We start from the raw sequence: 144,179 nt of genomic DNA, 5'->3' as shown, positions 1-144,179 counted from the left end.
GGTAAAATGGAGAACAAGCTGAGCAGTCAGCAAATCTGTTAAGTAGAGTCAGCCTGTGCATAGGAACCCTGCTGTGCTCAACCCTTTGGGTTGCTCTCCAGGGATATCAATTTGACATTTGCTAGTAAAAGGTGTAAATCTTGTCCAGATGAATTGTATTATTGGAGGTTTAAAGGCTGATCTTTATGATGGCTGCATTTGTCTTCTTTCCGCCATCTTGAAAAGTCTTTGAAATGCAAAATGTTTTGTGTGTGGCCACTTTCATTAATTGTAATTTAGTGAAACCTAAAGAAAACATGATAGTTGACTCCATGCTCCGATGAGTGATCGTGGCGTTTAGGAGTCTGAAAGGTACACAGAGGCGTATAGACGTCAATCCTAATCTATAGGGAACACATTACCAAACAAGCTTTAGACTGTATTCATCATAAACCTTTTCACCTTCTAATAAAAGATTCATGGTGCTGCTTGTTTTGCTTTGGCAACGCAACAGGGGTCTGCACTGCGGATGAGCTGCCACTGAGAGGCAAACAGTGACCTGAATAATACAAATACCATAGTTGGATTTCATTGCTAAATTATACAGTGGGACTAATTTAGGTACTAGAAACCTGTGCAACAACTGCATAGATAGTAGTCAATTTGTTCTTACAACTTACATACATACATAAACAAAGCAAAATCCTCAACTGATTTGAATCAATAACAAGCTTCCCCAAACCTGCATGTAGTGCACACCAGTTTCACAGATGAAGATTTAACAATATTTCAGGCACAGTTAGAAATCATTGATCCATTAGAATTAGCTTGGAGTTGACAGTACTGGCTTACAATGTTCATTTAACAATAAAAAGTCACACTTTGTATAGATGCTATAGCTGGGTAGACATATAGCATGTGATATGATTCAAACAATGTATTTTACCTGATATGAATTATTGATAAGACAGCGACAAGGAACACAGACGATCACAAGTCAATATTTAATCAAGGACCCTGCCTTTCTTTCCTGATGAGGGGAAATACGTCTTCATTATTATTGCGCTGGAGCCAGCCTCTTTGTTTGGGCCGGGTTTCATCATACTTACAGCGAATGACAAAAAGCGAAACTTATCTTATTATACCTTCACTGAATTATAGATGGGATTGAGAGTCCCAGTACAGCTGTTTCCTTCCTGCCTCCTACAGACTGTCGCACTCTTCTGTCATTTCCTGTTTCCTCCCGGGGAGACGGCGCACCCATCCTGGGAGAATACTTCTGCCACATGGGTTTTCTTTGAGAAATCAGATACATGAAGTCAGATGTCACCCAGTGGAGTGCAGGTGGACTATACAAAAACATATTGAGATGGTGACAGCAGGGGATGAAATGATGGCAGTTGACAAGTTTCCTGTTTGGTATCTTCTGGCAATAACAGACTAGAGTATTTTCACGATCAACCAAAAGACTTTTGCAAAACGGGCCAGAGTTGAACTCAGGTGAACTCGCTCATCCAACAAGGCAAGATATTAAAGTGTTTCCAGTGGTACAATAATTTACAGCCTAAAGTCAAAATCATGCACTTACAACTATATATTATGTAATGGAGTGAATATAGTATAGTTGCAGCATTTTCCCCCCCTGAAAATAAGGAATGTATTACAACTGTAATCTTAAAACATAGAAATATATCATTTAAACTTAATTTATGAACAAGAGAACCAAAATTATAACAAGCTATGCAAAAATGCTTGTTCAGAAATGTCTTGGGGCTTGAGCCAGAACATAAAAACAGTAAAAGATCTGGTGTACTTTCCATGGATCAGCTACAGAATTAGCATGAGCTAAGTTATGCAAACAACATTCTGAATTTGACTACAAGTTAACATCTGTAAAAGCACATTATTGTTTTACATCACGTAGAGAAGATGTGCTGCATGCTGATGGCTGCATAGTAGAATGGAGTGAACATTAACCACATACTAACCTTCAACACATACCACGTAACGACTGATATGTGGTAAGTAACCTTTGCTATGGCTCATCAAAGGCGTAGGTTCACTCCGGTTCAACAGATAGACCACTTATCTTATTTTAGAGGCATTAATCCAGGAAAGAACGGTTCATACTAAACCGGATGATCTCAGCGTCCATACACAACACTCTTCAATGGTACACACAAGTTGAATCCAGGCTTATGAAGCTGAAACTTGATTCTGCTTTGTTATTGTGATACATAAAGGGAAGTAATATATAATATGTTTCATGTATATTACACTATTATTGATTTCATTACCTTGTGTTCCATAAAGAAACACTCAGCCTTCCAGTTGAGAATCACTGCCATAATTACAACAAATACACTCATGGCTTTCATATGCACATGAAAGGGTAAATGACATGACCAGCAAAGAAAGAACAAGAATACGCTTGTGCTGTGCGAGCCATGCTAGCAGCGGTGCGTTTGTGACCGAACCTGACCTGCTCACAGATGTCCTCTCACCTCAGTAAAGGTTGGAGTAGATTTAAAGTGAATTAGCAGTCCACCAGCAGACAAAGGAAGCCATGTCGCTGCAGTCTGCGGTTCACTGGGTAACCTTTGCCATTCCACAGACAAGTCTTCTACTGCTTGGATGTGAGAATATCATTGGTTTCCCTTCTTTCTATCTGGTGATGTATAAATCATGTAGTGTAGGTGCTTAGGAGTCACACATTTAACAAATCACACATTTATTTGTGTGAAGTGGTAGATGGAGGACAGCAAATTGTATTTGTTTGCTACACTTTGGTTTCATAATTAAATGTAATGATGTAAATTTGCCTCTTGTCAGCTTTTCCCCTGTGTGAGAAAAATAATAGATCTGCCCTTTAATAAAGGAATAGGTCAATAAACATTGCCCATCTCTACTGAATTTAGCGATATTAAAAGAGGATGACCTGATCTTTCTTAGGTAAAAAATTGTAAATTGTATATTGTAATACCTGGTGATACCACTGTGGGATGTATGGATAAAGAGGATGTTGGAATAACCTTCTATGCTTTCCTCTAATAAAAGAAGCACAGATGTCTGAGAAGCATCACTATTTTTAATGTGAATAATATTAGATTCCACATTTGCATTCAACCCTTGACTATTTGTTTTGTTCATTCTGAGGAGGTTCATAAAATGAGCCACGCTGCACAGACTTGTGCCTTGTGAATACTATTTTATGTGCATCCTTGGTGCGATATTCAATGAAGACTGAATTCTGAAGATTTAAGAGGAGGTTTTGCCTGGAATGGCACAAATAACTCCACCCATGCAATATCTGGAGAAGCCAGAAATATCCCTGACTTTGTATTGTCAAAGTATTTTCCTAACCTTGCTGTGGCTCTGGTGCTCTGACACCAGACGCAGTGCTTTTTGACAATGCAGACCCCGCTGGGCATTTGTCCTAGCAGCAGTTTCCTGCAGCCATCACAGTCGGGGCAGGCGTGACAGTGACTCCAGCTTGCAGTCTCCTCATCCAGGTTTCTGGTCCTGTATATGGCCGACATGAATAATAAAGCTCCTGTCTACGCTGGCTGGGGTTACATTGTGTGGTTCGGGAACATGAGGGGCTTGAGACAGTACTGAGCGACAGCAGCTATTGATCAGAGACAGACAAGAGACAGTCCTGAATGTAATCAACACACACCCTATATTTATTATCCCTTTATGTATACCAACCAATTCCTTTAAGCTTTACCTCATCTATTCCATTTGCCTTCTCATCCCCTCTCTCACATGTTTCTGTTTCTCTGGAAAGCTCACTTCTGTATGCACCCACACACGCCTCATCCCTCAATTTGTCTTTTATTCCCTTTACTCCATTTCACTGCTTGCCTCTCTCCATCTGTCTTCCCCTCTCTTCATCATTTCTCCTGAGCACACTTACCTTTTTTCTAACTTTTACGATCCATATTTATTTTACCACCTTGATTGAATCACAGATGACTGAAAATCCACACTTATGTTGCACGCCGTTAGACACCAACATCTGTACAGTCTATATTTAAACCTAGTTTTACAACATCTGCCTCACCAGAGGGGAGATGATAAGGTGAAAGTAGGCCATATTTAGGCCTGGAGCCGCTACTGTAATGAGACAAGAATGATACACTATTTTCATATAGCATGTTGCCTCAGCACAAAACACACCAGTCAGTGTATTAACATGGAAACAAAAGCTTTCATCGTACCTCAGTTAGTAGAATGAATAGGATTTCTTTTTCAAAGGTTATTTAAACACTGTAATCAGATAAAAATTCTAAATTTGGTATTGAACATAGATTATGTTATGTTGTGTGGAAATCAACTTATTCAGACATGGAAACAATCAATGGTCTCACAAACACAAGTTAAGAAAGCTTTTATTTGGTTGTGAATCATCAGTAAATCACAAGAAGTGTTGTTTTGACAAACTACGGTTAGAAAAGTGCTGTAGAACCCACATTTTCAGGCTCCTTAGACAGATGCACCTATAATTATGATGCAGTAAGGGAAATAATATACATAATGTTTCATGTATATTACACTATTACCAATTTCATTTAAAGACCATTTGTTCCATAAAGATACGCAGTTGAGAATCACAGCCGTAATTGCAACTACAAATACACTCAACAAATACTGAATACATGTTTCAAATCAGCTTTAGAGGGTAGGATTTGGATCATAAGTCCTGACTTTTATTGGGTTTTTGAATCTGATTTGTATGCAACAGTGCTCCCGCTCTCCTAATGTCACACTAAAAATAAGGAAATAAATGATTTGGTCGATAGAAATTCCCTCCAGTTGGTTCCTCCGAACAGTTTTCAGGCGATGGCGCTGCTCCCTTTTGTGTCTCGGTCTATTGATGCTAATGAGATGGTAATCTGAATCAGGGTCAGCTCTGCTAAATGCCACTCACAGACATCAATCAAGTCCCTTGAGTAACTAGCAGGCACAGAGCCACATTTTCAAAACTCTATTCCTTCCCTAATTGAATTCCCTCAACCATTTTGGAGTCCATCACATGACATAGTGTTTAGAGTGTAGGGTTCATAAATTTAGATTTCATTCTGTTTTCTTGGCAATCTGAGTGGTAGAAGTAATGACTGTGATCCAGCAAATCTGTTGTTTTGTTACAAATTGTCATGGCAAGCTGCAGTACGGCCTGTAGTGTTGGAGGAGGCTTTCTATCCATGATGATAAACTTTCCCTGCCATGGGAAACTTATACCCAAGCATACAAGAGAGGGAATCCACCATTGGTGTCGCCCAAGATTGATACCTTCTCCCAGCGGGGCAGATACTGATAATTACGCTGCAGAGAGCCAACATGGCAGCTATTCCCCACAAACAACCAGGAACAATGCAACAGGCAGTTCAATTAGGGAGATCTCTGTTTATTAGCTACAACTTTTGGGACGTTAATTAACAGTGGCAGAGAAATGTCATTCGGCTGGCCTGTTGGCCCGTTGTCGTGTTTTTGAATTAACATGAGTGAATAGTGAAAATGGACACAGAACTCAAAAGGCCACATTAACCACACAAGACTGTAATCCCTGTAACACAGCAGAAAACAAAACTGTCAGCGGGACAAAATGTCATAGCAATGTTTCATAGTTTCACCTGAGGGTGCTGCAAGGAGGATTGCAAATTTGTAGGATTAATTGGAGGCCCATTATTATCTAATTTACATGGGAAGTTTTCACAATACCTCATGGTGGTAATACAAGAAAAGATGAAGTAAAAATGTTTGGTTGGCTCCAAATTTTATGGAATTCCATCCGTGTTGTCGGGATATTTTACTCAGTGATTGAAGTGTTGGAATTTTGGACTGGCAGATGGACTGCCTAATAGATGGGCAGATGGACTAGTGGACTGATATCATGGTACTGAGAGCCCAGGCACTAGTATGGCAAAGAGTGAAAAGAAAAGCTATGCGATTAAGGATTATGACAAATAAGTCAAATATTATCCAGATATACTGTTGTAATTGTAAGGGAAGTTGATCAAATCTTGGGGAATGATTTATGAAGTTAATTTTCATAACTCAATCAAATAATTTGTCCACAGAGATAATATGATAAGTCTGTATACTAACTCTGGTTGAGGAATTTCCCATAATGGAGGTTTCAAAGGGAAAACCTGATCAAAAGGTGCACTGATTTGTACATATAAGCAAGTTAACAAAATCTTACACTTTATGGTCAAACGATGTGAGAACAAACGGCAGAACAATTGGGCTGAAGGAGTGGATCAGGTGATGGAGCAGACAGATTGGAGGGTCTTGTACCGGTCAACAAGACAACTCGCAGAGAACTACTTCAGAAAACAGGCTTATAAATGGTTTGACTGTGAACAACCCAGAAGAGTTTTAGCCAGTCGCCAAGTTACAGCTTGGGCTCAGAGGGGTAATGGTCATTCATTACATGAGATGAACGCAATTACTGAGATGACAAGGTTCTCTGTTAAATCCTCAGTAAGGTAACTTTCTTACAGTCCAATTTGTATTATTCAAAAATGATATTCGATCACATAATTTGCTCTACAAAATCATTTACATCATCAAAAGAGTTGAGTGATACCAAACATTGTATGTGTAAGATATACAAATATTGCAATGTACAAGAAGAAGTGATTACAAACGTCACAATCTAATAGTTCTTGCTGTGAACATGCTTGGAAAATATATATGTTCATCATTGTTAGTGATATGATCAATATCATTACATTGTGCTCTATGTGCAAAACACTTCCTCTTCTGTGCTGCTGGTTCCAAATTTCCCCCATGCTGGATCAATAAAGGTACATCTTATCTCATCTGTTCAACAATCATGCTGGATTCCCGTGGAGTCTTAGGTCTGCTGATTGGGATCATGTCTTCATGGCCCTCCAGTCATTTGATGGCGTGTGGTGTGACTTCCCTTTCTGTTCATCAGTCCTCATTTCCTCATCCTGTAGGAGGAGCTGGCTTTGAATAGGTTATTGGCTGTAATCCAGCTTTGAAGACATCTCTGGGGTAACTTGAGGGCGAAGGCTGATTCTCAGGTGTTGGGTGTCTGGTGTGACAATCGAATGTGCCCCTCTGGTGAGGAGCCTCTGGCTGCGCAGAGAGACTTCCTGTTGGGCACTACGTAGTGCACTTTTGATGTCAGTTATAAAATGTAAACAGGATGTAACAACTTCTTCAGTTTGTCAGCCTTTTGGTTGGAGATTAGAGTTCAGAGAGTTAGATGTGCCAACTGACAATGTCCATGGATTTGGCAAAGACATGCATTAGATGATTTTCTTTCTCAGGGATACAAACATGGAGCCATGATCTGAACTACAGCTGTGTTTGTAGAAGGCCACTGGTGAAAGCTTGATAAATCCGATAAGTATCTGAGCACATCTAAATCCAGAGCAATAGATTTAGATTCCAAACATGGTTCAAAGCAAAATATACGCAGGCACACTGGAAGCCCTTGAAACAGCATGAAGCATCACACATGAGACTTTGTCCGAATATGATTTTAAATGGGAGGAAAGCTTCAGTTAAATTTATTTTGGATGGACATTTTAAAAGGATATAAGTGGGAGATCAAAGCTGACTCTGTGGACATAAACGACAGATATGAGATGGTGACACAGTTGGTGTTTTTTGCTACACCATTTTGTCTGAACTGTTATTTTATAGTTGCAATGTCCCAAAGCCAAACAACTTCAAGTGACTGCCTCAACTAGAGAACTGAGAGATGCTGCAAAGGCTCAAACATCAAGGCTTCAGATGCTTCTCACTCACTTTAAGAGAATTTCAAATAAGAGAATTGTTTTGTTAAAGTAACAAGGAAAAATTCTGCCTCTAAAGGAATGCAACAAAACTTTTTTTGTGAGCCTCAACAGCATGTGCAAACAAACAAATAGGAATTCACGAGTAACATGCACTATTTCTCATGTTATCAATGGACAATGCCAAATTCTCAAGCGAAAAGTGTGAGGCATGAACCCCTATACAAGCCAAGAATCAGTCTATTAACCACTCAGCTAGCATCGACTGAAGGTGTCTCCTCTGTTAACCCGCTCCACAGAGGTCCAGCTGATCAAGGCTCAAAGCTTGTATACACATTCACCCATAGGAGGTAAGACGTTTGTTATCTACTACCCCTTATAGTACATATACTCCATGTCCATGTCTCCAAGTCAACCTACACCTCAGCCATGTCAAACGTTGTGCAACTGCTGGCTTGTCACATCCGTGAGGCCTAAGCAGGACTGCTATCCTTCACACTGGCTGTGACTTTGCTCGTGATTGATTGCATGTCTGTTTCTTGACAGCCAATATTCTGCAGGACTGCAATGCAGGATTGGTGCCCCGTTTCCTTCCCCAACGGATGTTCACCATTGATTGAGCATATCTGAAGCATAGTGGGTAAAACGGTGGGAGGTTTAACCTTCTGAAAGTCGAGCTGAGTTATTGTTAAATTTCCCTGTGTGGATTTGTACAATAGTGGTATATTGTTTTAATTTGCAAATGTGTATTCCACAGTGACTCCCTGTAGTGTATGCTTCTGCACATGCCATATTATGTAATTGTATACCGAGGCTAAAATGGAAAGTACAAAGCAACATGAGAGTAAATGAAGATTTTGAAATAGATGATTTTGCAGCAGTAATTAGAAGACAAATGGGAATTTGGACCCATGAGATACAGGCAACAGCTGCTGAGAAGCATATGTCAGAAAATAATATCTTTGGGATGTGAGTTTAAGGATCGCATAAAATCGCATAAAATTAAGAGCCCTATCTTATCTTTTATAAAGCCAGCAACTCTGGAAGTACTTTGTAAATTAATATTACTGATCCTTGTTTGCTTCCATTTATTTTCTCAAATGTGGAAGGTAATGTCTAACCTTAATGACTGCCTCTGACAATGGTCTCATTGTAATGCATTAACCTTAGATATGTCTTGTCAAAATACACAATTAGCAGAAATAATTGTTTAGGCGTCTAACGGCAATATTTATTGCTTTAAACACACAAACAGGCACAAAGCCATGCATATCATAGGCATTTCTGGTCGTTAGGCCAATGAGTTTGCAAACAACTGCCCACTCACACATTCAGTAACATGAGCATCGGTTTAAGTTGTTTCTTTCCACCCAATGAATTAATTCAGTCTGATTTCAATTCTGATTGGCCTCCGCTTGTAAAATGCAGGACTTTTTTCCCCATCCACTTGTTTAATTGGGTTCAGGGTTATGGGTTATGAGTGTGCTGGACAAGTGGAGGAATTATAAGAGCGTTACTGCTAGAAAATAAAATCAGCCTATGGTTTTGTTTTGGTAATAACCAAAATTACAGTGTATTTGCGAGTCAGAAAACAAAAATGACAGGCTAAAATACTTTTGACCTGCGGACTCTGTGGGTTTGTCACTACAAGTAATAATTTATATTACATATCCATTTGGAATTTGTAATATAAAAAACCCACCCATTAATTTCAGGTTCACACAATAAGATGGTGTGCTTACTATTTTGTCCTCCATAGGTTGAAGCTGCATTACAGCCAATTAGCATTTGACCTCTATCGGTAGCACAGCAGCACTCCTACGCCCTGACACATGTACAGTGTCGGCCACAGTTAGTGTGGGATGTTACTGACACAATGCTAAAGTAGTTCCAGCAGCATAACAAGGTTGGAAAATAGCCTCAACTGAAACATCATATTACAACACAATGATGTAAAATGGAAAATAATTATCATACAGAATTTATTGGATACACTTATATGAAATATTATTTATGTATTTATCTTTTTCTATGTTATGCTGATCACTTTCCACAAAAATGCATAAATGAAATTGTTAAGAGTTTTGAGTAAATGGAGAGAAACAGGTAACAGGGCCTTGAAATGTAATCACTGAATTATTGGTATTGATCAGTGGCCTAACGACCTCTCATATATAATATTTTTGATTTATGAAGATTTGCACAACAAAGACCACATTTGAATGCAAGTTATCTGTGAAGTACCGGTGAAGTATAGCCAAATAAAGAAGACTTGCAGACCATCTTTCTGTCTGAGAAGCTGGTCAAACATGTAAGACATGCACGCCACTTCCCCCCCCTCTGCAGTAGGGGGCAGAAGAGACGAAGCTGTCAACATTCCTCACAGCACAACTCGCTCCCTGATATCTCGCCCATCCCAAGAGATTACAGACACAAGCAGTGGGTGGGAAGCTATGGCGTGCAGCGTTCCTGTTTTTTCTTCTCTCTCTGTCTTTTCTCCTCAATCCCCAACACACACACACACACACACACACACACACACACACACACACACACACACACACACACACACACACACACAGACCCTCACTTACACCTCCTGCATTCTTATTTCTTTTCTATCTCTCTCGCATCAACTCCCCAGGGCACCAGCTCTGCTGAGAGGACATCCCTCTAAGTTTCTACAGAGGCCCTGCAGCAGTTAATTGCGGCGAAAAGATATATTATGTGCCGAGCCACCAAAGGGACAGTGATCACAGTAACAAGCAGCGGATGGGGAAGTTGAGATTGTGGATATGGTGGCGGAGGTGGGCATCCTCTGGTGAATATGGCCCTGGTTTCAACACCTTAATCTTTGAAAAACAAACTGTCTCGTACAAAGTAAAAAGCCTGTCAAATGTAAATCTGGGGGAAAAAAAATCACTTTAAGGTAGAGACAGCGGGAGGGTGACAGACTAGTATAGTGCTTATATTCTCAGTCAAGTTTAAGGGGTACTGCAAAGAAAGAAAAACATTGCCTAATTGCTACTGTAAAGACGCCTCTGCTCGTCCTCTTAAAGGTGCAATGCTCCTCAAAGAGCTTTCCACTGCAACCCCCCTTTTTTATCTCCACCACTTATCTCCCTATCTCTCTGTCATCTCCCTTTCCTGCTTGCTTCCTCTCTCCCAGCCTGCACAGATGCACACACACGGCGCTTTCTCCCTCACGTGTTACCAGATCACGTTGGACGGGAGAATGCTGAACACTACAGACCCGGTGCCATTTTGGCATGTCACTGTGTTGTGTTGACTATAGAGACCTTTTTTTTGACTGTGCAGAGAAGTGCTATCTGCTGGCTACTTAAAACACCCACCTAACTGCCGGCACCACTGCTACCTCTCCACTCCAATTTCTGGTGTTAATTAAAGAGGGATATGGAACAGGCTCCATTGTAAATATCACTCTCTCTGTGAGGGTTTTGCCCTCTTTCTGTGTACCTCTGGATCCATGATGTGAATCTATAAGTTGGTTTAAAGGATTAGCTTGCATTTTAATCGACTGTAGGGAGTCTTCTATTTTAAACTAGATGGCTCAAATTTTATTAGGGCATAATCGGATGACAAGGTGTGAATTTGGGCTTTAATTTTTTTGGACTAAACAGACTTTAATGAGGATATTACTGCAATGATGCCCTGGTGATGTTACAGGGAGCAAATAGTCATTACTGGTCATTAACCCGGAGTTCATCATATTGATTTTAAGTGCAGAGGTTTGTCACACAGTGCACATACAAACATTCACGCACCCACACTGGCAGCTCCATGAAACCACCCATCAAGCCATTATGCACACAGCAGAGTAAAATGATCCAGTACGAATACATTGATCCTCCTGGCCTCATTCACGCTGATGAAGACCAGAGCCGAGTGATAGCATTTCATAGCCAGGGGAGCTTGCTGCTACACAACTGCACACGGTTGAATGAACAATAAGAAGGAAACGCAGCAACTCATATTCTGACCACCTTCAAGATATCCTTAAAGAAATGTTACTGTACACCACATGTAGTGTTTCTCTGGGAGATGATTACAGGCTTGGCTGCATCGTGAAGTGCGTTAAGAAGTGCAAACAGAGACCTCAGCATCTCTTCATATGTCTGCCCAGCAGATCAAGGAACACACTCTGGATTCCGGGGGTACAAGTCCGTGAGATTGGAAATGGTACGGATGCCCGGCAACGATGTCTGGGGGCATGGATGGAATAAATCCGGATGATGTTTGCCTTTATCAACAATGACTTTTTACTAATGCCAGGGGGAAACGGGCCAATCCATACGCCTGTCCTTTTAGGGGAAATGTGCAACGAACTAGTCCTGAATCTCACCATCGGACGTTATGCTGCCCTTTTAAGGGACTAAATTTTTTATAGTTAAAATGGCTAAGAAGATGTAAATAGCAAAGCTAGACATACATGCTGCCCAAGTGCCCTTGAATGAAGAATACCTGTCTGGCAGACTGTGGCCCCTGGGTGAACTTGGCATTTGATGCAATTTGTCTAGTCCAGGACTGAATATGCAACAAACACAGCCCGGTTCTTGCTCAAGGGTCCTAGAAAGAATGAAACCTTTATGGTATTGTATATATTATATTTCAGCAGAACATGAATTCACACCGGAGGAATTCATTTGTGCAAGTTACTAAACCTTGTTCAGATCAATGAAATTCTGAAGAACTTTTCAAGTTTGAAACGCTTTTAAGATATGGACACATATATTTGAACTGCAGTTAGATTTATAGAATGACTCAATGAATCCATGTGTAGATGGAGAATCAGTGGTTTGAGAAGTTGTGTCACTGTTAAATACCTCATCTCCAGGCAGAAAGAAGAGGACATTCTTCTAAGTTCCTACAGAGGCCCTGCAGCAGTTATTGCAGCGAAAAGATATATTATGTGCTGAGCCAAAGGGACAGTGATCACAGTAACAAGCAGTGAATAGTGAAGTTGAGATTGTGGAATTGGTGGCAGAGATGGGCATCCTCTGGTGAATATGCACCTGGTTTTAACACCTTAATCTTTGAAAAACAAACCTGGGCGGAAAATCACTTTGATGGAGATTTTGTCTGTGAACTGCATCGTCCTACAGTTTGAGTGGAATGGAAATGGGAACACAGGACACACACTTCAGCATTATCCCTAGATTTGATATGTGCAAGTATTACATTTGGTTGCACCTGCATTGTGTGTTAATTACGCCCATACCTTTAACAATTTCACAACTAATGAACGGAAATCTGAATGAAAAATGTATGCATGTGTGTATGATTGAACGTAGCCACCTCAGAGAAAAACCATGAGAATGAAAGTCACTGACACAGAATCGACATCATTTGCACACAAGACAAACATTATATATAATCGCATTGGAAGAGGTAATAGAACATTATGGGATATTTGCAGCACACAATACACACATTTCAAGATCAATTTCAGACCACGCATTTAAGCAGCACCCTGATATATTGCCTCGTGGCTAAACAAATCCCTATGCTTGCTGATGTACATTTATACATTTATTTAGTCACACACTTAACCCCCATAGCACAAGTGAGGTGTGATTTCAAATTCAATTCCTACATTCTGCTTCACTTGTAAAACCCTTGTTTTTCTTGACCGTTTTCACAACCTCTCTGTGGCAGTATACTCCTGTGATCAAAGATGCGATGTCAGCAGCAATGTAGAGGGCTGACATTGGGTCAGCGTGAATCAGAGTATGAAGGTAGCAATAATATGTAACACATGTCTCAGTAGACATCATCCCCTCCAAAGTTCCAACACGCCAATTAGATTAAAGCAGTATATTACTTGTGGAAGGAGCACGGGGAGGAAATCAATACAAAGTCTCCGAGCAGAAACCCTGAAACAACACCCAGTGTCAGTCCAAGACTTATGTCACCAGGGCCCAGTGAAGTGGGCTGCAGTGTTCATAGGCTGTCCTTTGTCTTCCGATGAAATTCTTATTTTTCTAGGGTGCTGTGGGAGAAATATCATCTAACCTCTTCAATAGAGCACTTTAAAAAGCGGATTTTGTTTTGTCAGAAGGAAATTGCTCTTCATTTGTCTAAGTAATTTATGCCGCTGTTTTTCATTTGGAGCTGACGAGAAACAAGTCTGAAAAGTCAATCGAATGGTTCACAGTTTAACAGCAGGTCAGTCTTTAAAATTCTTTACGCATTGTTATTGACCTGTGTAACCCAGAACTCTGAGTGCTGGGCTTGCATTTAAAGGAATGGCAGTGAGAAGTGCTCTTACCATCTGAAGCCTGCTGGCAATGTGATTGGACCTCAATAAGGCCAGCGATTTCCTCTTGTTCTATGGACGGAGCTTTAAACATTTTATGGAAATATCTAACTAATGAAATAAAAATAATAATACATCAGTGTGTATGTTGCAGTTGCAGTTTCACAACTCCTTTCTAAAATAACTTCTTCAACAACTGAGAGCGTACTTCAAAGCAAGACTGTGTCATTTTTGGCATCCTCTTGTGTTGTAATTTATTTACTGTTGTGCTACTTTCACAGTCTGCAATTTAGAGCTCAGTATTATTTGCTGCATATTTGCTGAACTGGACTGAGGTATTGTCTTGATGTCTGTACACCGGGACTGTTTAACGAGGGCTGCCCCTGCATGAGATTTACAGCGGTCCTCGGCTTTGCAGTCGGCGCTGTAACCTGCCGATGTAATGGCCTTGTCTAGGGTTCCCTGGCTCAGTCGTGTTCCACAAAAATATAGCATGGAACGTCTCTAATGTACCGCTGTGCAGTGATCTGGCAGAAAAGATCATCTATTTTACTATCCAACGATTGTTCAGTGGACAGGGTTATGGTTGAGAGGCTTAGACTGCCTCAGCTAAACGGGCGCCGGAGTCGATGTCTTGTGCCTGCATATTTCCTTCCTGGGTTCCAGTCTGCCAGTCTTGCGTTGTGGCCTTGTACATTGCTGCTTTGAGATGTAACCACGTAACTTGAAGGAGGTATGGAGCTCACTGAGAGTGCCTCCCCATCTTATTCTATGTAAGAAAAAAAAAAAAATCTAATATTTACTGAGTGATGCTTTAATGGGGCCTGGATCTTTTTCTGAGTTCTGAAAGTCTGGTTTGAATAAATCAAGCCAAATGTTTCCAATAAAAAATATTTTAAATTGTTTTTTTCGGGAATTGGAAGAGCAAGACTTTGTGGTCTGGTGAGTTCTAAACTGAGCTGAATGAAGATGGATGGATGAGTTATGCAGTATAAAGAAAATCATTAAACTTACATTCCTGAAGGTACAAAGGCTCGAATCGAATAATTCTATTATTCTCCTTGTGAGATTTATGTGTGTATATTTTTCAGCAGCTTTTATATACCCGGATCGAGTATTTTTCAAATTTCTAAGTGAAGTCCAGATGAGAATGAAGCACAGCTGCAGGTTTACAAAAAACATGTGACAAAGACAAAAGGGTAAAACTAAAATCCACGAAGGACTCAATTGTACATTAAATAATAGATTTAGATAATTTAAATAGTTATTTGTGCCATGGGTAAACAATGTAAAAATGTGTTTAACTTAATGTTCTGCAGAATTGATAACTTTAACCCCATGTAATTACTCAGGCCTCCATTTTAGGCTTTGGAGCATGTGACACACAATCAACTACAAGGTCAATGGCAAGTGCAGGTCAGGATACGGTACAGGCATAATAGCTCTTTTACACACAGAAATTAATCAGAGAGGAAGATGTGGTGACATTGCTTTAATAGTCTGCACCGGAGCGGCTACACTGCGGCACATCTGTATCCTCAATAGTCAGCTGCAGTTTAAGGAATCTTTCACCGGCACTCATAAATTATCCTGATGAGCCCCGCGATGGTCTGAGCCAAAGGGGGCCACACTGGAAACCTTTTCAAATCTGTTGAAGCACACAATGAAGCAGGTAGTGACCGTCATTAAAGCTTGTGCTAGTCAGGAACGCAAGAGAAAACATGATTAAGTTTAGGGGTTGAAGAAAAGAGGTCAACCTCAGCCACATACACTTATCATTGATTTTAGTGGAGGGAGGGCTAAAATTAGATTTAATCAGGTTTCAAGGTAAGCGAAAACACAAGCGCAATCACTCATTGGTCTGTGATTGTAACACTTTGTCATAAACAAGTCACCGATCAGCTGCATGAGCCTTGTTTGACATTGGGGAGGCAAACTTGCTGAAGAATAGATCACACAAAGCAGACGGATGAATTGATGGATCGCACAACTGTAACTCTGTTTATATCATGCATAATAAATGAGGCAGACGATTAGCTTGCTAAGGATAAGAACAGGAAATGACTGGCCCAGTGGACGCACAGAGATGCTGATTGGAGTAGGATGTTATGGAGAAAGTGGCGGTGACTGACGTAGATGGAGGTTTGCCTTAAATGTTTCTGAGGATGTGAAGACAGGATGTGGTGCTTGGATCAGTGGTTCATCTGTCAATACGTTAAGTTTAGCTTATATTACCATCCCTCTTTCCCAAAACTCATTACAGCTTAGGCCTTATGACGTCTCTTAAAGTAGAAAGTGAAAAATCTCAATTTTACAGATTTTTTACTTTCATCACTAATCTGGGTGAAATAAACGTCCCCTCTTTTTGTGACTGAAACCTCATTATTGGATTTCACCAAAAGTGCAAAAATAAACTGAGTAAGAAAAAGAAAGAGTTCCTATCACAAGCATTTGCACTTTATACAAGCAATAGCTAAGCTTTGGTTTTAAATGAAAACTATGACACCAAATCAAATCGGGGCTGAATTGAACCGTTTGAAATTGTTAATTAATGTATCCTATTTTTTCTTTCATTTGTACATAATTGTTTTGAGATTGTATTTTATTGTCTGAGAAAAGATCCCAAATAGATACACAGACTTATATAGTACACTTGGATTTACAATAAACATTACATACACTTTGCTTACTGTTTATACCATTGGCTCACACATGCTATACTGGAGTGGGAACTGAGCTGGGGGGACATGATGGGGACATTTGGGGAGATCACAGGGGCATCTGGGTAACCAGAAAAGCACGGGGGATCCAATCTAGAACTCATTTGGTTGGACATTAGGGCAAAAATGAAGCAGTGATCCTGGTTAAGTAAAGGTTTCCCTGGGCATGCGACTGGTCTGTCCAGCTGCTGTAACAACTTGATTTTCCCTCAGGGAAAAATAAAGCTCTTATCTTATCTCTAATTATAGCATTAGATGCTCTGCCCTCCTTCATCTGTCTGGGAGTTTTGGCTGAAGCAGATGGCAGGGCCACTCCACCATGTGCACTGGCCAAACCTCTCATGTGGCAGAGTGCAGCTGCAGCCATAGCCCATGATTTTTCCACCACCCAGTTCGCACAAAAGTTTTCAATGAACACTAGACATCTTTTCAGGATCACGGTCTGTAAAATCAGCTACTTTATATGCAATAAATCATCAGCACACAAGGACCTGGGTCTTGAGGTAAAACAAAAAAGCTAGTCAGCCATGCAAAATGACAATGAAAACACATCAAAGCAGAAGCAGAAGAATGGCGCTCATAAAATAGTTAGTGTAATGAAACTTTAAGGTTTGGGGTCCTTTGGAATACTCTGACCTGATTATGTTGAACGCACTCCATCTGCTGGGTAGACCTCAGTGCTCTAAACTCTTGTTGCAAATTCATGAAGATGAACAATGAGAATTTTCCCAGCTATATGTCTAGAATCTCAAATCTACTTTGGTGCTACAACAGCTGCATTGTGCTTCAGTGGCTCTGACTCTAAAAGGAGACTTTCAATTTTTTCCCCAGGACATTTATGGGACAGTCATAGTTGTACAGTTTGACTCTTGCACACAGGGATCAAAACTAAAGAATGAAAGTATTACACATTACACATTATATGGCAATTCTAAGGTTGAAATGTGTAGTCAAGTGGGGAACTGGCCATCTGTTGTTCTAATATGGTGGAGGTTAAGAAAAAGAAAAGCTATCTTGCATCTCTACAGACTTTGAATATCTACAACACTTAAATGTACACATTTTTGTAATGTTTTTGTATGTACTGAATTCAACAGTGGTGATGAGCCACTGATTACGGTAATCTTTTGTAGGGATCAGGTTAATGGGGTTATATATTTTGGTGTGTTTGATTATATACAAGGCCGGATCAGTTCTTAAGCTCTGTACCTCACCTAAAAGATTACCTTAACAGAATTATTATGTCATTGTTTTTGCCAATTGTTGTTTTTTTATCATTCTCTAGTCCTGAAAGAGAGAAATCTGTGTTGTGGGTCATCTGTAGTAACAAATTCATGTGATCCATCAACTAAATCACTCCTCCAGTATGGATGCACTGTTTTTGTTCATTTTTTGAAGCCCTGGAAATGCAGCGGTCTTATTCTGGAAGAAATGGTATTAAAATATCCATGAGATGGATGGTCATGGTCGAACCTGGCCTTTCAAGACCAGCCGGGATGAAGCATCAATAATGTATCATCAGCCATCAGTGTTGCATATTAGATGGAGGTTCGGAGACAGGCTACACTGTTGAGGTGATTACCATATGTAACCCTCCCCTGCTCTTTAACTGGACCTTGAATGGAAATATAATTTTCTTGGGCAGGGCGCAACAATGCCGGGAAGATTTGGGAGTGGAAGAGACTTCTCCATCACTAAGCTGGAATCTTTAAAAGGTTTCACGTCACTGACACTTCTGAGAAAAAGGCACAAGCATCCTGAAAGTATTTGTTGAAGTTTGTATGCTATGAAGTCATTATCTTGTAAATGGCATACAAGGCAGTAGTACATGTTGGGTTATGAATTTAAGCCAAAGGATTGAGAGTATTTTTTATTAGCTATTCTGTGGTAAATGAAGGAACCCTTGCTGGTATGCAGATGGACATGAACATTTCTGTAGAATCAAAACATGAAATTCTGTTACAATGGATGCCATTGGTAAAAATGAGATTAAACATACTTCTTCATGGTTTTGAGAAACATTACTACTACAACTACTTGTAGTGTAGGGCGCTTAATAAATAAAGTTAAAGAATAGTATATAGTATAATTTAGGACGTGGTTGTGAGAATACTCGGTCCAAAATGTTTGAGAAATGCAGATCATCAAAACCCTTTATGAACCAAATATACAATGTGACTGTTGACAATGTGAACCAATTTCTGCCATTAACAGCATTTAGCCCTAAATGATACAGAGCATTGGGAATGGACCTCGTGTTGACCCCCCCTAATTTTCTTAAGTATTTGAAAAGACAAGTGTCTATTTGACACCAAACAGAAACTAGATGAGTGAAAAGGTTGCCCGTAAATAGCGTGAGCATAGTGATCAGTAAGATGTGACACTAAAGATCCTGTTGAGAATAGAGGCGATAATGAACATCTATCTATTCAGCAGAGCAGATGGTGACATTACGAATCAGACATGTGTAGGAGTTTGTGGAATGCTTTGAATTCAGACTTAAAAGAGAAAAGTTAATGTAAGAGACATGGAAGAAGAAGTTTATTTGATCTTGTATCCAACTCAGTATGTATTCAATAATAATCGTGTGATGGTTTTACCCCAGGGATTATTTGAGGAAATGAGGGGAAGTCATTTCTATTGCAAGGTTCCTTTTTTGAAGACATATCTACATTTTCATCATTAGCTTATAATGCATAAGCTATTAAAACCCAATTTGTTTCATTCAGAAAAAAGTCCCTGTTCATATGGAGCCAAAAGGATGTGTTCGATGTTTAGTCTCTGCACCTAAAAAACTGTGGGAGTTTTCCCATAAAGCCCATTGCAGTTAAACTAGCAATAGACTAGACCAAGAGGAAGAAATTAAGTGTCATAGCTGGTGGCTGCCACTAACACCTTAAACGCATGCTGTTTTATGAAGGCACAACAGTCTACAGTGGTAGATGAGTCTCATTAAACAGAACTCCCATAAAACAAGCGTGTGTTTGACCATTTATGACGATGTAAGGCTGTGGAAAGATCCTGCAAGCCTGCCATGCGGTGCCCTCTGAGATGCCCTTAACTAAAACCGCTTTGGAAAATAGTTTAATGGATGAATGCTTATCCATAATCCAACAAGGCGAGTGATGCGGTTTCATTGCTGATTGCCTCCGCTGATCGGAGCGATTGGTTTAGTGCGGGTAAATATAGCAGATAGCTGAATGGAATGATAAATATATAGAGACTGCTGCACCATATCTACGCAAAAAATGCATAGATAATGATGGCAAGAATCAGGGGGATACACTAAGGTGATTTTAATGATACTGCCAAACTATCAAACAATTTTTCAGCTTTATCCTGCAAAGTCTGTGTGTGACGTTAATTGGAGCTAATCTCAATTTAGTGCAATATACCTCTCACGCATTTTTCCAATCTTGTAATTCTGCAGTATTTGCATGATAGCAATCTGCTGCCTTTAATCGCTCAGTGATTTAAACCCAAAATTTATCTACATTCCTAAATGATAAATGTGCCTTATCAGATGCATTACCTGTGTGAGGCACTTCATCAGAACAACTCGGAGTCAAAGTAACATTTTAGGCAGCATTGCATTACTGGGTCTGTTCTAAAAGGCCTCTTCCGTCTCAGTGTTTCAGGGTTACTGACAGGGCAACCCTACTCCTGCAAGGCTAGTGGCCAAGCAGTCTAGGCGGTGATACATAAAGCATCAGATTGCACATGAGCACCAATCCAAACAACTTGTCATAGAGAGATATTTACTCCTTGGTTCAGACATTATTCACACACAACTATGCCCTTGGTGGAAAAGGAGCCGTCTTGGGCTGAAAGAGGAGTAGTCTTGTTCACCTCATCTGTCCTAGAGAGGGGGGGAGACAGGCGAAGGCAGTGAGAGAGGTGAGTTGAGCGAGAAAATAGAGATGAAGTGGATCGAGGGGAGGAAAGAGGGAGGAGGGAGGATATGGGTGCAACGACGCAAAGAGCAAAGGTCACTGTCCACTGTGTATACTTTCAACACTATGCTCTGTGAACTGATATGGCCATGATTTATTTAACCCTTCATGCTCCGCTATTGACATTGACTAATGGATTCCACCTGCACTTATCTTGTTATACTGCAATCATTTGGGTTTTTTTTAAGAGAACGTAGAATGTCATGCTCGTGCATTTTAAGTCACAATTCTGCAATTAAGTTGGAGAGAGCGTGTCAAATTACTAAAAATGAAACGACAAGGTTACCCTGCCTACAACACAAATATCTTTTTAAATACAAAAAGTGATTGCAATGTCAATTTTTGTGTGAATCACATCTTCCCACTTAAAATGAGAGTGAAGCATTCCATCAGACTTCCTTCAACACCATAGATCCAGGGTGCAGCAATGGAAACACAACGAACGGCAGTCCGAAGGTTTCCAGGCATATCCAACACTGTGAAATGATTCTCCCCCATAGTGTTGCTATTTTATGCACTTACACTGTTTATCTAGACCTCCAGTAGTGTTGTTGCCGGCTTAGCTTCCCGTCACATCAGGTGTTGCTGTTCTCACATAATGCATCCAGGAAATCAACACTTCCCTTTGGTGGCTCTATTGGTTCTTTCAACAGTAAACAACAGACTGTTGTAAACTAAACGCTGTCAGATGAAAAAAGAGAATGATGATGCTGGTGAATATGGTTTGAGAGAGGCATTTAAACAGCCTATAAGCCTGGAAGCAATATTAGGTCATGTCTAGTGACTGCAGGAGTTAAACCTGCGACAGATGTCTACTGCAGTGTAATTTTGTTCTTTTGTGTCAAACTTTTAAAAATCTTCATGAATGAGCAATGATTGAAGCCAATTACCGGGCTAGACTGATTGTGCCATGTAGCCGCAGTGCAATTCTATTCAGTGGAAGACGTATCTGATTAGCAATTGTGTAGAATTGCTATATGATAAAAGGTTTTTTTTTTCACTTAGCAAAAAAAAAAAACAGTATGTATGTGCCAGTATGCATAATGCATGTGGTATTGATATGTATATTCACCTCAGTCAAAGATATAATAGAGAGAGAGACTGAATGAAGTCCTAAATGGTCTCTGAGATATGAAAGCAGCCAGCGTTGAAACCTTGACCACAGACTACTTAAGAAAGACCGTGGTAGTTTATGTTAAAAACCCTTTTAACTCTTCACTTACCACTGCAGAGTGGTCAGCTTGCTTCCAGGAGTCTGGTGATAGCTTTGGCTTGTTGAGTGTAAGAGCAAAAATATGTATGTGCATGTTTGGCATGTGTGTGATGCTTTCTGCCTGTGTATGTGACAGCCCCTTGGTGCTAAGACGGATGCTTCCTCCCAGTTGACTGTCCATTCCGCTTCTGTAAATCATTTCTGTCACTCAACAGCCACAGTCTATGCAGGGCCTCATTAGTCTAACCACATAAGAGGCCCCTCTCACAATCAGCCAGGCAGCTATCTGAGCCACACAAACCCCAGCAGTTACTGCCAATTCTGCCCTCACGCAGACATAAAAATATTGACACTGCATGTTCAGCCACATAAACAGACACACACATATACATTCATGCATCATGCAAAAGCCACAATTGTATATAACCTTAGGGACGACAGGAAACTCAACATATGAACATAGATGTGCTGCCAGTGAGGTTTAGCCACAAACCCAACATTACTTTGGATCTCTGACATGAGAGCCACAGTAAAAGCTCTCAAAAGCAAAGTCCAGTGCAGGATGCCTTCACCTAATGTAATGGGACCCATTAAAGAGCCCATAAACATAGGCTGGCATGTGGGAAGAAATGTAGTGTCTCTGAGGGTCATATTGTCTGTAGAATTTAAAGGAAGAGGCAACAGTTATAACTCTATCTTGTCTTGCTTGCAGATAATGTTACCCTGATTGAAGACAAACATCTTCTTAAGCACTTGATTACAGTGCAGCACCTGCTCCACAGTAGCAGTCACTGTAGCAACTCTTCTGTTTTACTTTCTGAGCAACTATGCAGGTTGATTTTTTTACTGAGGCAAGTCGAAACCTCTGTTTTGAGACTCATCTGTAGACCTTGGGCGTGGGAAGGGAAGGGATGCTGATGTCCATTTGTCCTACATTTATATGAAATGTTCTTGGGTAAATTAAATAAAAATCATTCCTAATTTTGCCAGTTATCTTCACTAATTTGTTATTCACATCTTTAATGATGATGAATGCAGGGTTTAGGGATGTCAAATCTACCCAGAACAATCAACAAATTAAATATACACTTAATCTTCAATTACAGTTCACAAAACAAGAAGTATGTTCATTAACATCCATGTACGATAGTAAAGAGAAATGAAAACACAGATGATGAAGCCTAGCTCTTCCCAGCACTTCCTTAACGCAGTGAATGTTGTTCATGGCTTCCTTAAATTACCCTATTATATATCAAAGACAGAATAAGATGAGTGTCCAATGATGTGTAAGAATTAGTAACAAACCAAAAAAGGCAAAAAAATAAAACAAACATACCTGTGGGATAGATATGTTTTATAATTTACAGCTTGTGTGACAGACTTTGACTGAATAGAAATAACACTAAGAGACAATTCAATTGCTGTTATTACTGAATGACTCACACAGATGTGATTCAGTATTATATCTAAACATGTTCTAAATAATATCTGTGAATGGTTTGAGAAAGCTTGCGGAATGTTGAGTAATCTTTTTAGAGTATAAGTTAAATAAAGTTAGACTAGTTAGACAACTGCTGATTCTGCGGCTATTGTGGGGAAATAATTGGACTTTTACCCTCCGCAAATGAGTGAAGATGCACTTGGAGATTGTGAATAGAAGAAGCTGGCTCATGAAGAAAGAACAGATAATGGTTCAAAAGTATTTCATGATTAATTTAGCTCTCAGATTACACTTTTTCCACACAAAATAGTTGCTTCCACTGACTCCCCACTGCTCCTTATCCTCTCTCTAGTCTCCTCCCTCCTTATTGTCTACAATGTATTTATAATGATAATGATAGTGTTAGTGATAGAGTGAGGCGAGAGGATGAATAAATCAAACATAACCGATTTAAAAGAACCTTTATATATATCTAGTCTATAGTCTGGCAAGGTCCATTTATGGGGAGGTACCATAGCAGGCAATTATAAACCTTCGAAAATAACACGTTATATGATCATCATATTAAAACTCCCATGAATTGGCTCTAAAACACAACATAGCCCCCCATTCCTGCCCACTGGAAATGAATTTTCAAGGTTTAAATAAACAAACAAATAAATACTAAATAGTGTTGTTTGATGACCAAGGCCATTAGCCAAAATAATGAAGTTGTCAATACTGCAAAAAATATTCATCTCCAGTTTAAGGGCTGCCCTCAGAGCAAACAGCACAACAGAAAAGCTACTTCATTGTAATTCTGTGCTCAGTCTCAACAGCCTTGCTCTCAACCATAGTGAATTGCTGCCTGGACATGTGGGCGGTTGGCTGGATACCTGAGAGGAAACTAAAGAAAAGGTGCAAAATAAGTGTGTTTAGGTCTCGGTATTTGAACTGAAAATTTTGCATTCCCCCGAGAAGCATGCAATCTTAGCAGGAATATGGACACAGTTTATCCACCATGTCAAAATGTGTACACACACGTTATTTCACTTTCTTGCGTGTGTGTGTTTCTGCAGCCGCCCTCAGCCATACACCAAGTTGAGGGAAACACTGGTCTCATGAGCTCTGCTATTCCCTGCAGCCGTCGCTCTGTACAGCAGACAATGAGACGGGGAGGCATGATTCATCCAGGGATAAAGCCTCTCCTCTCTTCCCTTCCTCCATCCCTGCTCTCTATTCCAGTTATCTGTTGGTGTGCCTGCTTTCTAGCTGTCACTGGCTGACTTGAGAGTCACAGTGGCACCATTGGCCTCAGGCCAAAACAAGACTTGATGAGTGAAGGCACTCTCTCCTCCCTCCTTCTCCTGCCGGACCAGCACCAACTCATCGTGTGTGCGGTCAAATCTCTGTCTCACAGTGCATATGCTGAATTTGTGTGTGCAGTGGAAAATTGCTTGTTGTCATGTGAACTTTAGTTTTATTGGCCTGTCTTGAACCTTACCAATTGAGAGCTCCTAGCCTCAGGAGCTCTTACATGATTATACATCAACTTGGTGTTTATAGCATTGCAAGAGTTGTGTTGTTTCAAAACTTTCTTGTTATTTTTTTGCATTGACAATGTTATGTGAGTGGCAGTTGAAGCGCCTCTAAAGGCTCCAGTTTCCTTAATAACAAATGCCAAAAGTCTTCCAAGGTTTAAAACAGGACAACCAGAGTGAACTTTGTCTTTTGTACTTCTGTCAGTAGTCGTGATCTTCTTTTGTTTTAGCAGCAGTTGGAGCAACAAGTTTAAATTCATATATTTTTCATATTTATATATATATAAAAGATAAATGTCCACCCAACTGAATTAGAGACTGAACATACACTATCTTTTACACATCTTCTGAAAGGCATAAAAGGGACTATACTGCATGTGGTCCTCTGAGACATGTTCTTTTGAATTGCACCGGGGCCTTCGCTACTATGGTGGTATCTCAGCAGGATTGTGCACAGAAACGGAAACCTATGTCAACAAACCATATAATGAGCCCAAACATGCTGCAAACAGCACAAGCATGTTGTTCTCCAGCAATAACAAGGGCGTGACTGTTGTCCATAAAATTTGGGAGCACTAAATTATGGATTCCATGTTCACTCATAATGAGGGTGAGAAGTTATGAGAAGTTTCCGCCTCTGTGCTTATTAAAATATTCCAGAGAGTGGAATCTGGGGTCTCCTGTCAATAGTTTGGGATGCAGGGAAATGCTGCTGCGATTCTTTGCTTTTTTTCCCCCCTGACACTGTAGGAGTTGGTATGGGCGAAAGACAAGAAAGCAAAAGAATTGAAAATCAGTCTGAGTATTTCCTGCTGGGTGAGAGAGCTTAGGAATCCTGCCTGGAGAGGTTGTAATAATCATCAGCAAGATGTGAAAATCATGCAACATCACTTACATCAGTGATTTTCTTATTTCCAGGCCATAATTAAACACATTAGGTCACAGCGGTGTCAAAGCTGTCACGTCGTTGGTGCTTTTAGTGCTGACTGAATCATGGGAGCCCCGGCGGAGCTTGAATAGGTAGACATCTATGGACTATGTAATGTTGTCGAGGGTAATTGCCCTTTTAGGACAGAGGGCTGGCAGTTTAATTGTTTAATGGTCAATCAATGAGGCCTCTAACATGTACCTATCTCACAGAGACCATTCAGTCTATTACCCCATGACACAAGTGATAAGATTGTTATCCCACCAGAGCTGCTAGATACATAAAGAATGTACTTTCTCGTAGTCTTTCTCTCCGTTAAGAGCCTACAGCACATGGTTGCTCGTTGTACTCAATTCCCCTTTAATTATGGCTGCAGCAGTCAAACATGAATAAATAAGTACAGACCAAGAGAGAAAAGCGGAGCCAAATACAGCTACTTGATAATTTTTGGAGTGTGAGATTATTCAAGGTCACTAAAGACGTGATGCACGGTCTGTGAAATGCTCCTCAAACGGAACAAAACATTTTCTCATGCACTCTATAGGATGCAGTCAAGCTTGAGTGGTAATGAGAAGCAAAATGAAGCACATTTTAATAAAATAAATTTGTCAGACTGTAATGTCTAATAAAAGCATCTCGAGGTAATCAGACGATGAAGGACGTTGGCTGTGCAGCAGTGTCTCTGTGCCACATAAGACGCTTCCTTCCGCTGGGGAAGACGTTTTAAGATTCTAGCTGTGTGTTAGGCAGAGAATAGGAAAAGCCTTTTTGTGTCCATGAATACCCAGGCAATCAAGGCATCAATTATTCAAGCCGCACGCAGAGAGAAACCATTGCGAGCTGTCCATTGGTGCTGCATCCCAAGAACCCTGATGTTGAACACACGGCAGAGGAACAATACAAATGCAAGAGGATCAATTAGAGACCAGACAACAATAGACTGCTACACAATTTGAGATAAGACAGCCTAAACATGTTAATCAATTACAAATAGGTTTAATCACAGTGTGTAGAAATGGATAGGCACAAGTGTCAGGTACAAATTTAGAAGAGGGTTAGCTTCACACCATCTTTTGAAGTTGCCAAAACGTTCAGATATGAAACACATATAGGGCCAGTTCACTAAGGGTTTCGCAGGGCTCTGATAGACGGTCATGAGACAAATGGTGTTTGTCAATATATTCCTATGGTGACGCACCAGGGATATGCGCTGGTGAAATTACTGAAAAGTGGTATGTGTAAAATATGAGTGTTTGGGTTAATGCATATGCATTTGAGGCACTAATGTGAAGCTGCAAATAAATGGTAGAAGTGAATAGAAATGTATGCATGGCTACGGCCAATTTACAGTTGCGGCAAAGGTAATTGAATCTACGATTTACCATCTTTGAAAAACAGGCCCTAGATTGTATGCAAGGCAGCTGTTCATTCGTAGGAGGAGACATCGTCTTTGTGGTAGAGTATGTTTGCGAAAGAGAGTGTTTCTGAATCAAATATTACTTTAAGGCATGTCGAAGGACAATGTGAGATCAATCTACAGGCTCCCAAGTCATGTTAGTCAAGTTAGTTGCTGGATGAGCTTGTGAATGATCTGGAGTCAACAACAAAGCCAAGCGACTCTATCCCTACAGAACCTCCAGACCTTAAAACGTCTTTCCACGCTGCATTTCCTGCCTTCTGGCTCATTCCAGCACACACTCGCTACATTAATCGAGATCTCAGCCCGTGTTTTGAAATGCGCTGGTGCTGAAAGCTGTGCTGCGGCGAATGTCGTGCTTCATCATATTTTTCCTGCTTCCATAGTGAGGCAAGACAGAAAAAGTTTCAGCAAGCAGCACTACATGACCATTGGTTTAGAAAATTAAAATGCTAAGATTCCACCTCATGTCTCCTACGCAGACTGTCTTGTGTATGTTCAGAAGAGACCAATGACTTCTTTAGAATACATCCCCTCACTTTTTAGGTCTTCAAGCAACAACTGTATGTAAGACAGACCCACACCCCCCTGTAGCAAGAATTGTCATGCAGTGAAAATAATTTTATTTTCTCAAAAACACTCTACAATTGCATGCATCATTGTTATCAAATGTATTTAAGATATATTCATTTGTGGATCTTAACAGTTCATTCTGAGTGGCTGTGTTGATTGCGAATTGTTGTGCTCTTGAACATGTTGTTTAACTTGTAAATATTATGCTAATCAATGCAGGATGAATTAACATACATGATCATCTGTTAAGAGGCACAGTGTTTTTTTGTTTGTCTTAACTTAACACTGAGTCTCATATTTGTGAAGGCTTAGTGCATGCTGTGTTGGCTTTGTTAGACATATATTGGCTTTTTGATTCCTATCCCTCATTTATTGCTGACAATTTGGCACTGTGCCCTGTTTAGAAAAAGTTAAAAAGTAATTCTCTTTGTAGGATTTTTCTCAACTGCACCATGTTTGGGATAAACAATGTTCACTCAAAACACTGGGTGATGAGACTCATTAATAAAGTTAAACAATAGTGTTCAGAATTATTCAACAGGCTGAAAAACTAAAAACACAAGCAAAAACATTCAAAGAAATATTCCCCAAAAAATCCCGACTGCAATAATTTGAGTGATTTCTTTGAAGCCATTACCTTTGATTAAATTGCATTCAGAAATTTAATATTAATTAGATCCGTGACTCATTTAATATTCTCTCCCATTTCACGCCATTGTGCAGCGATGAATGTTTCCCAGGTGTATTAAAATGTCTTGATTAAAACTGCGGAGCTCTGGATGAAAGAACACGTATTGCTCACACAATGACTTTCTGCATGAACGACATGAAGTCTGGAAAGGCAATATTCATTTCAAAATCAAGTTTTTGGAACTGCCAGGCTCTCTATATTCCTAATAAACATCACCGAACCAATGAAAATGCACATCTGTTTCATTAACACTCCTCATATCCATCCATCTTATCTGTCAATCTGATCTTATATGTGGCTCATGTGATGGCTCCATGCCTGAGACCACGGAGACAAATTCAACCAAATTCACTTCACTTCACAGGAAGAGGCAAAAGAGAGACATTCAACTTTGCTAGAACATGAAAATAATTTAATCTAATAATATAATCATATTCTTTCTTTCTTTTTTTTCCTCGCTCAAGGAAAGGTTTGGCATAAGTGGTTTTGTTTACCAAACCAGCCTCCCTTTGAAAATTTGAAAAGGTAAAAGTCTGAAAAGCATAAATATTAGAAGGCTGGCTTGAGCACAACAAATGCATTATATATTAACTATTGTTTGTTTGCTTGCATTTCCCCTCTTCCCTTCCGTTACCAACAACATGTTTAGAGCTGCCACTGCAGAATATAAACAGATCATTTGTGCATCTTAAAACTTTGACTGGTTTCTAATTAAGGCAATAAATATTTTTCTGCACATATAAACGCCATTAACCAATTAGATTGAGCTCATCATACAATCATATAGGTTTACTCCATTCCCAATGACAATACAGAATGTGAAATATTACCTGTTGATTAAAGCTGTAACATAAAATACGATCATTCCAAAGATAATTTATTTTTAGTATGTATCAAATACTAATTTTAAAGCATGTTAGGCACAGCCATGGCTTTTCCAAGTGGGATTTTTGTTTTTCATTCAGGTCTGCACTGAATACAGATCCAACTAGAGGTTGAAACCTGACAAAAAATGAATGAATTTAGATTAATGGGTATAATTTTACACTTGAGTTGATGCTGTTATTTCTCTGTTCAGGTTTGATCAAACCTGTGTTGCTGTGTTTGTTACTCCTGATGTGTTTCCAACCAAGGACACATTTCCAGTGAAGGGGTGTGTCTGATGAAACTTATGGATGGATGATCTTGTGTCTTTGCTTACGCCTAGCATAATGAAGGGGGTGTGTCCTCAAAAAAAGTATTCCTACAAGAAAATGTGAGCTGGCCGAAGGATGTGAGAGGTAAAAATGAGTCCACAAGGGACACACATATTGGGACAGATATGTTTACCACACCATCACAGAGAAGGATAGGTTGGGGTGAGCCATGTCACACTCAGTGGGATGCTCCTAGTTAATTGGAGCGTCCTTTTCGGCAGTAATTGATTTCCAGGTCATGGCTTCAAGTGCGGAAAGATGAAAGTAGAGCTTTGGAATGTACCAACTGACCTGGTGTATGAAGCAGAAAGTGACTGATGGCCTCTATTGTTAAATCAAATGCTTTGTCAACGCAACCCTGACATGTTTCCTGTCAGTTTTACAATAATGATAGGCTTCTTCCTGCTTTGGCAAAACATGCCGCCTCAAAACAAAAATGAACACTATTGCAAAGGAGTAATTGAGAATAGTATTTGTAAGAGTATTACATTTCCGGACCAAAGTTTAATTAGATTTTGAAATATAACAGATGACTGAATAGGATAAGCAGGTATAGAGAATTGATGGCTAGATGTTTCACTTAACGTAATATGAGAAAATGAATGAATAAAGGTCAATGATTTTGGAGAAAATGGTGACCATCAGTCTGTTCTCCTTTGGAGATTTCCAGTCTGTTCTCCTTTAGAGATTTCCCACAAGTTTCTTTTTAATATAATCACAGAAGCTACAGCTATGGGGCAATTCAGAATGAACACATAACAGTAGGTTCTCTCCCTACAGGTCTGTCACACACAAAGCCACTTTGTGTCTTTCAGTAGTTGTTTTAAATTGGATTTTGACTGTCCAGATGTTAACATGGATAACAGCTAAAGAAACTATTGCCTGGGGATTGCTTCCTTGTCTTTTTTAAACCTGCTGACAGTGACGTGAGGAAATTGTCTGCGTGTCTGCGCTCAATTCTGTCAGCTGTCAGTCAGGCAGAATGTGTTTTCTTTCCTAGCAGGTTGGTCGCTTGTGTTCATTTGGTCCTGCTTTATTTAATCTGACTAACCGAGCACAAGCACAAAGAATACATTGTGCACCTAAAGCAATATTGTGCAACATGAAGAGCTGTGATCCAAACGTCACAGCTGCAGAGGCTGCAACACAGGTGATTGACAGAGAGGAAAGGAAAATACATTTCTTCCTTTCCACTGATTTATATAGCAGCTCAGGGACATCGGAAGGAAAATCAAAACTTTCTGTTACCATATCAACCAAATGTACTTTTCTGGTCATACCTTTTTTTTTAGGTGACAACATTTTACTCGACAAATTTAATTCTGAGAGTGGGTCAGCAAAAGAAGACAAGTCAAGCTGACAAGAAATTGATGGTTCAACAGAAAAAAGAATGATTGGCGAGTAATAATAAATAATCTAAAACCTGACTAGCCATTTATTAGATTTTACAAAGTAACGTCCTGGTTTTGCTGTACTTATTGTCACTTTATTCATGGGATTGTTGAAATGAACATTTCCAGTGAACCAACCTTTACTTAAACCTTATTTTGTATTATTTGTAGATATTACTTGCATTACTTGCATTGGATCAGTATCAAGCATTGCTTTTCAAATAATGTATCAAACCAATGAGGCACTTCATAATAAGTATTATCTTCATGATGTGTCTTTTATCAAAAACAAAAAATATTCTGGGTATACAGGGTTGCAATGACCAAAACCCACCAAAAAAAGCTTAATTGTATTTTCTGAAGAACTGGGAGTGTGTGTATCTAAAGCTGTTATAGCTAATGCGTCCATGGACTCCAAAAACTTCTGTTTTGAAGTACAGGGTCCCCTGCAGTAACATTGTAGCTGTGAGTGAGAGTTGAATTTTGAGGGAGAAATATTGTTCTTTTAGGCCTCGACTGCTGCTTCAGGACTTCAGGATCAGATGCTGTTTCTATTTACATGTGTTGACTCTCCTAATGTATTTATATATTGATGTTCTTCTCTCTCTCTCTCCCTCTCTGTTTCTCTCCCGCTCAGGGCTCGTGTTTATCCTTTGCGTTATGATGACATCTCTTCTTTGAAATTCATTCTCTCCCACCTTCAGCTCTTTCTCTTTGAGCTGAAACTTGACTTGACTTCTGCCCTGCTGAACCTCAGCTCACATCGTAAGGCTTGAATTTCTTATGACAAACTGTGTGAAAACAGAGGTTTTATATTGTCATTGCACATAACACTGTAATCTGTGTCAGACAGTATGATATGAAATTTGATGCATGTGGCCGGGGAATTGTAGCGTTGCAAAAAGAAGGGGGCTATCAAATTGTCGCTCATATGCACCATTGCGTCCTTTTCTTGATCTATTGTTGAGCAGCCAGGAAGAAACATCATACAAACACAGTTCAACCAAGGACAGTCTCTTTATCTGTAGCACTTCATGCCATATTCCTAATGGTTGGATTACAGATTTGTGTCACTACAACAGTCAAATTGTTTTGGTTATAAATTTGTTGCAGGTTGTAACGTCTGGATCCTCCATTTGCCAAAATTGCTCAGTCTGTAGGAGCCATCTATATTTGCTGTTACTGACTTCTGAGGCCGAAATCACTTAACCACATAAGTAAATGCACTTACAAAATAGAGGAAATGACAACACTGTGTGCAGTCAAAGTCATTTTCATTGTAGTGATTTTGTGAGGAACCCATACAACCATTAATCCAGCCTCTGTGACCTTTCACTCACCTCTCTTGTCGTCATACCATTGATAAGCACTAATGAAAGGAATTAAGGAAGGAAAAGGGGGTTGTTTCTCATTTTTGAAGATGCGCATGTTTTGTGGATATCGTCATCATCATCATCTGAAGATCATAAAGCTCATTATGTTTACTTTGTGTTGTTAGATTTATTTGATAGATTTTAACAGATCACACATGAGTGAATATGCTGCACTTGTTTATTGTCACATTACAATGCTACTTTAGAAATGCATTACTCCGGTGTTATTAACTGCAAACAGTACACACACATTATTAATTATTATGGCCTCAAGAAAACACGTAATAATAATTGACTAGCATAATGTTGGCATTGAAGGGAATTAAGGGAATTCAAAACCCATGCATTTCTGCATTACATCATGTAAATAAACAGCACTTATTGAATAAGATGTTTTTTTCTGAACAAAACACAACAACAGAAATGACTGCAAGAGAGCATCTTAACACCACCTGAGTAGTTTTCATGGTAAACAAACATGTTTTATATTCAGTTTGTTACTAAATTCTACAAACACATACTGAACGCAATTTGTAATTCTGAGCTTTTACGCAAAGGTGCAATTTAAGATTAAATGCAGTATTTGCTCAAACAGGGGTCACATTTAAGGTACTTTGCACAAACATGGTAAAATAATGCAGTTGAATGGTTTTGTCATAATTTCAACACTTCTTTATACAGCAATACTGCTGTATGAAGAATTTAAAGGGTACAGCTTGTCCCTCTGATTTTAAGGTAATGAGCAAAAGTTTAGCTTTGTGTTGTCAAGGCTGTTGATTTGTATTTCTATTCAGCTTTTGGCTTATGAGTTAGAGGAGATACAGATTTCAGACACAGTTGTGAGTTGTCATCTGAACATGTTTGTACATGTAAGGTTCATTGCTTATTGATCATCAGTAAACTAGATACTGCATTGAACAATTCCGTTTAAAATGATTTTCACCCAAATTTTATGTCTATGGAAATCACACTTGAACTTCTGCTTCTGGCAATAGTAATTGAAAAAAAAGCTGGAGTTAAAATGCAAATAAGCATGCTTATGTTTGCTGCTAATTATGCATGGAAGTTCTTCAGACTGAGTAAAAAAGACATTTATAGAAACCAATTTTCACCCAACCACGAAGTGCTGCAATCTCTCTTGTTTCTTAGGATTATAATGACACTGATCGGCCTTATGGTCGTGTTATAGTTACCACCTTTTCAAATTTTGGCCTATAACCTTTGAACATCATTTTACACAGGTTGTTTGGTTCGAGCCGTATTCTTCTCTATAGGGACGACCATTTATGTGTTTTGTGTCTTGGAAAACAAGTCAGCCTACAATTTATGCCCACCATTCACAATATTAGGCTCATTTGATCTTTGAAACAATATTTACACAATTTATGTGTAAATATGTGTCCATTTATCTGTGTATGTGTGTTTGTGTGTGTGTGAGCCCTGAAGTCACAACTTGTGATAGGTCCAGCCCTGTGACCCTGAACAGAATAAGTGTGTATAGAGAATGGATGGATTAGTTTGCGCAGTTTATGTGCACAGACAAAAAGCCTCACAAATATTTACTCATTAAAAAAAAGTTTAATCTTTCTTTTCTCATTCAGAGCTCTGCTGCAGAAAGGAGGTCAAACACTTCTGTGGCAAACAAAGGGAAATACATTTCATTTCATGGCTGTGAAATGTCACCAAAGACTCAACAAAGTGGTTCAATGTGTAAAACACATTGGACACTTTGGGGGATTGTTTGTGTTTACTTCCAATTTTTTCCTTAGTGACTCAAACACACCATGTAAATGTAGAGTCACCTAATCTTATTGCATCTTATAGCTTTCCATGACTTCTTGTATCTTACTGACTCTTTCTTAAAATACTGACATTTGAATATCAAACAGCATAAAAGCTTACATTAATTAACATATTCAAAAGCCTATATGTGTAAAAAAAATTAACCATTCCTCAGAAGTCTAAATTTAGTTGCAATCTCTCCACTGACTTGAGCTCCAGTTTCATTATGTCCCGGAGTACAACTGAGTGTAATGTTTGCTTATTGTTCACATTGAGCCAACCTTGCGCTAATGGCAAGACCCTCTTTGAGGCCGGCATGGTGCACTCCACTCATATCTGTTTCTCTACACTGGGACCAGTGCTGGTGTCTCCAGTCATTTTATCATTGCCATCTTTTCTGGAAGGTAATCCAAGAATGTTGAATTCAAAAACATCTCAGTGGAGTCTTATTTCTGGTGGTGAATCACTGAATAACTGACATGGCCTTGTGAACAAAACTTCCTGGTTTCCAATTTTAGCTCAGCTTTGACTGGAAGCAAGAGATGATAATGTTGGATTATGTTTTGTCTTTCTATTGTAATGAAGTCACAATAGGTCTACAATGCTACACCCCTGTAAATAGTGCCTGTGAAGCAATTAGCTCAGTGATTCTTAAAGTGTTTGAATACATATCATCTGAGCGAGCCAAAAAACACATACAGTACATACCACATACTGTACCTGCACCACAGAGCCGGGCCTAAGCTCACCTGGGGCCCTAAGCGAACCTCTGCTAAGGGGCCCTCAGACCTGACCCCTGAGCCATGGAAACCATTTGCCACACACAATCTGTTTTTGTCATGCATGTATATATTGTTTAAATAAACCATTACCATCTTATTCCTTGACCATGAAAATCTACCTTTATCAACTGGATCTTTATTATCTTTATGGGAATGGGAGCACAATCTCTGTTAGATGTTGGTGAAGGTTACATATTTGGCCATACAAGGCATACCTGCCTGGATGCATATATATTATTCAGATCCAAACCAGATATCAGCTGTTGAGAGTACACAGGCCTGACTTATTTTCCAGATATAAAGATAGTAGAGTGATGGAAAATTGTATGCGCCTAAAAATCTAACCAATTGTTCCTTGAGCCAAGACCAACCCCTCCATCAAATCTCACAAATTTACTAGGACAACACAGCCCACATTGAGCTAAACAAATCCACCTGGAATAAAGAATTCAAAACGAAGTGCAAAGATGTTCACCTGGCTAAAGCGCTTAGCGGACGGTTACAAAGTGTTTATAATCACTTCAGGCCATTCACCTCCCTTTGGAGGTGGAGAACAAGGTTGTCGATCTGTTCCAGTGAACATCAGGAGAGAACACCTTGAAGCCTTGAGCTGCTATCTGCCATGGTGCAGTGCTGGTAATGATTGAGTATCAGTCCAGCGTGCTCCTTTCATTTCCAAACTATCAGTTTCACCTTCTCCACTACATCACATTTGCGGAGCAGAAGGTAATGATCCAGTTGGGTGGCTGCCAAGTCATTTTCTTTCCTCTACTTCTTCTTTTCTTTCCTCTCTGCTCTCACACTTTATTTCGCTCTCTGTCTGCCTCTGTCTCTCTGTCACTTCCCCTCTCCTCATCCTCGGTCTCTCAGTTTTGCTATTCATTTCTCAAGGTTGCCTGTGGAGATAAAAAACTGTGCCCACTAGGTGAGAAAGTCAGCGCTGTGAACTGTCTCCGGTGAGAGGTCACAGAGTCCAGCAGTTGTTTTACAGTCTTTTTTATAGCTGTGGCAGGGAGTCCAAAAGTGCCAGAAAGGTGAGAAAGGTTGTGCATGCTGCGATTATTGGCTGTGCACTTTACCCCTCTGTTTAACTTTGGATATCAATCAATTTGATCAAGAATGGCAAAGTGTCAAACTGAACAAGTGGACTCTGAAACTATGTACATTAAATAAGGCAATGTACTGGCTATGGGTTTATATTATGGCACAGCAGTGAATTCAACTTGAAGGATTGGCTTCAGTTGAACAATAACTTAGCTATTTTATATCTGTAGCTGTCACACAGAGACAACACAGAGGATAGAGTGGGTGTGGAGGGTGTGTGTGTGTGTGTGTGTGGTGCTGCTGTCCATCTGACAAACATGATACGTGATGAAAAGTTAAAAGAACAATCCTGTATCTACAGTTTTTGCATGTGCAATGAAAAATAAAAATAAAATAATAGAAATCCACAAGGTGTCTTGTGGATTTAAAAAAAAGTCTTTAGACTACATCCATGGTTAATCTTAAAGTATATATACATACTCTGTGTTATGATACAGAAACACTGAACTCAGTGCCTCAGCAAAAGTTCAAGCAGGACCTCTGTGGAAACAAACAGACCTGTAGACTTCAAACGGGTCAAAGAGCAGATGAAAAGATGATTCCCATGCATCCTGCATTGTCTCCACAGAAGAATCAAACACAACTGGAAGTTCTGGGTGAAGCAACTCCACTATGTGGTGTGAATTTAAAGATGATCTAATGACCCGAAGAGCTGATACGGGAGAAACCTGTATTGCTGCAGAAACTAAATTTGTATCCTGAGACGCACAAAAGAAAAGACGCAATCTCTGACAAAGGATGGTAATGGATAAAATCTTTTACAACTTTTACTGACCACATCTTCTTGACTCTTCACAAAGGTTCAGTTGAGTCTGGAAATCTATGTGGCTTGTTCTGTGGGTGCGGGGGCAGTCATTCTGTCCATCATTAGAGGGGCAAAGCCCCCTACAGATTAAAGAGATTTACATTTTCCGGCCAGGACATCAATCCTACGCAGTGCAATTACCCCTGCAGAAGCTATCCCATGCATTTCAATTAAAATGATGACATGATTTCATAACCAAGGTGAATATACGCTTTCAAAAGACAGATGCTAAAGTAAACAGATTGAATACATTTCACATTGGTGCAGATAAGCTCGCCGCTTACCACATCCCTCTGGCCTTGTCTTGTTTATCTTTTCCGTGCTGATAATCCTCTTAATATGGTAATATGTGAAATACCTTGCCTGGATGTTTTAAAGTCCTCTGGCCCATTTTCACATTACTGAGTCTGGGATTCCTTTCATATCTTTTTTTGCCAAAATAAAGGGAGTCTGAGTCTGTGACATGACATCTTATTGATGTCCTGGTTGTGTCAACATCCAGGTCCCACAAACACAGAAAGAACCGATGGGGACTTGTTAACAGGTTTGATAATGAGACTGAGATAATTATCTTGGAGCTACAGCACAGTATGCAATTGCGCCATGCTCCTCAATGCAATTACTTCCTTTAAGACCTATTAACAGCAAACGTCCCATCATTGTTGTCGTAATTGTTGGTTTGATTGCATTTTTTTGTAATCAAAGCGTATCTTTGACCTCTACCAATTACTTAATCAACAAATGGCCTGTGAATGCTGTTATGGATTAGATGAGAGAAAGCAGCTTTGGTTAAGATAACTTATACATGTTTGAGTTCATCTTCCTTATATAGGCTGTTTAGGCAGAGGATAAATGTTAGTGAATGAGCAACAGATCAGGATGATTCACTTAGCAACAAAGAAGTATTGATGTGTCACGTGGAGGTTACAGCATTTTCCACCTGTGAAATGCAAATGTGACCAGGGCAAGGTCTAACATGGTCAGCGTGCAAATTAGCTTTATCGAATAGCCAAGGGAAAACAGCTCTTCTCTCCACCGCATCCACAATGTCTCTGTGCCGTTTCCTTCCCCTCACACGTGGGCTCAGGGACATTCAGCAGCATGTAGGAGGGAGAATTCAAAGAAAAAGCCTTGAAGTTACCTATTGTGAACAGCTGCATGCTTGGTGAACAGACAGCTGAGGAGAGACGCCACATTCCTCACAGCTAAGGTAATATTCAAACTCTTTTCTTTTGGTAGCATTTTTGTACATATTTTCTTGTGAATGAAGCAACATTTTAAATACCACAAGGTTACCGTACTGTCCTTAACATTTTTATAGATTATGTCAACTTTGGTTTGCCCAATGTTTTCGTACACATTCAGCCAACAGGGAAGCAACTCAATAGGCAGCTCCCACAGATTCTGACAAAGGTTTCAGGTTATCTTGCAAGACGCTTAACTGTTTTTACCAGCTCATTTGTTACTGAGCCGCAGGTTTACAGGTGACTTATCGCATCTGCTTTTATTGGAATTAGCCGAGATCCACTGCTCAGGTTACATAGGTCAGGATTACACTCGCCATCCGTATAGTGCGCACATTTGAAGGCCTTGTTGTGCTAGAGATGCTTCTCTTCATGTACAGGATTAACACCAGCGCAGCTGTAAAGGGCTGCAGTTTGAAAGAAAAAGCTGAATAAAGATCACAGCAACAAAGGCAGGGACAATTATTGGTAACATATTTAGAATACAGTTAATAGCTTTGGATAATAAAGATTGCAAAATAATTAATACAGAGAGATGTCTCGTCCTTAATCAGTTAATCAATTTTAAATGTTCAATACAATTTTTTTAACCAACATATTAGTAACAAATTGAAATTATGGCAATTCTATGTTGTTTAGTGAAAATAAGCCAACAAGAAGATGGAGAAAAAAGATGGATTGCATGCGTGTAGCTCAAATTGACAACACAATTGATTTCATTTTGTGTGCCAATCTGTTGAAATGACGGATGAAAAAGCGTCAGAGGTCTGAACAATGAGTCCCAGCAGCATCTCTAAATGTCTGCAGCTTGTTGAGCATACTGCACTAATCTGTTCTACAGTATGCCTGTTTGGACAGAATAATTGCACCACCTACAAATTAATCAATATAGTCAAATTCAACAACACCATACACAAGGGCACCAAACCACAGAGTTGATTTTTAATTCCGAGTTCAGCCATATTACTTTTTCAGAGAGTCATGTGTCAACAATCTGGAAAATGTATTTTTCATGCTATTGGACTTAAATTTATATCACAATGATATGAGCGTTCCAGAAATATTTTGCTGCATGAATTTCACCAGGAAACAGACACATCCACTCCCACACACATATCTATTTTGCATTTTGTCTGAAGATGACTCAGACCTTTAATAAAAGCACAGAGTTACACTTTCATGCCAGAATGGATTTTGTTGGAGCTGGCCTCCGGATGTTCAGGTGGTAGATATCTCATTCTGAAATCTCACGTCGCTCTCACCTATCTTTATTACAGCGTCTGATTGGCCTGGTGGCAACAGCCTCATTTGCTTATCACCATGTTCACGGTAGTCAATTGAAATGCCTGTTGTTTGGGGAAGATTATATTGCAGGCTGCCGCAGTCTAAGTGTCTCATTTTCATTCTGCAACTCACTACCTGAAGTCAGATACTGGGATTTAATAACCACTTCAGGGAAACCATGCTGTAATTACTCTTGTAATCTCAAATTGATCCATAACAGCAGTGCTCGTAATAATTTCAAGTAGTTTTTATTTAGAGAGAACTACCTCAGATTGTCTATTAACTGTCCAAAATCTTGCCAAAATGTTAAATCTTTTTTTTTTAAATAATCAATAAGGTGAGGGCTTTACAGACACTACAAAAGCAAAATAAAGATGACACTCCATCATTTTTCCAGTGCGGACATGCGGACACTGTATCTATACAGGCCTATACACTGTAAAATCCATCAATATGCATTCCAAATCTATTCATCACTTCAAGCTCAAAACTGCACTGAATAATTTCTTGACTGTAACTTTCCAGCATAATAATTGTTTCTGCACCATTCACACTGTGTTCTCTACTGTTGAGTCGGCTTTTCGTGCTTTTAAAGTCCCCCCCCCCCAAAAAAAAACAAAAAATTAAAAAAAATATGACAACTGATTGGCAAGAACCCCTCTCTTTGTTAAGAGGCCAGCTGAGAGTGTTTTCGATTTTTTACTTGTCACAGGCAGGAGAAACAGCCAGGCAAAGAGGGAATGAGTGGGATTTAGAAATGCAACAGTATTTGATGTCCTTTGAGAAAACGTATTCATTTTTAATTATATTATATAAATTATTATATCATGTTTAAAATATCCTTCAACACTAATCCCAAACAAGCTGAATTAATTGATTCCGGGGAGCCATCGAGTCTGTATTTACATCACTAATGTACTCTGTGTGCAATAAAGACGACACTACAAATAATTGAAACTAAATCAGTAAAACAAAATTGACCGTTTGTGTCTATGAACTGCACACCTCACTCCCGTTTACCAGCTTGACTGTCTGATACCAAAGGAGAAGGTTAGCTACGAGACCAGTTTTCCAATATATTATTTCCTGTATTGCACTTTACACACGAGTTCCAACATCCGAATTTCATCCAAGCCAACAGTGTATGACTGTGGTGTCCTTGTTCTCTGGTCCAGCTCAAGCTTTGATGATTTGGTTCAATAAGAAATGTGTATTTTTAAACAAAATGTTGCCTAATGCTGCCTTGGAGGTAACCTCTGAAGGTGATTGTTTTCTATCACAGGTGCTGAGATACAAATCCAATAGCTTGTTAATTTGTTAAAACTCTGCATCATTTTCTCTTCACACTCCAGATGCTCCATGTTTCAATCCTGAGTGTTTGTTGTGATACACTGCAGGAGTCAGCAAGTACAGACATCTGAAAACAAGGAAGCTGCTTCTGCATCCGGGTTTATTCAGACAGGTTCCGTGCACTTTTGCACATTTCATGCATTATTCATATTTTTGTGCCAGTGAAACTGCGGGGTCCATTTTGTGAACTGTTACTCTGTTGTTTCTGTTTTCTTGGAATACAAAAAACGACTTTATAGATCCTGCTCGTGGAGTTTGTTTAGACACACAACGTGCCACTCATGACTGTATAGCCCCTTACAAACCACCAAAACTTAGTCAGGAACCAGCAAGTTCACAGTTGCTTTCCACCACAGACCCAGAAACAGTATTTTGTCTCAATTCCAGGGTAGTTACTCTCAATGGTTCAGGAACTGCTTGGTAGGGCTTGCGAAGCCTGAACCTCACTCATTGGCTAGACCCAAGCTTCACCAGGAATAAATAATAGTGGACTAGGATTGAGCCCACTGAACTGAATATATGCACATGTGTTTTTCAAATGGCTATAAATCTTCCAGGAATGCAATAAATAACCTTCAATTTCCACACACAACACACAAACCTCTGTACTTTCAAAGCCTTGGTTACGGCCCTGTTTACAGCTACCAAAATATTCCTTTGACATCTCTTTCTACAGGTGTTGAGTTGAAAAACTGCTTGGTCACAATGATTCGCTCCAGCTATTTCCGCCCCCGGTGAGCATGGAATTCAGAATATGACATGGTGTCTCTGTAGCATGCCGCCCCCTGGCAACTAATTGTCACCAGAAAGTACTGTAAGATGTGTTTTTGTGTTGCAGAAATTCTGTAGCAGTCTACTTTTACTATTTCAAACACAAAATGCAAATGCAAGCAAGGAAGTATGTAGCTCATATCATGCTCAGGGTAGTTCAGGGAAAAGTTATTTCAAACTTAGAGTTCTAAACCAGCTCATCAAGTCTCACTGACTAATCTTAAGCCTTTGAGCAGAATAGAAGACAAGCTTCATTTTCTGTTCTTTACGGTACATGTCATCGAAACCGTCATGTGCAAGTCTAGCCAACGCATTTCATCAGATTCCTTCCTCCTGGATTAATTATTGCATAATTCACATGCATCGCCGTCTAACTTGTGGTATTATTCAATGCTTTGGTTTATTTCAACATTTTTTTCATTTTCAGATCCAGAGAGAACGGACAAAATCTGCTACCTTGAAAATCCACCCATTCATTCAGAGAGACCCCGCTCTTCATACATCAGTCCAATCCAATCATCCTCAAGCCACAGGTCTGTGTCAAGACAGTCAACATATTTTCTTCAAGGGAAAGGAGAGCACTATGTCAAATAAGTTATTTGCCCTCCTGCATCGCATCGTGCTCCAACCAAAACATCATCCTTGAAAAGCCTCCATGGCTATTGCTTTTTATTTTGTGTGCTTTTTTTACATTTATAACACAATTTCATTTTAACAGATACAGAATTCACTAAAACATGCTCAGGGTGTTTTGAGGAAGGGTTTTGGAGCAGTACATGTGAGAAAGTACACCAATCTAATATGGGAAAAATATCACATATTAATGTTTCAAGTCAATATGTGTTCACTGTCGGTCAATGCTGGCAAATTTCTTGTTTCTTGTTATGATAACAAGTCCACCAACATTCAGAATGGCACCCAGAGTTCAATAAACCCTACCACTTCCTTTAATTTTGAATTATATTTAGCCGCCTGAGGTCCTGTTATTCTACTGATTTAAAGGATGGAAAGAAAGAAGAAATTCATGGGTTCCCTGAGTTCCACAAGTTCAATATTCAACCTTCAAATCCTGGTTTATCTCGTTCTCCCAAATGTCCTCATATCTGACAGTGCCATGTTGAGGAATCTGGTCTGTACTTTTAGCTTGTTTAATGTTTAAAACTCTCTATAAACACATCAGAGAAACACAAAAAAGCTCACAATTTTTGCAAACACTATTACCATAAGATTCCATGAGTTGAATCACACGATTTATTATTCTAAGTGAAAAGTATTGTTAAGTAAATTAACATGAAATCCTTGTACTTTATGAATCTCTATTTCAGGCTTTTCTGTCTCTGAGTTTGCATTTGAAGTGGAACAAATTGCATGAAAAATATATGAAGATAACAATCAACAAGCTTGAAGGACCACCTGAGATAAAGTTAATGATTTATGTCAAGGGTGAAGGGGGAGGCTATTGTTCCATTGCAGTCTAGGAAACGGCTTTGGTTCTTAGGTAAAAATAAACAACAGATACTTAGTCTCTGATCAGTGAAAAACTTGATTAATACCTCTGCTGGCATCCCGCTGTGTGTCATAATAGCCGTAGGCCAAACTCTTAATAAGAAATCATCAGTAAATATTCCTGTCAGCATGGGCAAACATGGTGTCTTGATTACTCCAACATGGAATGACCTCTATTAATATGTAAATCAGTTAAATGGAGGAATTTGCTATGGAGTGAGATCAGGACATGTGCAGCATTCTAGTTGATCCTGTTTGGCGAGGCACAGGCCCCCTGTCTCCTTCTTTCCTCCTCACTGCAACAACCCTCTCAGTTAAAGTGTTGTGCATTATTTACCTGTTTATGATTGGTTAAGCCTCACATGGAGCTGCCATCTGCTGGAAGTGGCACGTAGAAATAAAGTGCTATTAGACCCATTCATTTTCACCAAAGGGAAGGGAAAATGTGGAGGAGGTCTGTGTGGCATCCAATATCCAATCTGAATGAAGTCCAGTGTGATGATTACCTTGAAGTCATAAAATGTGTGGCATTTATGCCTCATTAAGTGTTCTATCCCTGAACATTAGTCTTTAAAAATGTATCTCAAAATAAAATGAACTCTACAAATAGTTCTCATACAATGAACACGTTCACAGCCCCATAAAATGGGATGAGGGGGACACAAGACAGGAAATTTTACCTATGCTTAACTTTTATGAGCTGACTTGATCCAATCACTGGCACTGGCATTCCAGTGTGACACGTTTGAATTAATAATTTCACAGCCGTGATCATTTTGTCGTACATCATGATGATAACTTTTCATTTACAAGCAGTGTTAACAATGACAATGACTTGGTGTTAACGACAATGATAATTGTTAATAAAATTGTAACTATATCAAGTCAATCCGACAAAATTATGAAATGAAAATGCTACTACTAGACCGCAACTACCCTACTGACCTGAATATGTGTGGGCAGAAGCGAAAGTAAGACAATAGGGGGAAAAGTAATAGCTGTTTCTACACTCTGCTCTCAGGCTTCATTCAAACTGGGGTGCGGTCTCTCTCCTCCCCATGCTCTGGTGTCTTCTCAGAGGACAAATATAGGCCACCCGCCCAGCAGACCCCAAAATGTAGCATAAACGATATTGCTGGGTTAGCAGATGGGGTTCTGTCTGCTGTCTACTGTTGGTGTGTTCATCTATTTTGAAGATGGATTATATTAAATCAACTTTGTGGTACATAGGCACTAACATGTAAAAAGTTTATCTCTTTTTAAGAAAAGCATTTGTACACTCCAGTTATTCATTCTCAACAAGGTATTACTTTGGTATGACTTAATTACATGTAGATTGCAGGGTTGGCTGTCCTGACTCTTTTTTGTGTTTACTGAATCGTTGTCCCCTTGAAGAATGTTTTTGATATTTCGGAGTAGAATTACAGTATTGGCTATTTTCTTCATTCCTTGTTATTTTTTAATTGCAAATGTTGAAGTTGGCCACCAACTACTCGCCCTCCTGCGGATGATTTGCTCATTTGTTGTTACCATTTGCCAAAAATGTGCAATAGCTACCACCACTAAAGGTGAATCTCAAAACCTTAACAAAGACACACAAACACACGCACACACACAAATGTAATTAAATTTGTAATAAAAATAGTTGACTCATCTGTCCTAACTAGTGACATTGACTGGATCTGGAAGAAGTTTTTTTCAACTGTCAATTCTTATTTCAGTGAAGTCAGCTTGACTGTTTTTCAACAAAGAAATATGAGTCCATACTTTATGAGTTATGACAGGTCTAATGGTTCTAAATACTATAGCTCGTTTAGGTCTCAGTGGCCTCTGCAGAGAAGCCAGAGGTGTAAATCAAACGTGTCACAACAGACGGCTTTGTTCCTGCAACCACCAATCACCACAAAGCACAGCGCCATAGCTGGGATCCAAACTCAGAAGTGCTTCAAGCATCTGAATGTATTCTAGTTAGTAGTTCTACTCATCGGAACCTCTTGCTTCATCTCACCATTTGTGTGCGACAAAACAATTTTTTACTGTGACAGATGTTTAATACTGCAATGCACTCAAGGACTTAAGTTGACATCACTCAAAATGTTCTTGTGTTGTATGTGTTGTACCTTTCACTTCCTAAATGGCAATCAGCTAACAGTGTCAGTGGGAGCTGTCAGTGCAGACAATTTTAGTTCATTTCTGTTCCTCTAAATGTCTCCAGTCTAATCCCATGCATTGTGCTATTCTAATCTGAAAGGCCAACTATAGGTGAAGCTCTTTGTTTTCAATTTGACAGAAATATATAATTTCATGGATATTATTTCCTCACATAATGTAAAGTTGTTTCCTGCCACAAACAGATGACACGTTTAAACTTAATGGCTTTGTGACGAGGTCCTGGATTCAAATCCAGCTCTCCAAAGGGATTGAGGGGGAGTATGGGAGTATGCTGCTGTGTGTTAGCACTATGGTGGACTGGCAACCTGTTTAGGGTGTACCCTTCCTCTTGCCAAGACCACTGGGATAAGATCCAGCCCTCCCGCAACCCTGAATTGGAAAAGCGGATATAGAGAATGGATGGGTTTTAGTAGTTCACTCTCATTGGAAGCCACAGTTAAGCACACACATACGAATGAAGCACAACAGACCAGATTCCAAACACAGTGGTGCTACAAAACAGGTGACTGTGACTTGGGTTCCCTCTGTGCCTCAAAGGGAACCCAAGTCTTACTGCAGGACAAAACATATATTAACTTGATTGCTTATTAGACAGCTATGCAACTTATACACCAATCACCGCGGAACCCTTACTTAGAAACACTGAACCACACCTCTACATCACTGGTCCCAAAAGAGAAACTGAAGGCTAGAGAAGCAGAGAAAAAAACAGTTTGGTTGCTAATTCTGCTGAACACATTTTCTATTTTTTAAAGGATTTCATAAATACATTTTGCATATTCAGCATAAATGAAGGAACAACCCACTTTGTAGAAGAAAAATGAATAAATAAAATTGAAGGAGTCACGGGTGGAGGCCACGGTTTACTCACTCTAGGGTTTTTATGTACTCGAAAGACATCTTGATCATACTCTGTTCTACTCAGCTCTCAGAAAGCAAAATATGTGACTGTCCCTTGGTTGTGACTTTAAGGGAATTTGATCTGATTGCTCCAGCAATTTGTCTTTACATCACAAGAGGCAGGGCTTTCTCCAGTGAGAAACAGGGGCACTAAGGAGTGATGTAATCAGTTGCAAATGATATGGTTCACTCACCTGAGGTAGATGTCCCCAATAATACATTAATTCAGTCCTTGTGTTTTTGACCAAAGCAAGTCATAAAGTCAATATAAAACAGCAGTAGTGTACTGTCTCCCCATCTTGAAAAGAGATGAGTTGTTTTTATCCATGCAATTCATCTAAAAGATAACATAGCTGTGACATCTGGAAGGTTAGACTGCATTTACCAGGAACCAAATCAGGTAATGCATTGCTCTTACTATGCAAAAGTCTCTCAAGTCCTCTAAAATGTTATCTCTGCAGCTAACTTCATCTAAACTGAGACAACATTATTAGATTGTGTAAACGACATCTTTCGAGCGCTGATCTCATCACATTCAATGAACACTTTCACATTGGCAAATCTTCCCCTGGAGAAGGCTGTGTAGAGCTGCCGTGAGCGAACATAGGCTGAGGAAGGTAGATGCCAACTTGCTCATTCTCTTGTCCCCTGACCTTTGTTAATGGTTACTCTGAAAACCAGCCTGACAGGGAATTGCTGCCTGACGGAGCTGAAGGGAAGCTCATTTCTGTCATGCTTCTTGTAGACAGTGACGGTCGTTAGAGGTGATTGTAGGAATGGTGCTTGAGCAAGAGCCCTCCTTGTTGTGTGGCCAAAAAGAATAAAAGCTAATTTTGACTATCACATTACTCTATGCTCCACATCTCTGTGGAAATACCTTATGGTCAGACACAGATAATCCATTAAATGGAAATCCTTCACTCAGCCTTTCACAGAAGTCAAATTCTCCCAGAAAGCCTTTGAGGTGAAATGCGACACAGCCTCAGCAACAATCGTTGGGTGTCATATGGGATCTGTACACATTGATTAGTAATTGTCTTTCCTTCTTTCCTGAGAGGCTGATTGTCCCAGAGGAGGGCAGCCATTACACCACAGATGGCCACAGGGAGTATTCAAGGACAATCAGTGCAAACAGACACGGAGTTTCCACCTAGACACAAGTGTATCAGCAAGGATTTGCAACAAAGAGCAAAAAGCAAGAACGTGTGGTAACTGAGTGGAGTGGGTTTAGTGTGTGAATGTGACATTGCTGCAGTGAAGGGCTTTTTGAAAAGCACTCACAGTGTAACTTACAGGGTTTTACTCCCTTTTATATGACATACAGCAGCAATCACTCCTGTCTGCATCTTTTCTGCATTTGTACTGCATTGCAACACTGCAGGAATACAGTTGCCAATTGCTTAAAAAAACAATTATCCAAAAGGTTTCTGATTCATTCCTTGATAATCTGGGGACAAATTCCAGCCATTGGTTGTTGTGGCACACATCTGTTTGTTTTTCTTCTGATTTGGTGCATTTTATAACATTTTGCTTAACTAAAACAGAAACTCACTGACTCAGACAATTACAGTAAATTTCTTTTTCACATGCAAATATGGTCTCTTTAATCCCATAGGTCAGTGTGTGAATTAATGGTATTGGGTCCCCACACAATACTAATTCCATTTGAACAGTTTAGTAAAGGAAACACAAAAATCCTCTTAATAACTCCCCACGAAATCAGCTGGAAGTTGTCATTGTGAGGAAAGTACCTCAAGAGCCACTGCTTGGGTCACTCCTCATCTTTATCGGATCAATCATTCAAATGCATAATTTATGTTGTGCTGTACTGATGGTACCCACCAGAACTCATCCTTTCCACCTAAAGATATCTGCATTGCTCACCTTCAACTCCTCCAACAGTTTGTTCTTTGGCATTCCAACTTGTCCTAAAAGACAACAAAAGCTCAGCATCAAGCTTTGGACTTCTTCCAAAGTCAAACAGATACCTAGGAGTCGATTCAATTGACAGCCAACTAATCCACATAACATCAAGAGTGAGGATGATTTTGTATAGGCTTTGGTCATCTTTTGTCATGATTACAGGATTAGCAGGTACACTGAAATCTTCTTAAAAATCAGTATCTGATCTTCAACTACTCAAAAAGTGCCATCAGGATGAGTTGAGATGCCTTAATAAATAACATTTATGATTAAATCTTATTTAATTGTAAATCTTATTTAATCTAGCTCTTTGCCTTGGAGTACGCATACATAGATTTGTTCAAATTTCAATCACATTAAGGTATACATTATATTTAAAAGAAAGATTCATTGTACGCGACTGACTGCTTCTCATCACTCTCCCTGGCTTCCAGTAGCTGCTTACAAGAAATCCAAGTACCCACAAAGCAAAGGCCAGAACAGCATCCACCAACCTGACATTTCTTTCTGGTCTGTGCTCCTTCTTTGTCACAATGCTCTCTTAATGATGTCTGGTGTTACATATCATAGATTGTCACCAAGTCTCTAGAAAGACCATTTAAGAGTCACATTCAGAGTTCTTCAGTTTGCTCTATAACACTACAATATGTCTGTAATATTTTGCACTTGTTACAGATGTCTGGCACTTATGGAACTGAAACATTTTGTGGCAGTTATGCTCCTTGATTAGCACATTGCTGATGCTGTACTTTACTTGTAAGTCACTTTTGCCAAATGCCAAATAAATAACAATTTGAAGTAATATAAAACCATAAGCCAACAGGGAGTCACAGACATTTAGTGCATTGTTACGCAGTGTGACTCAGCCTGCCACAAGAAAAGGAAATGACAAAAGCCTGTTGGACCATAGCATATGCAATAGAAGATCAAAACTGTTTCAAGATAATTGGTAACGATTGTCTTAGTAACTTTCGCTTGTTATTTTGTTATTGCAGCAGAGAAGAAACAAGGGTGAGATGTTGATTGGAAGGTTTAAAATAAAACCCAAAACATCTGCTTTGTTCATAAAATCACACCAATCTAACAATTACTTTAGTCTGTTTTAGACGCCGGGGTCTTATTTTTCTCACTGAAAAAGTGCCAGCCAATAAGATTAATTTTGTCTTTTCCCAATGTTAGTTCCCAATGTTGTTTCTAGGCATCAGTAGCTTGAAATATGCTGAAAGGCTGATGACCACAATGTAAGCGAGGAAATGACACTTAACTGGAGGACATGCTTACTTTCTTGATTTTGTCGTGATCCATTTTAGATTCCTTGTTTGTTGTGTACAGGTTTGAAAATATAGCTGTCTTCACAAATCGAAATTTAAGGCTGTTATCTCCTTAAATGTAAAGACAAATAATGTAGCTCCAAAACACCTCCACTTCAATTAAAAAGGTCTATTGTAAGTCTAGTTTTAAAGGTCAGGTAATGTTTTTAGATTAAAAAAAATCTGAATCTTGTGAAGGTGGGGATATTTAATGTAGGGGAGGTAACCTTTGTCGCACTAACTCACCATGAAATGTACTGCCTTTGGCTGCATTCTTAAATACATTCATGTTGGAATAGGGACTAATTTTGCTGCAGATTGATGCAAGACTAACTCTTGTCATGACTCAGACTGATAATAGAGAAACATTGACATTGTAAACTTGTGGGGAATCAGTTCTGTTTGAGGAGCATATCGATCATCTCTTCACAAAATGTTGACACACCATGTTACTCCACAGAGCAGGCTCACCTGTGTTACACTAAAATGAAATCATTTGAGAATCCATGTGTTTACTATCCCTTAGCAACACGGCCACGAAATAAAACATATTTGAGAATAAATGTCAGATAGTGTCTGTGAGAATATAAGGAGCAGAGAGTTAAAAAAGAGCACAATGGCCTAACTCCCCTTTCTATCTTGGAAAACTCACACATCTAACTCTTCAGATTTGCTTCTCTATGCTGTTGCAGATGAAAGCAAACCAGGAATCATGCAGCTTCAACATTCTCACTTGCAAATTCAGGGATGACATGGTTCCTCCACCCGCTTCAATTATGAATGACAGCCTTTTATCTCCTGCCTGCTAATTAGGTGAGCCAAAGCTATACACTCACACCACATTCTCGTGCCTTTTTCTTGTTCTCTCAGATACCTGAATCCAGCCTTCCAATTGAAATAGATGAATGGGGATTGAATTAGGGCAGGAAAATGATCTTGGAGTTAGGTTTAGAGACATCAAATGGAAAAAGTAGAAAAGTGAAACAATCAGCTGACATGGAGTGAGTATATTCAACTGTACAGCTGCTGGAATATTCAGGGGAAAGCTGACAGCAGTGTTTTTATAATTTCACTTTTGTGAATATGCAATGTGAAGTTTGAATTTACACAGTTCTTGTATTGAGTATGATTTAGGGATTTGTACTAAAATAGAGATTCAGTGAGTTATATTCATACACAATATTGGACTGTTAAAGCCAGTCATCACCAGGTCATACACTGAGTAGGACATGAATAAACATCACATAAACCTACAGATATTTTTTAAATAAACAATCCACTGCATTCACCTAAACATTGTATTTTCCTCCTCAAAACTATAGAAAACATTGTAAACTTTGATTGTTGCTGCATTTACATGATTTAGATACATGTCAGTGTAATCAAATGAACACTTACAGGTTAATCAGTATTTGCACTTTGATGGCTATGTCAGTTTTACTGCTGATACTTATCCATGTCTACCTTAACTAGAATGCAGGACTTTAGTTTGTAATGGGATAATTTCTCACATTTAGAGGGCAGTAGTTTTACTTTATGATTCAAGTACCTCCACACCACTGGTGAATATTTTAACACTGAACAAAAATATCCTCGATCCTTCCATTTCCTTTTTGGCCACTTAAATGCAGGGATATCCTAGTCCCTTGTTACTAAGGCCGATTTGGCATTGTAATCCAGAACCTTAACAAGTCATTTTACTCTAATATTGAGGCATAGCATTTAAATCCATGTCAGACGACCACTTGAAAAGGATTAGGTCATTGTTGTGAAAGGGAGAGGATCTGGGGGTCAATCCAACTGAATCCAATTAGCTGGCTCTGACAGCAGGCCATGACAGGCCTAACACTGGAGCGACATCGTATTCTCTGAACCGAGGTCCACACTTGCAGTAGGAGGGAAGGAGGGATACACGACTCAGGGAAGAATTGCAGAACAAACAAGTCACGACTCTTCAGCAACGCCGACCACATGCTCATTAGAAGAGAATTTCCTCCCACCCCCCTCCTTGCCTCCCTCTTCCCTTCTTTGCTCATGAGCCCCTTCCTATTTCAACTTCCCTTTCCTTCCCTCCTCCAATCTTGGACGAGCTGAGAGAAATGTCCCGTTTTTCAGGGATCTTAAGACACTGACAGCTATTTTTTTTCCACTTTGCAGAATATACGTTATTGATAGCACTCCTGATTCAATTAAACTTTCCTGAAATTTGCCTGAGCTGACAGCATTTACCATTTCAAAGGAAAGCTATAAACATTTTTGCTGTGTCTAAAAGAATCACTTTCACTGGGTTTTGTGCATTTCTCTTTCAAGTGACACCTATAAATGATTCTTAAACTTTAGAAATCTATACAATGTGACCCATTAAAAAAGGAAAACGAAAGGGTTAATGTTTTGAAAGTGATTCTACCTTTGCCTAACTTTCAGTTTTTCACTTCAGCTCCCTTCAGCATGATAACAGTTGAATTTTTTTAATGGATCCATATGTCCATAATCGATAATCCGTTTTATATATTCAGCAAATCGCCTAATTACGTATTATTTGAACAAAGCTGCATACAGCAATCTGTTCACATGTAAAACCTTAATATTCAATCTCTGATGCAACCCCATTGATTGAGATGCAATACTCTGAATAGGACATCTTCATTATAGACTTAAAAATATATATTTTCGATGAATTAACGCAACTTGTTGTACAGAACACCACTCCCTGGCTCCTTTAGTTGTCAAGACAGTAAACAAGTAGTTGTATCGTGGCTAGGATGATCAGTAGTCTTTTGAAGTGTAAATGTGCACAATAGCTTGCCTATTCCCCTCCACAACCATGGAAAGCAACAGCAGGTCAGACAGGAAGCTGGGTGGCCTTGGCACCCTATTTCAGGGCCCCTGGATAGCAGCCTTGAAGCAGGAAGCTCTGGGTGGTAGGACTAATGCTATTCAGGTCCCTGAACAAGTGTCTTCTAGGTCGACCCGTTCACAGCTGTGTAGGCCTCTGGACGATCACCAGCTGGGCCGAGCAGACCAGTGAAGGTTATACAAAGGGCACGAGAACAGCAGCAAACACTGCCGCCCACATTCACTCAAGATTTCAGAAGCAAAGAGCACCAAAACAAGTGCAACACGCAATCAACTTAAAAACAAAGACGCCCCTATACATGTTTCAGAGTGCAAATACATTTAATTATGTAAATTACCTACAGCAATTTAATAGTTACTGTATGTGTAGGCAAGACTGTGCAAATTGTGATTCCATCTACATGTGGGGAAAAAAGATGCTAAAATCTTTTGCATCACGTTAACTTGAAATAGTTGACCAATGGCTGTAAGCAAAGCCTTGAGCTGCCTTTATTATCTACAGACACATCTGCTAATTGATTTCTTTGTACAAGGTCTTGGGCTTCAGTAAAATAATCAATCTCCAAGTAAAAGCACTCATTCATTTGAAATAAATATTTTGAAGCCATTAAATGAATTCTAATACATTTAATCCAGCCATCTTGATAGCGCATACTTTCTTTGTCATTGTGCTGCACACTTTACTAAAGCATCAGCACACACACAACTTACTCCAACACGCTACATAACTGCACATTTACTTTAGCTATCTCAGAGTTTTGACTGAGCCCATGACAAACAGGGCCCTGGAATCTCCTTAAGTAATGATGTCGAAGAGAGTCGAAAGAAAAATCATCAATTTAGCAGCCAATTGTCAATGAGATGCATTGAAGCAGTGATGAAGGTAGCACATCAATGTATTGTCATTAATTCTACTTCTAAACTAATGAATCTAAAAGAACGAATGCAAAGAGTCAGAGAAAATGACTACAGTTAACAGGTAGTGGGCGTTATAGCAGCAGAAGCTTGACAACCTTCTTGATCTCTCCCTTCAAAGCCCAGTGTCTAGCTTCCACAGCACAGCACCATACCATTCACTCAAGTAAAGACAAAGATAGGCATAAACATGTACAAGAACAAACAAGTTGTCACTTAGTATTCAAAATAAATTGGAATTATACACAATTCCATGCCATTCCAATCAGCGCCCAGTCCTTGCTGAGAGGACGTAATGATGCACACCTGTTTTCACTCGGCAACTAAATGAGCAAATGGCCCGCAACAGCATTACAAGCATTAGACAGGCATTTAAACAGAGATTCTGTCCTCACTATGGCAAATTTCACCATTTCCACTGGCTTAAGTACATTCTGTTGCATTACACAAAACATTAAGCGCCATCACAATGATGTTTTCTCACCAGTAAAACAGGCAAAAATCACTTGAAAAGATGGCAAAATGATACATTGATACAATTATTGCAATGAAATTTCACTCTGTTATTGCTATTACAGCATTCTAAAGTCTAAGAAACTATGTCAGTATAGTAGAGGCACAAGTAAGCATCTTTGCAATATGTTGCTATTTGCATTACCGTCTGAATTATAACAAATGATTTTTACATGAAGATTATTCTTATCTGTCTTCATCATTAAATGTCAGATCCCCTTGTTGCATTTTTATTCTTTATTTTATCTTGTTTTATATGAATTGTAGTTTGTCTAAAACTGTGACAGAAAATAGACAATTGTCACTAGTTAAATGTCAAGTTGTTAAATCATAAACCAAGTGTCTGAACTGTTGGGAAAAAAAACACTGTTCTGACACTTGGTTGATGATTTAATTGATTTGGGGGCAAAACAGCACACGTGCACACACACGCACGCACGCACACACACAAACATGCATGTGGCTTGAGTAAACATGTGTCGCTTAAAAGTAAGTATGTAATTACACTTGTGATGAGCCAGACTGAAGAAACTTAACAATCTTAAGTGAGTTAAGTGAGACAGCACAACGTGGCTCGGTAACAAGGCGGCTGCTTGTTATGATCATTTAACCTTCTATCCAAGTGAGAATCCAAAAGACACAGTCAGATTTGAAGATTACATTATTTTTATATTCTTGTTATTAAACTGCAGTGTTCTATAACCGAGTAAGACATTGTGAAAGATTTGTTCGATTAATTTGCAAATCCAGAATATTACTGCATCGGGACATGTATGTCTTTAGGGTTAGAGGTCTGAGAAATAAAACTTTCATTTGAGAGCATGGATGGGGGCATTCCTGGTCAGCCTGAGGATTGCTCAGCCTTCAGAGGAGGATATTGGAACAGTGTTCTCATCATCCTCAAGCCACTGGGTCATGGTTTAAACACTAATCCTGGAGGATGAAGGTGGTAGAAACATCCAGCTGCAGCCAGGCTCCATATATTGGACCCCTTCTGTCTGATCTTATACCCACAAAAAGCATGTGGGGAAAAAGTCATGGTGGTGAAAGGGCAGCTGCCAGCGCCTTCACCCTTTCTCAGAGGGGCAACGAACAGAACAGTTTAGCCAGCTGCTGTGACAAATGCGCGACACGGGTGTAAGGTGAATCTTGGCTAAAGCTCACAAAGTAAAGGGCCACAGCTCAGTCCTGATGCAGTGAGCAATAACATAGACAAGTCGGAAGACAAGTTTCACAGTAGAATGTTTTTCATATATCATGTTTTCATATATCATATTTTCATATATCATATTTTATTTGGAAGACAAATCATTTTGTATAACTTTTGAGTATAGGTTAATATTTCTGTTTTAGGTGCTTTGATGAAAAGCCTTTGTGGAGAATATATTTTGATTGAGCAATGTTTGGGGATCTGTTTAAAGAAAGTGAAATTAATTTTGCTTCATAGGATTTGACTTGAGCTAACTTGTGTGCTTTGGTTGTTTCTTGAAGAAGTTAATCAAACATAAAGGCCCATGAGCACCTGTGGTTGCTTGGATTCAATGGTCAAACTGATGTTGGAAACATAATTGAACTTTTTCAGAATGGAGATTTGTTCTTCGAGGTCACTATATTGCAAACCACTTTAATTTACTAGTACAGAGTGACTGTTATAGTGATATGCGTACATAGCAAAATTTTGCAGGTCTGTTTACTGGATCGGGTTACCTTAAGGTGCCTCTGGACATAAATTTCAAACTAAGATGGAAATTATTTACCCAGACTAGGAACTACATATTTCATACAACAAGTTCTTGCAAATTTGCATGAGGGTACAGAAAGTGACATCCAGACTGAGCCAGGCACATTTCCATAAAACAAACACACAACTTACCTTTTGCTGACAGTTCCTTGTCCTGAGGGATCATGCCATTGTCTAATGTCACCAGCAAAAACATTGCCAAGTTTTTTCATACAGACGGTTTCAGAATTATGCCAGTCCTAGAATAGATTCCATTGTGTAGCAGCACTGACTGCTAAATCTGCTGGAGCTGATTTGATTATTGTGATCATCTCGTCTTTTTCAGTAAATTTGTTTCTTTTTTCTTCATGCTGCTGTGCCATATAAGTAATTTAGAGTTCTAGTAAACATAGTGCGATGCATAAAACCTGGCTGAACATGTATATTTAAAAGCTTGCATATAATGCATGATCAGTGACGTTCACTCTTGTGACTTTGACCCAGAAGTTGCTAAAAAGTGACTTAATACTTGGAAATGAATACATTTCATATACAATATGAAACATATCAAAGTAATATATAGACCTTACTAATACAACTGCTCTATGGGTGACATGCATGGTATGCATAGTATGCAGGCCAGGGAAGAACTTGGGCATTTCAGCTTGGAGGAATTGTGTACAGAACCTTGCAACATGGGGCTGTGCGTTGTCATGCTGAATCATGAGGTGACGGCGGTGGATTAATGGCACAGCAATGGGCCTCAGGATCTCATCACAATATCTCTGTGGATTAATTGCCATGGAAAAAATTACTTCAGTTTGCTTGCCCATTAGATATGCCTGCACATAGCATAACCCCACAACCACCATGTCACCTCTTTACAATGTTGGCATCAGTAAACCTCTCACCCACCCCACACTGCCTGCCATCTTCTCTGCACAGCTGCAACCATGATTCATCGGTGAAGAGTAGCTACATTATTCAGTTAGGATCTACTATTGACAGTGCAGATCAAAAACATAAAAAAAGCCAAGGAACACTACTATTTCAATCTACTATCAGCAGGTGCCCCAGACTGGTAACTGCACTGCCAGGCCAGGGCCAAGCTATGTTTTTAAGTCAAACCATAAAGAATGATCAGGACAATTTCCATCTGAATAACAAAATGGATTTGTCAAATAAAAAAAATGCTGTTTCATAAGACTCGCTCACAATAAATCAAAAATAATATCCCCTCAAGAGTAAGATTTACAGTCTATACATAAGTGAGATATGTAATCCATACAGTATATTAGAGTTAATAATATGACGCCGTGCAGAACTGTTTCCTTCTACATCTCTGTAGATATTTCTTCTTACAGTTATTTTGATTCACAAAGTTCAATACACTAATATTTTGCTCGTACTCACAGCATAGCTGATAGCATAGACTAACTATACAATGAGTGGTGGTTTTGTATAACACAAATGAAACACGACAGGTAGGTATCGATGCAGTGGTGCTGCAGTCACAAGGCATTTCAACAATGCTCTGCCTGCCTGGAAGTATCATTGCTGGTTTATTTACTGTTGTGTTGTCACAAAGCTGCTGTGGTACATTTAGGAGCTTGCCAGCTTGTCTCGCTGTCTTTGTGTTTAGTCACTTGAATATTGATCAGACTCTCACCATTAAACTCAAGATATGAGTGAAAATAATTTTAACCTTCGACAGGAAATGATGAGGAGAAAGGCAGATTCTGTATTATATTCTTCAAAATATGCTCCAGGTTTATTGCTGATTTTAGGTACATTGCATTTTGTTGTGAGAAAGAGATTTAACACAGGATCTTGAAGTTTGACCCCATTATTGGATTTACAAAGCAAATCTCAATAGTTCATGTTCAAATTGAGATTTTAATGTCAATTTAATGTTGCCACCTCCAAACTTTTATTGTTGTCCAAAGTGAATGTAATATTATCAAAACATGACTTTGTAAAGACATGTAGTCTGTGTCCTTGCATTTTTGTCAAATAGATCATAATGTACACACCTATATCAAAGATAAAAAGCAAGGACAGGACTCAGATTGATTTTTTTTCCCCTTCCTTCTCTCCTGCTGCTTAAGGCACACACAGCAAAGCCTTTTGATCTCCAGGATGAGGAAAAGGGGTAGTTTCATCACACAGCTGCAAGCACGACATGGCAGATGCATTGTGGGGGATATTCCCAGCACTGGTGGACCTTGGACCTGTGAAAGAAGCGTGAGTCACTAACTGCCTAGCATGTTGTCGCCTAGTCCCTGGAGGCCCAATTATTCTGTATGTTTGCCCTGGCTCACCATGACATACGTATCATGTTTGAATAAAATATAAGTGAGGCAAAACATACACTTCTCTGTATTGATGGCCTCAGAGTTGCATCAGTCTATAGGCCAACCAGTTGTGCAACTATGTTTGTTTTGTGCCAACATTGATATCTAAGATGGAAATCTGTTTAGACCAAAAACTTTCCATTACAACATATTTAATGTCAACCATATTGTGTTTGAATTGAATGATAAAGGAATTAAGAAGCATTCAGGCAGTGCATACCTCAGAGTTCATACCTCTACCAAGTCAGAACAAGGCTAAATAAGCTTTGTTTTGGTCTAATTAAGTTCTTCCAACACTTTGTTAGAGAAATGACGAGGGCAGTGCAGTGCTGCAAACCGTACAAATCCATTATTGCTTATCTTACATCAAGATTTAAGTTTCTTTATTTCTCCTTTCTCCTGTGCTTCCCCATCAGTGTGATTACCTGCCTCCCCTAATGTCGTTCACCTGTGTCTCATTGTCCCCTCCCCTGTCTGGTATATATATCCGCGTTTTGTGTGTTCTTTGTCAATTCAAGGAACCTCAGCAACATCTAATGATTGGTGGGTGGAGGCCACTCCAGCACTGCTCTCACTTTACCAGGATCCATCTTGATCTCTCCTGGTGAGATGATGAAGCCCAGGAATGAGACGGTGCTGGCGTGGAACTCGCACTTCGCCGCCTTGAAGTATCGCTGATAATTTATCGGGCACTGGAGGACTTTCAGGACTTGTTGTCTATGGGTGTGCCCGCAGAAGAGAAGATTAGGATGTCATCAAGATAGACGAAAACAAAAATGTTGAGCATATCACGGAGAACGTCATTCACCAAGGCCTGGAAAACGGCAGGAGCATTGGTGAGACCAAAGGGCATGACTAGGTATTTATAGTGACCGGAGTGTGTGTTGAATGCGGTTTTCCATTCATCACCCTCTCTGATATGGACAAGGCGGTCAGCCTTGCCGAGATCCAGTTTACTAAATAAAGTGGCCCCCTTTAGTAGTCTGTTTAGTAATCTATTTTTGACAGTGATGTCGTTCAAACCTCTGTAATGGATGCAGGGGCGTAGGGAACCATCTTCCCCACAAAGAAAAAAACAGCTCCATATGGGGAGGAAGACTGACGAATGATGCCCGCCGCGAGTGAATCTCTGATGTATTCCGTCTTCACCTGGGTCTCGGGGCAAGACAGTGAATAGAGACGCCCCTTAGGAGGAGTGGTGTCCTGGAGGAGGTTGATGGCACAATCGTATGGGCAGTGTGGAAGTGATGTGGCTCTGGCTTTGCACCTCACGGAGGTCGTGGTAGCACTGGGGTACACTGGTGAGGTCTGTAGGCTGTTCTGGGAGCAACGTCGCAGCCACCACCTTAGGCCTAGAAGGGGAGCAGGAAAAGGAGAAACCAGTGCCCGAACAATTACCTCCCCACTGAACAATGGTTCCCTGGGACCAATCGAGCTGTGGATTGTGCCTCTGTAGCCAAGGAACTCCAGTTCCTCTGTGTACCGGTCTGGGAAAGTAATGCAGACTGGCTGAGTACGGTGAGTAATCCGCCTCAATAGGCGACCGTCCAGGGCGCGGACCTCCAAGAGAACTGCCAACGGCATGAGTGAGAGTTTGAACTGTTCTGCCAAGCTGTCATCCATCAGGTTGGCATCTGCACCAGAGTCCACCAGTACCTCTTGAGACAAGGAATGGTACTCTGAGGAGAGAGTAACAGTGATGAGTGGATGAAAGGGACTTACTTGGGTCTGGATTGGGCTCACCAAGGCTTTTTTTACTGGTGAGCCCTGCCTTTTCCGGGACAGGAGGCCACACAGGCCCGCTTAAATCTTCGCTGTCTCTCCTCCGAGCTGAGTCGAGTGCGTCCCAACTGCTCCGCGGAAGGTTCGATCCATGCAAGGTAGAGCCAGATTGGCTCCGGCTTCCTCCTTCCTCTCCGTGATCCTCCTGTCAGTTCTGATGGTGAGAGCAACGAGAGAATCCAGATCCTCAGACAGATCAAGAGGAACTAAACAATCCTTTATCCGTGGAGAAAGGCCCTTGAGGAAGTGGATATTGAGTACGTCTCTGTTCCAGCCGCTGTCGGCCGCGAGTGTCTGGAAGTGAATGGCATAATCGGCCACTCAGGTACCACTTTCTGTTTTATTTTGAAACTCACTTGGTCAGTTTGTTATCGTTTGTTCTCCTAGTTTGTCTATCCCTGTGACAGTACTCCTCGGCTGATCTATTTTTTTCCTGTGTCCCGACCTCCGCCTAAACCTACCCAGGTCTTCCTCTCCAGCCCATGTTTATCGACCCACGCATGTACCTGACCTCACCTCCTGTCTCCAGCCCTCGGACCTACGCCTGCCCTCGACCTCGTCTCTTGCTGCCGGCCCACAGACATACCATGCCTGTCCCCGACACCGCCTTTTGCCCGTTTCTCTGGACACTTCTGCCTGTTATTAATAAATATTGTATCTCTGAATCTGTGCTTGGGTCCTCTGTCCTGTTAAACCTTGACAGAGAGCAGGTGCGCATTTGCTCGCTGTAAAATGCAGAGACAATCCTCTTGAGTCAAAGCTGTCTTGCCCCTGGCACCCTAGCAGCCTTGAAGGTCAGCTTCTCAAAGGCAATTGATACCCCTGACTCTAGCTCTTTCTGCTTGTCATCCATTTTGGCAAAAGGCAAGACTGCACTGATCAATCAAGTGCCGTCAAAAGGCCAAACAGAAAAAAGGCCAAACAGAATCCCTGATCCTCTGTATCGACTGCTTGGATTATAGCAGATCACTCCGTAGCCATTTTACGTGATTTGGCCATAACTCCAGAACTGCTCTTGAATTGATAAATGGAATGTTGAGAAATGACTTTAAAACAACTAATATCAAAAAAAGGTAAAGCAATGTTCAAATATTTGTACAACCCACCAACACAGTATTAATGTCAACACAAAACTACATCTTGGTGGACAGACTATTTTTAGTAAATTTGTTCATCTGAAAAGACAACAAATACATTTAAAACTATTGAATATTTCACAGATGGAACTATAGTTTGACAACAAATAATGTGTATCAGCCTTCTGATCTGTTCAATCATTTACCTCCAAGCTCTGAAGATCAACATTGGGCATGAGAACAATGGAACATATCTGAGGGCACCATTCCAAGATAGGGTCGTTTTTAATGTGACAAATTTGCATTAACACAATTCTCCCATCAAGTCACTATATTTAGACATCAGCAACTAATGCATTTTCCAATCACACATCCAGTGCTAAATTGTAAATGCCAAGTTAGCAGTCATCCATTTTGTTACTCGTAGCTTTAATGAAGCAATAAATCAACGTGGGGCTTCATTATTTCTCACACTAAATCGAGAAAGAACTGTACGCTTTGAGCTTTGGCACAGGTTGAATTATTAAAGACCAGTGTGGACTCATGTACAGCCAGTCACCCTGTCCCAGTCTAAAGTTAGATATGAAAGACTGCGAGGTGGATAGGGCACAGAGTAACAAATACTATATGTGCAGCACATGAAAGCCTAAATGTGCTACCATGCATGCATGTGTTCAGTGGAACTTAAAAGCATAGTACTGTTGAGCTGTAAATACACTGTATTTACAGTGTGTGTGTGTGTGTGTGTTTACAGCGTGCGTGCGTGCGTGCGTGCGTGCGTGCGTGCGTGCGTGCGTGCGTGCGTGCGTGCGTGCGTGCGTGCGTAAACTTACAAGTTAATGTAGTTTCATTACTTGTTTGCAGATTCAGATCTCATTTAACCGGACATAAACTAAGTATCAGTGTTGTCCCTGTATTTCCAAAATATCACTTCAACCAAATAGCCTTGATATATTTGGTGAGACACTTGGGTTTTGACAGCATTTAAGACTTTTAAACAGAGTAAGATAATGGGGAATTTTATCCACTTGAAAGGAAAACATACTGAAATTCTTGACATCTGGCTGCGGGAAAATCACGAAAACTGATATGATATTTCTCAGTGGAGAGCAAATGTGATCTCTGTATCTGACCTTAACATGAGCTGCTCAGGAGAGTCACTGTTCCAGGTTTTGGGGACCATTTTTTACAATATGCAATGTAATTTACCTCTTTTCACACATTTCCTTTTTCACATTTATCACTTTCATTATGGTATTGCTCCTTTTACTAAACTTTTACATGAACTTCTTCAACACCTGGTATTTATGTCTGAAAACTCTATGACTTGTTTGTGTTACCATGCAACAATAACTCAGTTACAAGCTTTAAGGAATGCAGTATCCTTTCTTTAATATTAAAGTTTGGCGATACACGGGTAACTTGTTTAACTTTAATGCAAAGGGTGGACAGAATCCGAGTCACATAATGAAGAATAAGATGACAATGAATTATTTATGAGAGCAAATTTCTAAGATTTAAGCCTCCATGCCTTATTTGAAAAACATGGATATTTCCCAAGAATGGGGCTCTATTGCAGTATTGATCTGGATGTGGGATAACTACAGGCAATTTATGTAATGAAGAACTCTCCTACTACAGTCTGTAGTGCTACAATTACAGCTCCATACACTGACATGTCATTTTCCTCCATCATCTGAAAAGGACACAAATGCACTAACTGTTGCGGAGCTTTGAGATTTCTCGACATTTGCCAAGCATTGGCCCAGCTGCATCTCAGCGGATGCACAATCAATTTTACCTTCTTGTCTCCTGTTTCCAATCCCCAACTACCATCATTCCTTGCACAATACACTTCAGGTATGGTACACTCTCTCAGCTCGATGGTTTTTGCCCTATCAGGCATGCTGGGGATCGAATGTCGGTACTGTCAGGCAGCTTGTCTGAGTGCCTGAAGATGAATACCAGACAGCTTCTCTTGCTCTTCATTCTGTCTCCTATTATCTTTCACTGTGGTGTGTATCTCTCTTTTGTAGACGATTCGATTTCTCTACAATGTATCAGTGTACATATGGTACCAAAGTGACTCATTAAAACGATTAAAAGTTCGATTTACCAGATTCGACACGATTCGGTATGATTCAGATAAATGTTACATGTGATGGAGTGTACTGATTTTTATTATAAATATGTTTCCTTTAAAAAATATGTTTCCTTTAACAAAAGCTCTGCTATTGCTCACATAACAGGTGCTCTTATACATAACAGGTGCTCACTAACAATAATTCTAATACGGCGACAACAGGACCAAATCTAATTCATAGCAAAATCGTATCAGAATATGGTTATTACATCGATACAGTGGTCTCTTCGACACTAGGATAGATTTTTGAATCTGAATTAGTCTTATTTTTTGTGAAATCTTTATCTTTCACCTTTTTGTTGGACAAGATGATTACCATACTGTTATGCCGTGTCCTCATATGAATAGAAGTCAAAGCTGTTATAAAATCTTAATCAGACAAAACAGGGTCCAATTACTTAATTTCTATACTCATTATTAGTTGAGTACAAAGGCAAAATACAGGGTTTAGTCTATTTATGATGAATCAGAAGCACTTCAGGGAAGAGGCTTTATATGCCACACTGTACCTTTGAACAGATGTGTCCAATTTCATACAGAAGAAAGTTATTAACTTCATCGGCTGCAGTAAAATATCCCACTCGCTGCCTTTGAGATGGCCACGCTGTCTATTCTAGGAGTACATTAATGATAATTATTGCTTTAGCACAGGTTGTGAATCAAGAAATCTCTTTAAGCCAGTCTTTTCCGAGACCCCTCTTTTTCTGTGTCGCTCCCAGCTGTGATAAAGACGTTTCACAGCAGGGAGTCGTGATCTGGGAAATCATATATGGCCCGAATAAATAAAGGCTCGTCAATCATCGCCAGGCTGACGTGGTGTAAAATGCCTCATTAATGGCTTAATGAATCACAATATAAAGGTGTTGCTATCTCTCCCATCTGGCTATAGCTATATGTGCTTGTCACTTTTATTGATCTGGCCCATACGTATTGATATATGGCCCCAATCAAATTGCACTCAGTGAAGGTTTTTATAGTATTTGCCGGGAAGGACATTTATATGGGCTTGCTTGAGCTCAGTTCAGGTCACGTGTTTCAAGTCATCAGGTTTCCTGGGACAAAACTTCGCCTCTGTCATTAAAAATAATCACTGGTTAGGGAGAAAGACGGAAAAATGAAAGGGCACTGTATTATTAAAACATCCTGCAACAATCACTCCTGTGGCTGCAAGAGGTAACAAGATGAGATGCTTCCGAGGTGGAATGCAGATGAGACAATTTATGGGTTTGTTGTTGCAGACAGAATCACTGTTATTTTAGGTATGAAAAATACATCAGTTTGTGAGGAGTCTAATTCACATTGATGTCACTGCTTCAGTTGGCCTTGCATAGGTTTGTTGTAAAGTAAAAGGTCCATGCTTCATCCCAATGGAACACACTAAGACAATTGATGACAGGGTGTAACCCAGATAGAATTCAATCCCTAACATGGTATTACCAAATGTCACCTTCCCAAGGCCATCCATAGGATCACAGGGAACATAAAACAGATATGTGGTAGGTGAGGGCAAAACGTCCAGCTTTGTGTCTCTAGCTATTACGCACCTGTTCCTCAGCCACTCTACAGAAATAGCGACAATATCTTTACAACTGAAACGCAGTTCCTCAACCACCGGTTTGAATGTATTCCATTATGCTTTATAATGTTAAACCACTAATTACTTTTTCTTGCCATGCTACCAACCCCAGCTCATTAAATTAAGTACCAGCAATGGAGAGTAGGTCTCTGTCTTGCCTTCCCTGGAGTCTCCAGTCCTGCCCTGGTTTCTGGCTGGCATGGATGCTCCCACTCCCATTTTGACTTTCAGTCAATGGGGGTCAGCTACTGCACATTGGTTTTGTTCAATCTTTGTCGGGAGATATTTTTTTTACTGTCTGTTTAGTAATAATAGGGTGTGATTCCTGTGATTCTTTTGGTGCAACCTGCATGACCATAAGCTGTCAAAATGTTCACTCCTCTTTTAGTTTAATATTTCAATACGTAATATCAAATAACCAGAGTTTTTAGTTGTCCCACATTGTTTCCGTTTTCTCTCTCAAAGCATGTAACTTGGAATCATGGAATTATTTTAAAGATGAGGCTAGTAGCTAGAACAGAAATGTGTACTTTTGCAGTATATTTCATCTGTCCAGCTATAGTTATAGTGCTGCTGTGGGTTGACACACTAATTTGACTGCATCAAATGAACAGGAAGTAAATGCCTGCATGGGTAATCATCACTTGGAACAGTGTCCTGTTTCATTTAGATGGTTTATAGACACTGACCCATAGGACTGATGAGGGTCATGCAGTACAGCCTGAAAACAATCACAAGACGCGTCTGAAAATGAGGTCTTTTACTGTCTTTCACTTTTATAAACTTCAGAGCATGTGGTCTCTGACAAACTGCCTAAACTTTGTTGGCCTGTGTCCCTTAATAAATGAAGAGAATGCAATTTAACGAGGTTTCACTGTCCACACAGTGCAAGATTTCAGTATTTTCACATCACTAATGTAAGCAGACATATTGCCTGGCATCTTCTCTTTCTAATCACCCAGCTGTTGTTCAGCCTGAGCTTGCAGACAAGCTCGCTGTCTCAGACTGAATATTCTGACAAACCTTTGAAAACAAATCCCCTGATGCATACTTTTCACATACTTTAGTCACATCTCTTAAGTGTGTGGGTAAATGATGAATGTGAGATTGTTTGTCACACATTGTCACACATACAAAGAATGTGGGAAATGTCACAGCATGACTTCTCAATTCCATGGAGGATATTGTAGGAACGCAAACCCGTTCTTTTTCTCTTTTAGCACAGAGGAAAAAACACATCAGTGAATTAAGAGATGATTCACCCGTGTAGAGTTAGGCTGTACACTGACGCATTCTCTATAATTCTATTTATTATGAGTAAATAAAGTTGTGTGTTATTATTTGACCTATTTTAACTTTAACTTTCAAGATTAATATTACCAAAAAAATGTAAGCTCTATGTTGATGTAAGGAGGTAGATGGTGGATTTAGCTAAAGATGGTGCTATGTAAAGCCTGGGAAACTCTGATGACATCACAGGGGGAAAATTCCTCAACTTCTATGGGTGGCTTTGGTTTTCTCTAATGTTGTCTTAAGCCCTTTGTGATGTTAAATCTCCATCAACTGCTCACCAGTACCAATAATTATAATTGAATGCCCTAACCCTAATACAATTAATGATTAACCGTTATGACTAAAGAAAGCATGAAACAATGAATAACTGCACTTTGTCCGCTGGTGGACGATAGGATATATTTATACATACATACATACATACATACATACATACATACGTACATACGTACATACGTACATACGTACATCCATACATACATACATACATACATACATACATACAATATGTCCATACGTCTGTCATAGCTGTTAATACTTCTCCTGCTTTGGCGAGGTTCCATCTTCATAACCATGAATTAGAAAAAAGTAAATGGCTTGTATAGCAAACTAACTAACCCGATAAAGGGTTAAATCTTACTGCTCTCAGCTCAATGCAGTTTCCAGTGTATCAACAACCTCATTCTCTCCGAAAGAACCAACTGAGAGGCTTAAATGTTGTGATTGCCTCTGTTATCTTGGTGTTGCCCGCTGCACCCTCTCCCTGTAGTAGATTGAAATAAAAGCTACTATCTAAATCTTGTGAGACTCCCACTAATATTGTCAAATTGATCGGTCAGCGAGAGCCCCATTTGAATCTGTGACACTTTCTCCATCCCAAAGGCATTATTAGAGATTAAAAAGCTGTGTGACATCAGCGGAGCAACTGGTACCTGCTGCTGGATGGTGTTGTGAACAGGAAGGTCCCTGTATACTTAACAAGACCCAAGATGAAACAATGACAACAGAACAATTTGGTGAAAACAGCTTCAGCCCTTCTTGCTTTGAATCAAAGGTGCTGACAAGCCCTGCACCCCCTTGTGTGATTTTTGGACCAGTTACAACTACGGGGAGGAATTGGAGGCAAAAAAGACAAAAGGCATAATTTTGCCTTTGTGGGCTTGAACAAAAAAAAAACACAGAATCAGCCTGAAACAACACTTCCCCTTCTTGTTAAGTCTACAGTGGCCTAGACAGTGCAGGTCAGTGCTGTAACACCACTTGACCCACTTTTGTTCCAAAACAACCAGAACACAGCATCTACTTTCCACTACTAACCTTAACATGACCCTGCGTACCTGTAAATATCAGATGAGCTGTGAACTCTGTCCTTGATTTACAGGATCAGTGCTATTGCATCATGAAAATGTGCAACTCCAGCACATCTATGAATTTTAAAACTGCCTCCCCCCGGCTGTAACTGCAGAGCATTTATCAAATGTGAATGTTAGCGACAGATGAAGTCTGTTCATCATTCTGATGCAGACGGTTGACAGAAAAAGGCATTCTGGTGTAAGTGTGCAGCAGAAATGTGACATGCGTCCCCCACATGCGCCTCATATGACTGTCAAGGGTACTGTAACAACGCCCTTAGGCTTGACAACAGTGTGAATCAGCAGCTGTCCTCCAGTGTTGTCCTGTGTGCTTTCTCATATTGCATGATATTGTTTCTGTTTCCACACACAAAGGGCAGAGGTGGAGAGGCTTGGAGCTTGAGCAGTTGTCACTGGAGAATGTGGAGAATAATGGATACAGAAAAATGTCTTGACACATTGATGTGCTCAGGGACACTCTGTTAATGATCTGTAGCATATGGACGATTTCTCTTATGGCATTGATCATTTCCTAATCACAATAGTTCCCCTAAAGGCCGCCATGCTGGATGGATTCCCACCTCTTGCACAGATGTCAGGAGTAAATGATGCTCAAAAAGGGAGACGGCAAACGGAGCAGAAGATATTTAGGGCCAGCTCTTAATCAACAGGGGTTATCGATCTTGAATTTTATTGCTGTTTTCCATTGTTAAATACCTTGGCAAATATACCAAACTACCCTCAAAATAAATATATGTGCAATTATTGTGGATTAATCTGCATTTTATGTACATCACTCTCTGATCTTCATCAATCCCCTGAAAGAAAATGCATCTGAAGCAAGCAGATAAACACTTACTGTATATCACATGTAGACTCTCACATGCTATACTTTGTGGGCACAAAGAACTATGGGTAAAGAAAGCTCAATTAAAGAGTGATGAAACCATCATTTACCTCAATTATGGCAGTTTTCCTTCAAGGCATGATGCAGTAGTCACATAAATCACAAGTGCACAAAGGATTCTCTTATTCCCACAGGAGAGTGACTTTCTTCGAGTGGAAAATGGTTCCTCGGTGATATAAAGACTTGCCTCCAGGAGGAACCAAACAGCTACTGTATACCTCACTGAGGATAACTGGATTTATATAACATTTATGTGAATATAAATAGATATATATATAAAATAAGTTTATAGTTTGCAATAGGCCCTTTTTCACTGGACTTGCTCATTTTTCAGTCGAGCCAGTGTGGATGTTCTTATCACTTACTGTAAAATTTCAGACATTTCACTATTATATTTTACTGTGTGTTCCTCTATAAAGGTGTTTTGACGTGAAATGTGCTCTATAAAGACCAATAGCTTAATACCTGCAAGTGATTTATCAGAGCCAAGCTGGATAAGACAGAATTCTTTAAATCAGGGGTCCACTGGAACGAAGCAACACATTCTGACCAAAGGACGCGAGCAGCACAACCTCATCAACACCAACGCTGAGGTCAATCACAGAAGACACTTTTGGGTGCATGGATACTGCACCGGACTTAAGCCCAGCGTTTTACAGTATGAGTGCAAAAATTTAACGGTTACACATGTTCAATGGAAGCACACTGCACACACCTGGGATGAGTTGGACTGAGTTCAAAGAGAATAAGAATTAACTTTGAGGTTGCTTTTTTAATCTATGTGTTTGTTTGTGTTTAAGTGTTTATAATCCTTAAAAGGGTGTATTTAAGTTGTGTATTGGTTTGTGTGCATTTTGAATATGTGTGATTTCATGATGGAATTCATGGCTTGGATTATTTATTGTAATATAATATAATATGTATTATTATTATTATTTATTAATTTTACTCCATGCATACTTAAACCTACAGACACCATTTAAACATTTATATGCTCCGAATATTCTGGCTATGACTTTTGGTGTTCATATCTTTCAAATTTACTGAAATATTCAGCATTTTTCAGCCATTAAAACCTATTCAAAAACCAAAACCAAATTTTCTTCAGGCACTTCATGCCTTCAGGCTCTTCTAACTTCTTCATTCTTTCAGGCAGAGACTTCAGGTTTTCAGCCAAGCATTCAGTGTTTTCTCATATATTACATTTTTTCAGATATTGTAAGTTTAAAATACTTCAGATTTTAAAGATTTTTCAGCGTTCCCCATGTGTGTGTAGAGGGAAGACAACTTGAAGCTGATTGGCTGAGAGCCTCGCCCCCAAAATCCCGGATGCTGGAAATTTCAACTTCAAAAACATGTTAAACTTTTGAAAACTCACATTAAATTGAGACTTCACAAACAATACATACATAGACAGGTAGCATTTCCTTTTCCAGAATATGTATTTGGTGAAACTGTGCCATGTCATTTTTGTTCTTTCTGCCTTTAAGCAACAACCGGTCCGTAATTTTCCCCATATGGCCCAATGTTACATTTTCAGCTTAGAGAATAATTTAGGTCTTCATTCACTCAGGTGCACAAACCATTCAAGCTTGCTCGGCTGATTTGACATTTTTATAGAAAGCAACACACTACATGGCTCTTATATACAGTATGCTGTTTTTGTTGGCTTTCACCCCGCAGGAAATTGCGTTGGTCAATGCACAATACACAACTTTTATGAATGAGCTGACATGATCATGCCACATATTGAGCATAGTGTTGTGCCGTTACCATGACATTTTTATGAAATACACACAAACTTTTGCTGAAGACTGATTGTCTTCTTCGTTGACTGCATCTTGTTACACATTTATGAAACAAATTCACAATGCCATCGGAGGAGTGATGAAAGAGAATTGATGATGACTCCTGCTATGAAGATGGAAAAAGCAAAATGACTTTATAAGTGTGAAGATGTGGATAATTCAGTGGAGTCTGATTTTCAAGGTTTCTTCTCAAGTACTCTAATCAATGCATCTTCTGCTCCCAAACCTCACCAAACGCCCTAAATCAATACCAGTCTCATTCAACAAGTTAAAGCCCCTGTTAAAGGATTTAGCGAGTAATGGAACTGGTACCTCCTGACAGCTCCTCCTCTGTGTTCTCTTGCAGTATAATGAATCCTGGGAATACAGCAGAAGGGCAAGGTATTTACCCTGGCTGCAAGGCAACTGCCGTCCGTCCTGCAAACAGCTTTGCTGCCACACTGAAGCCCCAGTAATGAGCTGACAGGTGCAATGTTTACGCTCCGATTGCCACTCAAGTTTGAGAAGCCGACTCTCTGTTTGGTCTCTGACATTAATGATGGCAACGAAAATGGTTCACCTTTCTATTGATTGTCGCAGGTTTTCTAAGGAATGTCATCCTGCTGAGAGCTTCTCCAAATGATGCGCTTTATTTGGAGTGAACACAACCCAAAATGATTGTGCTGCATCTCATGAGAGAAGGATTTAAAGCTGTAAAGATGTAAAATTCAACTGTCTTATCACCTTGAATGCGAGTATCCTATCCCCACTAACGAAAAGCTTGTAGATTTGCCCCATTTTGCTGCCAGGAGAAAGAGACGGGAAGTGACTTCCCAAAGAAAGTGACAAAATACAACTTCAGAGTGATATCCACAACTGTCTCCTAAACAAGTGCAAGTAAGCACTTTGCCTTTACCTCTTGCATCTCAGTGGTGGTTTGGTAAAGATGAATGTGCTGTGTGGACATTGTGATAGAAAATGTCCAGGAATTGATGCTTGGCCACCAAAATGTGCAGTGCAGCCTTAGGTACTATACGATGTGAGGTCTGACATGCTGACACGTATACATGGTGTGAAAAGCAATGACCTCCACAAATTAAAAACTGTAGGCACTGGTCAACAAAATCATCAACCATTACATATTTCCTTTAACCAGAGTAAACATTAGCTAACTGTTTTGGATCTCCCTCTATATTCTTTTGTGAGGTCTGCACACAACATTGGTTAAACCACAGGAAGAAATCACCCTAAAGCCGACTTCCTGAAAGCACCCCAGCTGCTAGCCTCCACTCGCTTGTGTGCCACAAAATGGTTCCCAGCTCCTCTGTGGCTGGTGAGTGGGCTAATGCTCCTCATTAGAGAGGTGACCTTTCCGGAAATTGCCACTGTGCACTGCTCACCACCCCCTGATTACCTCAGTTACTGTGGCTAAAATCAAATACTCCGGTCATTCTCACAAATCAGTGAAACACATTTCATCGTTGCCTCGGTTGGCTGGCTTACTGGAAAGCAGAGTGGGGCTGAGGCAGAGGTGATGGTTGTGCTCATGTGTTTGAAAACGAAAACCACGGAGGATAACAATGGCTTCAGGATTTTTTATGCAATAAAATCTTTATCCATATTTAATATGCGTCTTCTTCTGGTTAAAAATACACACTGCAATAGACATTATGCAGCCTTACTGAAGATTTTTGAAGAATACCCGAAATCCATCTATTGACAGAGAGACTTTAAGCATTTTCAAGTTTCATCATTCAGGTAAGTCAGAACTGTCTGATTTGAGGAATTTCACAATGAGCAAAGATTTATCAAGAGAGAAACCCACGGTCAAAGCTCAAAGAGATACATAAATGACCACAAGGTGGAACAGTTGTATCCAGATTCGCACAAACCAATGAAATCAAATGTTTTTGGAGGTATGTTGCAAACAGAAGGACACACAACCAGGAGAAAAAACACACACAAAACAGTTTATACCTCAATTTCAGTTTCAGTTTGTCCTTCTTCACTACACACTCGATTAAAAAGGAAACATTTTACATGAACATACGCAATATGCATAACTACATTGATATACTTATATTCCTTTCCAAAGTGAAAGCTGTTGATGGACATTAGTGTCCCCGTAATAAACAACAGCATGGATGGTTAATGCGAAATACAGTGAATTTTAGTAAAATACAGATTAATTGGCATCCTCACAGGAATGCCGATACCTTTGTGGTATCACTTATTATTGACCATCTTTATTCACAGGGATAAAATCTGAACACTAACCAGCGTCTGTGAGAGCTGCAGATAGTTACAGCCGTCGCTCAGTCAGACAGCTGGGCAGCATCTACACACACATACACCAGTGATTTTTGACAGTGACATGATTTTTGGAAAAGGAGTTTAAGAGCACAGTGTATTCTTTGCACCTGACAGTGAGCGCTATCAGATATCAAGTTGAATTTACACTCCATGGACTAAGAAAAGGTCATCTGTGCTCTTATCTCATCCTGGTTAGCCTCCTGCAACACCACCTACTCTGTCTCACTCTCTTTTTAAATGTTCCTCTCACACTGGCAGCATATTCAGAATCAAGCACTTTAACTGATGTTTTGCATTATATATGTATATTAACATGTGCATGTATTCAGAAGTCAATTTATCATATTTCTATAGTGCCGAAGGTTATGGAAAGTGGATTAAATGTTGAGGCTTAATACAAATACATAGAAAAATGTGTCCAGACTTATAATTCCAAAATAAAACACTAGTTTGCCATTTGAATGACACAAGGTTTCCAGGCCTGGATTGTACATTTTCAAATTCCGAAGGACCACAAAAAAGTTTTGCAAAAACTATGTAAATTGTCCTCAAACTTTTGTGCAGCTGTATTTGTCACTAAATACTGAAATATGTGTGAGTGTTTTGTAACGTCCTCCATGGTAGAGCTTAAGACGGAAGAGGTAAAAAAAGAAAAAGGCCTAATATTGGGAATATGTAGTTTGCGCTGTGCTGAAGAAGCGAGTACAACCGATTTAGGTTGGAGACATAGCAATAAGATTCCATAACAATATGCAGAGGGAGAGGGTACAAGCAGTACCTGGCAGGTTTCACAGCTCTCCCCATAATCACACTAGGTTTCCTGTTCCAGGTGGTATTTTTGGCAGCACACTTTGCCTTCCAGGATGAGCTGAAAGCAATTCACTTGAAACACAATATTAATTTTTACAATCTGTGCAAAGCATAAAGCACATAAACACTCCATAATAATCAATTAGGATTAAAGGGCAATTTTTTTGTATGTTCTTACAGCCATTTATTACTATTATTTATTTATTTATTACTATTTTGCAGCTTGCTTTGATGCTTTAATGTGCAAAACCTCATTTATCTACTTGTACTTAACCGTGGCACTGCAGTGGTTAGTGAAAACAGCCTGTTTGAGGGACTGTCTCTTTAAGGCCTTCTCCTAAAATGTTTGCTTTGTTCTGTTCCATGCATCTGGCCTGAGCGGCAAACATCTGCGGACTATGAAACACACAATCAAATATTGTACTGTGTGGGTGTAACAACGCAGATGTGCTAAATTAAAGTGTGATGTGTTGAAGCAAACATGGAAGGCCAGATCAAAACCAAAGCTTTCAGGGCAGTTCAGGACAAACAGATTTGGCTAACCGAGTACATTTTTGTAGGCGAGAACCTCACGCAACTTTGAGAATGTTCAAAACCTACCTCCTTTTGTATTACATTATTTAAATGATGGCAAACAAATGAAAAACCTTACATTTTGTTATTCAGTACTGTCGTAACTAATACCAGTATTTCTGATGTGATCACAGCCACGGCTCGTTCATGCGCTGCTTGTCTTGACTGAGAGTTAGAAAGAGAACGCTTTGATCAGGCTCCTCCTCCATTCACAGCCTTTGAAATGTAGCTTCTTAAAGACTAGAAGCATGTAATGATTACAAAAATATGAGCTGGCATCAAATGGAAACAAAAGGTAATGCAGGGCAGAATGTTGTATGAGAACCTCAGTGGAATAATTGTCAGTGCTGAGGTGACCCAGAAAGAAACCTAAGCTGAACTGATTTATTTCTACTCTAAAACTTGATGTTGCTGTTATGTCATGTACACACATTGAAACACACAAGGAGCGTCCTACAGATCTTAAATGTTTCCTATTGAATGGATGTTTTCAATCCTTGACAGATGGAAAGTGACTTCAAGGTGATGTTTTATTTTTTGGTAAGATGTTTTTTGACACATGTGGATAACTGTGCTGACATATGCTGATATTTCAGCCTACGAGAACCGCAAACGTCCCCCCTGAGTGGAGGCTCATCTCTCTTTTCCACAAAGGGCTTCTGGGGTGAAAGCCTCTCAGACGACCTTCCTCAAATGATGAATTTTTCCACAGACACGCCCTGTGGTATTGTGACAATGCTCAGAGCTGACATATTGGAAAGCCATGTTCTGTCAGATGCAAGTTGAACTATCATTCATTTGGCCTTGTTTATACACGACTTCTCCTCCTTAGGTTTAATAGGAGTCTGTGCCAATGTGACGCTGCCTCTCTGAAAAAGGCTACGATCGCGTAGACTCTACACTGTATGCAACTAAGCAGGCCAAAGAATAACTTTCACCTGAGCTTTCCATAAGGCATAGGATGCTGCAGACACATATTAGACTTCTTTCATTGGATCAGCAATGTAAGCTTATCCAGAAGCCTATGAAATGGAATTTTCCTGAGTGTAATACCCTGATAGACATGCTGTTAGAAGATTTTGCAGGTAAATCATTCAGGGAATGGAAAAGGGAGCTAATCTGATTTAGTATGCATGGCACTGAGGTGGCACGTGCACCCACATGAGAATGTATTTATGAGTGTACCAAGGTTTAGATGGAGGTCGGCGCAGAGTAATGGAACTCCCACTGCACCGCTCATCCCAGGGGTTGATCCGTCTGATACTATTAATAATGACATTTTGATCTCAAGCTAGTTAATCATGAGCTGCAACTGAAAATAGATGTTGTTTACTGAAATGTGCTAGGAATGAAGAGCTGTTACAATACTGTGCAGTCACCATGCATTTGGTATAGATTTGGTGGATAGAAAAGCACAGTAGGGGCTGTTTAGTCCCAGAGTGTCATTGCAGGAAAGTCAGAATCAGGACACAAAAGTTATTTTATTTGAAGTTTGAACGAAAGCAGGAAAATACTCGGATGAGATAAACATAAATACAATATTCAGATGTTTACAGATAGACAGGTATATCCATTATTTTGACACACGTGTAAAGTGAAATTATCAAGACAAAAATCAATTTAACTAACTAATAAACATAACGTGTGTAACGCCACGGAAATGAGCTACAGCTGCTCTTATGATTACTGCGCGTGGAGATCCATAAATCTTATTTCTCTTTCTCAGAGGAGCTGAGCAAATGTTCTTAAACAGTACCTTTGTTATGATGTTTCCTGTAATCATACTGTAATTGCTGTAATGTTTGATAACAGAGGTGCACGACTTACTGCATTTGTTTCGCTGAGGCAGGTGGAATAGCAGAGGGAGCTCAACCTTTCTTTCTATTTTCAATTCAGATCATTACAGTATGAAATATGAAACTGAGGATTTGCTGCTACATCGATGAAGCTAATCTCCTCCTACACAAGTCTGGAAGCTTTGAATGTCTGCTGTGCTGATGTTTTATTATACTAAAACTCAGAATTACTCATATGTAAGCGCGCGAGAGCTTAGGTAAAGCTGCTGTGCATCTCTGTACTCAATGCGTGGTACATATTTATTCCTATAGTTTTATACTTTTATAGCGTGTGTGTGTGTGTGTGTGTGTGTGCTCTCAGCTTCCAGTATCTGCTCAGTTTTTGAGCATGACTCATTTGCATAAAAGCTCTATAGGTGGTTTGATACATTAAGGCTAACAGAATCTTTTCCTTTCTCCCTGTAGGATTTATTGATCAGTGTATTTACTATACATTAAGATTATGGGATGGCAAACATTGTATTTATTGCAACTTCAGGAATTTGCACTGATGGGAAATCCTGCACAGTAACTACCTCTGTAAGTTCATTGTAAAGTGAAGAACAGAAATTAAACCTCATCAGTTAGTTGATAATCTAACTGGATGCCCTTTGTGTGACCTGCATTAGTAAATATTTAATTGCCTGTCTTTAGTGATGAGCAGCAACATTTTCTGTATTCAAAATTCTGTCAACACCTTCTGTGCTCGGCGTTATTACTGCCAATCGACCTTACAATGTCTTTGGTTTCAACATTTATGTGTTTTTCAATGGAAACCTGTGATCATGTTCAGACAGAGGTGATGACTGCTGTGATAGTTAGCGTCTATCCTGACTGGCAGTGACATTTCTGATGAAAAAGAACACAAAAGTTTTCCATTTCATGTTGCCCTCTGATGAACATCATGCTTGTTGTTTGCACAGGAGTCAGGATATTTAACAGCATGTGTGTCAGTGTTCTACCCAAAGCGTTTTTCTTCTTGTATGAAGTAATACAAGCCATGATTCAGCCATGCTTTTCTGTGAAATTCCTACAATGTGACTGTCCTGAATTCCCATAGCTGCCTGTGTGTATCAGCTCGGGCTCACACAGGGCTAATGTATTCATGCCTCAGAAACAATCAGTCTTGTTTATTCAGAGCGCTTGAACCTCCAGGATCAGAAAGTTTTTGCAATGCATTTTGATTTGTTAAATCCCATTCCAATAAAATTTTCCAACTCTGCACAAACATCACAACAAAGTCTCCCTCTCTCTCTCTCTCTCTCTCTCTCTCTCTCTCTCTGTTAGATTTAGCCAAGAATAACAGAAAGAAAGGGGTGGAATGAATTCTTTCATTTCTCCTCCATCTCTCTTCATTTGTGTCTTAAACAAATCTTTGCATCTGCACTGCAGAGCTGCTAACAAACCACACAATGCAAAGTACCTTACCATGTTGATCTTGATCCATTTGTTTCCTTTTGCCATGCTTTATAGTGTTATATTAGGGATCCGTGAGATTCTACTTTCTGAGCAAAATAGAACTAAAAGAGTTTTGGTCTCAGAATGTGATTAATTGCTCAAAGCCAGAATTACTGTTCATGCATCTGCTTACTTGTTACGATCTCTAATTAAATTTCAAAGCCATTAGTAATGCAAATCTGAATGTCTTTATTTCCAAGGCTCCAAATAATTGTGTTGTTGGAAAAGTATGAATCTATTTGATCTTCTGATTGTGAGTCAAAATTCACAAAATTCACAATATAATTTTTTTTATTTCACATACAGGATTTTACCAGTGCCTGTGTCACTTTGTGAATAGCCAGATGGACACTTTTCATTTGAAAACAGGTGTGAATCTCTTGAGTGAAAAAGGCTTGTGAGCTGTTGGTCACAGGGTCAGAGTTTTACCTGACATTAATATTTAGTAGGCAAGGTACCTTGTAAACTCTATTAATGTTCTGTTTACCTTTCACCAACAGCCCAACCCTACAAGAATTTAAACAAGATAACAAGCTTCAATTTTCCATTTGCTGCTTGTTTTGATTTTTTGCCAGATGCTGGAGTGTCAGATGTTTTAGACCAGATTCCACAGCCTTTTTTGATGTGAAGGTGCTGCTGTGCATAGACAAGAACATTTGGGAGGAATATATTTCTTCTTCTCATCACCATTTCACTGCCTTTTTAGAACTTCTGGTCTCATTTCGCAAATGTTTTGTTTATTCATCCCTCTATAATGCCAGAAAATCTTCTAGATTCAACATTTCACACCCTCCTGGAGTAGATAACACTAAAATAAATGGTTCTCAGGAAGAAGAAACTGGCTGTGAAGTGATATACTGCATATCAGTTTATACACACTGCTCAGATTACGCATTTCAATCACATATCCACACCAGCAGGGCGTTGGGTGGTGGATCTCATTGCAATGACGAAGCATTACATTAGGAGTAGAGTTGCGTGGGATATTTCATCAGTAAATTTCCCTGTGGCTATCCAGAAACCCTTTCTGTTGCTGAGTTTATCATAACAGCTTGAGAGTAGATGACCCGCCAGATGTTTGTAATCTCTCACAGAGAAGCTTGTGATTCGGGTCGCAATCAGATAAGGGAACATAGGAAGGGATTATAAATGTTGGCAGTGAGGAAAAGGCAATGGAATCATACCATAATCGCTGATGGATGGTGAGCAACCTGCGTTACCCCCATCACAGGTTATTCAGTTCGTGGGCTTGACAATATTAGATATACACAGAAAAAGATGAACCATGACATAAGCTTTTTTGAAGCTGCTCACATTTTTGAAAATGTAATGTAAAATAGTATAGTAGTACAGTATGTGTTGTCAAAACTTTAATAAATCCATCAAGTAGAACAAATCAAGGAGTCCTGATCTGACCTGAAAGTGTGTGTGTGTGTATGTGTGTTTGTGTGCGTGTGTGTGTGTGTGTGTGTGTGTGTGTGTGTGTGTGTGTGTGTGTGTGTGTGTGTGTATGTCTGTATGTGTGTGTGTGTGTGTGTGTGTGTGTGTGTGTGTGTGTATGTGTGTGTATGTGTGTGTGTGCGTGCGTGCGTGCGTGCGTGCGTGCGTGCGTGCGTGCGTGCGTGCGTGCGTGCGTGCGTGCGTGCGTGCGTGCGTGCGTGCGTGCGTGCGTGCGTGCATGTGTGTGCGTACGTCTGTGTGTGTGTGGCAGAGAGGCAGAATGGAGAGGCAGGCGCTTTGTGAATGAGGCGCAGATTAAATCTCTCCATAAATAAACTGATTAATCAACTGAGTACGCTTTGGGGTCATTTTTGTTCATCTCTAACACCTATGAAACAGATATAGTTTAAAACGTCACCCAGAATATTAATGTGCTTCCATAACATGCAAGTAAGGAAATTCCGTAAAATACTCTCTTTCAGAATAAATGACACATGGTGGAGTGATAGAATTTGCTGTTAACACGTTAAAAACATGATTACTATGAATTCCTGCAATACCTTAAATATTTTTAAAGGTGAAATAAAACAATTTTTGCCCTTTTACGGAGTTAACAATCCAACACATAACAAACAAATGTTAGAGTCAAGATTCATTTTCTTCATCCTAGTGCATTGACCTGCCTTACTCAGTCAGAAGACACTCATTTGTAGAAAATTCCTGAAATCTGACTTTCAGGTTATAGGATATGCCACCTTCCAATCCATTTTTCTGGCTTGTATACAGTCAGCTGTAGTTGGAAAACAGACTAAATATACTGTGGAGGGCCTAATAATCTAATACAGATGGTGCTTGATTGGATTATTCTCCATAGATGAGAAACAAAATCTGATTGAATCATCTTAAATAGGATCCTGAAACATTAAGATACCCTTGAAAAAACAATCTTTACACAAAATCCAGCCCTCATGATGCTGCTGGCGCTGCTGTGCATACGCAGGGTAAATTTAGAGCTCGCACACAAAGCACAGGCTCATTTCTTTTTGCTAGTTTGTAAGGCCCCATTGAGAGTGTATGGTTGTGTGGGCAGGTTAATGATATCAGCTTGAGAGTAGTTTTTAATCACGAACAGACTAATGAGATAGGCCGGGCTGCAGTTGCTCTAGCAAAAAACAGCATCATTCCCTTCCTCGATTTATCTCTCTCATTCTCTATTTCCCTTCCTCCTTTATTCACAGTTTGAATCCAAGAATGAAGAGATTGAGGAGAATGTGAGCAAACAATGGTGCGGATTAAAAGGAATCATTCATATTTACAGGAGTGAACAGTGGGCTAGATTCCGCTTTTGGCAAGTCCCCAGTTGGTTATTGGCAGTGAAGGTCCAGAATTCAGAGCCAGTTCTGTTTCTTGAAAGAAGAAGGGCACAAGCCTTTCTCTCCTATAATTTTTGTTTTCAAGGTTTTTTTCGATGCAGATATCCATGGGGAAGTACTTGGTCTGCGTTTGACCTCTTCTAACTTCTAGGAGCAGTGGGCAGCTATAGTGCAGTACTCAGGGACCAATGCCAGGTCTAAAGCCTAGTGCCTGGCTAAAAGGCAGTGGCAGGAACATTAGCCTGTCTACCACACACACATTGTTTTGATGGACAAATCCAGAGTATGTGGCGAAAACCCCTGCAAGCATGAGGGAGAATATTGAAACTCTTTAATGCCTGGGACCAAGGTTGAACTGGATTTCATACCCAGTCATTATTGACCACGGCATCATTCTGCTACAATACCTAATAATATGATTTCATTGCTCTGTTTTATGAAACTATACTGAATTCATTATATTACATTACATCTACATTGAGACCAAATTGCACCTACTGATAATATGCAGATCAGCATCCATTGGTTTCTCCAGAATGTTTTTTGTAGATTGTTTACATACCGCCGTGCTCTAAGTTTCATTACAGTTGGATCAGAACCTTTTGGAAATCCTGCAAACAAACAAACAAATACACAAACAGGAAAGGGTGAAAGCAGAGTGAATAATATTACGGTACTGATGTTTTTTCCACCAAATATTACATTAATTCATTTGCAGTTTATTTTATTTTCGCTTAAAATACACAAATGAATATGAATAATGGTTGTAGTCAGTCAAAAGATTAAGGAAATCAGTCAAATGATTTTGTAGGAACATTGTCATTTATTTATACAAGGATTAATAATATATCAAAAGAATAAAATAGGCCTATTTGCTGTTTTACTGTGTGCCACTCTCAGCCCCACAGTGCTGTGGGGAAAGGAACTCCTTAGTAACGAAACGTGTTTCACTCCATTAGAGAGTGAAAATTGGAGCCATGGAAGTGTAAAGAATTGGACATCTTTCCCCCGAAGGCCCTGAAGTACATCAAGAAATGTTGGCTTGCCAGCTCCCCCAGTTAAAAGCATGTTCTGCCCATGGAGATAGCTTCACAGCAGAGGGAACATTAATGCAACATGTTGCTTTGTGTCAGCTGAGTCCTGCTGTTAGATTTCGTCCAATAACTTATGTGTTTGGATGGTGGCTGGTTTTGCTCACACTTTCCAGTGCTATTTAACAAGATAATCTGTGACATTTGCATATAAATAATTCATGTTTTTGGCATTTCCTATCAATGCTAAGTTAACATGTAGTAATTCAAATTACATAGCATTCATGGAAGCTGTATTATGTGTTTGTAGTTATAATAAATAGGACAACTGAGCAATTATTTAGCACAAGCAGCATTCAGGCTGCTTTGTGCTGTGTGCACATAAGTTTTTTGTTATTTTTGTCCCCATGGAGCGATGCAGTGCTCTTGCCTGGAGCCTGAAAATCAACAAGCAGGACGACTTGGTGCATGAAGGCTGAAGGTTTGCAAACAGCAGGACTTTACTACATTTGAACATGAAATAAAAGCTCAAACGAAGTGTTCACTCAAGTTGGAGTTAACATATATGTACTATCTTTACTTTTTCTTTTTCTTTTTCTTTTTCTTTTTCTTTTTCTTTTTCTTTTTCTTTTTCTTTTTTCTTTTTCTTTACAAGGCCTTGTACTTTTTTCAATCTGAAAACATTCATGCAAAAATGAAAAAACAGGAGTAAAGGACCATGTCATGGCAAAGGCAGCAGATTATGAGACTCACAAGGATAGGGACCTTGTACAGATAATAACCACACATCAGCACAGATCCCTACAGAAACTGTCATGCAACTGGATAGGGTGTGTGAGAGCGCAGCGAGTGACAAGGAGATAGAGAACATGCACGTATAGCTGTATTCATTTTAATCGTATTAGCTTGGATCATTAGATGCACTCATTTACATGCTCTTTCATGAGGTGTACAGGACCAAATCCTATTGGATATCAGCCTAATCTACTGCAAACGCTCTGCAGCTTCCAGATGCAGCTTTGGCTGAACATGGCGTCCCTCCGTGCAGGGTTGGGTAAGAACATACGAACCACATTAATTTGGGCAAATTGGGATTGCAAATAAATTGCCGCTCTCCATTCTATAATTTCAAGCGTGATTGAGACATAATGAGCAGCTCAGCCCACATAAAAGGTTCATGAGATTATCCCCATTGAATTACACAGCTGACCCCCACCAAGGCCAGAAACTGTAATGGTTTCTAATGTACGGAATTATGAAATGCTGAACACCATCATTCTCAAGATCCTTTGTGTTGAAAGGATATAATCAGAGGTTAAGACGCGTTTAAGACTTTATTCTGAGAATGTTTATTACCTGGGCTCTTCATTCCTCACACATTCTGTAGACTTTCACAGGAGGGTGTGAAAAACTGGAATAGGTGACAAAGGATCACACCTTGGACACTTTTGACCTTCACAGGATGAAAGATCAAACTTCAACTCTGTCCACTTTCTCCTGAAATGCTTAGAGATTACGCCTTAGCAGCAGTTGGTGCCATGATACCATTAAAGGCAAAAAATAAAACCATGATCCACATCATTTAAAAGGGGATCAGGAGGAAGGTCTTAGTGGGATAACCTTTAAAGTGGGCAGTGGGGACTAAAACCAATACAGACATGATTTGGGAGTTTGCTCAATGGAGCAGCAAAACTAGGGAATGTCAATTTCAAGATACTTGCAAGATTAGTCAACCAGGCAAGATCAAAGTGCTGCCTTTGCAAATTCACTATTCTGTATATTACATTAAAAATTCAATACATTTTTAATTTATTCAGGCTGATTACCCAAAATAAATAAATGAGTTAACTTGTCAAGCTTACCTATCACATCTTTCAATTCGTTTGAGATCAAGCACTTCTCTCTATTGTGCAGCAATATGCAATTTGCCAGATGTTGATGATATTCAACATTTTTTCTTTTCTATTATAGTTTTGTTTTGTACATGATCGTCATCCTTTTTCCGTTGTTCCATGTTCCATATCCCAGCACAGTAAACTCTTGGCATTTCTGACCATTGGTCTTTGTTGATAAATTTTTGTTCACTGGAATTTGCTCTGTGGAACCAAACCAAATCAGGGATAAATGTCGCAAAATTTAACAACTCATTCACTGTATCAGACAAGAGCAAAACCACCAGAGAAGTGAAGACAGAGCGCAATAGTTCCTGAATGTTTAGTATGCAGGAGGGATGGCGAACACTTTTAGCCTTGCGTTTGTGTCTGGGACTCGTCTGCAGTGAGCAGTCAAACCTCCCCATATAAACCTTTGCCTCGAGCCGTGAACTCAAACATTTCAGTCACATTTGCTCAAGCTGAGAATGAAATGCCTTATTGCTTATGATCAAAGGTTAGTGTTTTCTGTAAAAGACACAGAGTCTGATAGAATTTGCATTAGGAGTTGAAGGCGGGACATTCCTACTGAATCGAGAGACATCCTGAAACAAACAGGGATTTATTGTTCTTCCTTTGAAGAAAGTTTGAATATGAGTAAACAGGGCTTTTTGAAATGTCAACATGAGCTTATTAACAATTTAGAGTTCTGCATTTTTCTTCAAATTAGATCATAATACCTTGTAACTTGCTTACACCTCTACACTTTTCTCCTTTAATTTCATCCCAGCAAAGATTTTCTGCAGGTACAAAGCTTCAAGTTGGAAATTTGCTGCTGCGCTCTTTGTTTCTCTTCTGGTAATGTGGGAATACAAAATATCAAATACAGAAATATACATCTTAACATGCAATAACATAAAACCTGTTGTTCAAGTGATTCCTTTTGAAAAATGTCTGGTCATGCTGTAAATTATAGTTTAGACAATACTGTGACAATTTATATTCAAAAGCCAATCAGAAGCCTTCAACTGTATAATCTGTTTGCCATATTAACCTTTCATTTGAATCTCGATGTCATCCAGCAATTGTTACTAAACAGTTGAGTCTTAACTGACAGCTTCACTTTGTCATGAGGGTCTTGTGCTGATCCACAGCAACTCCCACTGTAGAGAGAAGCATGTGTGTAAAGGCCACAAAGATACAATATAAAGTCCATACACTTTATATAGCGATGGCCTTGGATTAACAAATAAGGATATTGGTCTAATGAAACATGACTGTTCAACTATACATTGACTGTAAATACAGCATTTATAAGACACAAATCTTCCTGACACTGACTGACATTATGAGAATGAATGGCCTGCTGGGGTTTGTGTGCTTAACAAGCTCTGTTATCTGATGTTTGACTCACACAGTGTTCATGTCAGCTGCAGAGTGCAGAATAGCAGCTGAAATGTAACACTTTGCTCAGCTGATTAGTTATTGGAGTTCCTTCCATAGCCCTTAGTTACTTTGGTTCCATGCCAAGATGCTAATCCACATTGTATCCGGACCCTTTTTGCAGATGGAGTGCCCGTAATTAGCTTTACTTCCTTTCTTAGGTGAAACAGGAGGAAATAACTGGTACTGAGAAGAAGAAATGTGCTCTGACTGAGGGGTGGCATCAGTTGATGAGAGAGCTTTCGCCATCCAGCAAAAGCCTGCAGGTTCAGGTCATCCTGTTTCTTTTTTTGCACTTCTAAATGGAGTTGTGGCCCCCGCATGCCACCTCTGTCAGACCTCACAGCATCCACCTGCAACTTTAGTGGGCTTGTAAAGAGGCCGGGGATGATGGGTTTTTGGTCTCCTTGGGCACCCAGTTGGAAGAAAATTGGAATGATCCCCGGGTGTGTGTTTGTGTATGTGCATGTGTGTGAGTTTGCGCAAGTCAAACTTTGACCACAAGAGTCCAGAAAGTATCCTCCCTCAGAAGAAAAACCTTATTTCCTGAATCTTGTTTTTAGAATAAAGTTACTATTTGTTGCAATGCAATTTGCAATCATATGAAAGGTCGAGAGGTTGATTTGGAATAGTCCCTGATAGCGCTGTCCTCCCTGGTTGAGATCAGTGTAATGTTTTGCGTCAATGACAGGTTGAATATATTGCACTCTTGCAATAAGTAACTGTTAGCCTCGACTCTATCGAACCTGAGACGAGCCACTGTCAGCCAATGCTCACGCCATTCAATAACACGAAAAAAACACCATAATTCTGCGGCTCATCAGCATGGTTTCACTTCCATAGAATATTCTCACACACATTCTGCATACCTGGAGGTATCCCGCCCATTTAACTCTGTCAGCCAACCCTCAGTCTCCCACTTAAAGCCACGATGGGATAATTCTTTGACTCACACAAACGAATCCACTGACACTGTGCAAAATCCTATAATAGAACATTGCATCTCCACTGAACACAAACAACCCAATTTGACAGCACACAACATACAATTCCGAACTCATCACAATATTTTTACAGCACGTTCGATCAAATACAGGGGAAATGAGAAAAATGAGAGAGGAAAAGATAGGGGAGGTGAGAAGACAATGAAATGGAGATTACACGGTTTGTGTAAACGAGAATAAACAGAAAAAATGTGTGAATGCGATGTGATGTCCATGTGAGAGTGGATCCTTGTACCATCTTGTTCCAAATGTGATTCAAGCTTCCTCTCAGCGTGAGTCTCATTTTCAAAGTCTCACATCTACAAGACTTGTGATTGCCAGCATGGCATTACTTCTGATGAGCAATTTAATTTGAATGTGCGCTTTTGAAGTCGAGATACTTCATGATAATTTCTTTGGAGAAGCGCCTTTTTTCAGGACACAGTTGTGATTCCTTTGTGTGCCCGGACTGGTTGTTGTAACTGAAGGATAACATGAACAGTGATGGTGGAAACCCAGTGATGTCAGCCATGGGTTGGCACTTCAGAAGCTAAAGATGGATGAGGAGGCAGCAGTTATCATAGATGATTCTGACACCCTAAAAGATACTCACCTCTATGTTAACTATGCCGATGCAAGTGCCTATTGTCTGTCGTGACCATCCTGCCATGTTTACCCTGCATTCCGTTTGAAATATTGTCAGGAATTAATGCTTGGCATTCACAACATCAAATAGCTACAAAAATCACGGAGGCTGGAATGTCACCTTTTGTCACGTCAGCAGCAAAGCGATAATGACAACCAGAAAAATGGCAGAAAGTTTCAAGGTGATGCAGATCAGGTATGACAGGATGCTTTTTGTTGTCGCTCCTGCTGTTTCTTTCACCTTCACATCATCTTTTTGTTTATGCTGTTGAGAGAAATTGGAAGTCATTTATGTTTCGGCTCTCAAAAGCACCGAGGTGGATATAGTTTTTAATCCGCCAGATTGACATATTGTAAACAAACAAGGACGAGCTAAATTCATAGCGTAGCAAGTGTGTGTGAGAGCATATGCATATCTAATGCTGGGTATTAACCGGGTGTGCGTCTGAATAGATGAAATGAAAGAGGCAAATTGGCTTCTTGTGAAAAATATCGACTTTGTATTTCAGTACAGAAGTTTTCATGTTACAGAAGTTTTGACGTTTGCCTTGGATCCCAAAGCTGTAAGATAATTCAGCGAGTAGTTTCAACACTGGCCTTAGGTTCTGATATTTGCAGAGGTTGCTTAAGGTAAACAAGCAAAGAAAAGAGCACCGCCTTCAGAAACTTGACATTTGTAATCAGGAAACCCCCTGGTTTGATAAGCAGCCAGCAATGTCTTTGCAGTGCAGCACAGAAACATCACACCTTTGAGTGCTTAGCAAGAAGGAAACATAACAAATCCCACAGATTAACACTAGCATGATATTCATTTGTTACACTCACCCCCTTCAAACCTTGCTCCATTCATCCACAGCATATAGCACAGCTGCAGAGGACTTGATAGCAACAACCTGCTCCGTGTCAAGGCACCAATTTTCCTTAAATCAGTCAGGAATGCAGAAATGTCTTGGTGGCACATCTATTCACCGTGACTGTGAGACATAAAATTCAATAGAGTGATCAATTCAAACAAAACAGACACAATATATTCATCATCTCTCTGCCCTTAAAGCAATAACCCAACATCTGCTATAATTCTGGTTGAAATTGGATGAGTCAGTTGTGTTTTGCAAACTTTCTTTCTTATTAAAAATGTGATGTTAACTTATGTCCAAAACCCACAACAGCTGTCATCTGTAAGATTTCTTCCCACTTAAGTCATAATTTTGATTTGATTATGATGAATACAGAATTGTGTGTGTCTGTCAACCGCTCACTTTTTATTAAAATCAGTGACATAAAAAAAAACTTTTTACACAACTCAGATTCTGTTGTTGGACGCTATATTATATACTGTAAATCTTTCTTCTTTCACTTCTGTCATTGTGTTTTTCAGACTATAATATTATGCAACTGCCACCAGCATGTCCCTGTCCTCTCCACATGGGCCAATATTTTATGAAAATGCCATGAATTAGTCATACCTTGCTCTCTTTTGCTTGATATGCTTGATTGATCAGATTTGTTCGCATTGACGCAGATGTCGTCTCTGATATCACATTGAGACAGCCAACCACCTGCAGATGCCTACAGCCAATGGTCCAATCCCCAGCTGCCACTCATAGTCAATCAGCCTCTCCTCTGCACACACACCTCAGATGCCTCAGTTGGTAATTGCTTGGACTCTCTCTCTCTCTCTCTCTCTCTCTCTCTCTCTCTCTCTCTCTTCTCTCTCTCTTATGTGTCTCATGTTCCCCACTTCACAGTTACTTTTTCAGTGATGAGGAAAAGATATAGCTGATGACATATAGGGAAAATATAATGCAATACATTGCAAAACACTATCAAAAAGCACATTTAAAATGCAGACAAATGTGTTTTAATAAACATATAAAATATATTTCCGTTGACAAAGGGTTGATTTTTTTATATAAAGTTATAATATTACTGGGAGTTTCTAGGTTGTAGTATTTCTGCATGCCTGTTTGCATGATATAAATATTATAAATGTGCTGCATTGTTATTGTGTAAGGTATGATGAATAGGCTGCCAAGGTAAAAGGAAAAGTAATTTTTCTTGTCTTTGTGGCTTTGTGGTTTAAGAACTTTCAACCTTTCACACATTATCCCAGTTGAGGTGAATGAAATGCTGGGATGCACATGCTCTTTTCAAACACAGATGGGGTTGAGATGAGGTCTGCATTTAATGACAGACCCAATTACTGACATCCTCTCAGCCAGCTGCAGCTTGTGCATCAGCAGAAGGTAGTGGAAGTCTGGTGGTCTTGTTGATTTTCCATGCCGGTTTCCACTCCACATCAATATCTTCCCAGGTCCTCCTACTGTCCGGGGTTAAATGACAACAACGACAACCTACAGGGTACCTGCCTTCTAATGCTTTCACTTTGTGTTAGATACATTCAAGACAACTTCATGACTTGATTTAATCCAGATTATCAGCCAGAACATTATTTAGTGCCTGTGAATACTAAGCACTAGCTGACCACAGGCAGCTTTGAGTGTTAGTTGTATGCCAAGGTGACATTTCAAGGCTCAAATAAATTAATCTGTATGCTGGGAAATTGAATTTCTTATGCCGTATTATCCATGTCAATTAAAAATAGGACTGAGTAAGCCTTTGGGCATTTTCTAACTCTCAAAGTGAAGGTCATGATGTTAACAGCCATTTCTTTGAATATTTCCTTCAGCTTTTTCATTCACAGTTAAAAAATTTACTAAGATGCGAAATGTAGCCATGTTTGTAATATACATAACCAGATTCAATATTATACCGATTTTGGTAAGCAGCCTGAAGCATATCATCATACTGCACGTTGACCATCTTGTTTTGCATTGCATAGCAAATATAATCATTGATTTGTTTGATCTTTAAAATATCCCAAGGATGTTGCACCAAGAATCAGATGTTCTAATTACTGCAGATCAATCAGATGCCAGATTCTTAGGCCATTCATTTGCTGACCCGTGGAAGATAAAAAGTGAAATAACAAAGGTAAAAAGTTCAGATTGCATAAAGGTGTAAAGCTGTAGTGAGTAAAGGTGAGCTGTAGGACATGCTGCTACCTATTCCTCTGTGTTCAACCGACAGATGAACGGGCTGCTCCCTGTGAGTGAACTCGTGCTGCTCTTTGGCAAACCACATGCTCACTTCGGTGTGTCAGACATCCACACATGCCAAAGTCCTGAAGGAGGCTAAAGAGATAACACACAAAATGAGGAATCCAGAGGTTTGGTTTGAGGCCAGACTTTTTGACGAACACTCTCTGCGCTGCCCTCACGACAACGATCTCGCCACAGCAGGCCCACCATCTGTTTGGAACTGGAGGAGGAATGTTGTTCCGCTTGCAATATGGCTAGCGAGACATAATAGGAGCTGACATTATCGGTCATAATAATTCAGATGCAGTCTGGTACTGGCTTGGATCTGTGTTTTCCTCCATTGTAGATTTTCCTCACCTCATTAAAAAAGAACACCCACGATCCGTACCTGCTTACGAGCAGCAAGTATGTGCTGTATGTTCCTTGTTTCTTCATGAATACACACTCCATCTGTTCTAACATACTTGGAAGAAAAACACAGAAAAAAGACTTACGAAATAAGAACTTTATTCATAATATATTCATACTTGTACACAAGTAAAATAAAATGCATATCTATGGTTCCATTGCAATCTCCACAACCAAACTGACAGCATTCATCTGGTTCACACTGTCTACCATCTCTGTCATGAAAATAGAACTCAAATTGGGAGTGGTAAAATGTTTGCTTTTATAAACATAAAAAAAACATAACAGTACCCAACAAATGCATCACTTTTGAATAAATAATGGGGCATGGAGATAATTTTTGTTCAGTAAATGGACCCAACATTCTTTGTGTGCTTTGTCTCCTCCTGTGTTTGTTTTTCTTTTAATAGTTTTCCGGTGGTCTGTCTAAGCCGTCGGGAGGGAGTCTCGAACGTGAAGCTTAGACACAGTACAGTTAGGTACATAGAGAACAAACAATTTTGGGCACCAATTCATATATACATTAGATCTGTAGTGTTCTGTAAAGGCATCCATTTTTGTTAAATGTACTCCAACGTCTTTGTTTATTGTCGTCCTTACCCATCAAGGGTCATTGTTACTCCTCACTTTTCAGTCACTGCCTGTGGATGATGTCACTGCATCTTCAGTTTAATTGTCATTAGCATCAGCAATCTTAATTCCTGTGTTCAGAGTGAGATCGGGAGTCCTAAGACATGGCTAGCGAAATCCAGATCATGGGAACGAAGAGAAAGTGCAGCACTTGCAGAGTAGATCCCTGGCCTTTGATACACTGGGAGTCTGACTTGGGCTTTTTGGAGCACTTCTTTTTCTTTTTGTTTGGAGCTGTAGATGGTTCCAGATTGTCTATAAGGTCAGGATTAAGATTTTCCAAAGACTTGTCAAGGGTGTTGGACAAGGTTCCCAACGGCCCGTCGCTCTGCTTGTTCTGAGTCTCATTTTTTGTTCGTTCTGGCTCTTTGAATTTAGTCTTGGATATGTTCTCCTTTTCCTTGTGCGGGTTGTTGGTGATCTGACGGCTCTTGCCTGATAGGATTGAGGACTTATCATTATCTCCGAGGCAGCACCTGGGAATGGTGTCGCCCAGGGGGTTTTCTGTGGATGGAAATTTCCCAGACTGTCCCTTGGCGCTGAAGAGATTGGTTTGGATCGGAGGCGTTTCAACACATCCCTCCAAGTCTTCGCTTTTCAGTCGTTTCAGATCCTTTCCTGCCAGGAACTCGGGAACATTGCACTCCAACTCTGAGCTGGAACCTTTGAAACGTTTGAACCAGTCCCACAAGGTCCTCGCCCGACAGTCACAGATCCACTGGTTGCCATTTAAACGAAGATACTGGAGGGACACGAGCGCGTCCATGGTCTCCCCGGTCAAGACGGTAAGATTGTTGAAGAACAGGAACAGGGACTTTAGCTTGCCTAGATCACTGAAAGACCTGGGTTCAACGAAGATAACCCGGTTCTGGTGAAGCAGCAGTCGGTCCAGATTGATTAACCCTCGCAACATGTTGTCTGTTACAATCTTGATCTTGTTATTGTGCAGGTAGAGATAAGTAAGGTTGGCAAGGTCCAGAAAAGTGTCATCATGCAGGGTTAGAATGTTATTATCCTGCAAGTAAAGATACTGAAGGGAGAACATTCCACGGAAAACCCCCACGGGGAGCTCTGACAGGCCACACCTGTGCAGATGGAGGGTGTGCAACTTCGTCAAGCCCCGGAACGCCGTGGGGCTGATGGAGCGGAGGTTGCTGTTGTCCCCAATGTCCAGTTCCTCCAGTTTTTCCAAACCGTAGAAGGCTCCAGCCTCAATATGGCTGATATTGTTGGAGTACAGCCAGAGAACAGTGAGGTTATGGCAAGAGCTGAAGCTAGTGGACCTCACCACCGTCAGCTTGTTGCTCTGGAGGAATATCCGCTGGCTCCGCACGGGGATCTCTGTCGGGATGGAAAACAGTCCTTGTTGCTGACAGGCTACAGTTGGCCTGGGCTCACTGTAGCACACACACTTTGCGGGGCAGCTGTCAGTTTGAGGCACAAGGTTCAGCCACATCACCAGAAACAGGAGTCGGCCCCCTGGGGAGAGAGAGGAAAACACACCAGTAGATTAGTAAATAATGTATGCAAATATTAAAAGTCACAGCTTTGATCAGCAGTGATAGTTGAATTCAGGTCAGGTTCGAATATGCAGAAACCATTTAAAGAGCAATCTGCATTTTCAGGGATTATAATCAGACAGCATAATACGAGAATCAGCATGTGGTAGCTGTCAAAAAAAATGGAATAGATGCAAATGAAATAAAGTGTGTGAAGTTAGATATGCTTGTTAACTTGGCTTATGGCTTTTGATGATTATGTTTTGGCATTTGATATATATAAATATATTTTAAGACGAATACCAAGTTCAGTGGGTGAACAATTTGTGATTTGAGGAAATTAAAGCTAAGAATACATGTGGCACACTCCATCAAATTACACAATAGAACAAAATCCAAAACTGCTTCCTTACACAAAGGGTAATGTTCTTTTAGTTTTCCATAAATTGTCTTGTTCAGCAGATTACTAAAGAATCTGCTGAGCATGCACGATTGTTATTCATCGTGTGTCCCTTTTGAGCTTATTTGTAACTTGGGACCCATCGTCTCCCTGCTGCCTACACAGACGTGAGCACAGAAACAGTGGAGGATCCGGTGAAGACAGACTTGCTTACAATAGGGTGGGTGGTGTTTATGCGGAATTAGCTTGCTCTAATAAAGCAGATATAACTAATGGCGATACAGCAGTCTTGAGGCTGACATTTAGCCTGACGCTGGGAGATAAGCTTTCATGCCAGGATGAGAGATTGATGCCCAGGGCCAAGGTGAAAAGAGGGCTGCAGAAGCCCCGGTGGAGCCCCCGCTGAGGAGGCATGCCTGAAGAGTTTTATTTAAGTGCAGCATGAGGCTGAGATATACAAGAGGTGTGGTAGCACTCAGGCTTCTAAAGATTTCCAGCTGGCCCAGGAGGCATCAATGTTTAAAATGAGGAATATTCCGCATTTGCTTGCATTAATTATTACTGCCTGTCCTTTGCTAAGGTTCGGATCCGCTTGCTGCTTTCTAGCATGATGAGTGCAGAGGGCAAAATTACAACACGTGAACCACCACCTCTGACATTATGCTGTTTCTTTTCCAGCTGGGGTTGAAGTGAAGTGCATCTTTTGGGGCTTGCACATCTCTTTCTGGAGAAATGTCGGTGTCAATGTGTCACAGAATCAACACCTAATGCCAGCTGCTCCTCTACATCTCAGTCGTCTCCAGCTCCCTGTCTTTAGCCAGGATTTCCAATCTCTGCTCACGTGCACATGAGAGGAATCCCAGGGTTTCAGGCATGACAGGTGGTGAAACACTGGAAAATGCATGAGTGTTAACCAACCCTACCACATCCCTCTCTCCCTCTTCTTATTCCCCTGCTTTGTGTTGTGGTGCAGCTCATCTCTGGACCTTGTTAAACGGAGCTCTGGTGTGGCCTGACAGCAGCCCTCTGCTGCACTTTCCCTCCAATCTCCCTGCTCAGCCATCAGACTGCCACCGGAAAGCTGTCAAGACTTCCCGCTCTTTCTGCACCGCAGCACTTTTCCCTCAGCACTGCCTAACAATAGCAATATTTTATCGCACAGCACGCTTCATGTATCTCCTCTGCCATCTTCATTTTTCTCCCCTCTGCTGTCTATTCATTAAGAGGCTATTTCCACCCACGCATTGCGTGTCAAAGTCTTGTTTCCTCCACTGTCTGTATGATATGTTTGGTCTTTGTTAGCATCTGTTGAATGACAGCATAAACCCCTCAATGGCATCAACTCCAGACCAATTATTTTTGTTCACTAACAGCATCTTCACTCCAGTGATTGCATCACCATGTGTTGCCAACATAAAGCATCTTTGTGTTGTTTCAGTCGTAATTTCCACTTACTTACAAGAGGAATAGAATAAGAGAGGTGACTTCTCACCTTTCACAATGGTAACTTTAAATAACTGTATTCAAAAGTGATGACAGAGCTCTGTTCACATTGATTGCTCAGTGCGAGCCTTCCTTGCTCTCATATTTCTCATCACATGAATCTAGATTGTAGCATTGATGGCATTAAATGTACAAAGAGTGTTTCGTTTGTCTTCAGAGGCGATTTTTAGTTGTTGACACAAACTTTCATATCTGAGAAAATGCATCAACATTGCGGAAAAAAATCATTTCTTATCATCCTCTGCCAGCTTTGGTTTCAACACTTAATCTTTCCTATCTGCCGTGTCAAAACATGGCTCAGAGCGCTGCCTGCCTCTTTCAGCTCTGCCAGTGGCCTCTCTTCTGAGGGCTTTATTATTGTACAATAGCAATCATCCCTCTGTTTAAGAGCAGACAGACATCTTTATTTCCTTATGACTGACACTGTGGCCCCTTCAGCCTGGTGTAAAGTACATCACTTCAGCCTCTCCTCCAAGACAAGTATACAATTTCCAATAAGAGTTTGACGAAGCAGACAAACAGCAGTCTTTGGGTATATCTTGGTTGATGCAACTGAAGTATGTTGAAACAAAGCCCCTCAAATCAATCGATGTGATGTAATGTAATCATCATACTGGTTAGTTTTACTGAATTAAGAAATTAGAAATTCTATTCTCTCAATGCCTGGGCTATGGGCATAAATAAAAAACTAAAATACGAAATGCTTTGGCATGAACAGATCAACCCTAAATATGAGATCCACGTGAATTCAATTGTTGTAATTCTATATCTTCTGCATGGTTGAAGACTGGCACAATTACTCCGGGTGGCAGTCTTGCATTGTCCGTCTGAAAAATTGCAACAACAAAAAAAAGACTGCAAACACAGTCATCGCACAGGAAATGCCAGCTTTGAATTTTTCCTCACTGCACTGAAAGCAAACAAATTAGACTTAGGTGGTAACTTGCATGCACTCAAATAAACAACAGGCTTTGACACAACCTTTTGCGGTTAATGTAAAAGAGGCAAATCTCTCTAAAGCGCCCAAAGAATTTAATAAGAGACAGAAATTATTCATACACTAACTAAAAGAAGAAAAGTGGCAAAAAAAATGCCACACTGAGGTTTCACTGCTTCTTTGAATAGGACATTTTAAATGTGAGGGGAGCCGTTCAGGTGATTCGGTTTAAGTGTTCCTGTGCGCACATGAACTCATTGAAACCAAGGGGTCACGGGGTATTTTACAAAAGGGAGAGAGGGTTGGAGTAACATGTAGAAATGGCCTTAGCAGGCGGCATTAAAAGTGTGCAGTGACATTTGTCTGACAACATTGAAAACATAATGGTTTGACAATGTGGAGTGCTTGCACACAGTCCATGGTGCTCATCTCCATGGTAATCATCATGAGTCTGTTTGAAGCATAGAAAGGTTACCTATTATGATGCATATTTATGATTTCAAGGCGTAACTCAACAACTACCAACACATTAAACCTGCAGCTCTGAGTTCAGTACCGTGAGAGATATGAGTTTACAAAATAACAAATTAAGTGCTTAAGATGCCTGACTGTATGGACCACGCATAGCTTTATCAGTCCTATGATGGTTCTGATGCATCATTGCTGTGGTAACTGAATGTCTGCAGATGGTAAAATTTCTTGTAATTTGAATTATAATGATCCTTCAGTGAGACATTTGAGATGGGGTTATCTAGGCACAGTTTAATGAGGGTTTCAGCTTCTTTGAAAATGCCATCTTGGCTGAAGATCAGGCTTTTCAATGACAGCGTGCAGGTAGTTTATTTTATCTTTTAAATTTTCATTCAGAACTGCAGGTCTCAGTAACTGCCTCCATAAACTCATTAGTAGCACAACACAGGGATGACGGTGAGAAAATTAGGAACATCAACTTTTGTTTACTTATTATAAGAGTGCATAATTTTGCCAGACCGTCCTCCTCATTTGCACGTGTCTCTGGCATGACTGGAGGTCTGAACAAAAGCCCAAGTCTCCTTTGTCTCAATCAGAGAGAGCATGCAAACTCTTCTTCATGCTCTGAAGTGTCAGGACAGCAAAGCTAGTGCCTCAGATTCATCACGGTGGCTTTACTTTGAAGGGATGAGGATTGGGCAGAGACTACTAACATGACAGTCTTATCCCTGTGGCCCCGAGTGGGAATGATATCTCTGTCAGAGAGGATTCACAGTGGTCCTCCAGAGGAACCACATGGCCTCTTTATAAAATCATACATTATAGTGCAGCTAAATTGTGCATTTGCTTGTAATATAATTATGATCTCCCTCAAAAGACATTCATGCATATGTAAATTGTTTTTGCTCATGACAGAACAAATAACTAAGATCTGTAAGAAATGGCAATGTGCGATGCACAATTTTGGTACAGCCTGTGCTGCTGTAAATGATTTTGTGAAAGTAATAAAGGCCACTAACCTAATCTACCACAGTCTCACAACTGAAATGTCAAATTTAAAATGCAAAACAATGCATACATACATACAATCCCATTCAATCAGTGGTAACAACACAACATTTTTGTGGTTTTAACCATGACAGGTTAAAACCACCTTTGAAAACAAGTCATACAAATTGATAAATATTACCTTTGCAATCCATTTTTCAAAATGGTGGTTTGACTCTTTACTTACAGCTGTTACATATTTCCCTGACCACAAAATACATACAAATATGCCCAAAGAACACATTTAAACATTAAATTATCAGGGCATAAACCATGGTGTCATATATTTTTTAAAAGCCAATAAAAGTCTTAACAGATTAGTGTTTATTTGTCCCATCTGTGTGTGCAGGCTGTTCTCTGTGGCAGTCAGAGAAAAGCTCTCTAACACATGTGGAGGCCTGCAACACATTTGGTTGAGAAACCTTTTGCCAGACTTGACCTGATAGGAAAGAGGCAGGAAGCATCCCAGGGCTGATACTTCATGCTCACATTCACCTCTATGGGCAATTTGGGCTTTACTTTCCACTTAACATGTACACATTATTGGAATTCAGGACAAATTCACAGCACCCAGAGGAAAACCACATCATGAAAACTCTACTTAATGTTACTTCAACTGTACTGTACTGATCGAGTCAGACTTTTTCAGAAAATACTTATATCAGTAATTTTGTGGTCATTTATGTTTAATAGTATTATAAAGTAGTATAAAGTATTATGCAGCATTATGCATTAGGAAAGACAGAAGGAAGAGTAGCATGGAACATCAGGAGAATATTAAACATACAATTAAAACTGTTATAAAGAGGAAATAGTCGTTTCTTCACTAAATTGGAGAGGGGATTTTGTTACGTTGGCATTTTCACAGGGAACATTACATACCCTGGAACCAGAGGAGTGTGTTCAAAAGAACTAATTCTAATTGTACTTTTTAGTAATCACACCTGAGTACCAATTCTGCATTGGTATCATGTAGCAATGTTTCATCTCTACTGTCTTAAAAGCTTGGGACATTCTAGCAGCAGACTGTTAGCAGCAGTACACACGACACAGCTCGTCCTGATAAAGTAGTACTTCACAGATGTTCACATATGACAACCAGGCGTTCACAGATACCTGAGAGCCTGAGGCTTTATTCCAAAGTGTATAAAGTCTTGCAGGAGGACAATCTCTGCTTTGAAGAATGAGCTCAGTGTTGGATATGATTTCATAATGTCAGAAGTTAGGGGATATGTCACTCTTTTATGTGTCTTTAAATGGTTTCAGAGAGACTTTAATTTGAAAATTATAGCATTAAAAGTAAAAAATACAGAAATCATATTGGTTCCAAATTCAAGAAATTACTGCAGCAAAAACTGTGTTTTTGATTGCAAAAGTGACTCAACAGTGGTCACAGCAACAAGGTTGTAATTCCCTTTGAGTTGGTTAGTTACTTATTTTGTTGTAACTCAACATGGATGAAATATTTATTTTCAAGAAGAACAAAATACACACAAACTCACACATGTACTCACATACACAAAGGCAGATTTATATTTGCCCTTTCAACATTTATGAACCAGATGTTGTGATCTCAAATAAAGCTGCATGGATTAGATCAAACAGGCTATTGAGGACACGATGGACCAGTGGGGCGAGTTGATGTCCCCAAGCTGGTCACGGCATGTTGCATGGGCTTCAGTGGCAAATCAGCATACAGACGAGGACACAATTAGAAGAAGAACACTGGGGCAGATGAGGTCTCCTTTGACAGACATCTGACACAGCACTTGCCCAAGCAGATGGCTCATAAATAACTGAGGGAACGGGAGGTCACGAAAAACCTGCGTGTCTGTGTATGTGTGTGTGTGCATGCAAAATGATATCTGCATAATTGTATGTGTTTATGTGTGTACATGCAGCTGTCCTGTTTCTGCGCAAAAGTAAAGTAAAATCATAAGCAAAGAGTTTATTATATACAGTCTGATGTATCTATAGAATATCACATAGGCTATCACGTGGCATTACTGCAGAGGTGGGAAGTAGCCAAGTACATTCACTCAAGTACTAAAACGTACTTCAGGCTCCAGTTTAAAATTACAGGATGCTTTTTGTCTACTTTGGCTGCCAGATGTAACGGATGTGACATTTCCTTTGGTGTTGCGTAATAAAGCTATGGGAGTCTGTTACTTTTCTCACTTACATTCTTCCCCTTTGTAATATAATTGGAAATTAAGATAATTTAGCTGTGCTGAGGAAGCTAATGACAACAGCGGCTCAAGATTCCTCCCAGCTTGTCTTCCCCTGGTCAATTAATGATTCATTAACAACTTCTGAAGCAAAATGGAGACCAGGCAAATACATTTGCTTGGTCCCAAGGTAAGAAAAAATACATTATCGCAACATCTTGGATCACTGCTTTCCCTGATTAAATAAAATTCAATTCATCATTTATTATTTCACATTTACATTTGCTTTGTAACTTTGATAGTAGTGTAATTAATTTATTTCTGACAGTAACACTTTTACTTTTAATACTTGACTACAATATGCTGCCGATTCTGTTTCTGCTTATACATCAGACTGTCTTTAAAAATGTATTGCTACTTAACATTTCTCTGCAAACTACGATGGACGGACAGGTCTAGTATATGACATTATATTGGCAATATCAATATCAGTGACTGTATGAACTTGCAATCAGAGGGCTGTCGGATCGAATCCCTTACTGAACAGACAAACAATGGAATGGGAAAGTGGAAGTGAAAGGATCTCCCATTTTAACAACTGCCATCAAATTACTATCGACCGCTGAGTGATGCACTGACCTCCCAACTGCTCTGAAACTTATTGAGTTACAAGTTAAGTACATTTACTCAGTTACTGTTCTTTGTAAGGACCTCATCCCTAAAACATGAATATGTTCTAACCGGCTCGTTATGTCAGGGCTGATGGGTCAGCAGGCATGAACGGCAAAACAGGGGTGCCGGCCAAACAATTGTACCTTGTACTTTGTGGGCGTGTCGAACCACAAGTAACTTGTTAATGTCAGTTTCAGGACTAAACAAGCAATCAAAGTTTAAACAATACCCACTACAATCGCACACAATAACTTACAGCTGCTTGGAGAGTCATCCTCCGGTTATGACTATGTCTCTCAATGATAACATTAAATTATTGACTAGACACACGCACACACACCGACAGACTAACAAATCTAATTAACTTCAAATGGCCGTGGCTGGATGTGGATAGACCCCAGAAATCCACAAAAAGAGAATTTGGATTGTTTGTCTCAAAAATATGGGCTGACCACCACTAAAATGTAATGCATTCTTCCCTGGATCACGTTCAACCTGCCTGACAAAGTTAATTGAAATCCGCCAATAACATTTTGAGATATCCCGCTAAACAACATACAGACTGACGAATGCAATTGAAAACATAACCTCCTTTGTGGAAGTTAAATTGAAGCCAAACAACGGAAAGCAAAGGATTTAGGAACCTCTGCAAACATTGTGTCTCTTTCCTGCAGCTATCAATCAAGTTGGTTTCGACAAATCGCAATGCATTCTCTTCTGGAAGCAAAAATGAAAAAGAGGCTGATATGCCTGAGTGTACAAAGTGACAATACAGCAGCTACATTCCTGTCTGGTGGCATAGACTGCATCGGGGCAAAAAAAGGCAACATTCCTTACAACTCTATTGTATCGCTGGCAGCAAACCAAGCTTCCTTCACCGCTGTTACAACTAACTGAAATGTGAAAAGGCACTGGGAGTCAAATCTGCCTGTGAGGTTTGTAGACTGGCTAAATTCCAGCGTAAAGCTTGCCGTCAAATGCCAAAGACATGAGCAATTTTCACATTTGAAACCATGGAAAATGCATCATGCAAATAATGCAAAATGAAATTAATGTAGGCATCTGCTGAGCAAAAGTGTGTGAAGGGGTGCAAATGTTCTCTTTAAGCCACAGAGGAAGACAAATACAGAATGCCCTACTTTGGTTTGCATCATGTGGCTCGCCCATGTTGCCGAGGTGTTTTGTGCAAAAAGCTTTATCTTATCTACATACAACTGAAAAGCAAATAACTAAGGGGTCCCACTAGATGCCCCCTTGTATCCTGAAACTGTTCAGCGCTCAGACAGAATTCAGAACGAGCATTTATATGGTTTATTTTTGGTCTAAAACAAAATATGTGCGGCTCGGCATGTAAATCCACACTGTCGACGCAGATAAACGAGTACAGAGCATCAGCTAAGATTTGAATATTCAGCCTGACTATTCAACCGACTGATTAAAATACAACCCTGCATTTACTCAAACTTGACTTGAAGGTGTTCTTAATCAAAGAGTCACAGAGAGAAGCATCTCTGTCGTGGAATCATTTCCTCAACTGAGTCATGGCCTCGCCTGCTCGTCTCGTCAATATTTGAAACTGTTGAGGTTTACAGGTCCTCAGAGTGAGTACATGCATTATACTGGCATAAAATAAAGCCTTGTGATTCATCGCTGTATTAAATGGACTTTACTTATCTAAAAAAGAATAACAGCACCCGGTAAATATTGGATTGTTGCTTCAAATGACGCTAACACCTCCTCGTGTAAAGTGTCAGCAGGAGAGGGGAAAGAGCGGTGACAGCCCCCACAGGCAGTAGATGTATTTAAGCATGTGGAGATGAATAGACGCTAAGGTGGTCTGAGTGGTGAACAAGCTTTAATGAGTATTTAAAGAGATTCATGCTATTTTAATGTCACTACAGCCTGCATTACCTATAGGCACGACCGAGCTCTGACAAAGCGGCCCCCTTCGTTTTCCCCCGTGTGGAAGTGGAATTTGTAGCAACATTATCCACTCCAGATCGTTCTGACAGGTTCATTAACACCAAATTTCTGGGTTTGGCAGCGGCCCTCTCAGAGTGCCTGCTGAAGAGAAAGCAGCTGTACATGCAGACCTGTTTTATGTGAGTAACAACTGAAGGGGGGGAGGGGGGGGGGATACATCAAGCAAGCACTTAATCTTTGACGGTGCTAGACTAAACAAAAATCATTCTGGGAGTAATTTGTTTAGTTGGTTCGAAGATGCGATGTGATGCAGAGACCTGATGGAGGGAAACTACCACAGATGCTTTCTATTCTTGACATAAAGCTCATCTTAATCTCGTAATTCCTTTGTGACTTGGACAATAACATGTAGATATTCCAATATTACAGCTGAGCCAACAGTGCTGAATTGTGTTCTCATTCATGTAAAAATGCCATGAATGACCGCATCTGCTAGTGGATAAAAAAAAAGAACTTAAGAATATTTAACACGACAAAGCCTTATTGGCACTCTTTTTTCATCCTTAATGTGTCACCGGACCTTCCTCAGTCTTCTCCAGTTTCGCAATATTGCACTCTGCCGGACTGGACCAGCTGACTGTGCAGACCGGCTGCAACTGTGTCATCTGCAATCACCTCAAACTATAGAAAATGGGTACAGCCAAGAAAATATGCTTTAACCAGCAAGCCTGCTTCCAAACTGGTAATAACTTCATACATTACAGGACAGGAATTAGTGCTGGATTATACATTTCTTTTTTTTATAATTATTGATCAAGCCCCAACAAGTCTGATGTTACTAGCACTTAAAAGAGAAGTCTTGGAATGCTACGGTTAATGCTAAGATTAAAAACTCTCTGCAAAGCAAGTGTAAAATCACATTTGTGGTCGATCAAAGTATCCAACTTTTCTTGCCATATTCTAAATGAATCACAATTTGCTTAAAATCATTGTGGATATTGTTGCACATAACGATGTGTATGGTATTTATTAGAATACATTCACATCAACATTGTTTTTCTTATTGTTCTTTTAAATATTAAATTCTCAAAACACCTCTGCCAGAGCTTTAGGGTGTTTCCAGACCTATAGTTACTATACGTTGAATGTGCTCTTGTTCCTCTTGTTACAGTCTTTACTCTTGGTTTCGTTTGGTTTCACACAGTAAACAAAGAAAAATCCAACTGATTGTTTTGCCGGCTGACCAATCACATGGAGAATAACAGACTGACGGGACCAGACGAGAAGATGAATGTCCCTGGAGACTGGCTGGTGCTGATGGTAAGAGAATATGACAACTATGAAGTGTCCTTTGTTGCTCTCTGGCCATGTAGGGTGTCATGTAAGGATCAACAAGATCACCTTCCTCCATCTCAAAAGCTAACACCAAAGTGCACCATAGTGAGTGAACTCAACCAACAGTGACGGCGTTGATAGGCACACAACAAAGACAGACCCACACACACACAGAGACACACCACACACACAGAGGTTCAAACGGCATCAGCACTGTATTGCATCTTGTCCCCTAACCTCCACATGTAAAATTAATGATGAACATGTTTTTCTGAGATTTTTAACTGTAATAGAGTGAAAAGCCTTGACATGTTTTTGATGTAAACTTGTAACCCGGGCAGCTCACCCTGAGATGTCGTGGCATATACAGCACAATGCCCACACATTGTTACTGTGATGCAAGACACAAAGGATACGGTGACAATTTAATGATGTATGAATGACAGACCAGCACTGGACTGCAGTCTGAGGAAAGAGAAGTGGATGAGATGTTGAGAGAATGAAAATAAATGAGGGAGTTAATTAGGACAGTGTGGCCCACAGTGCAGTTTGTGGGAGCTGATCGTATTGTCATTATGTGCAATGGAACAGATTTAACAGTAGAGCTGAGCTGAGTCTGTCAAACAGACAACCTCGACAGAACATTTTCACCTTTTGACCAGACAACAAAAAAGCTCAAAACCTTATTCCTGTTTTTTGTGTAAACTTGTCCTAGACATAGCATTATCTTATTTTATGTTATGCCAATATTAGATATGAGGATTTTCAGAATAAGCCTTCTCTAAGACCCTGTCACTTTCTTATGGCAAACAACAAATAAGAAGTGAAATCTATAATCCACGAAATTCATCCTGGATGGAGTACACTCATGGGGTATGCACTTATTTTCAATTTATTTTTCGGTGTAAATAAAAAACAAGTCTCACTAGGGGCCTGTGAGTGGCAAAATGGCAGCGCGCTTCCCCTTGTGACCAAATACGAACGTACTAACTGCTCAAATGCCACTAGAATTCAATCCGTGGGTCTCAAAATGTATTAATATGATAGATGCTTCTTCTCTTTGGCTTGTCTGGTCCATCTTTCTCTCTGTTTGCAAATAGGGCCAGGATTGAAATCATGTGCCAGTCTGTCTCTTCTTCCTGTGATAAAGAAGATGAAGTCTCTCCTGTCAAGGGGTGTGTTAGTAGAACACTACAACCTTCTGTTCAAACAACAGAAGGTTTTATGCACAACTCAGGCAAATGAGCTCAGGCCCAAAAGCTCAAAGGACACCCACACTGAGCCAGAGTCATCATCCATCGTCTCATTATCAACATATAGAAATGCACTATATATAAATATATCAGTGGCTCAGATTGATCATTGCATCAGTGTTGACTACATCCGTCTAGCGTTTGTGTAAATCCATCTCTTTTGGATGTGTAGGCAGCTCTGGAGGCATGCAAGCCTCTTCCTTCTTTTGACTCAGTCCCTGCTAGCGAATGCATGTCTATAACAGGAGGCCTACTTCTGCTGTTCTGCCCTGTAACACGAGCTGTGTTCTTAGCAGTGTTTAGTTCCCCATCACATTGGATTCTTACTGTCCTCTCCTTCCAAAATAGCAGTGTCAAAGGGGGCCATTCGTTACGCAATGAAACTATTGAAAACCTGGTAAATATTTGCGGAGGCTGCAATTCTGCGTGCATATGTAGGTGGTTTTTGACACTAGTGAGGTATAGGATCTCATATTTTCCCTGCCTCCGCACACATCTGATTCATTCCTTACCCAAGGTTCCCCACTTAAACTGAAGGCATGTGAAAACTGACACTAGAAAACTGCATTAGGTCTTCCTCTTGCGACGCCAACAATATTGCCTCTGTATTTTAAAGTGTCGGAGAGCAAGTGTGCTTTACTGTTTTCCTGACAAGAGGGGACAACCATCACAGAAAACAAACTGGGCTGAACATAAGACATCACTGGTGCTATTACAAAATAAGGCTGATGTATTCAAACGTATACAGCATAAAACACTTCAGAAGCTCAGAACCAAAGCTGTCTGGGCAGTTCAGGGTCTATGGGTTTGACTTACAAGAACGCCCCTTTAACTATATCTTGCCATATCTGGACTTCTCTTTTTCATGCTGTCTGTCAATATATCAGGCTCATTAATGCTAATTTGATGTCAGCGATTGATACTGGAGACGGATACAGGGAATATCCAGTCGTATTGTTTCTGTAGACCAGATTCTGCCTCCCACGAGACTTGAACGTTCATTATCAACTGCATCGCCCACACTCATTGTGTGCTTGTCTAAAACTCAGAGGGAAACAGGATGCAAACGCGGAGAGTCGTTTAATTCAATCTGATCAATCACAGCAGAAGCAACAATAATCAAGATATGAAGAAACCAGGTACGTGCACATGGAGGATTACAAGGTGTTCAGTCAAGTGAGGCAACCGCACAGGTGATGCGGATGAGTTGATTGGGCACAGGTGATGTGAATGATCCATTACAGTAGTGCTGAGAGTGTGTGTGTTGAATGTGTGTGGAGAGAGGGTGTGACAGTTTGTCTCCTCAATGGCTTCAGACGTTGTTGCACTTTAATTTACACAGCTAGTCTTGGCCCGTTACCTCCATATTTATGTAATTTGAGCTTCCAGAATAAGGCTGAGCACCACTGTTTACACTCCCAGAGCTCCCTGTGCGGTACCTGCTCTCTATTCCTGCAGAAACAAAACTCAATTTGACTACAATGTGCTTCAGTCAGTCACAAAACTTCAGAAACCTGCCTCATTAGCTTTGTTTAACTGTCTACTTCATGAAGAGGAAGCAGCTGGACTGTAAGAATCTCGTTTCCTGCAATCACAATATAAAAACTCAGATCACACTGTTAAATGTTTACAGTACAGCAAATGACATATCTGAACAAGTGACTTGATGTAACAATCACTTAATTAAAAATTAGTAATTCATCATAATTACCATTGTTCAAGTCTGCATTGTGTGTTACTGCTGTCTTGACTTGCACACACAAGGCTTTATAGTTTCACTGAGGAATTTACTGTTTAAATCAAGTTACTATTATATTGTCATAATTCAGCAAAGCGCCCATCCCCCAAGAACTGAACAAGATCACCATCTCATTATTGGCTCGGCGATCTGACTGCAGGATACACTTAAGCTATCTGCAGTGCACCAGAGCAAAGCATACATAGTGACTGGAGCTCTCTGCGTCGCTGATTTTACTTTCAACAGGGAGGGGATGAGGGAGCAGGATAATGGGCACTCGCACTGTGCACTTTGAGTTTGATCTTTTTGAGGGAATTCTCACCTCAACTCACCTCCAAAAATGGGATAAAAATGACTGGAGCCTGTTTGGTTTATTAAGCCCACTTCAGAGAGGTTCTTTCAGCCAACATTCCTTCCTTTGGAAGAATGAAAAGAGAAATACTGGTGCATTATTTACTACCTGCCTCAGTACTGCCACACCCTAAGCAGACAAAGTGGCCTACTGCAGGAAAATGGATTTTTCTGCGCAGGAGATGAGATAAAAAGGAAAGAGGGTGGAAAAACAGAACAGGGGAGGAGAGCAGAAAGGCATTGAAAAAACATCTAAATAACCAAGTCCAGCATCAGTTAAAATTCCTCTCACCGGCCTGTCTCCTGTCTCCACCTCTGCCTCCCAGTTGGCCTGATAAGGGCAGTTCTTTACATCAGATTTGTCCGTGGATCAGTCACCTTTTCTACTGAAAAGGTCAAGTGCTGGCCCTGAGCTTAGCACATGCTGGTAGGTCACCATTCCTGCTCTTTATCTCCCCAGTGAAGGATGATCCAAGACTGAGTGCCATACCCCCACTGCCCCTCCAATATGCCCTCCAACCCCTTCTACAACTCCCTCTCGCCTCTTTGGACTGCATCCAAAGAGATAGAAGGGGAGCTGGTGACGTGTGGGTAACAGATCCACAACGCCTCACACACTCACAGCGGAGCAGCACATCAGATAAGACCCGAGTGAAGGTCCAAGCCATCACGGTGGCGCGGCAGTATCTGAGGGATGGGTTGGTTAGGCTATCTCCCGACACACCTCGCTCTGAACAAGTGAGCCCAGAGATGAGATGGTGGGATAAACATGTCAGCACATGGCTGCAACCTGAGACTTTTATCCTTCCAGCGAAACACACATCACTTCCCTTGGTTGCAACACAGGTGCACATTTGCATGTTTACATTGTACCGTAGAGTGACGCAACTGATAGGACTTCCTGCTTTGCTGCCTGGGTAATGACTCATGCCAGCCCTGGAGAAAAACAATCTGGTATTTTTAAACTGCATCCTTCAGCTGTTCCTGTCTCCCCGGAGCTCTGGCTTGAATGCCATTTCTACTAGTGGTGCTAGGGGGCCTCCTATGTCTGAATAATAAAGAAAAGGACATGGAAATGCTTTTAATGATGCACATGAGCCATACTGATTAGTATTTGATTCTCTGCACAAAGAAAGAAAAACACATTCAAGAATGAACCACTAGACTGTAACTATTTAACTAAACCAAAAAAGCTGAGAAAGTCAGCAGTTGACCGCAGTTCAGCTTTCATTTTGATTTTTTGGTTGGCCTTCACAAATGTGTCTTGTGGTTGCGTTCACATTCTAACAGTCTGGGCAATTTCTCTCCAAGAGTTTTAACACATTTGATTGCAAAAGTGCAGATAATAATAGATCAAAGATGTTCCTTGACTTCCTGTCTAGTAAGTATTTACTTGTGAATATGCAGTCAGAACACTGTGGTACATCCGACAAAATTATATATGCAGGGGAGATCTTCTTACATGTTTATCTACCATCACATTTCTGATGAAAAAGCGTGTGAGATCAACAGCACTCGACAAAGAACAAGGAATTGTGTGAAACCAAAGCGGAGTCCCTAAGTCCTAATGTGTATCTACTGTATATGTGATCCTAATGGTTGTTTTCTTGAGACATCCTGTTTATTAACAAAGACAAACAAAAGCCATGAAATCCGCTAAGGTGGAAGAAACAAACCACAATGTTTTATTCTGTGACTACCCAAATCCTTCTTTTTTATTTGAACATGTAAATTTGAGCTGAAATTGCAACTTTCCCAGCTGTGTTTACAATAGTTGTGTTGTGTAGGAAAATGTATTTTAGGCCTGTGTGATAGTCTTGCTAATGTAGTCAACTTTCACATTATTGTTAAGATTTGTGGTCAGTGTTCCTTGAATCATCCAGGCTGCTTACATACGTGCTCATATGGCTTAGATCCATCCAAAGGAAGAAGCCGTCATGTCTTTCAAACCTTCTTCCTTTGACAGATTGTTTGTGCTAACTGTTATGTTCCCATATGCTCTTGTTTGTTCTATGCATTTATATTATCAATATTAGTGTGTGTATCACATTATGCATCCACGTTTGCAGGCTGCAGGCGACACATGGCCCCAGTGACAAACAGGAAGAAAAAAAACATCCCTCCTGAGCTCCACTCATAAGCCAACCTCTGACGTCTTCTCTCTGCCTCATCACCTGAGCAGCCATCACCTGCCAGCAGGGATTTCAGTCATTCTGCTGAGCTGGTATCCTCACCTCCATCACCGCCTCCCACTTGCTCCCAAAGCAACCACCCGCAGCTGTCATGCTAATTTACTTCAGCACACAGTGGTATGAGCGCTCACGTTTGCGGGCTTTCACATGGACCCCATCACAACCCAGCAATTGAGGTCATGCATGATTTGAAACACAGAAGCTAATGATTCTCCCCTCTCCTGTGAAATTCTTCTCACTCAAGGAACATAAGATAGTATCGTAATGCTGTACACTTTTTTTCTGTGGAGAAAATAGCTTTGGGGCAGTTGTTACAGCATCTTGGGTGCTTCACAGATATATCACACTCACTGTGAATCTAGAAATAGCAGCTGAGCAGCAACTGCAGTGGTTAACAATAGATTATGTTTGCACTTTCACTTTTGTTGGCTATCTCGATGGTAAACTGCCTCTGGTGAAGAAGAGTAAACAAGAGAAAAATTCTCTTTGTTCTGAGCAGCATATCATGCTCCCACCAATTATCATTAGCATCACCAGCCAGCGGAAAGTAAGATAGAAGCCGGTGCTTCAACCAATTAAACACAGCTTGGTCATAAAGAAGGGCAACAAATCACAGCGCGCTTGTTCGAGCACACGTTAACCAATCTTCACCTCTCCGCTTTGGTTTTTGAAAACAAAGCACTTTCAAAGTTTGTGAGGAGCTGATGAACATGACGTGCCATTTATGATTAATGGCATTATAGCTGGGCCAAGATAAGAGCTCAATTAGCTGTGTGGGCAAGAACCTTGACTCTATCTCCAATGACTAATCCCATGGCTTTTGTTATGATTAGCAAGAGCAGAGTTTAATCTTGGCTTCTGAGTGCCTGGCATTGCCTCAAATAGAACTGATTTATTAGCAGTTAAACAAACTTCTTCTTCCATGGCACAACTCACCATTGTGGAGTTTATTTCAATAATCAACTGTTCCAATCTGCACTTCTCATCATATGCTTTGGCAATATCAGTGACCACATTCATTTCAGACATAATTAAATTAAGTCTTTTAAGTGAAATTAATTCATCCCTCCTGTTAATATTTTAACAAGAGGGGCCTCTTGAGAGTTATCATCTGTACTTAGTGCACTCATCCTCCTGGGGGGGGGGGGCTGCTAGTTTTCTGCAAACATATTTCTAGCCGCAGTAGCAACGCCCAGGAGCTGAAGGCCACCAGAGACCTCTGCAAGTGATAAACAAGGACAGCACTGTCATATGACAGTGTTTTGGCAAAAACAGAGTCCCTTAATGAAGCTATTCATAAATCATCTCATGCGTGTTGAAACAGCAATACAGGGAAAAGGGTTGACAGGTTTGTTTGACAAAAAAAGAAGAATTTAAGAAGATGGAGACATCATCTTATTGTTTCCTAAGCAGTGAAAATAATCGTCATAAAAATAATCAAGCACCACATACCCTAGATTAGACTCATAATTTGATGATCAGATGGTTATTCAGTTAGAAATCTGAGTATGAGCAGTATTACCAGAAAACAAAATGGCTTTTTTCGCCCCATAATTAGACCAATCTTCAATCTGGACAAGTAATTTAGTCTGTTATTTCCAGTATCTAGAATGGACAATAGGACTATTGTATTGTGCTTGATTGTAATATCATACACTTTAACTGAGTTATTCACACCCCAATACATTTTTATTAATCTGACATCCAGTCTGATATGTGTGATAGTGTTTTGTAGTGACTAAATTTTCATGCAAGGTTTAAGCAAACTTACTGTTATTTCCCTGTACCAGGGAGATTCTGGCAGATACACGCAGTCTAAACGTCTAACATAATATAGCAGTATGTATCTATTCTGATAAAAGACTTCCATCGTGGCAGTGTATAGTCATTTCCGCAGTAAAAAGCTTCTCAGATGATGCTGCACTTTGTAGCGTTCACCCTCTGCAGGGGGAAAGCACGCCATCTGTTCTCCCATCCCCAACAACAAACAACAGACAGACCAACGCAGCTGACAGACCAGCAGACACAGGCGGGGACGACTCCTGCACAAGCAAAGGATTGTGGGAAACAGGGTGGCAGCAACATGAGCGCAAAGCTTCTAAATGCGAGATGAAAGCAGCCATAAAATGCTAGGATTTGATCAGAAGGCCTGAGCCGACATCGCCCAGCAAGTAATGATACAAATTGACGCAGACACTGCAAAGGAGCCTCCATGCAATGAAAGAGACGCCTGATAGCGAGAGAGGGAGTGTGAGAGGGAAGACAGTTGGGGCAAAAGATTGAGGGAGGGAGAGAGAGAGAAAAAGAGGAAAAGATAATGGAGGTATTACACAATAAAAGAGCCTCAGCAGTGTGAAAGCAGGAGAGAATAGAGAGAAGCTGGTATATCTAAAGAGACAGTCTGCAACAACAGAGACCTTACAGTGCGAGAGGAAGAGCAAAGAGCGATGGCCAGAGGGGGAAAAACCGAGAGAGGCAAAGAGGAGGAGAGATATGAGGGCGCAATGCATTTTTAATCTGAGGTGCCAGAAATCCACAAAAAATGCCTCAATCAGAACGCTAAGAAAAAGTTATTTTTAGATTAAGATTAATGTGGGCGGCTCACGACACACAGGCCCACATGCAAACACATAGGCGGAAATGTGCGAGTTCACAGCATCTCGAAGACAAACTCGCACACACACACATTGAGAGAAAGGGAGGGAGAAAGATCTAAAATTGTTAAAGGGTGAGAAAGGAGGGATCCAATTTCCAAAATGTGCTATGGACAAGGGAGGAAGGCTGAAGCTTGCCCCCTAGTGTTCATCCCAATCTCTGGTGGCTTCAGACATCACATCACAACTGCAAAAAACAACTAAATCACCATTTAACAATTTAAAAAACGTATTTTGGGTGGGATTATTTTTACTACAAATGGATTCCAGCACAGCCACTCTTCCTCGTTTTTCAAGTTTACCTGACACAGACTACAGCAGGAGGTGAAATGAATCTGTTTTTTTCTTTTCTTGTAATAATTATAGCCCTTGTAGGTTGCATATTAGTCATTTGGGCTGATATTTTTGCAGTGCATCAGAAGCACTCAGTGCGGGTCGCAGTCTGTGTTGGCCTGCCATTTTAAAACAGCTGATCTTTCCGATGGATTCATTTGAATACTCAGAGAGAGAGCAACATTCCTTCCTCTTCCAATAAGAGAGTGAGATAGATAGATAGATAGATAGATAGATAGATAGATAGATAGATAGATAGATAGATAGATAGATTGCAGATTGCCAGGAGTTGACGTCTTCATGACTAATGGTGTATGCGTGTGTCGGTCGACATCAAAGTCAACACTTCATTAATAGAAAAAATTTATTATTTAAAAGATAAAAAGAATGCAATCCATTACGCAGACCCATTTCAGCTCTGCTCTGGAATTTCTCCATTTTGTAATGCCAGCAGCAGATTTATTTAATAATGTACAATGATTCAACAGTGAAATGCCGTCACCAGGCAAGCCAAAGGGAGAAAACACATAAAACCATTCAACATGCCCCTGGAATGACAAATGAGTAATTTAAAGAAAATGAAAGTGGAGATGCTGTAAGATTGAAATAGAACAACGACCATGAAGACAAAAACGGGAATAATGTTGTGATTTTGGGGCCTGCTCTACAAAGGAAGCTTAACAGACCCAGACTTTGGTTGTGTTAGCTGGTTTGACAAAATCTTAACCCTGCAATCAGGCTTAATCAGTATCACAACTCTGCACACCAAAGCAAGTAAGAAGCTTACATAAATTATGCCTGCCCTCCGCAGAGAATCTGCGTTGCTAAAGAATATCCTCAGGGAAATCAAACAGATTTTGTCGCTATCTACATATCCTGGCCCCTCCCTACAAAGAGACCAATCAACATGATCCTGCAGTAAAGGTGAAGCTATTTTCCAAAGGAGGTGAATGGTCATCAGACAGTGCTTTATATCTCAGCCCGAGTAAGCTCCAACATATGCTGCTCTGTAACAGGCTAGCCGTGGAGGATAAGTTACCGTGGCGACACAGTGCGATCAGAAGTGAGGCAGGTTCATGACAGTGAAAAATCTGACTTAAGCTTGATTTAGCTACCAAATCCCTTAACCCCGCTTTGCAGTGCAGCCCCCTGTTTTTTTCAGTTTGCTCCTCCCTACTGGGGTGTGTTTCCCCTTTGTTCCTGTTTCTCACACCTGCTGTCACTTGACACTCACTGACCCGATCATTTGCTATCCCCACCTTCGGCGACCTGTCCCTCATTAAGCCCTTTAGTGTATATATACAGCCCCATTTTCCTCTGTCCTGTGCCAAATTGTTCTTGTTTGCTTCCTGAATTGTTTCCCTTCCTTTGCCCCTGTTCTGGGTTCCCATAACCCTTGTAGTAATTCCTGATGTCAGCCATATTCTTTGTTTCTTCTGTGGATTCCCTTTTCTCCTGTCCTTTGTTTTTTTCATGGGGTCTTGAGATTTTGACTTTGGATTATCTTCTTGCTACGCCTCTTTAAATTTGCTCACTTTGGCTTTCAATTTTGGACTTTTCATGTCCTGAGGCAAAGGTGTGCCTGAGTGCAATTAAGTCCCAGCACTTTCTGGTGACATATAACCCAACACTTAAAATTGAATGTATCAAATTTAAATTGTTTAATAAAGACTCACATTACCAGTGAACAAACCCCAGACCATGATGTTAAATTGAATTTATGTCAACCTTTGCTAGCTGCATAGGCAAAATCTTTTTCCACAGGTGAAAAGGAAGATTCATGACAAATTGCCCTTGTGTCATGTTAGCTCAGAAGGTTAAGCTAATCAATTACTGTCTCTTTCATCTCTTTCTTTACAAGCTGGGCTTTGCGGTTTGACAGCTTAAATCCCAGCAGCTAGAGGTATAAGGACCAAGTCAGAGTCAAGCGAGTGTCATCTCGTGAAGGCAAAACAAATTGTTTGTAAAACATCACTGAAAAATGTCAATAGCCTTATCAAGGTAAATTCCTATAATCAACATTGTGTCAAGAAGGGATTTTGTCTCAGTTAGACGATCATATTAGCAGATGACAGGACAAAGCTCTGATCAATAACCCATTTGTGAACAAAATGATTGCTCTGAGACAGTCCAGCCACGGGATCAAAGAAGGCTTACAATAATGGTTTCAAAGGTGTCCAAAAACATAAATATTACAAACGTTTTGGGCATCAGAACAAAATCCTTCCGTAGCAATGTCGTTTAAAATGTTGTGGAATCCACCTTTAAATTCACCACGGTGGGAAGCTCACAAATGTCAAGTCCGGCACAATGCCATCTCATAGTGCATCCTGGAAATGTCAAATTCAGAGCTCCAGATAAAACAAACCAAGTGCATTCAGGCCTAACCAGGGCCTTACATATTATCACTATGTTTTCTGTATTATATCTGCTGTAGTATATCTCTTTAGCTTAACTTTCCCAGGCTCTGCAGTCCCTGCAGCTGGAGATCTTGGCCTCCAGTCAAATGCCTTGCTTACTGAGGGCCAATTCTTAGGCCAGGTTTACACTCTGCAGTTTTATCTCTGTATGTGTGTGCACCCACTTATTTCAACACAAGTGGTGTTTCTCACACACTCACTGGTGTACTGTTTATTAAGCAAAGGCCGGGGCTGAGGGGGCCACATTCTCCTCATTAAGTAAAAATGCAGTGGCGGTGACAACAGAGATGCTATGTGTCGCCATTAAATGAATCCCGCTGTGCTTGTTTGGTTTCTCCTTTTTAAAGATATCAGTCACTTTGCCATTTGTCCCTGTCGCAGCACTGTCAATGAGACAAATGTAAACATTACTGCACCTGCAATCTTCGTACAGGATACATTATTTGTTTCCCTTAGTCTAAAGTGACATTGATGTGATTGGTCTGCAAATATTGGACTTCTTTCATGCTTTTTCACAAAATATGACCTTTTGTTACATAACCATTACACCTATTCCTAAAAATGTATAAACTTTGAGTATTAATAGGATTTCTTATCTTCTAGGATTCTTAAGAAATGTTAAGGTTGTGTGGTTCTCTCTTGCGTATTGGCTAATGACTTGCCTTGACGGAATAAAGGTGGGGGAAGACAGGATGTGCATGAAGGCCATGTTGTACACACATTAGCACAAATTATAAACTTGGTCCAAGTTGTGCAGGAAACCAAGTGTTTCAAAGATGTTACTTACCTTTGTTGTTTGGTTGCTGTTGCTGTTATTTCAGACAGTTTTTGACATAAAGCAAGAAGCCATGTAATGGTTGGATATGACTTAGTATATCCTAATCAGAGTTGCTTATTTCCACCTCACTCTTTAAAACTTTTAGGCTTCTCTCCTGCCACGTCATCTCATTATGATTTAATAGGGCATAGGAAAACAATGCTGACAATCCCCCTGATACTAAGCATTTCTGCTTCCTTTAGCGTAACAAACTGGTTGGTCTTAACCACGGCTCAGAGTGCAGAATAAAAGAGGCATACTCTTTGTTTATTACAAAAGAAAGGATTTCAATCAATTTGCTTTCATGGATTTTTCAACAGTGTGTCCATTGCTTTTTCACCTGGGAGTTTGTTCCTCGTTGAAAGATGGTCAGTTGGCAGAGAACCGAAGGCTAAGGTCAGGACTGTATATGTCTACACAAATCAGGAACAAAACCTGCATGAACAAGATTAGCACCTGCCCTTCATAGCTGAACTAGCCTATTAAGCACAACTGTACAGTCTCTACCTACGGAGCCAGCAGACCGTGGGAGGGAAAATACGAAGCCTTTTAGGTAGAAAAATGCTTTGAGCTTTTCTGAATAGAATATCACAGCATAAAGAAGGGAGAAACAAATACCAACTATCACGTATTGTCCTGAATGTCCTGTCTTGGCTGACTGTGCCTGACAAGCACTGGTGAATGTATGAAAAGGTACTTGTTTCTTAAAAAGCTTGTGGAATTGATTTTTAGATCGGCTATGTATTATTTGCAGTGGAGGGAAGCAAAGAAAAGTACTTTTCTAAAGGCACTGCTAAAGGGCCATACTCCATAGATAAAGGTCAATGGATCGTTATCACTATAAACTCGTGTGCAATTCTCTGAAATCTTGGGGAAAGAATCTGGAAACATTTAAAGAATTAAAACACAATTTGCTTCATGTAAGCTCATAGGTCCATGTTATATAATGGAGCACAGCACAATCATAATAGAGACCTTATACAATGTGATTTTCAATGTGATTTTCAGGTGATCTCCATTTTCAAGTAATCTTTGATTCGTAATTAGTAAGGATTGAATTCTTAACTGCATTTGAAAGAAATATATAATGAATATTTTGAGAAGGTACACTAGTCTAACCTGAGGACAGATTTCAATGGAAATGATTATTACTAAGATGAGTGGAATTTCCTATTGAGCACAGGAAACAGAAAAAAGAGTTTTGTCTTTTGTTGCCTTTTTGAGAGGATCGGAGGAGATTTGTACAAGGTCATTGTGATTAGTTTGGACTCCTTTTTCTCCCTCACATGTTTTTTTTTTGATATTTTGCTATGAAACGTGTGTAAATCAGTCGATCCATTGCCTATTCAGGAATTTACAGAGACTTCCTCCGATTTAAAACAGTATATACATTTCAAAAGAATTTCATACTAATTTCAAGCATCCACTCAGAAAAATTGTCTTGTTTTCTTTATTTTGTAATAACCTTGCAACTGCACTGCTTCATAAACAATAGCAGCAGAGACGAGCCTATTACAGTAGCTACAAAGCAGCCTATACTTATAGTTCAACTAAATTGCACTTTTCCATAAATTGTGAATGCGGCTTAGTGAGCGGGATGAGTTTCGGGATGGCACCGTTGACATATTGTCCCTTTCCAGTTTGAAACCCTGACCTGTCATAACGACAAGAGGGCAATGCTAGTTTGTGGCCAGCTAAGAATGCCGACAACACGTACCGTAGTGATGCAAAGTAGCTCATTTATGTGAAACAGCATCACACACTCTAGTTGCCCTGATATCCAGTCCATTTTCGAGTTCAGTGGTCATTATTAGGAAAATAATCAACCCTAGAATGTTTCAAATGACCAGAATTGTGTATTACAGACAGACAGTATAATAAAAACAGAACAACTAAGCCAAATGACAGACATCTATATTGGAATCACTTCAATAATCTAGAACAAAAAATAGACCTTGCAGCTTTCCTGGATTCCAGTGCACTGTAATTAATGCTATTAGTTAAAGTAGATAATTCCTGTTTTGTCAATAGGATCTGGCGGCAAACAAGAGCAGTCTGTTGGATTCTGTCTTCTCCTTGAGACTAATATCCACCCAGGACAACTTATCAGATGGGACCTTACACTTAAATCGACAGTTTGAAGATCAAGGCTGAGGTCACTGTTTGGAGTCTATTCTTTAAACAGCTTACTTTTCTTGTGAGCGGTGAGACTAGACACACTCCCAAAACCGAGTCGATAAAGTATCTGCTCATCAGGAGGGGTGACAGCCTGAGAGATGAGACTGCATCAATCAACAGTCGCTCTGCAGCTCAGATAAAACAGCGGGCGCAGACTGTTGGCTCCTTAAGTCCACAGCCAAGGAGTCAACTGGAGACCTTCTCCATTTCTACTCTACGGCGAGAGGTCAAAAGGTCTTTGTATACCAAATAACTTTTTTGGGGGATTTATTGTTTTTTACAGAGATGTGATCTGAAAAAGGGCCTGAATTCCAAAACAGACTCCCCTGTTTTTCTTTTCACTTTCTATCAAGTCAAGCTGATATCTCTGAGCCGATTCCTCTGAGGAATATTCACCCACATATTCAGGCATTCAATCTTTTTTAAATCGACATCAGACCTTAACAGTCTAGTTCATGCCACCATGACATCATCTTCCTCTCAGCCTTTTCACTGTCACAACTCATTTCTGTCGTAACAAACTGTGGAAACACTCTAAACAAATGGCTGATGAACCCAAACTAACGCTGGCGTCAGGCTCCCCTGGGCAACTTCAGAACAGGCGAGTCACAGCAGCAGCTGTTCTCTTCTGTCACATATTGACTACGGATGACACCCAAAATCTGAACATGTGTCTCTGAGCTACTTAGCGGCACGCTGCCTTCATTTTTCTGAAACTTCTTTTACTTGTACTTAATGCAATGTACCGATGTTATGAAGGTGTCTTTTTTTAGTGTATTTCAAACATGTTCCAAACTAGGAGCAATACTTTCTTTAACCATATGGCTTAAATGTACCCACTATTTCTACAAATCTACTCTAAGTCTTTCTTTCATTTATTTTTTGATCATCCCTTCTCAGAAGCCCATTTGAGCACCTAATCACTGTGGTGCACGATGCAGCTAATGACAGCAACACACCGCATGCACCCGGCCATTTATCTTATCTGTTATGTCATTTCTACATCAATTAGTGCAGTCAATGTGCTGTGTCAGTTATTACCAGCATTATACAATAGGTGAATTACTTTGATGCAGTGCAGACACCTTCATCAGGTTGCCACCTATAGAGATAATATGTCAGATGAGAATCAGGATGACATATTGGCGGGATTGGAATTGCCTCAGCTTGGTGATTCATGGGCCCCTAACCATAGAAGTTATGGAAACCTTGTGCAGAAGGCATAACAATGAAGACTGTGAACTGTAGGTTTCGGTGTAGACCCCTAACGCTATGACAAAGATGAGGGCATCATCAGTATGCATGCCTTTCCTGCCCCTCTTTCTCTCTTTCACTTCTCTCCTGCATCTAATCTTATTTGCCATTACCACCTCTGGTCGATCATCTTCCAACATCCTTTTAATCCTTGTTTTATCTCATGCACACAATGTCAGTGACAGCAACGCCACGTGGGGGAAGATGTGCCAAAATGTTCTTTTGACAAACTAAGGCACCTGTTATGACATCCATGCTCTAACATTCGGCTGCCTGCTGGCTGTGCTGAGAAGCAAGAAGGCTGTATACTCCTGCCGATGGGACATGGTTAAAGTCTACAAGTTTTCAGATTCAAACACAACTGGTAAAGAAATTCTCAAAGTAAAGCAAAAGTAAATGAAATATATATGGAAATGGGCTGACAGAGGGCTGATGGGGTGACAGAGGAGGCCTTACAGTCGTAAGGCTAGATGTGTGTTTTGTTGTGTGATGACAAGGGATCCATAATAGATCATTTTATTTTTTCTGGATAACTTAAGTGCACTGACTTTATTTGAAACCCACATCTTGGTATTCCGGGCAAGCTGCTCTTGATTTAATCCGACGACTATAATAGGAGGAGGCTGTGTTTGTCTGGCGTTGCAGTGCGCACCATTCCTACAAGTGCACTACAGATCAGGTTCTTTCCAAAGATAAACAATTTGTGCAAGAGAATGGTTTGAGTGAACGAATCTCCCCAAAAGTAAATATTCCAATCATTAAAGGTTAAATGTTGATGTACCAACAAAGCTAGCAGCTACATAGATAATCAAATCTCTAATCTTACCCTAACTCTAACCCAATTACTGGGTAACAAACCATTATCAAAGTAAACTAATCAAAGTAAATCAGGTCATTGGAGTTGTCTGAGGCCAAAGGTAAATATTAATGTTTCCCACATATCCTTTCATGCAAGGTGCCCACTATAGCCATATAGTACAATTTCCTTTTACATATTATATATGAGCTTTCATCTAAAGCCCCATCATCAGTGCATGGAGTCTGTTAAGACATGATGTCCCTGTAGTGGATATATACTGTACACTCATCTTCTTCACACAAGGCCACAGGTTATGTTGTGAAGACTATTGTCAGAGGAGGAGGCTGATCAGGTCACTGAAGCTGTCAGAGGCCACATGTCAATATTCATGTTAAACAACCATATCCCTTATTCAAAACACAACTGAACATGGCTATGAGGGTTTCATTCAAATCAACCAATAACTGCCTGACTTCTCAGATGACCACAGCGAGGAGAGACGGCAGAGAACGAAGTAGACCAAGTCCTGGGAGTCGCCCCTGGCCACAGGTATCTACATTGTTTTCTACAATGGAACTGCCTGAGGCCACATTGAAGTACTCATACTTTCCCACTAATCCTTTCATAAATGGTGTTCAGTGTAGTCATATTGTACACTTCCCTTTCATATCATATATAAATATTCTTTTGAAGCCTCGGAGCATGGTGACCACTGTAGCACACAGAAGGGCGCTTTGCTCTGCTACTTTTTAATTTGGAGACCACACTTGGTAAACAGCGATGACTCATCAGAATTCATTTTTTTAACATCCGATGGAGGAACGGCTTCAAGTCTCCTGTTTTTGTTGCTGACATGGAAAATAGTGATTAAAGCAGTTACTTCGAGGGTTTATGAAGACAATTTTGTGTACCAGTAAAGCCAATTGTGCCTACCCTGGGAATACAGCGCAACAAACCAAATCACCCTGCTAAATACTGAATTTCATTGACTTTGTGTTATTTTTAGGTTAAATGCTTTCAGAAATTAGATATACTAATCTCTATTCACAAACACATAATTATAATGCAATTTATAGTGTTCCATTTACCATTGCTTCAACTTCATGCAGACCTAATCCTGTTATAACCAAACATTAATAGGCCTCACAATACCCTGATCTAAGAATTTAACATGTATTAAGTTTTTTAGAATTATAGAGGTAACACACACATTTCAATTAAATAGATCTGGGATATTTATCCAGCAATAGACTATCAATAAAAACAATTTGTTCCGGAAACCAAACACATGTGAAAAAAACTAGTTTCATACAACAAAAAAGGTCCTGTTATTATTATTATTATTATTATTATTATTATTATTATTTCTTTCTCTCAAATTCAACAACAAGGTCCTGGGCTAAAAGACTGGTTCTAGTTCTGCCTATGTTGTCCTTGGTTTCAGCTATGTACTGGGGTTAGTTGGTATCATGTGCATGTGACACAATCATCCATGCATGCATGTTTGTTTGTTACAATTAGATTAATGGATAAGATGGTGAAATATGGTGGTGAGATATGAAATGGCATGACATGATGTATGTATGACCGCCTTCTCCCTACATTATTCTCTCTTCATTTCTCATTTTTGTGTTTTTGTGTGTCTGATATCTGCAGGCATCTTGAAAATAAAGAAATATAAAAGAAAAACTGGCATTATGTTAATATCTCTGAAGATGGAGTCAATCTGGCAAAAGTGCCTTGCCCCTTTTTCCCTTCGCCTTTCCGGTCTTGTATTCAGCACAGCAGAGACGAGATATTGCAGACTCAGCTTAGCAACAGCTTAGCTGGTGCAGGAACACTTAAAGCCTCTGCTTTCATCTTGCTCTGTGTGGCAGAAATCATGCTTTGTTTTCTTTTTACAGCTGGACGCCGAATATTTATCTGTTCAATTTAGGCTTTTTCATACGTTCTTCTCTGCAGAGGGACACAGTTGGCACTTTGTCTGGCTGCATTTTCATAGATGTGGATTAACCTCCTGCAACATTTGTATGACAAGAATGTGAAATGAATGTGAAATAGTTCAATCCCAAGTATGTGGAGTAAAATACTATCTGCTCTCAAGCTGCAGAGGTTGTCAACAGCTGTGTCTGGAATAATGGCTGCATGGATATAATGACTATATTTGTTCTTGGCAAGTGTCTCCATTTGCAAACTGCCATCACAAGCTTTCAGGTTTTGGAAAACTGAAGCTCAATGTGCTCTGAACACAAAAGTTTATTAAATACACGATACTGGTTCCAGCAGATTTCAACCTTTTCCATTCATGCTTGTTTAATGGTGTTTTTTCATAGATGAGATTACATTTTTAGTGCACTATAATAGGGATTGTATAAACAAACAAATAATGTTTTCATGCTTTGCACATCTTATTAGCTTTGCTTTTACACTGCTGATTAGGAATGCTCACAATACAAAGTCACTACCCATAAGCATTATCATTATTTGCCACAAACGCAAGCTCTTATCTAACACTAAATCTAAACACGAATGGCAGAATTGGCCATGTTAAGTCTCAAGACCTCGTTTGTCTGATCCATGTTCATCTGATGCTTGAATGAGTACAGCACATCCTCCATTAGAGGAAACAAATTTGTATATTCCGCTCTGAAAGTTACCAGACATTCTTTGTGATGTCATGGTGATGGAAAAATCCAGTTTCAAGTTAGGTGCAGTAGAAACTCTAAATTATTGCCAATGGGTGTGAATATGTGAATGAGTGTGTCTCTGTGTGTTAAGGCTTCAGACGATTGCATCTAAAAGCCTCTCTCCAAATTCATGCAGCTGTGAAAGTAGGTATGAGTATTTTTTTTCCGTTTTTCTCTCTCTCTTCTGTCACTGTCTGCATTCCACCTCACCGCCCTCGAGCATGGGATTCTTAACAGGTATAAACAATGTTATTTTCTGACACTGCGTCAAAGGACGTGTTCTTTTCTGAGCGCAGACTGTGATAGACTGACGACCTGTCCGGGATGTAATCTGCCTGTCATACAGTCAGCAGTGGGTAAGCGGGTGTAGCGAATGGGAGGATGACAAAAAAGGATATCTACAGTGTCTTCATCTGTACTTGTAACACATTAATAAAATGCTTGATCGTTGAGTCACCACTCAAAATTCTTGAATTCTGCTGTTTTAATGCCCTAATTAGCAAAGGATTTCATGCCATTTTGTTTCATTACTGTTTATAGTGAAAGCAACTGAGGGCACAAGAGGCAGATATGGCTTCCGGGATTGTTCAAGCATCCTTGACGAGGGCTTTTGAACTAAAAGCATGAAGTGTGAGAAGTAATCCAACTGAGCCGTATCAGCACTCTGCACCCGAAACCTCCATCTTGTCTCTTCTAAGAGCTGGTGAACACGTCATGCTGCGACTTTAATACCCAGTTAATTACTCTCATCTTGACCTGCCGGTAAAATGAGCCCTGCTGCCACTGCGGCCCATGTCTCTGTTATCTGTGCAAAAACGCATTAGTGTGTCCCCCCTTTAATGGCTTTAATTAGTTGTAAACGGAGCTGATTCTCCTGTTAAGAGGACGAGGAGTCGATACTGTAATACAGCCCTAATATGTGTAGCTCCAACTCTATCTACTTGGGGATGTGGTGCACAGGAGTACATTTTGTACACCAAGGCTGGTTGGATAAACCCATTCAATTATACAGACAGCATCGCATTCTCTCAGTCTGGCCATATCAGGCAGTAGACACTCACTGCACAGATATGAAAAGACATAATTACTCTGCTGCTGGATTGTTCTGAAATCCATGCAGAGGAGGAGTTTCAATGTCAGTTGCATAATGGAAAAAAAAGTTTCTACGAGGGCAGATGAAACAACAGGGTGTGTTGTCAGTGGTAAAAAGAAACATTTTCATGTCATAATAACTGAAAAACAGAAGGTACTCTGCACACTGAGTTTTTACGTTCAAGAAACTAATTTAGTTTAAATTTCCAAACAGCGATCTCTTTGTCAGGATAAAAGGGTTATATATGATAAGTTTCTACCTTCACCATATATTTATAATTATGCAGTGGTCTTAAACTAAAGCAAAAGCAGCATTTTTCTTAAAGTACATATACAAGTATGCATATATAGGCAAGAAATGAGGAGTATCACACAGAGTATATGTCGTAATAATGCCATTACAGGATGAACAGGTAGAGAAAGTAAGGAAGTACAACAAGAGGAAGGCTTGTAATTAAACACCAGGGGATGACCACACTAGAGGGGTCAGCTGGGTCAGGTGACACTGTCTTTAAAGGGCACATCCACAATGTTTCACTTTGGACGTGTTTAACATTAATGTGCCTTAAAGGAACTGATAGGGTGTCTTTCCTATTTGAGAGAGAAGCTGTAGGACTGTGTTCTGATGTGACTGTGATTCTTGCTGGTCTGGATGTTTGACTTACTTAAACAGGCTCACAAGAACAGCGAGGAGGGTAGACAACACCAGTGTTTCTACCTCTCCATAAATGACCTTCCCTTTACTGCAATGCACTGATTCTGTCCCACGCCTGAGGCCCATCGGGGTTGGATGTCTCACTTTTCAAAGTTTTGTACAGTCAAAGTTAGAAAAAGTAATCTCCAAGGTCCATTGCCCGTCTTCCTTTCACGACTACAATAATATTGTCAACACAAACAAATTAATAGCGGAAATCTTTTCAGCATTAGTTCACAGTGTGGCTTCTCAAGTGACTTTCCCCCAATAAAAAATCCACAGATTTAGCAAATGAGCCAATTCCGAGCCATAAAAGTCCATGTCAGTAAACTATATCTCCTTTCACCCCCTCATCCGCAATAAAACTTTCCATTCTCCATTTGCTGAGTAATGTGTTGCCTGGTCAGTGATGAGGCCCGCTGCTCTCACACTGGGTGATTCTAATGGCTGTTTATGGCTTCTAATGCAAGAAGCTATGGGTTTTGAAACAACCAGCAGTCTCTGTTACACCACTGTGTGCAGATAGAATCCACTGCCTGGAAATACCCAGCATTTTAATCTAGAAGCTCAATCCTGACCTTAAGAAGAACAACAACTCTATTATGGTTGCAGGTCAGTTTGACCCTTGTCATCTTCAAAAACATTTCAAATCTTTTTAATCCATCCCTTTTCAAAAATGTAATTTGTCATTTTGACCCCTGAACCTTATATTTGACCTGTAATAACCACTTCTGAGTTAATGTTCATATGCTGCTCAATAAATGTTACTTTTTTCATTATGGACTCCAGTAAAGCACCACACCGGTTATTCCAGTAAATACATTTGCGCTTGGGCCCATGAGCTCCCAGCCTTAATTTCAGCATTACGGTACAGTTGGCAACAAAAAAAACAACATGAGACCTGCTCAGGATGTCTTTAACTTGGAGGGGAAGGTGTGACTTCCTCATGACCGTGTCTCTGGAGTTAACTGTGGGAGATGAAAATATTACATGTACTACACACTGCTCCTGAAAATACCATCCACCTCCTAACCCTCGTGTGAGTCAGTCAGCAGCAGGGGGTTCTAGCAGTTAGCGTACATGTGTGTGTGTGTGCGTGTGTGCAGTGCATGCACTGGAGTGCATCCTGTCACAATGTGTGTGTGCGCGCTGAGAGGAAGGTGGAGGAAGAGTGTGCTCTCTCTCCTGTCTCATATTTCTCTGCGGTGTAATGTGCCGCCTATTCATGCGATGCCTTTAAAAGGCATGGTGGGAATCGCTTCACAGTCAGTCACGAAACTCAATATGCTAATGCCTTTCAAGGGAGCGATGGAGGGGGAGAAAACATAACCTGTCAATTACCCACTGCAAAACCACTGAAAGATTTATTGAAAACCACCAGAAACTTCCACAAGACTAAAGAGCTTAAACATGTGATGGATCAAACACAGGCTGCCAGTTGTTTGACTAATTACAAAATCATGTTGGTAAAATCAACCTCATCTGACTTAATGTAATTCTAGTTGATGTTATTAAGTTTAAGGGAACATATGGTAATTGTATCCTCATCAATTGTTGCTTAAAAGTGGCAGGTGGAAATTTTAGGCTTTTTTTTATGCTAATGGGGAAAAAGATGGATCCATCAAAATGCATTATCAACATTCAGAAACAAGTCTAGCATGGCTGCATATTGCTGGTGGAAAAATGCAAAAAAAGGGGTGAGCACAGCTTGAGAGAAGGAAAACAATACATGACAAATATGCCAGCAGCAGCAAGAATCCTTCGGGTGGAGTCTGGTTTTTGCTTGTGCACCCCACGAGTATCTGCTGGCGGGGCACCCACGATGGCACAGTGGGGCTTTCACGATTGGTTTCATTTCTTACAGACATCAGTGAGACCCCTCAATGTAATTTGTTTACAGTTTGGCGATGGAGTGTTGGCACAGCTCATTTCCCTCCCTGGAATAATTGCTGCGATGATAGGCTTTGCTGTGAACACGCACAGACATGCGAAAACAAGCAGCATTTCTGATTAGAGGTTATGGAAACAGAGATGAACCGACAAGTCTGTGACAGGGACAAGTCATCAGACCTGTTCACAAAAGCATGATTCTGTGGAACTGAAATCATTTCAAGTTTTTCCTCACATTCGACAACAAGTTATTTTAGCAGGTCTGAATACAGAGTGGATAAAGTGTGAGAACAGGATCAGAAATTGTTCAGAGCCAATATAAAGCCACATCCTGCTATCTTGACTGATACAGCTAAGGTCATCAGCACAGGTCAGGCCAGGAGACAGACAGCATGGGAGCAGATACATGCAAAACATGAATCATGCCTTTATTTGGACAAGCAAAAAATAAAGTTGTCTCAGTGATGTGTAGTGAGATGGTCATGTTAGCCAGCTTCTACAAACCACGCATACAAAATACTGCTTTCAGTCAGCAATGTATTGTAAATATAGTATATGTAAGTGTTTTTTGTATTGTATGCCAAATCTGTTGTTGTTCCACAGCTACCCAGCACACATGTTGAATAAACCAAACTCAGCCAAAGGGCAAATGCAACAAAAGTAGCACAAAGTTCAGCAAACACATATTTGGCACACTGGCTTTCATGGGCTGCATGTCCTTGTAGAGAGAAAAAGAAATCTGATTTCCAGCAGCATATGCATGGGTTCACGACCCCAGCTTTGGATAGTATTCCATCCCTGGGTAGGACTTGTGTTCCCTGGGACTTAAATCCACAGATGACATATGGTCCTATAGTCCATGTGAACCTTAAGAGTGCTTTCCTCCCATCCACCCGATCCATACTGAATCCTCCCGGCCATCATCCCTCCATCTTTCCTCCCCTCCCTTCCCCTGAGCTGAGCAGATTAGAAATATCATTATAGTGGCAGGCTAGCTGCGGTCGCATTTAATTTGTCGGGATCTGATATCTACACAAGATAATCAGCATTTACACCTGAGTGTGAGGACAGGAAGATGAAAGATAGAGGCTGTGTGGACAGGTAAAAGGACAGTAATAGAATTAGATGGAAAAAGTAACACTTTGTGAGAGGAGAAGGAGAAAGTGGGAGTGAAAGAATGATAGTCAAGAATTGGAAAGAATCTGTTTTCGGCACATTTTCCTCAGGGGCAGAGGCAGAGCTCCAATGAAGCACAGTTGTCAGATTTGCATTTTAATAAGAATAACCTACATTGGACCCTTGAGATGACTGAAAGAGGAACCTGATTCACTTGGACGTCCCAGAGCACAAACGTTACACCCTGACTTAGGGGCCCCTCCTTTTCCATATAGATCTTGTTTTGCAGGAGCAGGCCTGTTGAACGTAAGCAATAGTATTTTTGGCCACACTTATTGAATCTACACCATATAACAGACAAGAGCAAACACCACAGATCCCACTTTTATGTTATGTATTCATGAGTGTGTTTAGAAAGTCTCACTTCACTCCTGAAAGGATTATGCATTTCCTGCTTGACAAATCCCTTTTACTCCCACCCGACAGCAACCACTGAGCACCTTGATTTGTGTATGAAAGAAAGTCATTTCCGCCAGCTAAAACAGGTGGAATTCTTGTGTGAAAGTGATGAGAACATGTTCTGAATTTGAGCCTCGTACTGAATAGGTTTTCACATCTATAACGGATCAATTTCCCCAGAGCCGAGCAGTGACGACCTATTTCTTGTGAAGGGCTCTACATGTGCAGTATTTTTCAGCTGGGAATGACCAAACTGACATAACTGCTGTGAATGTGTTGAAATGGGGCTGTATAGGGCTCTCTACCCTTCTATCTATCCATCTATCTGTACTTGACTTCATCAAATGTATAAATACCACAGTGTAGTGAAGTAAAATCCCTGTATTCTGTTTTCTTAGGAAAGTACTCAAGAATACAAAAATCCAGACTCGTCACCACAGTGGAATCTTGGAATCAGATGTGTCACTCATTGTACAGAGGTGTAGTGGACAGTTTGTCCCTCTGCATTGAAATCTGCAGCTGATACTATGTCAAAATCATCTTACCGACACATTGCTGTCAGTTACACATTTCTGGCCGTATTCGTTTATTCACAGTGATGCCAGATTTTACTCTGCCAGATCATGACTTACACCCCTCAATGGACCGCATAACAACTTCAACAAATGCCCTTAAACTATGTAGCTCCAATATCTCTGAGTAAATGTAAAAAACAGTGAGGACTAAAAATGATAAGCATGCTAAAAAATTGCACAAAATGAAAATATAAGCCATAAAGTTGTGAAAATTGCACTCTAAGTTCAGTACTTAAATGTAAATGTGCCTAGTTACTCCCCAAGTCCTGGCAGTTTAAAGTGCTTTATTTTTTTCATCCCACATTGTAGAGCGATCCTTTGACCAATTACTGAAATACACAGATAATGAAATCATCGTACAGGTTTTGTCTTTCAAAGACAAAAAAGATCCATATGTCCACCAATTTATGCAAGTCACGGATCCAGTGTGAAGAACTCCTTTTGAACTTCGCCTTGACTGAAGATGAATAACGGGGAGAATGGAATCCATCGCATATATTGCGGAGAGAGAGATGACCCTTAAGCTTACGAGTCCCTAACAATGTGGTGCCAGCGATTGAAAAGGATACGGCATCAAAATGCAAACTCCCATCTGTCGAGATTGCAAACTAATCACAACAACTGGCAGACTCACACAGACTGATCAGAGGCATTCAGAGGGAGACCGTTGGCATCATGAACGCTAATGAGATCAACAAAACTAAAAATACCAGAGAATATCCATCTGTGTGTGTGTGTGGGGGGGGGGGGGGGGTGGGGATATTTACCTCAGGAAGTCGTGCCTATGAAATATTCAACTGATCGTTTAACAACCTGAAAGCACCGTAGCAATACTGAGAGCACCTCAGCGTGGATGTCAACAAAATATAGCCAATTATTACCAAATCCTCTCTCAATTCAAGCAAAATTGTATCCTTTACCCATCTTTTACTGTAGGTACATATCAATCAATCAATTAAAGCCGGTTATTGATATTTTTGTTTTCGATTTTCTTTGACTTTGACATCTCTAATACAGTACAATGGTGTCTATCTTCTCTATTTCCTTCGTTCTCCCTTCTAGCCATCCAATCATCAGTAGCTATGCTTCTCTTGAGCCGTTTAGCTCTCTGGCTATGTAGGTATATGAGCTATAAATACTCTTTCCTTTGTATGGGCTAGAAATTAAGATGTCACACTGTTCACACACGGTGGGTTTGATCAGTCATGCTCACACTCTGATCAATGTCTTTGTACTTTGTACTTTTTTATCCGCCTGAGTGGCACTGCAGCTAGAAAGAAAAGAGTCCGGCGGCTTTGACTTATAAGCCTGACAACAGCTCCATTTGTGCGTCTAATTTAAGAGCAGCTTCTGCTCTGTCTAATTAACAATTTACTAGGCCATCAGTCAGCCTCCCCATTGTGGTGCAATCAGCATCGCAGGCATTCAGTGAGCTCGGCGCACTCTTCCACATCTGCTATAGGAACAGGACGACCATGCAACTTTCATGGCAACACAGACAGATGAGTGGACATGGCAAGGATGCGACCAGAGTAATCAGTCTTGTGTGCGACTCCATTGCAAGACAACACTGGGGAGCATGTTCGACAAATCAGCCACGGCTAAGAACTGTAGCTCTATAATGTCATTGTCGTGTTAGAAGAATCAACAGATGCATTTTTGCTTTCCCAGAGGGCTTCCGTGCTGCTCGCTGGATTATGTCTCTGGTGTGAAATCAACTCTGATGCATCTTAATATTGTATGCGTTTGAAGTTTTCTGTTTTAGCTCATGCACAACACAGGGTTTGGTCTTTCCTGTCATGCATAGGCACCTTTAATGGATAATGTTGCAGTGTTATAAAAGAAATGAATAAATCCCTCACACGCCCGGCCGCTGCTGCATAACGCATATTAACCCTGTACTGTAGCAGTAATTGTGCCCCTCCCTCCTCACCCACACACTCAAGACAAGTGCTTGCGATACCTACTGTGTTTGTTTAGGTTTTTTCTGGTGGTATACAGCTATAAAAGTGTGTGAGGCCGTTTGCAGGCTGTTTTCTGCTAGTTGTCTTTCCACATAGTCAGACAGTGGAATAATAACCCACAGAGAGGATTAAAACCTGGTAATCTGTGAGAATACAGTGTTCCATTTCTACTGATTGCTATATTTTTGCCCCTTCACTTTCTCAGCCTAAACAAATACAATTTTCTTCATTTATCCACTTAGTTCTTCTGTGTTGCTGATTTGCAGTGAGGGGCTTAGAGACTCGTATAACCTACAGGGGAGGTTTTCAAGGATATCTTTGTCCGATATGCCTGTGTATGTGTCTGTGTGTGTGTGATTAAATGTGTGTGTCTGCCTCTCCGGCAATCTGTGTGTGTATGTGTTGACGTGTGTGTACTGTCTAAACAAAGGCAGTGTGACTTGGAAGGGTGCGGCCAATTTTAAAAAAAGCCCCGAAGGAGCGTGCTCATCAGGATGCAGCCAACGCATCAGAATCACTCGCGGAGAGCTTGCTGCAGTATCTCACCAGTAACTAACCGCCGAGGATCGACGGTGCAAAATATTGACATCTTCATCGTCGAATGATCAATAAGAAAAATGAATACAACAGCTGACATGATCACAAATGACAGAGGAATCCAAATCAATTCATGTACAAATCCTGTACTGCAGATCACAAACGCTAATATCCTGCTCTACTGTGCATCTGTTTCATACAATACACTCCTAATCTGATTGGATGTGAAAACTTCATAACACCAATTGATAAATAGTCAAACAACACCAGTCTGCAATGGTATGGAACAAGTTGTCAACTTGTAATAAAATGTCTCTAATTGGCCAGAAGATTGTCAGATAAGTGCTGTTCTGCTCATCTGCCAGATGATTAAACTATCTGTCACTTACTGCATGTTGTCATAATGTCATTGCAAACCTGCACAGCAATGCACTGTGTAAATTATGAATACATTTAATCATACATTTGACTAATTTTGATGGATTACAGTCTGTGTTTGATCTTATTAAAGGTCATAATCAAACAGTTATCTCAGTGTCTTTTGCTGAAAATGCGTTAGTTATGAATCCAGTCAAAAGAAAAATGAGATTTTGCTTTGGACGATTATTCTCTGCTGGGATAAACAAGGGTGTATTAATTTAATTGTGCTGCCTATTTCTGTTGTAATGGAATGGAAAATGGAAAAAATAGGATGAAGACAAGTGGAGAGAATGCCTTGGTTACCTTTCAAATATTTCCTGTATGTCCCCCTGACAAGACCTCCGGTGAGCAAAGGTGATGTGTTCAGTTACTGGATACAAACATCACTTCCCCAAGACTTGTGTTTCCATATCTGGGCTGCAGCCAAAACACCATGTTGAATGCCTGCCTCCACACCTATTGACCCTTTGGATTCCATCAAAAAGGGTTAAATGGCTAACTTGTGACCTTTATTGACCTCTATTGGCAACCAGGTGAATTACAACAACACAAGGAGAACTTTCTCTCCTCTTGGAGCCGCATTCATGACTTCTCTGACTCCAGATAATGACTTTTATCAGTCTTCATAGCTAAAAGGTCTTGTTCAAAGTGCTTTCCTCTGTTGTTAAACAGCCGAAAAAATCAACAGATAAGAACAGAGATATACAGAGTGTCTTCAAACGCGAGTAAAAAAAAAAAAATGAAAGCCAGAAATCTCAGCACCTGGCAGACTAATCAATGAGTTGCTGGTATTGATCAACAACCTTACAAACTCCACATATATTGTGGTTATTTTGTGCTACAGGGAAGAAGAAATCCCATTTATTTTCTCCCCAAGACCTCATGGGAAGAGCTATGATTTTCCTTCTCTTTGGACTCAACGCCCCGCTCGGCCAATTAAAAAGGAAAAAACAACTACAACTTAAACATCCTTTGGTGATGGAATCAACATTTGTGTGTGTGTGTGTGTGTGTGTGTGTGTGTGTGTGTGTTAGAGGGGGGGGGGGGGGGGGGCGGGGGGTGATTAGAGGAAGATGCAGTGTTATTAATAATCTGAAAATGCATGAAAGTTGCTGGACACAGATATGATGACACGTGATGGAGTTCCTCCCTTCCTTCCTTCCTTCCTTCCTTCCTTCCTTCCGCATCTTCAGTGCCCTCTCCCTTCCTCAGACTTCCCCACACTGCACCCACCCATTACGCAGCCCAGCCTCCCCCTCCCCCTCAGCCCACCCCCACCTGCGCTCACACACTCTCATACCAACACAAAGATGGATCAATTTCACATTTCCTCTCAGGATGCGGAAGACGCTCCGTCTCATGATCAGTTTACGGCATGACGTTTGATCCGTCTTAATGCCGCTACGCAAATCAGCTTTTGTCATTCTTGTCTGTGAGCCATCTCTTTGATTGCTCCAAACATTCAAAACAATTATCTTGCCACCTCAGATCCTGAATCCCTGTGTCCTATTTTTTGAAAATAGAGCAGAGTTTTGGCAAGGGCCCTCCCAAAACAAAAACAAAGTTAACTAATTGCAAAAAAATGCCCTCATTGTGTAGTGGTTTAAAACTCCTTAAGAGAAAACGCATTTTAGTTCCACTATAATGGTTTTATCCATTCATTTGAGCCTTATTGGCTTTGCTTGGCAGTAGACAGGGAGCAGCAGCACCCCGAGCAACAGCTTTCCCACGGAGGCATTTGATCAAATGCTGACTGGGTGAAAAAGAGCGTAATTTAAAGTCCCTCCTCACTTTGACATTTTAAACACAAGACACGGCGACAGGCTATATTAATCTGCCAAATCAGGAGCCCGCTAGACAGATACCATTTATAATTACACCAGAAAAAGAATCCGACATAGGTAAAGTGTCAGGTGCCTGGTGTTAAATCACACCAGCAGCTGGATGATGAAAACTCTGCCTGTTTGGTGTGTTGAGCCCATTCAGTCAGTGCAGGGGCATTTGCATCACCCCCTGACATATCAAAGAGAATACACAAGCAGACGTGCTGCTTTGATTTGCAAGTTCAGAGATGCAAAGTTACTCTGTAGGCCCACAATAATCTGCTGCTGTTTGAACATAATCCTACAGTTTTAGCCGAGTAATGAACATCGTGAGGAAGAGTGTGTGCAGCATGTTGCATAAGCACTGTGTGTGTGTGTGTGTGTGTGTGTGTATGCGTGCGCGCGCGCGCGCGTGTGTGCGTGCGCCGCATGCGTGTAAGTGTGGAGAAAGGTACAAATTGGATACTATGCCCGTATGTGATTCATAATGACACTTATCGGACACACTCTAGCACCGGAAACGCATACACACACGCACACACGCGCGCACACCATCTCACCAGTTTGCATTCTCATCATTAGAATAAGAGAAAACACACACGGAAAACGATCAGGAAAGAACACTAACAAGCCAGGTGCCCTCATCCATCCGCACCCTCCCTCCCTCCAGCCACACACACTCACACGCACACGCACGCACGCACGCACGCGCACACACACACACACACACACACACACACACGCTGGTTCTCTCTCTGTCACACACACGCTTGATGCTGCCAAGAAATGCATTTCTTGGGCATTTCCGGCACGAGTAAAGCGCATTCCCGTCCTCATTAGAACAGCCCCATGTGAAGTCCGCTCACTGGAAAGTGCAAGGCCCCGATTTTGTGTCACTTCGTGAGTGGAACTATAAACCACGAAAACACCAATTATCCCCCACAGAGCTGGAGAGGGAGGAAGTGTATTATTGAGTCGCCGAGCAGCCGGGATGTTTACAAGGACGATGAAGGGTTAAATCGCGATACACACTAATCAAACAATAGTCTTTAGAGTTATGGATCAATTAAGAGCTACCGAGTCAAGGTCGTTTACAGCCGCAATATCTACAACTGATACTGGGGCGCGTTGTACAGTCAAACACATGATGGAGGATTTGAGATGGTTTGAAAGCAGCTTTTGCGCAGAGTTGTGCTGAATATAGCAGTTAAACCTTCAACCAAACCCCGAAGGAGCCGGTGGAGTGAAATTCCAATTAGGGCATCAGATTTATCTTTGCCCCTGTGCGGTTCTCAGTGTCAGCGGCGTTACCCTGCATGTGCGCAGCAACCCAGCAGCAGCGTCCACCTTTACGATCAAACTTTACAAATACACCCTATTGTCTACAAAACATGTACTCACCATCTAGAATAACGGTCGTCATGATGTAAATGGCGGTGAAATCCAGAAGCTGTATTTCCAAGTCGATTTGATTCCCCCCCCGGTTTTGACGGAGACAGTATATCCGCTGTTTTTTATTGCAATTGAGGGGTAATTGCAAATCCAGTGCCCGGCCGGGGGGACAGGCAGCCCGGAGCACCGCGGCACCCTTCAAACTTTAGCCGTAGGTCTTCCCGAGTGGAGAACCGCGTCTCCGGATGCAACCGAGCTCAGTCATTTGGACGAGGGATTGAAGAATCAGTCAGCGATAAACATCCAAATTGGGATCAAGAGTGTAATACTTGACATGAGGCGACACCTCCCCGATTATAGAACGGATAGAACTGCAAGAAGTGCTAACGCAAGGAGTCGAGAAATCAGAGGTACGAGCGAAAAATCTGTATTGAATCCATCTCTGTGTGTGTGTATGTGTGTGTGTGTGTGTGTGTGTGTGTGTGTATGTATGTGTGTGTGTATGTGTGTGTGAAAGCAGCAGATATCCAGGTGGATCACTCGCCCCCCCGCTGGATTTCCCCCCCAAGTATGCACGCAGCAAAAAAAGTGTGGATGCTGGTCGCTCCGGTGCGCGTCTAACTGTGTGCGTTTACCGCGGGGAGAGAGGGGAGGGAGGCGGGGAGAGAGGGGTGGGAGGGTGGGGCGGCGAGGAGGGGCGTCAGAATGGAGGAAGGAAACCGGGAGAGAGAGGAGAGAGAGAGAGAGAGAGAGAGGACTCGCAGATGAAGGTTTTGTGGGTCTGTACTGGATCACGCTGCAAGAAATATCGCTCCTAACTACAGAGACTCGGCACAATAGAAGTTTATCATATATAATCAAGGAATGCGAATTCGTTTTACTACTATTTAATTGTGAAAACCTTCAAAACAAAAATAGGGAAATAGAAGCAGCCACGTCCATGTGATTGGAGAGATATTCAGGAGCACAAGATGAATATTAGACTTAATGACTTATTCAGGCGGACACTTTTTGCAGCCCGGGGCTCCTAATGAATGTTTGATATGCTGGGGGGAGGTGGGTGGGGTGGGGGGTGACGTGAGGCGAATGTATTTGGATCGGACGTGGCCAAGCGCGCACACGGAGGGGAGGCGCAGCGCCAGGCGGGCATGCAGGCGGGCAGGCGGGCAGGCGGGCAGGCGGGCTGGTGGCTCCCGCTGCCCTCCAGGGGCCGGAGGATCAGACTTCACTCGGGTCGTGGGCGGAGGCGTGAAAGCCTGTAAGAGTGTGCAGAGCTTTGGGTGGAGCTCGGTTAAAATAATGTCTTTAGAAACTTTTCACAGATGACGCCTACCGAATCTGAGACGGAGCAACATGCTTACTTCAACATGTTTACTTCATGCTGTGATTGCCTTATATTGTTTTGTTACAGTTAAACATCCACCCCCTTCATGTGTTTCCCCTCTTTTATCGCCTACATGTGGAATTATAAGTAAGAACTATGCATTTTTGTAGCAGGGCTTTAAATTTCCAGAGCATTATACATTTCCATTTCCACGCATTTTTTTGAGAAAATGGTCGCTTTTAAAAAAGCGATTAGACTATTGAGCAGCATGGAAACACTGGCACAAGCTGATTGGACCGGAGACCAACTCACTGCTGCTATGCTGCTCTGCTTTAACTCAGGAGAATCGGAGACACAGCAGTGTGCTATTATCTTTGGGTATCACGCGCCCCCTACCGGTGAATATTAAGGCACCATGGACAGAAACACAGAAGCATGATGAGGAAGATTCCCTCCTGCCCCGCATGTGTGTGCGTGTACACCCATTGGCTGTGTTATATTATATATCGTTATTGTTCAATTGTATAACTATCAGATTCAATACGGGGACATTTGAGATCTTTTTTTATAATGTAGCATTTACATTCAAAATTAAATATGCCAACATATGGCCTATGTATTTTTGTGTGGAATAACAGCTGCCAAACAGTAGCAAATACAAACCATAAAGGCCTCTGTGTGTTAAGAAGCAGGCTGGCACAAGATCAAATGCTGCTGATAATTACAGTATAGCATGGACACTGAGACAGAGCATAACCAAGAGATTACACCGGGGAGCAGGTGAGTGGAAGTCATAGCCAGGTGGGTGGTGTTGTTGGAATAGAGGCATGAGCACCAGGCTTATCCCAGGCTTACAACTGCAACCAATATTGACTCACACCATCAGAATATGTCAGTGAGCCACTCTCCTGGTATTTGCTCACAGTGGAGAGCGGCAAGGCCAGATGGCTACTAGTGACACAGTCCAAAGCTGCCACCTACCCGCGGAGAACGAGGTCACCCCGGTAAAAAGGAAATGCTGTCACCTCTCACAGGAGTCTCTATCTCTCCTGCTTTATCAGAATATGTTTCTGTGTGTGGACATATGTGCACATAATCCTTTCGTGTGTGTGTGGGTGTGTGTGCATTCTCAAGTGCCTTAAATATTTTTTTATATAGCCAGAATAGAAATTGCCTGCATCCAATAAAAGCGGGCAATATATTTAATGGAATTGGAATATCCTAGGTGTGAAAACGTCTTTACAAAGTAGTTAAGTAATACTAATAATAATAATGATAATAATAATAGTCTGTGGCCTTAAATTATAGGGTATAGTGTGGACACAAACACAAACTGTCCACAGCAGCACATGCTCCCTGAGTATATCATTATGGAAACATTAATTTAGCCGACAGATAAGATGACTCTTTGTGTCAGAAAGGAGGAGCATTCTGTAACTTTTACCTCCCCCAAATCATTATACAACATGCCCACTCACTTCTAAATCCTCAGCTGTTTCCATTATACTTCATCACTATGATATGCACCAGCAAGTGAAAAGGACACGCAGGTAAATTGTCACAGGAGCTTTGAGGCTGGAGGCCTCGAACAAGCTTCGACTGTAAATTAACTATGGGTGGATCTTTGCCATGTGAATGGAAAAAAGGAGATTGGGGATCTTTAATTCATGGCAGTAATGAAATGAGTCAAGCTGTTGAGTCTCAAAGGCTGCAGATCCCTACAGGCTGAAGCTCTACTGTTCTTTTCATCACAAGTCGCGGGATCAAAAGGGGAACCGGGGCATAAACGACTTCCTTTGGTAACTGGAAAGTTACTTGTATCACATTGCCATAGGAGACGAGTACTAGCAGAGTTAATTACATCAAGGGGTTTATGCCAAATCTGAAAGCCTGTAACATTTTCTAGATAAAGCGCTAAAAGCTTTCACCCGTGTAATATAAATGGTTAAAAGGCCATAGACATAAAAAATATAGTGTATGTCGATGGTTCCCGGAGGGACTCACATGTATGACACGTGCTCTTTTACATCAAGTATAGATGCGGTATATTGATCATATTTCCTCTTGATTAAAATGGTGATGAGTAATCCTTAAATGATCCAAAGCAGACCAGGGGAAATGTGAGTATCTCCTCACATAATGATACAACCCTGGCCAATGTTTGCCTTAATAACCCATGTTCTGCTGCTTTTTGACATTGCAAGTCCATAACTGAGATTGAATAGTAATATAAGCCACTATAGGCAATACCATTCTCTTTACAGCTTCCTCCCAAGCCTGCAGCAGCTCAGTACGGCTAAAAATGCCTGAATTAAGTAAATGGAGGAAAAAATATTACATATCTATGCACTCACTATGTGTTTGTAGAAAAATATAGAATGACTCTGTATTATAACATGTTCTTCTTATCAGTAAATAGATACACTAACAGTTGTTCTGCATTTATACATAAGCCTGGAATAAATGTAAGATGTAATACTCCACGCCATAAAATAAGTGTTGCGTAACAACTGCACTGATGAGAAAATATGGAAGCCATAAATAAAGTTAAAAGAGAAAATACACAGATAAGCAGGTATAGCTACAGTATACTTACTTCTGTTGTATAAATATGTATAAATGTATGATTACACAACCAAAAATGATTCCTTATATAACAGATTATGAGATGGAGATCAACCACTTTTCCACCATTTTTAGCAACCCAAGTTTTTATATTATAATCACGTAATGCAGCGTTTGCCAGTACAATTTATTTGATCATCATGCTGATAAGTTACCATTGAACTGAAATGATAGTCGTGTCTTTGCCCTTGGGCTGCAGGATTCAATCAAGCGCCATTATTGTGAGAGCCATCCATTTTTATTTACATTGTGTTGCTTTGGCTCCTCTTTCTCTCCCAAACTTGGGGGCAAACAGTTGGCCCCTGCTCTCTCAGCTCTTGCTCATTAGGCCTGGGAGTCAGATATTAATTCTGGCCGGGGTGAAAACCCTGTCGCCATTAAGATCGGGTGACAGCTCATTTTCCTTGGTGGCCTGCAGAAGACAATAGCAGTGATGGAATTGTTTTTCCAGTCTGTAACCTCATTAACTCATTGGAATAAAGACAATGTGGAGTTGTTTGCATTAAGCTGTAATTATGCTGATTCACTCACTTTCTCTCTCTCCCCCCACTCTCTCTCCCTCCCCTTTCCATTTGCGACTTTAATTAGATTCTCCTCTGTTCAAACACCGGCGATGTGGACTCCTCACTCATGAATTAAGCTGCCATCCGCCCATCACTTCCTCTATGGATGGCATAGCTGCATGGGAGCGGAGTGAAAAGACAAAAGGGAAGGTAGAACATGCCATACATCTTCAGTAGTCATATATTACCAGGTCTGACAAGGCTACATTCCTCTAGACTGGCAGTTGGTCGGAGAGGACAAGTATGTGGAAATTTATTCTCCTGAAACCTCACGTGCTCGCTGGCCTGACCTTGATTTTCTCTTTCCTTTCAAGACAGAAAGCAAGTGGGGAGGAGGGTGGGTGTCAAAGAGAGAGAACGAGAAATAGAAATAGAAGAGAGAGAAAGAAAGAGAGATGCTTGGATGAACACAAGCTTTGTGCAGCTGTCTCATCTGGAGTTGGTCTGGTCTTGTCTTCTAGGTGGTCGGGGCACAAATAGCACATGTCAGCCATGAGTCCTTCCTGCTGCCATTTTTATCCCACAGTGAAAGAACACACACACACAAACACACATAGATAGAGAGATGCACGCTCCTTAAAGTTTGTTTATCTACCTTCTCAAAATTGAACTTAAAAAGGCTCAGAGGTGGTCTCAATTAAAGAAGGAAGGTCTCGGCCTTGAGAAAAAACCTGTTGGCAAGACTGCAGTTTAGAAAAAGTAAAAAATAATTTGTTTTCTGAGCTCATCTAACCTATAATCTCGACAGCCTTGGGCACTGTTTAAGATTCTGAACCCGCTAGCACCCCCAAAGGCTACAATCTTAACTACATCCTCAATTCAAACGGCTCAGGAGCAGAATGCCGATGCCAGGGGCAACACACACCATCACGAATCACCCTCGCTTTAGATGTGGGTAACATCACATTTTATATATGAGCTTATACAATAGATGTACTGCAATTGGAAATGTTACCTGATGGGAACTGAATTTGACCATAAAATACAGAACGATCAACGATCACGGCCATCAATGAGGTCACTGAGATCCGGACCTTGGTCATTATTTCAGAGTGAAAAATAAAAATCAACCAGCTGTTTAACAAGCAGACATCTCCTGAGTGTGTGGCTGGCTGCCATGTATGTGTGTGTTAGTGGCGTCTGAGCTTATTCTCTGACTACTTTTCAATCAAATTTAGAACCTGGAAAATGAATGGGTAGATCTCCAATGTAAAGAATCTACTGTATCATCTGTCTACCTGCAACCTAAAGACAAGCAACAGTATTTCAAACTACATCGATCAAACTGGGCAAACGTCCCTGAACAGAGGAGGGTGGACAGCAACAACACTTAGCACCTACTTACAATACTGTCATATCTGTCACATCTCTTCCCTGGAGTCGTCAGTTGCAGATCAGTTTGCACCTCCTGCCACGTGACTGGGTGACCGCTGTGTGACTCTAACAACCCCCACATGACTCCAGTGTGACCCATGGTGTGAACAGACCTCACAACATACTGTAGATGCCAGTTTGCTTCCCCAGTATTGGAGAAGCTTTTTGGATCAAGACTTCATTTGTGTGTAACAGTGATTCGCTGCACTCCACTTTGTTTCTATATACATATGGAGAATTTAGACTCTTAGAATTAAGTTTGATGATTTACTGAACAGTAGAAAAATGTGGGTGGCGTATTTCAAAACCTTTCATCCATTAATTACTTGGTTTATTTAAGATTGCTCTATTCCATGGAGAATCACTAATGAAAATATTACTTCACTAATAGCTTGAGAACAAGAACTTTTTACAGATTCTTCCAAACAGTGAAAGCAATGATTTAGACTTATAATATTAAATTAATTCATATACAAATCTTCCATAACTATGACTTCTAAATTGGTGAACACCCCTATGTCTCTCCTGGACTCCAAACCCTAGTGCACATCTTTGATGCAAGCGTTTGAAAATCTGCTATATATCTATATCTGCTTACCATATACCTGGAAATGCTTTATTTTTGTATTTACAGATTCAATCGGCAGAAGCTGCTGAAGGTGTCTCTTTGTAACCGGATTTGGAAAAGCATCCATTTATAGATTTGTTAGGAAAAACCTGCCTCTTTACCAAAAGGAATAGTCTCAGGCACACTGTATATAAAATCACCTCAAGAACTGTAACCATCTTCACCATCTATTGTGCAAAGTTGTAATGTCGACAAACTGGACTGTAACTGCCCATTAGACTGGACTTAATGCATGACAGTTCCTGCTAAGTCAAGGCGGCTTCATGGAGTGCTTTACATAGGAATAAAACAAGTATAAAATACAAGAATAAAAATTACAGTACAGTTCAAGAAATGAATAAATCACTTAATGAAAGGCAGCGGCAAACGGACTAGTCTTCAGCCTTTATTTAAAAGAGCTGAGAGTTGTAGCAGACCTGCAATTTTCTCCAGATAGCTCCAGTTATGTGATGCATAAAAACTGACCGCTGCCTCTTCATGTTTGTTTTTGACTCTGTGAACAGAAAGCAGACATGTCCCAGATGATTTTAGCGGTCTGGACAGTTCATAGCAAAGCAGCGGATCAGAAATGTATTTTGGCCCCAAACCATTCAGTGCTACAATCCAACACTGTTATATACTGTATAGACGGCGATTACAGGGGGAAGCACTATTATAGCCAAGTTCTGGATGGAATGTAAAGAAGCAACTTAGAAGTGTGATCTTTAAGACTCAACAATAGTGCCGTCACTTTCACCTACTGCTGTTAGAAACACAGATGTTCTCTGATGTTAGGGTTGACGTCAGAAATAGAACAATCTCACAGCTCACACAGATGGTGTAAAAAAGTTACTTGCCTCAGTTCCACCAAATTTCATGCTGTTGTTCACCGCCTGAGTGAAGGAAGATCTCATTGTAGTCCTTAATCAGATTGAATTATGAGATTAGTCTGCTTTTCCTCTGTCCTTTCATTGTATTAGTCTCTGGAAAGCCATCACAAGGAGTGCAGGAACACAGAGCATTCCACGGCACAATCAGATTCGCTCTATTCCTCGAGACAATTACTGACTAAAGTCATCCCCATTCAACAAATGCAACATGATACACCACAAAGTTATTTCAAAGAGCTTTATCTATTGATGATCTTTCAATCCACGGGAGTCCAATATTGAAATTCAAATGCAATCCTTGGCCACGGTCACTGAGCTTATGATGTGGAAATCTTATAATGAGATCTTCTTACTCCCTTGATATCCTCATGCTATCATGATACATCATCAATAATATGTGGCATACATGTATGCACAGATGTGATGTAGGTCCATATAAGAATTTAAATGTGGTCTGCTTTAAATCTTTCAGAATTATATTTGGGTTCATTGGAGATATGAAATTCATTGAGATTCTGTCAAAAGATACCACCTACATAACAAAAATCAAAGATGTGGAGATCAAGATTTCTCGTGCATGACCTTTAATATGGTGCCATAAAATGCAAAAATGACAGACCATTGCTATTTTGCATGTGTGGCTTGTAGAATAATTAATTTTATTATAGAATGTTCTCCACCTGCCAAAACAACCCCAAACCTTCTGAGTAGAACACATAAATATACATTTTCTCCCAGAGATACTGGGGGAAGCTTTTTTATCCATTGCACAGTTGCTGGAAAAGAACTCGCTCGTATTATTATTTTTTTCATATGACAGGAGGGCCAGTCCATTTAGTTTGAGTGCACCCAGTGTGTAGAGGGGACTTTAGACTGGAATGGACCAGTTCGTGAAAGAGGTAGCTGTAAAATCCTGAGCCTGGCCAAAGTCAAGAATTCACAAGTTTGTTTTAAGATGATTGATCTCTTGTCCTAATCCCTTTCAGGAATCATCTTAACTGTATTATGTAACTCAAGATGACTGGTATTCTGCTGGATTTTCCGTCATAACTGAAAGGAGCGTTTCAAGATGCACATCTTTGTTGACAAAACTGAAATTTATTTTTGCTTTTTAATGAAGGCTGATGCTACGGAATCTTGTTTGGCTCTCACAAAAGGCTGAGTTTTTCCCAGTTGGCTGTAAGCATCTGTCCAATGACGCATACAGTATGGCTACCATTATTTAAAACCCAATAATTATCCAAACACAATGAGTAATGGCTCATGCATGCTTTAGCATGTTCTCTCGGGGTGAACAGGGTTTTATATCACGAGAACACTGGTCGCTTATGAGCTTAGTGCTCAACTGAAATTAATTAAAATACACAGACTGAATTCAATTACATTACTCATTAGAAGCAATTGGAGAGCTAGTATAGATGGTGTCGTGTCACTTCCTTACACAGCGATCAATAACAAATGATTGATGCAAATTTTAAGGTCAAATGCATGAGTGATGGATTGTGATCGTGTAGTAGTGTCCCATCCTTCATGTGTCCTCCAATCACAGACTTGTCTTTTAAAACCCACATCACACAAAGAAGAGCCATTTGTTATCATTTTAGCTTCTGTGTTGAACATCAGAACAATAGGTGGATTGTAGAACTACAGCGACCATGTTTCAATTTCATTACAAAAGATCAAACTGAATGAAGCCACTTTCTATACTCAGAGCACACACACTCAAAGCAGGGAGTTGAAATTAGAGTGTCTATGAAGTCAAAATCAGACATCAGGATAAAGTGAAATCCCCCAAATCTTCAGATCTTCAAATGTCTTGACAATTGTGTGGCGTGCTCACGACACATCTGAGCTCAGACAAGATGCAGAATTTCTTCACCAACTCATAACACCTCAGAGAGATGTTAAAAGACTCAAGATGTCACTCTGACTTTGCCAATATGAACCTAAAAAATGCGGAACTGCTTCTGATCCAAGTGCTGTGTGTGCCATTTTGGCAGAATAAAAGAAGGAAACGCAGCAGAAAGTCATGCTGAGGTTTATGCCGCGTCCACCTCCTCTCACATTCTCCTCACATTCTATTGCTCATTGCCCCTTTACAGATTTGTCGTGGATCCGTTTAAATTAGAAGATTATCCGATATACAGACATCCAGTCATTCTAAATATGATTGTTGAGGAGTCTGGGGCAGACACATGACTGGATCAGAGCTGTAATCTTACAGTCACAAACAGCAATTTGACTCCAGCGGACATACAAATCCAATATTAAATCTTGTAGTCAGAGTTTATTTGCTACAGTCCGTTAACAGTTTCAATGTAACAAAATTTAAAAGAATGGAAAATCATAGACTACAATATATTTCCATACAATGCACTTTGCAACCTCCTTTTAAATATGATACTTAATACTGGTCTTATACCTTGGTGCAGGTGGATAAAATACAATTCTGATCAAGAGATCAATTCTTCAAGTTAGAAGGGAACCATGTGAGTCACTCCTCCTTATTTTAACAAGTGTAATTCAAGAAAGTGTCAAGAACTTATTTATAAATGTGAGACATTTCCATTTTTTTTGTCCAAGACAAATTTCTTACCAAGTACCAAACTGTATGGACTAGAGGCTATTCAACATAACTGATCTTGATTTGTTTATAAATTGTTATTTGATCTTGTGTTTTAGTCTACAGCTGAATAGAAACAACTCTGAAAGGTGGTAGAGTTGGAATTGATAAGACATGTGTCTCTTACTGAGTCATCAAAGTCAGAACATCTTTCAAACAATCTGAAAAAAATGTAGAAGGATCACATTTCCAAAACAAATGAAGGAATTTCTTACAGAGTACAGCAATATGTTAAAACAAAACAGAATAATGGAGATCACTGCACCCGCATTCAAAAACATTCAACTTAATTCTTGAAAACTCTTCAACATCGTTATGTCTCAACTTGGCAGAAATGTTAAGATTTGTCCTGTTTTAAGACATAAAACAGAAAGAAAGTTTCCTTAGTTATATGAAGTAATTTCAAATATATTTTCTTAAAACACCAGATGACAGAATATTTAGCTTGTTTTGCTTCTCAGCAGTCAGCTATGTACTGGAGCGCCCAGGTGTGTTTATGTGAGGTATTACTGGAAAAACCTGACACGGAATAATTAAAGGTTCAAATAAGGAGAAGGAGAATTTTGGCTTGAGGGATCATGGAAACCACAGGCTGATCACAGGTGAAGTGACATTAGACTTGGGATGATGAGGTTTACTGCCAGACTCTATCCTGATTAGGGGTGCAGAGGATCAGCCTCCACACACCCCCATGACTAACAGCACTCACTTTGTCTCTCTGCAGGCATCTGGCCCCGGGCTACTGGCTATCTCCGCAAAGGTCAGCAGGAATCCTCTGGACCCATAAAGACAGGCCAATTAACACACCCTCACTTGGAAACCTGCATTATTTATTCAGGATACCTCCTTTGGAGGAGAATAGGAATGAAGGAGGAGGCAGGGAGGACATAGGAAGAGCTGAAGGAGATCAATGGAAGTGTGGAGTTTAATTACCATCAGCTCGGCAGGCCATCTTCACAGGACTAAATCCTTGGCAGGGGCTGGTAGAGGCAGACCGGCAGCACCCTGAGCCAGTATCTCTTTTTCTGACACGTTTCACTATTCACAGTGGTGTTGTGTTTAAGAGCACTTAGATCAGGGTAAGAGGGGTTCTACTTGACAAGGCTGACGCTTTATGATGAATAATGAAAGAAATGTTTTCACCAAAAGCAAGTAATTGGCTTAAAGGAGAAAAGCGATTGCACAGCATTCAAAAATCTCCCTTGTTGTCAAGATGTAATTGAACATCTTCTGTAGATAACTTTCCAGTTGTGATGCACTTACAGCATCGCTAAACGCAAATATGTTAGCCGGACTCAAGGATAAACACTTAGTTTCATGCTAATTGAGGGAAATGTGATTAAGTACCAACATCTACACACCAAGTGATAAACATCATTAGATGGAAACTGCCCTGTCTCATTTGTTGTGATGTGCCTGTGATGTCATGATTGGATGTGCTCCTCTAAATTAGAGAGAGGCAATTCCAGCCAGTACAGAAAAACACTTTGATTAATTGTGCCGTGTTGTTGACTGCAATTACACTAAGATAATGGAACAGAGGTTATATCAGGCATGAGCTGCACCAGCAGGCGAGCAGAACAGAGATCTGTGCAGCTTCAACATGTGACTACATAGAATAAGAAAACACCGGAAGGTTTTGGTGCTAAACTGAATCCACAACAAGTTAAACACTGCCTCAAAGCCTTTTGATATGTGGAATGTTTTGATGGGTTAGCTGTCATACTTTACAATCCTTCCATAATTGTGTGTATTTTGTATACGTTAAAACCCTGTGTTTATATTTATGTAAGCAATTTTTGTCTGTGATATGACACAAAATGACAATTCAGACCTTCTTTGAACATACCGAGAGGCCACATTTCCATCTAGTTAAGTCTCCGTAAACAGCAGTCATACCTTTGTGATCTATTTCTGTTACATCAAAGGCTCAAGTGTGTTAGCATATGCTTGGAGTCCTCACAGGTATGATGGCTCAAACAGCAATGTGTGTCACAGAAAATGACATT

At 40.3% G+C, this 144,179-nt stretch overlaps 1 protein-coding gene and 1 long non-coding RNA gene across 2 annotated transcripts; one reads left to right on the top strand and one right to left on the bottom strand.

Annotated features, from left to right (window-relative positions):
• Positions 1-37,967: 37,967 nt before the first annotated feature.
• LOC143001239 (uncharacterized) lies at positions 37,968-48,583 on the top strand. Its single transcript, XR_012963692.1, has 3 exons — positions 37,968-38,133; positions 42,000-42,105; positions 48,511-48,583. It is a non-coding gene; the product is annotated as an uncharacterized LOC143001239 (long non-coding RNA).
• Positions 48,584-89,069: 40,486 nt separating this feature from the next.
• Positions 89,070-132,766, bottom strand: rtn4r (reticulon 4 receptor). Its single transcript, XM_076150915.1, has 2 exons — positions 132,174-132,766; positions 89,070-91,050 (listed from the first exon to the last, which is right to left on the bottom strand). Exons 1-2 carry the CDS (start codon positions 132,193-132,195, stop codon positions 89,669-89,671), a joined length of 1,404 nt encoding a protein of 467 aa, XP_076007030.1. The 5' UTR covers positions 132,196-132,766; the 3' UTR covers positions 89,070-89,668.
• Positions 132,767-144,179: the final 11,413 nt, after the last annotated feature.

Source organism: Genypterus blacodes, unplaced genomic scaffold (genome assembly GCF_046128005.1).
Source record: "Genypterus blacodes isolate CSIRO-AG114 ecotype Tasmania unplaced genomic scaffold, CSIRO-AGI_Gbla_v1 ptg000053l_1, whole genome shotgun sequence".
NCBI classification, from domain to species: domain Eukaryota; kingdom Metazoa; phylum Chordata; class Actinopteri; order Ophidiiformes; family Ophidiidae; genus Genypterus; species Genypterus blacodes.
This window is presented reverse-complemented; position numbering and strand designations above follow the sequence as displayed.

Coding starts and splice junctions, on each gene's coding strand:
- rtn4r (XM_076150915.1), bottom strand. CDS start 132,195: ATGACGACCGTTATTCTAGATG. Junction 91,051..132,173: donor GACGACCGTTATTCTAGATG/GTGAGTACATGT, acceptor CTCTCTCCCCAG/GGGGCCGACTCCTGTTTCTG.